We start from the raw sequence: 142621 nt of genomic DNA on the forward strand, positions 1-142621 counted from the left end.
GTACATCCAGGGCAGCATTTATTGCAGTAATACTAGTTAACAGAACTTTAGGGCATAAGCCATAAAGATAGTGGTTGTTTAATGCATGCGGAAAACAAATCTAGAACCTTGCTGCTGTGAATGCAGTGAACCAAATATCTCTATGATCAGAACATAATGAAATAAAGTAACTGCCTTGAGTCTTACTCGCTCAAAGTGCTCTAGTTTCTGCTTCGATCTTTCTTTCTCCATGCGTGTCTAATTCAGGAGAATTGATGCTCTGCCTCACTGCAATTTCCGGTCCGCCACCATAAATTCCCAACAAGTACTGCCATGTCTCCTCTGAGATTTGCCCATAGTCAGCCCCTGTTCATACACACAGATGCATGTAAACACACAAACACGCACACACACACAAAATCATGTCAGAGGATTAACAGTAACAACGGTAAAGACTTTCATATCCTCGTTGTATTTGTGCTCATCAATCAAACTCACCATGCTTTAACTGTGCATGTCCCCCCTTCATCACTGCAATCTTACTGTTGTCAATCGGGCCTGGAGGCTCTAACACAGAAAGAGATGACCACGACTGATATTAAGAAGAGTGATGGTAGGAATACGAAAAGAGTGTTACATTTTACTGTTTACATTTGAGTATGTAGGTGGTCTTGGCAAACCATTGGGAGGCATTTGAAAGTTTATATTATAGACGCTGTGTGGCGGTGAGAGAAATCTGAAAGGCAAGAGTGGAGACTACTGGGAGCTCATACAGTATGTTTGTTTATAGTTCACTTCAGTGTGTGATGTTTCAGGCATGCAGCGCTAAACGAGTGGCTGAAAATTTCCCTTACTTGTTAGCTATGTTCACCTCATAGCTTATGCTTTGGTTAGTTATTACACTTCCATTTTTTACATCCACTTCAAATTTATACAATTTTTTGTGACTTTCAACATTGTACGTTTTTGTTCAAATTCATTCATACATATCTAAGCATAAACAAATGCACTGTTAAAAAGCAAAACTGATGTAGGCTATGTATATGTAACTTGTTTATATTTCCAATAAAATTGTAAAAAAAATTACGAAAAAAAGCAAAACTGTTAGAAATAGAAATAGTCGGACACCAGAAAATACGAATGCTCCTTTTTGAAAAAAAAAAAAGAAAAATTGCTGTTGACAACTACAGCTTTGGAATATCTACAATAAGAACTTACTAGCTTTTCACAACATTACATTTCAATTTTGGCCCATTCCTTTTGAAAAATTATTTTCAACTCCTAAAGCTTACAAGGGTACATCAAGGTTCAAGTCAGGAGATGGGTTAAATTATGCAAGGCTTTCTTGAAATATTTTGGCTAGATGTTTGAAATTTTCAGCCCAGATTGAGTTTCTTGGCAGATGAGATTAATGTTGTTTAAAGCCTTGTTCAGAATGCAGGCAAATCCACTTTGTTTTGCAAATCTGATCTTTAGGACTGACTGTCCACACTGTTATCTGAATGTGAACAGCTTGGATTTGGCTCCTTTCAAACTGGCAGCCTAAATCTGAGACATTGTCAACATATCTGCATTGGTTGCTGTGGTAACAACGGCATGTCTGTCTGAATCCCTTTCCTCACATGGAGCACAAAATTTCCTCATATATCACCTTGTTTTTGTATATTCCCTTTAGCCTTTACTGATGCATTCCTCAAAGTACATTTCACTTTGTCCCCTGTCCAAGGACTATTGTTCTTTATTTCCATCTTCAATTTTTGCATAACTTTCCCACTCATATTTCACCATATCATACCACATGATCATGTAGATTTTAACTTCAACGTCATCTTGTAAGTGACATAATTGACAGTTTGACATCCATAATTTGACTGGGTGGAGCATCCAGACTGAGAGACATCTTCAGATATTTTGTGGATGTGGATGAAATCAGATTTGCAAAAGAATAGATTCAATGTGTTTTTTTATACTGTTCAGACTACATGAAAATAATCTTATTTCAATCTGGATATGCCACAAATCAGATTTGGGCTGGCAGTCTGAACAAGGCTTAAAGTTCTAAAGATCCTCTAATAGTTCTAATAACCCAAAGCATTAGTCGAAGCAGTTGTGCATTCATTGCTCCATTTAAATCTTTTAACACTTTAGTATTGTTTCTTATCTAATGATGCTTCCACCTTTGCGCTTTACTATGCATGTGGCATCATATGAGCAATCTATCTTTCTTTAAACATGATGAACCAAAATATTAGAAAAGTGTTTTATTTCAGTTTTGTCTGAACAGAACATACTGTTCCAAAACAGTTCTGACTTGTTTAAATGTGATTCTCTGTGCTTCTTCTTTCGTAGAGAAGTTATGTGTGGGTTTAGGAACGGGGATATTTGTGCTGTAGTTCTTTGCTTATTTTCCTTTGGTCACCCTGGATCTCTTTTCAAGTAACCGCTGGCTTCTGTTTCACTTTCCCGGCTGAGAGAATGTGAAAATCTTATGTGCCACACATGTCCAGGTACCAGTAGTTGTAGTTCTGTTAAATATTCACCTACATATAATCTTACTAGGTTTTTTTATGTAAGTATAATGCATGTTCTTATGATCTTACCGTTGTCTTTACCCTTGACAAAGTTCTCCCACTCCCTGAACCACTGCATGCTGATGCACAGAATAACTGTTGGAGCCTCTTCGGCCTGGAACTCTTTATTGAGCTATATTAAGAGATAAATAACAATGTTATTTGCTATACTGCCAAAGAAAACAAATAATAGTTACATATGTAATGTGCATGTTTTATTTTCTGACCTTGATAAATGTGTCAATCTCAGTTTTCCTGCGTTTGGCTAATGCCTCGATCTCCACTTGGCAGATAGTGCACACATACAAGTGATTTACAGCTGGACCTCCTCCAAACCTGCATGTAGGAGTATGCAAGCATGTTGCACAATTTTACTGCTGTTTGGATTAAAAACTGATTAAGAAAGATGATGATGTGAGATGATGCTGCACTAACAGTGTTGAGATGATGTCAGAACCATCTGGGTTTTTTTTTTTTTTTCAACTACACCCTATCTAAACATAATTTTTTTTTAAATAAATCTAAACAAATATGTATCATTACTATATAAAAATGTTTTAACAGATTTCCATGTAGTAAAGAAACAAACTGTAAAGAAACAACAAGTGATGAGATGTTATCAAAATAGTTATGTGGCCTGATAAGGGAAGGAATGCAACAAAAGCCTCAGAAAGTAACACTATTTTTATTTGACTGAATTGCTCTAGCTGGACAGAGCATACATACAATAAGAATATACTTGTTGTATTAATTTCTGTTTCATCCAACCCAGTTTTAGAGTTTTTGAATTTGCACTAAATATCACAATTAAACATACAATAAGAATAAAAAACTGCCCATTATACTCTAAACTTGGGGTAAATGGATTTTTCATTTTAAACCATGTGTGACATATCTGCGACAGACACAGTGGATACTGATTAGGATAAAATGTGGAAGTTTTCTTTTTTATCCTGAGAACTGCCTGCCCTACTCACCTGTTGTAAAGGTAGTCCCACACATTTTGAGGCAGGATCACCACCAGATCGTCCACATAATGATATTTGGTAGGAGGAATTCCTGAACAACATGGCAACTTAATTAAGCATTTTTTTCAACAACACATACCTGCACCTTGTCCTGACTTAGTATAAATATCTGTCTCAGGTGACCTGAACTTAAGCAGTCACCTGATATTTACTGGTATTGAAAGGCATCCCCACAAAGTACCAATGTTTTCAGGAATCTGTCTCAGCTCTAGTTGGCAGTAAACTTCACTGTCAGACCCATAGACATATTGGAGAGCTTTGAGCATGAGTCTCTTAGTCTGAGTAATTTAGAAAGCAGAGAACCCTGCTGTGAGCAATAAAATAGGAAATAAAAAATTTAAAATATAAAAAAAGAATAGCAAACGATAACTATGAGGGGTTTTCAAGTCAAACTAGGACTTTATATTCTGCAGAATAACAAAACTACTCTATATAATCCCCTACTACACTAAATCACTTATCCCAGTGTTTTACTAATGCCATTAAGGTAAAAAGTTTTATCAGTACTCTGGAGCCATGATCGGAATGTCTGAAGAGCTGTTCTCTCAGGTACTCGTTTAATGGCCCAAACATGTGGAAATGACATGGGGCGAGATCAGGACTGAGGACGTAGCAATAACTCCAAGCTGAGTTCCTGTAATGTGCAGTGGTGTTTGTGAATGATTGTGTGTACAGTTCCAACAGACAGATGTGCATCATCCACAAGTTGGCAACAAGTTATTCTTTGTTTTCTTTTAAGGATCATATATATCATAAAAGTTAGTGCTCTCTTTTTTGTATAATGACAATAATATTCACCTAAATATAGACATAAAAATTGATTTACTATGTTTTTAAACAAAATCACATAGAATTAAAAGAGGGGTACTTAGTTTTACACATGATTGTATGTTCACAGGAATAACTGCAGTGGGCACTGAGCCACTATGACACAGATGTACGGTCCGTTTTAAAACGTTTGTACTATTCAAATGTTTTACTGCGCTTATGAGTCTCAGTACTGTGCTGTGCTTGAAGTCTTCTGTAAGTATCAACGGGTTTTGCACCTTCTGTCATCAACCAAAGTTCATCGCAAGTCCCAGTTTGACTTGAACATCCCTTGTATTTTAAAGTTATTTTAAATTAACTTATTAACAGTTTGAAACAATGACAATTTAAAAAAACTCATTCATGCAACAATGACATTATAAAATCTTGCGGTGCCACATGTGGCCCACCCCTCCAAAAGTCTTTACATTCACACTTGTATTTAATGCTGTCCACTTGTCATTGGATCAAACAATATGGATGAGATTACAAGGAATAACAACAAATTCTTCCACGACAGTGAAATGTTCTTTAATTAAAATTACGAAGTGAACTTTCTAAAAAAAAATTTTAATCAAATAAAAAATATATAATATTCTTGCTATATTGCAGTTCACTTAAACTATTAGAAACAAGTACAAAAGTCATCAGAGTATGTATGTTTGTATGTGTTTTTACCTCCATGCTGACAGAGGAAGGTATGATTAGTGATGGGTCCTGGTTCAGTAAATGTGTTGAACTTGTTAAGCCATTCTCTAGAAATATAGAATTGTAAAAGGCTGGGCTCCTTTAGATTAGCCAGAGCTATGACTTTCTGCCGTTCTCTTACAGATTCCTCACTGCTCTTCCTTAGAAAAGGAAAGAAAACAGAGACATCAGTAAATGTAAGCAAAATGTCGTAATTGTCTTGTTTTTGCTCCAGTATCAAGCCTGCGGCAGAGCTTAGAATAAAGGAACAAGAAATAAAAGCGCTTATTAACTTTTCATGTGTAATCGGTCATAAGTCTACCTTAAAATAACATGAAATAGTGTTGCAGATTTTCATGCCACGGACAGGTCTAATAAATGAACAGAAATTAGGTAGGACGGCCATTTAATGTAAGCTGAACATGTCTCACCTGTAAAAGAGAACATACGCCTCTGCATTCTGCACAACCGTCTCATGGACCTCTGTTACATACTGATCATCAAACTCGTACCACTGGCCATTGATAACATTCTGACAATACGCAATGTAGTGGCCACCTAAAAGAAAGGTAAAAATGAAACATGACTGCAAGTCATGTATGTTGTTTAAAGGAACATCCGAGGTTTTCCCAGCCTAAGTGCTGCGAATCTACTGCATTTGTGATTAACAATAAAAAAAAACCTGGTTAAGTCTAAAGTATGAAATAAAATCTTGTACCAATGGACTGGTTTTCAAAGTGTAAGGCAGCCCCCCTGCTGGGAGAAGTGACAGGGGAGCTGCATGGAGATGTGCAAGAGGTGTTGGTTGGGACTAATTTGATTAGGACGTTTATCTTTTTCATCCCAACTTACTGAGTGGCATCACTAAAATAAAGTATTCATGAAGGAAACCATGTAATGGTTTTGGACACTAAATGCTAAAGTATTTAGACGACTTCTAAGACAACCAACAGTAAGATTTTTACCCTACAGGCCCGTTCCCAACAGTAAGACACACTGAAGAAATTTGAGTTTTACATCAAATGATTAAATCACAATTTCGGGTTCATTTCCTAAAAGAAAAATAAATAAATTAAAAAAAAAATATATATATATATATATATATATGTTTTAACTAATATATATATATATATATATATATATATATATATATTAGTTAAAACATGGCACCTTCAGTCAGAACTCATACAATTATATATAATAATTATAATAAATAAATAAATAAATAAAATAATAATAATAATAATAAAAACATGTGACGGGTGTTTTTTTGTTTTGTTTTATTTTCCCCAGATGTGCCCTCGGGAATTGAGTAAATGTTTAAACAATTAATAGCTCTGAATGTCTACTTTTGGTTGGAGCCCTGGGTTTCACCTGTAAAGAATACAATTATTGTTATCTTCTTCTTTGTCTTTCGGCTGTTCCCTTTCAGGGGTCACTACAGTAAATCATCTGCCTCCATCTAACCCTATCCCCTGCATACTCTTCTCTCACACCAAATAACTTCATGTCCTCTCTTACTGCACCTATAAATCTCCTCTTTGGTCTTTCTCTAGACCTCCTGCCTGGTAGTTCCAACATCAGCATCCGTCTATCAATACATTTATAATCTCTCCTCTGAACATGTCGAAACCACCTTAATCTGGCCTCTCTTTACCTTTAAAACATCTACCATGGGTTGTCCCTCTGATGGACTCATTCTTGGTCCTATCAATCTTTATCACTCCCAAAGAAAACCTCAACATCTTCATCTCTGCTACCTCCAACTCCTCCTTTCTCTACTTCAGTGCCACTGTCTCTAAGCCTTAAGTTGTTGTTATATAGGTTATTACAGATGAACCAACATAAAAAACTGAGAGCTGTTTATGAGAGAAAAGCAAGGCATTTTGAAGCTAAGATAAGACTGGAAATCACAAGCATTAGGCAAATCCAATAATACAATTTGGAATGTCATGAAAAAGAAAGAAATCACTGGTATACCAACAACCAGACATCAAACAAGTCAGCCAATTAAGCCAAAAGAAATTGATCTCGTAAAGATCATGAAAGCTATAATCAATAAAAGCCATAAATGACATCTCCAACAACCTTTAAAGGGCAGGGGTGAAGGTATCACAATACATATTTCGAGCAAGACTTTAAGAACAGAAATATAGGTGCTATGCTGCAATATGACTACTCATCAACAGTAAGAATCTAAAGACCAAAGAGATACAGTACAAGCTACAGTATAAGTATGTAGAAAGAAAGCATCTACTCATGATCCAAAACATACAAGCTCATTAGGCAGGAATGGTGGAGGTACAGTACTGTCCTTGCTTGGGCTTGCATTGCTACTTCTAGAACAGGTTTACTAAACTTTTTTACAATGTAATGCATGGTAGCAGCAGAAGAATGAATTAGAGGTCCACATAAACATCTGGGAGTTTACAAAGAAATGCATTCAGTCCCATTGACCGAAACTTCATCATGCAGCAAGACAATGACCCAATCAAACTGCCAACACAACAAAGGACTTCATCAGAGGAAAATGGACGATGTTAGACTGGTAAAGTGAATCACTGGACCGTGACCTGATTGAGCATGTACATGTATTTCACCTCCTGAAGAGGCGGCAATCAAACAATCCATTTTTAAAACGAACTGGTAAAATATATTTTTTTAAATCACAAAAGAAGAAAGCAACAGTTTGTCAGTGAGCCACTGGCTTATAGCAGCCGCAACCAAATATTAAGATTTTTTTTTTTTACATTAAAAGTATTTGTTCAATTTATTTTAATCAGCCAAAAGTTGGGCGGTCTGCCACCAAAGGTGCCATGTTCTAAGTTGTTTAACACACCCAGATGTAAATATCAAGAAACAAAAACCTAAAACCCTGATCTATCGTCTCATATACATCTTTTCATTTTAAACCCAAATGTCTTCAGTGTAGAGCAAAAAACAAAAGAACCGACCTCATCATATCACTACTTTCAGAGAGGACTGTTAAACTGACATAAAAGTGCTGGCTTGCAATTTTAGCTTTATGATTAACGCGATCTTTAACAGTGTCATCCAACATTTATTTTATTAAAACAAGATTCTAATTGATAAAAAAAAAAATGCACTTAAAAATAGTGAATCAGCAGTGCATCAATCTTTTAAGATGTCTAGCTGAATCACTTCCTAATCTCTATACTCGTGCTCAATCAATTTCAAATGGCTAATGTCACCATCAACACCACTGTGCTTCTCATTTCATCTGCATCACATAAATGCACTGCATCCAGTTTGAGTCCAGCATTTTCACTTTTACATTGGACTCAATAATACAATACTGAACACTGAGTTCATTCATCAATGAGAAGAACTGAGTAAAAAAAGGAAGCTTTTGTTCTTGTGTTTTCATGCTGTAACAGTAAAAACTGATAGCTACCACTTACCTGAGATCAATTAATATTTCCACAATTAAAAAAACTGCATCGGCCAATAAATTAGCACCAGATTTGAAGAGCACATCTAAACAAATTTATTGTGTTTTAGGTTACTGACTTACTTCCGGCTGTGCCATGGTGGCAGATGACAGAAAGCAGATCATAAGTAGTAATCTGAGAAGGGCTGTCTTTGGCCAAGAAGGGCTGCAGGTCCAAACCCTCCAATGGGAAAGACACGTGGCTGCTGATCTTAAAGGAGTACATCACTTCATGTCGGAAACGCTTCAAGTGAATGCACAAAATCTGTGCACGGGGAAAATACAGTTACGGGGACACATGAAGCCTTTACACTTGCCCAAGCAGCAGTGATTTAAAAAGGCATGAATGCAGATGCTTACCTCTGGAAGTTGTAGGACTTTACAGTATTTCACACCATTTCGTAACCTGTATGGAGCAAAATTCATATTTAGACAAATGAACAAACTGGACAAATTTTACAGCATTTAAAGAAGCAGTGAAGCTCTATGTTTGTAACATTTGAGGTTATATACTTACTTTTTACATCGCTCACAGCTGTACATGTTATCTCCTAAAACAGAAAAAAAATCATGTCACTGCAAACATTCAGGGGTGAAGTGGAGATTTTAATTCTAAAATAAAACTAGTGTTTGTGTTTCACCTTTCAGTTCATCTGCAGCAAAGAAGGCAGCGAGGCAGTCCTCCAGTGTCACCATGGGACCCCAAAACCAGCTGGGGATACAGGACACTACAAACCTGAATACATAGCACACATACACATGCACACACACACACACACACACACACAAACACGAGTGACAGATTAAAAAAAACATAGACTGTCGAATTTCGTTGGCATGGTCCCCTGAGAGTCAATAAAAATTACGTTTGATGACCTTTAACTTATAAAAGAACATTACTATTCTGACTGGAGTATTGAAAGATATGACGCTGCCTCATCCACATAACACAAGGACACATGAGGAGGATAAAATGATGAAAATTGTATGCTATAGCCTTCACAGTCTCCAAATCTTAACCCAATTAAATACCTGTGAGAGACTTTAGACTGATCTTTTACTCAGCATCCTTCAACAATGTAGAAAAAATGTAGTGACTACCAAAGGAAGTGTGTGTATACTGTATGTGTGTGTATACTGTATGTGTGTGTTCATAGTCACAGCTATAGATTTATTGTAGATTTATATATTTTTTAGGGTAATAAAGCTGCTTTATGGTTAAATGAGCAAGAAAACCACATTTGTGGCAAGAAGAGATCTGATTTGAGGATGGTGGTTTTGTATATTTTGTGTAGGCATTTTGTGTATTCTATGTTGCCAAGAAAACAAACAAACAAACAAACAAAACAACTGCAAGGTATAATGTACATAGTGACTTTTCTCTAGTTTGCACACCTGCGTATAGAGTCCATGATGTAGGCGAGCCAGCCCTGGGCAGCGTAGGTGTCTGTGCACACACCCATCTTGGCCGGAGAGCTCTGGTGGATGGAGGAGTGGAGTTTAGCGAGGTCTTCTTTACCCGGAATTGGCAGAGACAAATCCTGAAATGTCTCCACTGTTGTTGACACCTACAACAGTGAGATGCCGAAAAAGCAATGTTGATGCTTCAGAAAACATAATAACCATTAACTCATTAAAATAACTACTGTATTATAATAATTACTGACTATACCTGAATTAAAATATTTAGCAATTAGTAATCTTGGTGAACCAATGCCCTAGTTTAGCACCACAATCTTTTCATACACCTTGCTGGTGTTGCCCTCTAGTGGAGAAACATGAGCTGACTTACCCGGTCACATGTCAAACACTGGACCAGGCTCAGAATGGAGCCATCAAAGATGTCAGAAATGACACTGCGGAACCGGGGCTGTTTCTTTTTTTTGGTGCTCAGGAGCATCTGAGCTGAATGGTTAAATGAAAATAGGAGGTTGTAAATAATGCAGTGTAAATTTAGTTTTTTTGGGGGGGTCTCAGGAACGCATATTAAGAGCAAACAGAATAAAAAAAACAGGAAATATATACATAATTTACATAAACAAATACATTAAAAACTTTAGGAATGTTTAGACATTTGTATATTTAAAAAAATATATTATTCTACTGTATATATACACATTTTATATATATATATATATATATATATATATATAGTTTTTATATATATTTATATATATATATATATATAGACAAGTATTGGGGGAAAAAAGAGGAAAAAAGCAACCAACAGTTTTTAGTAAAAGTTGCTCTGTTGTCTAAACATACTAGACATACACTAGATAAATTATATGACAATTCCCAGTAAATTAAGATTTGATTACTAAAATAATGCAAATATCTGTCAGACCTTTCTTGAAAGCATAGGCGGGGCTTGCCCGTAGAGGGCTGGACCTGGGTGGGCTGCTGGACAGTTTAGAATGAAATTCCTGCACGCTGTGAGTGGGGCTACAGGGACGAGAGGATGGGCGATGCATGGACACCTCATTGTCTGGTTCTGAGAAAGAGAAAATACACAAAGGTAAAAAGTAAATTAACTATTAAAAGATTATGATTCATTAATATCCAGTAATAAGAGGATAATGAGCCCCATGGTAAATTAAAATAGTGCAGTCTAAAGTCACGGTTCCAACAGCAGAGCCAGGTGGTCTTTGATTGTAGAAGCGCAAATCATTCTACTGTATATACATGGAATTGTATATAATCAGTTTCCATGTGTACCTGTACTTCCCTGAGCTCTGCCGTTCTCAATCTGCTCTCCAGCTCTTTCGTTCTGCTCCTCCTGTGCTGCCGTGTCCACATCAGCGTCCTCATCCATCTCCGGAGTTCTCTCCTCTCCTTTGTCCTCCCTCCGCCTCTCTTTCAGCTTCTCTTTCTCAGAGATTCCATTGCTCTCCCTCACTCCTGTGCACTCATCCTGAATAAGAAGCTCGGTCTCACCTCCTGGTCTATCTCCATCGCCTCTCTCACTCCCGGACCCAGAGTCACATGACAGGAAGTCGTCCTCAGAGGGGCTGCGGTCTCCATCGGCGTGGTTTTGATTGCCGTGGTTGCTCTCCGAGTCATTATCAGTGACGGAGTTGCTGCAGTCAATGAAAGGCTCCTTCAGTTCCTCATGCAGCTGATCCATCAGACAACGTAGGAACTCCTGAGTGTCCTGAAAGACATAAAACATGATGAGAAAATTTTAACTGTTTGTACAAAATTATTTCAGTATTTGATAATTATCTAATAATTCCTCAACCTCAACTAGATCACTATATGATGCAAAATTTTCAGATGATTTCAAATAATATTAGCAACCCAGCAGCCTTCAGACTACTTCGACCCTTTTACTGTCGTTGTCCAATGACCTTCATGTCTAACAGTTTCTCTGTGCACCTCCTATATTTATCTGTATAGCATGTTATCTGATCATTTGGAATAATGTCTTCATATTGAGTTAACTCAACAGAGTATATGTTTGTATGTGCCTGTGTTTACCAGGCCAAAAACCAAATAACTGTTGTGAGAACCAGAACATCGAATCCACATCATTCACAGCTTTTGTGAGTAAGGAACAGTGAGTTTGTGCTTGTGTATATATATTTTTTTAAAACATTCTTTACAAACCTGTTGGGCATAACCTCGAAACATAGGATTCACCAGCTTGATGCCATGAAACAGACTAGTAGGAACCACATAACTGGGTCTACACAGGAAGAAAGAAACAGGGTGATGAAGAACAACAAAAGTAATCATGGCAGGAGCTAAAAAAGGACAGAGTGAATGATAACCTTGGACCAGATGGAGGCAATGAACTATTATTGTTATGACTGAATCTATTAGACTAGCCCTAAAAATAGAAAAGTCTTTTTTCAACCTAGGCATATTACATTACAGCAGTGTGTGTGTGTGTGTGTGTGTGTGTGTGTACCGTTTTTTATGCCAGAGCTCAGAGATGAGCTTCTGATAGCTTTTGCAAAGTGCCGGTTTCTTATCTGTACGAACGAGCCCGCTGCAGTCCAGGAAAAACTGAGTCAGCGGAGGACTGGTAAAGAGACAGAATTTAAAAAAAGATGTTCATGTTATAGAACCACACTAAAAATAAAAACAAAATTTGCACAAATTATTCAGCAATATAGTTCTATTCCACCACTGTCACTGAAACATCATCTATTCTCCTCATATTTCTGATAAATGTATAACGAATGTTGAACTCACCAGTTAGAGAGGGCCTGCAATGCTGCGTTCATGTAACATGAATTTCCAATGTTCTTCATCCCTGTGAGGCCTGCAGAAAATAAGGGGAAAAAGATAAAAATAAACAAAACAGATACTTTTAAGATTTGCACTTTCCAAAAGCAGTTTATTCCCAAGTTTAAACGTTCTGCAAAATCTGCAAATAAACATGTGACAAGGAGGTCAACTTAGTTTTTTTATTTTTTGGCATTCGGCCTAAAGGTTTAATTTAGTTTTTCAGCCTAATGATGGCCACCTTCGCTTGCATAATGGAGTTTTTTGGACCTCATGCTGAGAGTCTGAGTGAACAGCTACCAAATGCAAATGTAACACTCAGAACCACCTCCAGGCCTTTAACCTGTTTGATTAATCATTGAGCAATGAAAGAACATCTGGCCATGTAACTGCTTGTCACCCATATGTTCCATTATTTATGAGCCCACAACAAATGTATGTGTACAGAAGACTTTTGTCAAACTCCTTGAAATATAGCCGAAAGTCTTAACTTTATAATCACTCTAAAAGTTTCACCCTCATGTTACATTGGATTTTTTTTTTGCTTTAAATTATAACCCAAAATATGTTTTATGGCTAAAGTTATTGTTAGGAGTGTTGTACAGTTGAATTACACCTAAATTTAAAACATGCAGGCCTTGTTGTCTCTTATAACTAAACTACTGAAGACAGCTAACATTTTGCTAACACAACTAGAATCACAACAGAAGTGGCATTGTGACAACTGAGCTGGAGGTGATTCATTTTTTCAAACGCTGGCAAAGAGAATTGGGAGCAGGGAGGCTGATCAATGTTTAACCTTATGTAAATCACAAGCAAACCATGTGGTGACTAAATAGGAGTTAAGCATGCTGAGACTTTAAAATGTAAAATGCCACTGTAAAATGTCAGATATTCCTTTATAAACGAGATGAAGGAGAATCTGATTGATGCAGTTTTAATGCTTCAAATATTTTACAAGGCAAAGAATCCAGAATCTGCATTATTAAACAGTTTGTAATGGTTTGCTATAATTACTTTATTGATCCTGGACTAAACAATGTTGATTATGTTTACATTAAAACTGAGCGATACAGAATAAATAACATATGATCATGTTATTTATGTGGTTTACTACCAAACTGCTGCCACAATATCAGAAACAAACAACTGTATTGAATATCTTTGCATGTTTTAGTGTTATAATTTCCCTTTATTTAAACATGTTCAAGCATGATAATGCAGCTATGCACAAGACAAGATCCATAAACTCATGGTGTGGTTAACCCCACTGAACACCTTTGGGATGAACTAGATAGCAAAACATGCCCTCGGACAGGAGGTCGGCAATCTTAAACACTCAAAGAGCCAATTGGACCCGTTACCCGCAAAAAAGAAAACGCTGGGAGCGACAAAACCCTTCTGACATCTAAAATAAATATAACACTGCACATATCAGGTTTTACCTTTATGCCATATAAAAAAAAACTATAGTGTGTTGCATTTAGGAAATAAACTGCTACAGAGAAAACAAAATTTTATTTCTTCAAGCAACAAAAATTTTTTGAAAAAAAGACGCTGAGCTGAAGGTTACTTTTATATAAAATATTCTATGTCTATTTGAGTTCTCCTTGTATTTATGAAATAAAAAGCCCAACTTAAATTATCCACCTGCAACTAACCAAAAATGCTGTCTCCTTCATTGTGCCATCATTATTTTAACGCGTGTACTGGAGCATGCAGTCAATGGTTTACCTGAATAAAACTGGGGCTCATAAAGCTTAATAAATCGGTGGTTGTGACAAATATTTTCAGCGAAAAAAAAATTAAACACGTCTTATTTGAATCAAGATCACCATAATCTTCAAATTTAGAATTACACTTACAAAACTAACAAACTGAAATAAAATACATTTAAATTAAATACTCATTATTTATTTTCCAAAGCCACATGGAGCTGCAGCAGAGGGACGAAAGAGTCACATGCGGCTCCGGAGCCGTGGGTTCCCTACCCCTGCCCTATGACTTCTCAACCAACATCAACAGACACGATAAATGAACACAAATGAGGAGGTACACTTCAAAATCTAGTGGAAAGCCTTCCCAGAAGGGCTTATAATAGAAGCAAAAAAAGAATAAATCTGGAACGAGATGTTCAACATGGCATATGAGTGTGAAGGTTGTGAATGTCCCCAAATTCCCAGCCATGTAGTGTGTGGCATTCACATCAGTCTAGCTACTACTGTAGCATTTTGTATGGTTTTGAACAGCTTTAAACCGCCAGTTTGTTCATTTACCTCTAGGTTTAAACTCATCTTCTTCGGACTCTGAGCCTTCATCATCTGCTACAGCAATCGGTACTGCCTTTAATGGGTGACATGCATTCTGTGGAGGAGAATCCTGGGGAATAACAAACATGTTTTGTTTTATAAGTGCTGTGTATTTTTACCTGCAAATGTATTATGAAAAAAAGAAAGAAAATATATACGTATATGAGACATGTTTGCCATCCTTTAAACTGCCTACCTATTATTGGCTTTCTCTTTTAAACACTGATCTTTCTTGGCATTCTCTTTTTTAATGTTTGTTGACAGCAATTCTTTCAAACATAAAATCAAGGTAAATAAAATAAAATAAAAAAAACACACCATGGGCCATTATCAAATAAAGAGTGTTGTGTATAAGATCTTCAGAATCAGGATGCAAGGTCAGATGAGAATAGGTGACAAAAGGATACCTGTTCGAGAGGTTTATAGCGCTGTGTTGCTGCCACTGGACTAACAGGCCTTTGTTCCAGAAACACTTCTCTCTCACAGACGTAACACCACACCCTGAACGTGGTCAGATTCACTGTCAGATTGTGTTTCTTTGCCTGGAGTCAAAAAAGAAAATTGTAAAGATGAATGAATCAACAGAAAAGATACTAAAAGACAAGAAAGGCAGATGATGGAGAGAGGCTAGGTTGTAGATAAGGTTCAGAGTTACCTGTGCATGTGTGGTGCTGTGGTCAGAGTACGACTCTCCGCAGCCCACATAGGGACAGTCACACTGAAGAAACAAGCACTTTTTATTCATTTCATTTGTAATTAAGTTAAAACTAAAATCATGTTAAAAATAAAATCATTTAAAAGTCTACAATACAGCCATTATGCCCAGACTACAGTAGACTACAGACACTTCCCACCCAGCTATCAATCATGTTTAACAATGATATCTTTTATTTTAGATAAACAGCGTAATCAATATTTTCCTGGCATTTAGAAGTTATTATACTCATTTCATAAATGATTTTATAAACATCTTTAAGCAGACTGACTGCAAGTCTAGTCTTCCGTGTTTTCAATACTTTAAAGTGCTCTGACACAAAACTCTGAAAACGAGAGCTCAAAGCCATCTGTGACGTGGAGTCCAAGAGAGCAAAATTGTCAGTGCTCTTTTTCTTATGTCAACTAAGGCAGTCGAGGGTGTGTGAGAGGGTGAGTGTTACGTCTCCCCAGGGGAGATATAATAAATTGTTTTTAAATTTACCCTGTCTGGATTCATTTCGAAATCTAGAGTTAGAGGGATAATTCCATGTAAATCATACAACTCAATTTAACAACTTCTTCTTAAGATATCATGCTACAGGAAATTTCTGATAGCTGTAGGGGAAACATCCTCAAACATAATGACTCGATCAGCAGAATCATTTTAAAAAGGAAAGAAAATAGCTTTCATTAATCTAGACATGTCAAAGTATGTTATAGCCAGAAAACCTTTCTCATTATTCCAACAGAGTGACATCCAGTGGGTTTCCCAGACTGCCGCATGAACATATCAATGACTTTCAGGCAAACAGTGGCAGGAGCAAACCTCCACACACAGGGATAATATTGTAAATACAAGTGATACATTTTCATTTACTGAGCTCACCTGAAGACATGCCCAGAGGTTGGGACCACCTACACCACACGATTGACAAGTGCCCTATAAGTAAAGAAAAATGTAATGTTGAAATGCCTTTTATAAATATTATTTCAATATTCATTAATATTGGTTGTATTGACATTCAGGCTTCACCTTGGATTTTTGTAGAAGTTCTTCCTTGGTCACTTCACCTATGGAGTCCAGGTGAGGACAATCGTTTCCACAGTCTGTCATGTTTTGGCTGTAATGTCTCGAGCAAAATAAAACAAGGTGTTGAGCTAAAGAGAGAAATCATAAATAAATGCACATTGTATTCTGCAATACTGTAACAATGCATTCTTTTACATGACGCATACAATGTAGTAAAGGAATATGCCACACATCATGTGGTGGTTACCGCCGGGCTGTATGACCATATATAATACCCAGTGCAATGTATATCTTAGTGTCAGTCACAGGCCTAGAGAAATGGGTGGGTTGCATCAGGAAGGGCATCCGGCATAAAACCTGTGCCAGTAACTTGAGGATTAAATAATCTGATGTGGCGACACCACGACAGGGGAAAAAACATCACATACAGTAGTATAGGAAGAATTCAGGTAATAAATAGTTTTTACTTCATATCTTTATAAACACCATGTGAGCAATAAATTATAACTTCATAACGGTCTGACAAGCACTAAGCTCAGAAACAGAAGATTCTGCCTCATCATCCAAGCAATCATTAAGAAACACGGCGCTCTAATGGTAATACCATTAGTTTATAATGGACAACTTGAGGTTGAATAAAAAAGGACACATCTGGTATTATTATTAAAAAAAAAAAAAAAAAAAAGATTAAAACTTGTGGTGCTGTGTAAACTTTTCCGTATTATTTAAATGATGCTTGCTTAAAACAAGAAAGTGTAAACAGGCTTTAGGTAAAATGATTTACGCAGACAGACCGATGACAAATTGGAGGGGGAAAATATAATTTTGCTGAGTCACTGCAAATCAATACTTTTTCATAGAGCTCACTAAATAATCTGACATTTCAGACAGCACTCTCTTTTAAAAAGGTGGTGTCCATCTCTCGAGTATAGTTCCAGACATTTGTAGAAACATGGGACTGAGCTGTTCTGGCAGCCTGTAGTGGAAAACCTTTACCTGCTTTCATCACATAGGCTTGGTTAATATGTGCTAACCCCACTGCTGAACTGTCATCACTATAATTCGAAAGAGTGTGTATGTTATTTATTCACTGATGCAACTTTATCCTGGTCAGAGTCACTGTGGGTCCATCACAAGAAGCAAGACACACTCTTTTTACACAGAGGGGGAATCTTGAGAATTCATTCCACTACCACTAAAATGTTTTTTGGGAGGTGGGAGAAAAGCTGAAGAACCTGCAGGGACGCAGAATTTGAACCCCAGTCACCAGGGATGCAAAGCATTTTTTGGTTGCATGTTAAGCTTGTAATAAACACAAATCATTTTATAGTATTTTTCAATTATTTAATATATTTAATGAACACACTCTAAAATGATTTAAAATGTTTAACTGTTACATTACAAAGTTACTGTCCTAACTGTTGAATATTCTTGGATTTAAGAATAATTTACATTATTATGTTACAAGAAATCTGTTATCAACAGTGTAGCCCGCCTTCTAGGTAAAATAATAAAGACATTATTTTCTATTTTACATCCAAAGTTTGCAACGCGAGAGTAGGGCTGTACAATTTGATTCCAAAAAAAAACAAAAAAAAACAGATCACATTTTGAGGTGTATGTTGTCTCTTAGTTTTTACCAATGTTTTATTGACAGATATGATATTTACGGAGCCCCTCTGGTGACATGGGGGGAGGGGGGGGCGGGGTCCAGTGACCACTTAATAAGGCCTGGGAACAAAATAAGTATGTTGTGGCCACAACTTAATAACCTCATAGCATTTATCTTCTCGAAAACTACAGACAGATTAAAATTTATTTCATTTAGAACCATTAGGATTATTACATTTATTTACTTACGTGTGTCATTTGTTTATGACACACAGCATAACTCCGAAACAACAATCATCCTGTCACATCTGGGACATGAATGATCTCAATACCACAAGTTCTTAAATCCAGTCATAGTGGCCACAACATACTATCTCATCCCCATGCCTCGTCATGGCCACAACATATTCATTTCATTCTCACGCCTTTGTAAGTAATGGGCACAACATATTCATTTCATTCTCACGCCTTTGTCAGTCATGGCCACAATATACTATCTCATTCCCATGTCTTAGTAAGTCGAGACCCCCCCCCCCCCTCACACACGCACACGCACACACACACACACCCCCACGAGTGTCATCAGAGGAGCTTCATAGACATTGCATAACGCCTTCAGCAATGTACTGTACACTGTCACCACAACAATCATACTGTAACAGACACGAGCGACACCAACACTCCTGCTTCTAGTTGTGTCTTCTTTTACTAATAAATGTTATATATTTAACAAAGCTTTATGTCGGTCCTGTCATGTTTTCAGGGCTAACTCTAAGTAAAAACATTCTCCTTCAACACTCCTGTTTTCACCCCAATAACAGCACACACAATTATCTGGGACTAATTTGATTAGCTAGCTATAAACACATCTAATACATCATTGCTGCATGTAAACACTCAGGGTTACCTTTTTTTTTTTTTTTTGCTAACTCACACTTTGAGCAGCTGTTAGCTACAAGGCTTCATTATCCATTTAAACGCGTATACACAGGAGGCCAGTGCACAGAGAAAACCGCTCGGCTTTAACCATAAGGACACAAGGACTTTTCTGTGCAGATAAATAAATACCAAAACCCCCACCTCAGCAGCAGGTCCAGAGGAAAAGCTCAGAAAAAGTCATTTTTGGTCAAAATGAAACGCGCAGTTTCGCCCTCTCCTCCTGCAGCACTAGCAGGCTAGGCTAACCAACACAAACACTGACTAGCAGCCAGAGCGCAGGGGATGCGCAGGGTTGCCAGGTCATTACAAAAGCTACTCCATGTGCATCAAAATCAACTCCATCTCACCCATCTAGGAACTTCTGTAGTCCAACTGGGGATTGTGGAGGCCAATGGCGATTAGCATTGTATTTATTCCCATTTTTACAACCGTGGTAGGACCTCCGGTCAACATATACACACTCATTCACACAATCGGAAGGCATGCAAACTAAATCAAACCCGGACCGTGGAGGTGCAAGGTGTCAGTGCTAACCACTAAGCCATTGTGCTGGCAAAATCACCTCAATACAGTACAAAGAGATGAAATACACTATCTTTACAAAAGTATTTGGCCAAACTTACAATGGCATTGTATTCAAATACATATGCTTTAATATGAAGTTGGTCCCTTTTTGAAGCTGTAACAGCTTCCACTCTTCTTGCGATTTTGAAGTGTTTCTGTGGGAATTTGTGCCCATTGATTCTGTAGAATATTTATGAGGTCAGACACTGATGTTGGATGAGAAATCCTAGCTTGCAATCTTTGTTCCCGTTCATCCCACAGGTGCTTGATAGGGTTGAGGTCAGGTACACCCTCAGATCCCAAAAAAACTATCTCCAAAAGTGGGCGATCCATTTTTGCTTGCACCACAGTTACAAACAAACTGATGTGATGCATTCAGTCCTGCACAGAATGTGAACCTTACACAGCAGAACGGAAAACAATAATAAGACAATTTGGGGGAAAAATATGTTTTTTTAACTCTCGTAGATGGCGACAGTATTACTCTCTCTTTTTTTCTCTCTCTCTCTCTCTCTCTCTCTCTCACACACACACACACACTCCCTCTTTCTTTCTCTCTCTAGCTATATAGAGCTCAAAAACATACCTGGGCTCATCCTGAAAATAGAGTTCTGTTGATAAACAACGAGAATGAGATACTGTACTGTCCCAACAAGACTATCTAATGTTGGCTTTATACTGTATGGGATGATGATGCAAATGATGATGATACAAAAAAAAGATTTGCTTAACCACACCTACAGCATTAGAAGTGACAAGTCCTCTGACAAGGCTGAATGAACAGAGCCCAGTGCTCATCTGTGCTGTATTTCAATTAAAGATCTGTGAAAATGGACACTAGGTAGCTGGTGAACTGCTTTCAGATCCATACAGTAAGCACAAATTTCTTTGTACAAAGTCTTCACTGCACCCAGTTAAGAAGCAGTTTAAAAAGTTTACTAGATCTAAGTTACATTCAGTTACTACTAATACTACACTTTTGGTATTTTTTTATTTTTAATTACAATACAGCATACATGCTGCTTCTGTTCATTCTGGCATGTTAAAGAATGCTCCATAGTTATTGGCATGGCTAACTTTAAAATACGCAAATGTCAGAAGAACTAAATGCAAAAGCAAAAACAAATAAATAAATCAAACGACATTTTTATATACAAATTATTCCATTTTTAATATTGCATTTGTAGTATAGCATTGTATAAATTTTAATCATTAATATTTTTACTGGTGGAATTTATTATTATTTTCTTAAATACTTGAAATGCATTACTATATTCAGAACAAATTACCTTGACATACTGACCCATAACCTAAACCCCAATAAATTAATTTACGATAAAGTGGAACATTGGCTCCATTTTAGACGTCCACATCCAACATAAAAAAAGATCTGAATTGTCATGCTTCAAAATCTAGTGGAAAGCCTTCCCAGAAGAGTGGAGATTATTATTACAGCAAAATATCAGGAACTGGATGTTCAACAACTATTATTGAAATGTTCTAGCGTCCACAAACTTTGACTATGTAATATATTTATGCATGACTATTTTAATCACAGCAGTGTGTAGTCTAGACGTTTACTATTTGCATGTATTTTTTTATAGTTCAGTCTACCTATTTGACTTCATTTAATGCATGCAAAATTCCCAACTGTCACTTTTAAACAAAAGAAAGCGCCAAAGTTTAAAGAGGGAAAGCAAAAGATCTGGCAACAATACCTAGCAAAGAAAGGACGTGAATGATTCTTAGATAAATTTGTGAAAAAAAGTGTACTGACTGTACAGGAAATAACAAAAATGCTGCTGCGCTGTTGAATGACAGTACAGTATTAATAATAACAACGTTAGTCTTTAAGTGTATTAAATAAAATAAAATAAAAACTAAGTGGAAAGTGCTTAAAACAACAACAAAAAATGGTTATGGAATGTAAGACTATATTTCCAAAACAACAACAAAAAATCCTTGGAAAATGAAGAATTGTTTTTTGGGAGGATTTTTACCATGACCACTATCAATCAGATACAACCAGCGGAAAGTATTCATAAGAATAGCGTTATGCCTAGGATTGGCAAAAAAAAAAAAAAAGTAAAGAAAGAAAAAACACCATCACAGAGGACATTTTAAGCATCACATTCCACTGACACACACAATTAAAACAATGAGAACTCAGCTTTATTGTGAGTTTCAGTACATCGGAAAATAAGAGGGCAAAAAGAGTACAGGCAGCAGTCATCTATAACAACGTTGAAGTACTGAATTACAGCCATGGCCAGATGTTTTGAGAATGTCAAATATTAATTCTAACCAAGTCTGCTGCTTCTGTGTTTTTAGGTCTTTTTGTCCGATGTCACTATGGTATACTGAAGTATAATTACAAGCATTTCATAAGTGTCAAATGCTTTTATTGACAATATTTGCAGTGTTGACCCTCTTTTTCAAGATCTCTGCAAGTCTCCCTTGACAGGAGTCCATTCCTGCTTAATCAATGCTTGGAGCTTGTCAGAATTTGTGGGGTTTTGTGGATTTGCGGAATTTTCTAGCCATGGACCCAAAATTTTGATGTGTTGTTCTCCGAGTCACTTAGTTATCACTTTTGCCTTCTGGCAAGGTGCTAAGAAAAGACGATCTAAGTCACCAAACTGTTCTTGGATGGTTGGGAAAAGTTGCTCTCAGAGATGTTTTTGTACCATTCTTTATTCTACGTGGCTGCGTTTTGAGAAGCAACCCCACACATGAATGGTCTCAGAATGCTTTACTGTTGACATGACACAGGGCTGATGTTAGCGCTCACCTTCATACATTTCATTTTAACCAGAAGGGCAAAAAAGAAGCCACTTCTCTCTGAGAAAAACATACAACAGACTGATATTTTGCAAAAGGTACAGGGATTGACAGGTACCTGAAATAAGTCTTGGAAATTTTTCTGTCTGTATGTATGTAGACAGATTTTGTCACAGCATCATGCAAAACTGGCTAGAAAGAATTTAATTAAAGAATTTTTTATTCAGGTATTGTCTTGAAGTTAAACCTTAACTATAAATGAAATCAAAATGAACCGCCAATGACAGTTTTGACAGTGTATTGCGCATGGGTCAAACTGTGGGTGCGTCTTAAATCAACTACGGGACAGAATTTAATAATACTGTTATACCATAATAACCAGCACCATAATGAAAATCAAAATGTTAAGTAAAAGCGTTGTTATGAACAGTTATTTGCTGGATTTAATAATCTACTTTAAAATAAGTTATTAAAATATAAAAATGAATTTTAATTAATTATTTTTACTGGGATCAGTTAATTTTTTGAAATAACAGCGCTGAAGTGGTAAAAGTAAATTTTAATGTGCTGGAGTGGTTTTAAGACAAAGCTTAATCTTTATTCTATCAATTGTTTTTTATTTCTAATCTGTGATTCCCTCTCCTCTTAACAAGCAGGGAGTGTATTTGGCTAATGACAAAAGAAATACAACTTAGCATAAACAAGGCATAAGATACTCAACCTAACAAAATTGTATTTCTTTTTTTTTTTGCAAATATTTTTATAAAAAAATGGAAAACAATACAGTACTTGCAGTTACAGACATACAATTTACCTTTCTTCATTTTTCTAAATAAATATATTTATATATTATAAAAAACAACCAAACAAAAACACTCAAAAAACAAAGAACACCCCCCCATCCCACACGGTTCAACACAACCACCAAACATATTACTTAAATACAAAATTAGCTGATTTAAGGCCAAATAGAGAACGAGTCACATTAATCCCCAAGTATTTACACCCTGATGGACTAAGATAAAAGGGTGGATCGGACTGTTGAAGATGACACGCTGACGTATTAATGGGAAAACACTCACTTTTACCCAAATTTAATTCATAAACCAGAAAACGAGCTGAAATTCTCCAGAATACCTAAAACAGCAGGGATGGAGAGTGCAGGATCGCTTATATATAACAACAAATCATCTGCATACAATGATAATTTATGTTCAATTCCATTACGGATGATTCCCTTGAATATAGAGGAAGATCTCAATGTGATGGACAGAGATGACGATGCAAAGAGTAAAGGTGACAAAGGGCAACCTTGACGACATCCACGACCCAGAGCAAAATAATCAGAATAAACATCATTAGTATGAACACTGGCTTTAGGGGACGAATAAAGAAGCCGAATCCAAGAAATAAATTTATCGCCAAATCCAAATTTCTTTAAAACTGCAAACAAGTACTCCCACTCCACCCTATCGAAAGCCTTTTCAGCATCCAAAGAAATCACAAATTTGGGAAGTTCAAATAGATGCTTTGAGTAAATAACATTAAAGAGTGTATGAGTATTAAACAAACAATTGACGTCCCTTTATAAAGCCATTTTGCTCTTCAGATATAATACCAGGAAACACATCCTCTAGGCGAGATTCAATTACTTTAGCCAACACCTTTGCATCGGCATTAAGCAGAGATAATGGCCTGTAGGAACCCTTTGTATTAATAAGTTAGACAGAAAGTTTTGCCATACAGACAGACATGTAAGTGGGCTTCAACCTGATATAATAATAATATTACTGATCACATTGAAACTGATTTAAGCTGTAAGCTTTTAACTATTTCTCCAAACATTGTAACAGTCAATGACAGGTACTAACGCTAGTTAATATTACATTACAAGTTACGTGGTTATTGGGTGCAGTGCATCCTCCATGTCCAGTAGGTGGCGGTAATATAAATCATACCCTTCGATGTCACAAGCCCTAGTTAAGGAGAAGAAGTGACCCTTGTTTTCTAGAACGTACAAGAAGAAGAGGTTGTTTCCCCACGACGCTTACAGTGAGGAGTAGGACGTATTTTAGTTTTATAAAAATATAGAGTAAAAAAAAAAAAAAGCTGATAATGCCAGCGGGTAAAAATTTTAGGAGAAGGAAAGAGGAATCTTCTGATGATGAGGAGTCTGAGGAAGTAACCGCAGAAGTCAGGTTTGAAAACTGTGTCGTGTTTTTTTTTTTTTTTTTCAACGTTAGCTATGTTTGTATGTGCTGAAACAACAACAAAAACAACAACAGTGTTAAAGCTGCTTATAGCGTTTTTACTCTTTCTTTGATAGTAGCTTACTTACAACTGTGTTCCTGTAACTAATGCTGAGTTTTAAACAGGAATAAACTTGATGAAGCAAAGGAGCTGCAAAGTTTGCGAAGGAGACAGAAAGGTGTGAGGTGAGTGATATTTAATGAAGCTGTAAAACACAGCGCTGTTGTATCCTCGAATTTGGTTGGGCCTTAGGCGTTAGATGAAGATGATGATGACGTAGTGACTGTACTTTCGGCTGCAACACAGATCACAGCTTTATATTAAAGGTCGTGTTCTACACTGCCTGGCCAGTAAGAAGTGAAGCGCATGAAGTGATGCACACCATCATGCTTGGTGCCCCTGTGAGTGTGATGATCTGGGGTTGGTTCAGTTGGTCAGGTCTATTATGTGGCAATAAAATGAAGTCAGCTGTGACCTGATTGTACTAAATGACCACAAGATCACACACATTTAGTTTTTCTTCCCTGATGGAACAGTCATATTCCAGAACTCGAATTGTGAAAGTGTAGTTCTGGGAGCAAATCATCTTCACAAATTAATTGGCAAATATTATTCCACAATGTATTCAATGATCTCGAAAAGCAGCCCAGTTGTGCTGATAATTCCTAAAACAAAAGAGAAAGCGTTTTTTTTTTTTGTTTGTTTTTTTTCACTCTGAGTATTGCCATAGGTCATATTAATGCAGAACATTTCTTTTAGGATGCTGTTTTCCTATGGTGCTCGACTTGACAGCTAATGGAAAAGAAAAAATGAAAATATTTTATCAATATGCATAAATTTATTTAAAAGATAGTTTATGTTGTGTATATATATAATGAAAAATATGATTATGTGGATATCAGTTTGTCTCTGTTATTTGTTTTGTTTGTTTATACATTAACAGTAGTATATGGCTAAAACTGAACATTCCACTTTTTTCTTTCCAGTTTAGCAGCATTACTCGTGGGAGAGAAGTTACCATTGGAAGCAGAGATAGAGGTATGTTTTCATCATAATTGTACAGTTTGATATCATTCTCATTGTGTGTAGTTGTGTATCTAATATTCTGACAGTGATGTAACAGTGTGTTGTTGTTTTTTTTTTCTTCTTTTTTCTCTTCCCCCCTATATATTAGGATGATCCGTTTAAGCTCAAGACGGGAGGCATTGTGGACATGAAAAAAGTGAAAGATGGGGCCATAGATAAGTAAGTGTCCCAGGGACAACATGTACATGTCAAGGCTAGTGTCTAATCCCACAGTTCTTTAACAGTAGTGGGAGTAAATTTTAACAAAAGCGCAATTTCTTTTTTTTTTCAGTGCTGAGGATGACCTGAACCTGGGAACTGCTTTCTCTGCTGAGACAAACAGAAGAGATGAAGATGCAGACATGTATGTATACAAAGTTATATAGGAATTATTATTATTATTATTATTATTATTTTTTTAGTAGAGCTGCACTAACTAAACATTAGATATACATTAATAAATAATAGACTACACTCACCAGCCACTTTATTAGTTACACCTTGCTACTACTGGGTTGGACCCACTTTCGCTTTCAGAACTGCCTTACTTCTTAATGCTATAGATTCGAGGTCCTGGAAACATTACTTATAGATTATAGAAAAAAGATATGTATATAAATATAACATATTGACATAATGGCAATATGTAACATTGGCAAGCAGCTGCTGCAGATTTGTGGGCTGCACAATCTCCTGTTCCACCACATCCCAAAGGTGCTCTATTGGATTTAGATCTGGTGACTGTAGAGGCCATTAGAGTACAATGAACTCTTCAGCTTAAACCAGTCGTGCCATTCTCCTTGTACCTCTGGCATCAACAAGGCATTTTTGTCCAGAGAAAAGCCACTCACTGGATATTTTCTCTTTTTCAGATCATTCTTTGTAAACCATAAAGATAATTGTGCATGAGAATCCCAATAGATAAGCCGTTTTGAAAATACTTAGACTGGCCTGTCTGGCACCAACAACCATGCCATGTTCAAAGTCACTTTAACAAATTAACTTTCTTCCTGATGCTCAGCAGTTCATCTTCACTGCATGTTCATGCTTAATTGCATTGCATTACTGCCATCTGATTGGCTGATTAGATATTTGTGTTAACATGCAATTAAACTAATGTACCTAATAAAGTAGCCAGCAAGTGTATTATATAAGGGAAAGTAACTGATGATAATATGAAGCTTTTTTGTTTTTTGTATCAGCTGATTATTTAGCTGTTTGCCCTCATTTCAGGATGAAGTACATTGAAACAGAGCTGAAAAAGAAAAAGGGATTATTGGAGGCAGAGGAGCAGAAGATCAAGATAAAGAATGCAGAGGATCTCCTGTACGAACTGCCCGAGAACATCCGTGTCAATTCTGCCGAAAAGACAGAAGAGATGTTGTCTAATCAGATGCTGAGCGGCATCCCAGAAGTGGACCTGGGAATTGAGTAAGTGCAAGTGTGGAAATGGTGTCTAAGAAAAAATTGGCAATATTCACAGCTCCTGAATGAGGTTCATGAACTGAGGCCTAACAAAAACAAAGGACTGCTTCTCTTAATTTTATCTCTACAAGCTGGAGTCTTGTAGAGATAAAATTGAAGTAAAATTGAAGTCTCACATAAGGGAAAAAAGAAGTCGTGAAGTGAATTCTCTGTTCTAGTGATGTAAAACTGGGTGGACCTTTAAATGAGCTGAAATCTTACATGTCAGTCAGACGTGTAGTGAGTTCAGGACAGGAGGACAGGGTGGGGATTATAGGATGGAGTGGTGCGATGAGATCCCAGGATTGATCTCATTACTCAAAAGCACACTGATTATTCAGCTTATAGACAAATATTACATCTTCAAAAAAAAAAATAATAATAAAAAAGCAGCTTGTCAGGTAATTGATAAACACAACATAACATCCTCTGCACTGAAACATCCTATCTTTCCCGCTGACTGTTACAAAGCTGTATAGACTCCTTCAATTAATGTTTAAAGCGACTGCAAATTTTACTTTTTTAGTCATTTATAGACCTTCAGATGGGTCTCAGGTTTAGGTGTACAAAAAAAAAACAACTTGAGGAAAAAAAAAAAAATCCCTGCTTTTTCAGGGCTTAAGCTGATTAGGTTTTCCCTATTTTTGTGAACTCATATAGGGAGATATCCCTCCCCTGGCTTGTTGTTTGCAGGTGCCGTGCATACATTTTGTCTTCAGAGAATTTAGGTTCTTTTCTGGAATGTAAGTCTGGGAGCTTGTTTAAACTAAAGTCAAACATTACAGTACACTTGTATGAAGTGATTATTTCTGGTAAGAAGTGTGCAAGCAGTCACTGGAGATGGGGGAGGGGTATATTCAGTTACATATTCTGATTCTTTTGTGTAGCAATTCATGTATCACCACACTGACTCCAAAATCGTTTAAAAAAACAACACAAAACTATTTAATTTATATACAATATGTTTGCAATTGATGTGGTAAGGTGTATCATGTGATCCTGGTGATGCATGTCCCTAGGAGTCACTGTTGTTTCTTGTGATCTACTTTCCTGTGTTCTGTTAATTGCTGTTTTCTGCAGGAATCTGTCTACTGTAGTATGTTGTTTGTGTTGTAAACTGTTTTGTTTCTGTCCTTTACAGTGCAAAGATAAAGAACATAATCAGTACAGAGGAGGCCAAAGCAAAGCTGCTTGCTGAGCAGAGGAATAAGAAGAAGGACAATGGTACCTCATTTGTTCCCACCAACATCGCTGTGAACTACGTCCAGCATAATCGCTGTGAGTATCATCCATTAGATTTGGACCACTAGCGCTTACATACTTACTCTACTGTTTCAGCATTAACAATATGAACACTAAGTTTTTTCAGTTTCAGTTTGTCCTAGTTGTTAAAAAAGATGGGCATTTTGCTCGCAGTCTTCTGCATACACTTTATGAGTAAGTGCAGTAATTGACTTTCACTTGCTTTCCAGTCTACCATGAAGACGTGAACGCACCTCACAGACGGCACAGAGAAGAGCCTAAAGCACGGCCACTGCGTGTTGGAGACACTGAGAAACCACCCCCGGAAAGTAAGTGCAAAATATCACACATGTACCTAAAAGAACCAAATCAGGTCAGAGTTTATTATCTCTATGCTCAGGTCAGGTCGAAGTTTATTATCTTAGGAATACACACCGATCAGCCGTAACATAATAACCACCAAGGCTTTGGGTTCCATTTGTGCCACCGGTAGGAACCGGCCCCTTGTGGCACGTCTCCGCAGGGACTCTGGGGGTGTGCTGTGGTGTATGACATTGGATGTTGGCTTTCTTGTCTGGAGCATTTCGTGGGTGCTCGATCAGATTGTGATCTGGGGGGTTTGGAGGTGATTGCCTCCTCGGCTGGTTCTGGTACCTTTCTATCTTGGCCAGCATTGATTTTTATTTTATTTTCCTTTTAGCGCTTTGTGCTGCATTAGCTTTTCTGTAGGACTAGACTGGACGGGCTGGCCTGTGGCGTTAATGTTTTTAGTGTACATATAGTACATTGGTCTGAATTAATTAGAAATGACGATAATCCAACTAATAATAATAATTACCCTGGTTTGTTCAAAACTGCTGTTTAACTGTTTAAAACATGGTTTTGCTGCAATGTTAATAATTTCCCTTTCTTCTCTCAGAATCACCACCCAATTACCGCAAGAGACCAAACAACGAGAAGGCCACAGATGACTATCATTATGAGAAATTCAAGAAGATGAACCGCAGATACTGAGCGCTCATGACCTCAGCTCACATTTTGCTAGTGGAGCAATTAGCAAATTTCTTAATGAAGATCTGGCAAGGATGGGTCATGCTGAAAATAAGCTCATTCATGTAGATAAGATTTTACCTGTAAATATGACGTTGTGTAACCAGCAAATTACAAACTATGTGTGGCTTTTGTTTTATATTGTTGCATTGTTTTAAGTTTCATTGTCAACCAAAATTATTTGAAGCATAAAAATAAATATTAAGAGGACAATTCTTGCCATAGTGTGATAGCGTGAGGGTTATATCCTGAGCTTGTGTTACTTTCTGTATGCAGTTGGGGATTCATGTTTCCTCCCATCCCTTGAAATAAGTTGTGGGGTTTATGCTAATGCCCTAAAATTGACTGCGAGTTCCTGGTATTTCGCTGGATCCACTGATCACGATAAAGGATAATGAATGGATGTAAACATAACGTCTCTTAATGAATTTCCTGAATTTATTGCCTGATGCTACATGCTATTTCTTTTTGTAAATCTTTAGTTGAATGATTTGTCCTTTTTGATTTTTTTTATTCAAATACAATTATTGAAATAATTGTGAATACTTGATATACCTACATCACATCTCCAATAAAATGAAACTTCAGAACCATATTACTTTGTCAAACCATTTTATTCATACTGGATGTAACTAAGGAAATGTGCCTTCACATTATATCACAATGAAAATTACACAAATAACTGAAATTCTATGTGCTATCGTATCAGGTAAAAGAACGAGAGAAGAAAAAAAGTGTAAACATATCTAACGGCCTTCATAACCCAATTGTAACGGTAAACACACTACAACACTGAGAGGTATGAAACAGGAATGTACAGCAGGCAGACATTGAAAAAGAAATAGTTATCCAGTACTTGTTGCACTGCAAAAATGGAACATACATGTAGAAGAGTGTAAGGCAATTAAGTTTGTCAGTCAAACATTTTTTGGCTCAGGAATTAAGCATAGCTTAATTAAGTAGCTTATGTAATCTAACGGAACTTTTTTCAAGACTGTTCATTTGCGCTGCTTCCGTGGCCATTGAGGTGGTGCGACATTGTTTCTGTAGCGACAGGCCTTTCTGAATCATCTGTAATGGGGTTTGAAGGGTTGAGGGCCGTACCCGGTGAACCCCAACTGTCTCGCTGACGAAACGCCTCGCAAAGTGGCAACTCCACACCGTCCCACTGTCCGCAGCTAGAAATGTCACACATAAACACATTACATCCATGCATACAAAAATGTGCTCTTCAGTGAGCACACAGGTTACCTTAAAGCTCAGGTTCCCCACCCATGGTTCTGGAGTTCAAAAATGTCCTGCAGATTTTAATGTTTTCCTCTAAATCTAATACTGCTACCTAATACCCGATTTGCTGAAGTGGTTCTGTTAGTGGAAGAAAAACAATAAAATGTGCAGGGAGTATTCCTGGACCAGGGTTGGGAACCTGTTTAGTAAAGGTCCATTATCTGTTTTCTGTAGTGTGTGCGTGCAGTTACCACAAACAAGAACTGATATTTCCTTGGACTGTAGAAAGAATAGAAAAACAGTGTGCTGGAAGTCCAATTATAATACAATGATATAATGCAACTAGAGTAACACTGGCCAGGTGTGAGCATCTGGGAGCTCACATGTTCAGAAGAAGGCAGAAAACAGATGAGATATAATAGGGGCTTTCTGAGTGAATGAGTGGGAGGTGCCATTAGTTTTGTCGGAATTTCTGAAACTGGTGTGATACACTACATTTATTATTTGGGCTTTTTTTTTTTTTTTAACCAGAGGCCCATTTACTCGAGCGACCAGGAATAAAACAACAACCCCCCAGATTTCAATATGTAGTTATTATTTTTCAAACATTCAGAAACCAGGTGGGGAAAAAATAAGTATACCTTTCCTACTTCCACAGATGAAACACAGAAGACCCCATCAAGAAGTGTGAAAACCACTATGAAAGCAGCACTATGAGCAGTCTGGTATTCTGGAGCACTTGGGTATGTGGCTACATCATGCCAAGAAAAAATGACATCAGCCATAAGCTTAGGGAAACAATTATTGCTGCTCATAAATCTGGGAAGGAATCAAACTTGCAATCACTCCGGAGTACTAAGACCAATGAATCAATGAACTCCATCTACAAAAGCTATTATAGTTGACCTGGGACTTCTGATGAAATTTCTCATGAATAAAATGTGAGTGTTGAGAATTTTTAGCTGCAGGGGTAAACGTTTTAAAGAAAGCTGTACTTCTTTAAAAGTACAGCCCACTGTAGTCGTTCCCATCAACATTTAGTGAATGGGATGACTGATCCCTGTTGCCTTGTTGCAGAATTACAGTGGTATCTGTCTGTGGGAACCATATACACAATCATTCACGAACATATTACAGGAATTTGTCTGGGAGTTATTTCCACATCCCCCCATACAGTCCTGACCTTGCTCCATGTCATTTCCAAATGTTTGGCACATTAAAGGAGCTCAAGTGTTTCAGACCTGAAGCAAGCAGTCTCTTCCTAGCTCTGACATACTGAGAAGATTTCCTACCTTCATGGTATCCAAGCATTAGTGTAACACTGGGATTAGTGCATTAGTATAGCAGGGGAGTATATTGAGAAATAAAGGGAGTTTTTACTCTCATAACTGTGTTCTGTTATTCTGCACAATCAAAAGTCCCAGTTTGACTTGAACACCCCTCAGATAATTATATATTTTTTTTAATCTTCAGACAAGTGGGAGTTCAATTTAAGCAAGGCTAAAAGTAGATCATACAACAGGACAATAATCTTAAGAACACCAGCAAATCAACATCTGCATAGCTAAAAAAAAAAAAAAAAACAACAACAAGGAATTGGAATGGCTAAACCCAGACCTCAAACCCATTGAGATGATCTGACGCAAGTTGATCTGACTGAGGCAGTGTTGCAAGAAATGTTGGACCAACATTTCTCCAAAGCAATGTGTAAGACTTATAAACACTATATACATTTTTTGTTGTTCCTTAGTTTTTTTTTTAAATGTTGGGTTACAATTTGGAAAAAATGACTACATACTGAAATCTGTTTTGTTTGATTTTGCTAATATACAGAAATTTGTGAGGACAACCCAATTGTTATGTATATCCTTATAAATAAAAACATAGAAATGATGGAGGAAATACTTTTTCTACCATTACTACACTGTACATTTATAATGCATAACCCCAAATAACCCCAACCCATAAATATAAAAATTTAAAAATTCTGTTTTAACAAAAAAACAAAAAAATAAAAGATTTTTTGCATAAACATCTATTAATGACAACAACCTCATTCAGACTTCCAATATATACAAGTTTATGTATATATATATAAGTATTTGTGACTAATCTTGTTTATGGTAAACACATGTACATTACATATGTGGTAGACAACGATTAGCTTGAAAACAACTGCAAAATGCATCTAACAAATCTCAATGCAAGTAAAGCAAACACAAAACAAAAGCAGATGCTACTGAAAGAACATTTAAAAGCATGCAGGCAGGTAAAAGCTGAAGGAAAGAAGCCATGTGCGTGTACATGTATATGTATATGTGTATAATGTATATGTTTATATACAATTACAGATCTACCCAGTATTTTCATTCAGTAACTTTACTAAATTCTGAAACGTTTCTAAATTCGTAGCTATCAAATATTATTTGTGATGCCACTTTGTAGCTGAAAGAAGAAATAAGCTTAGCGTAGTAAAGACTCTCCAGAAGACTGAAGCAGAAGCAGAGCGTCCAATTTGGTAGAGACCAATAAATACTAAAGACATCAAAGTTGCTCTCTTTCCTTTCCGATTTATTTATAATATTTAAAATGGCCAATCAGGCCCTATACAGGGGGGGAAATGTTAACATTACACAATTCTGTACAGTAACCTTATTTATCCAGAGCTGATCTCTTACATTATTTAAGACAGAGGTTTCTAGTTAAAGGCATAACTCTTTAGCTTTAAAAATAAGTGTTAACAGTATAGATGTTACCAGTGCAAGCTAAAAATGTATTTATATGGAATCAAACAACTTTTGATTAACATTTTTACAGGACAATTAGAATCTCTTTGAATTCTATACAATAAAAGAATTCCAAAGCCATAAAATTACAAGAAACATTACGAAAGTTATCAGAGTGCTCCTTGTTTTAGAAGTACAGATTCTACATAAATACCTACTTTAGTGCATTACAACATCTGTTCAACCAATTCAACAGCATAGAATATAAAAACCTAATGACTGGAGAAAAAACATAACACAACATAGACTCATTCTGAGCTGCACATTCTCTGGAAAGTTAAAGCATGAGCACCGTTTACAATTAGGCACCAGCAGCTCAGTATCCTTTAGCTTTATTATTAAAGCTGAACTAAACTTAATTTTTATTTCACATAAACAAAACTAATTATCAAAATAATTGCATTGGGTGCTATACTACTGGAAATACTGGAATAGAGTGATTTGATTATATAAGTGGTGAATGTCTAACAATTATTTTATACTTCTAAAAAGAAAATGAAAAACATATTTGCACTGCATAAATAAAAATCAACACACAAGCACCCAGCGAAAGGGGTAGATAATTTCCAACCTAATCTCTGCAACATCCTAACTTTCTTTCATTTCTGTACACCTTAACTCGGGAGTCATCACTTGGTGGATTGTGGTAGACCTGGAATTATTCCAGCGGACTGAACCAAAAATGCTGAAACAGAACTAATAAAAGTATTAAAAAGTAGCTAATTCCCAGCTTAAAAGCCCAAGATAACTTTAATCTTTAGAAGTTTCATTGTTGTTCTTACTATATGTCTACAAAGTATAAAAATAAGTAATTGTTTTATTACAATTTTTTCAGTGCATGACTATGACCTTGGCTGAAACTTGTACAAACTGGCTTTGTTTAAAAATTCATTGAATTTTTAAGCAAAGCAAACTAATCAAGCATAAGCAAGCAACACAAACTAGCTCTTTGTTTATAGTACAGGTCTCCAATCTTATCTCGCCGACTTGGGTGCAGACCTCCATTCTAACTTTAATCAAGTGCTTTGTATTTGGTTGGAATAAAAGCCTGCAGTAACACTGGCCCTAGTCTATGTACACCCAATATGAAATGCTCTAGCAGTGTAAAATGACATTTGTCGAAACAAATTATTAGACAAATAGGCCACAACTGGCATTTTAAAATACTTGTAGCCACTATGTTAAGGAACTTTTAGTGACAAGGATTATAATCTTTGAGACAGTATAAAATGGTCAGTAGGTCAATCTACCATGCTCATTAACCATTTAAGGCCAGTTTTATACAGGTCTGATCAGTAAGTTTAGCTGCTTGTTACACTGTGACTTATCACATATTCAATATACACTAATAGATATAAATACAGTCTACAATATATGTGGTGGTATACAGAGAAGCAACATAAAAAATCGTCACTGTCCAAATACTTATGGACCTGACTGTGCCCCTAAGCCTAATATTTTACATTTATTCGTAGGATCCTTTAGAGCTGTGAAAAAGTATCTAAAGAACCAAAGGATAAAAAAACTAATGGGTTACCAAGAAACTAATGGGTTACCATTCTTAAGGGTTTAGGACTCCTGGAAACCACATTTTATCTATAGAGAGCTATTATTCACAAATGGAGAAAACCTTGAACAGTGGTGAACCCTCCCAGGAGTGGCCGGCCTACCACAATAACTTCAAGAGCACAATTACGACTCATCCAGGATATTTTAAAAGAACCCAAAACAACATCTAAAAATCTGCGGGCCTCACTTGCCTCAGTTAAAGTCATTGGTCATGAAAATAAAAGAGACTGGGCAAAAATGGCCTACATGGGAGAGTTTCAAGTAGAAAGCCATTGCTGAGCAAAAAAAAGGAACCCAAAGGCTTGTCTAACATTTGCCAAAAAAAAACTTAATTATAAGGCATAAAACTAATACAGCATTTCATAAAAATAACATCATACCAACAGTCAAACATGGTGGTGGTAGTGTAATGATCTGGGGCTGCTTTGCACCTTTAGGACCTGGAAATCTTGCCATAATTGGTGCACTCCGCCGGAATTTGGGATGAGAATGTCTGGCCATCTGTTTGAAAGGTCAATCACTGTCCTGCTGCATTTGGGTTATTCAGCAGAACAATGATTTAAAACACACCAGCAAGTCCACCTCTGTTTTGGAGTGGAATAATCAAAGTCCGGACTAAAATCCAATTGAGATCTCTAAACAGACTCTTTCTGCTGATAAACCCTTCAATTGAGGCAAATCAAAACAATTCTGCAATCAAAAAGTGGGCCAAAATTCCTGATAGACTCATTGATAGACTCATTGTCAGTTATTGCAAATGCTTGATTGCAGTTGTTGCTGCAAAGGGTGGCACAACCAGTTATTACTTTTTCAAATAGGATCAGGCAGGTTAGTACAGCTTTTTCCCCTTTAATAAATAAAACCATCTTTTAAAAAACTGCATTTTGTATTTACTCGAGTTATCTGTGGGTAATAATATATATATTTTTTAATGACCTGAATCATTTAGGCATGACATGCAAAAAAAAAAATTTTTTAAATCAGGAAGGGGCAAATACGTTTTTTCACAGCACTGTACCTCTAACTGGAATTAGACATAAGGTTAAGCTACTAGTGTTTGCAACCAACTCCTCGAGCCAACACCATCATTACATAACCTTAAAAAAAAGCAAGGCTTATTGCTGAGAGAATACTATTAAATTTCACATTTTCTAGTATCCTTACTTAACTTATTGTTAGATATGTTGTGTACTGTATGTACGTTTATTTGATTTGATTTTCAGTAGTAGCACACTTACTGTATTTTCATTATCCAAGCCCACTCTCACATAATTTTTTACTTTGGCAAAATCTTTTGGTGGTTTTAAGATTTCCTTTTTAGTCCTTTTGACTATCCTACTATTAAAATACTGTATAATAATAATAATAATAATAATAATAATAATAAAAGCTATAATAAAATTTGAACCCTTTATATATTTTTGTTTCATTTTAAAGGCACTACAGTTTGTGAATGTCTCAATTCATGAACATGGACACTCACACAGGTTGTGGTCTAAGGCACAAAGGTGTGTGTTATTGGGTATGTGCGTATAAGAGAGTATGCATATGATTCTCGACTGCAGGACTGCAGGGTCTCTGGATGATCTATTTGTACCTGGAGGAGTAATACTCTTCCTCAAGCTCGTACAGGTCAACAGCGATCTCATCGCGCAGGGAGATTAGCTTCTTGTCGCATTCCTCCTGTAGGGCACGCAGCTGCTGGTTGCGCAGACTGATGGCCTCATTTACAGATGGGAAATCGTTCAGAATCAGGAACTGCTTCAGGTCTGACACCAGTTTCATCAGGGACTCACCAGCTCGCACCTTTTTTATCACATGTACAGTTTAACAGCCAAATAAAACACAAACCAGTACAGTATGTAACAGTGTACAATATGCTTTAGAAAATCAAAACGGAAGATGAAAGATTTCTTACAATGTTGGCAGCTCTGACGTGCATTTCATAGTGGTCCTGTTCGGCTTGTGTTGCTCTTGAGACCTGCGTTTCATCTTCTACCTGAAAAATTATTTAACATCATTTTCTTGGGCCTGTTCGGTCAGTTTGGTTTACTGTACACTAGAGTGAATCAAGTTGCACTACTTAAACTTGATCTAGTGCCAATGTAAAAGTTTACATTCTCTTATCTCTGTGGTGCTTCAGGCTCCACATGCAGAGAAAAAAGGTCTATCAAAACGGAACAAGGACTCATCTCTAATCTGCTGTTTATCCTGAAAATCGCAGCTTACACTAGTGATTAGGCATTCTAGTCTCTCTGGCATTGGAGAAAATATTAAAGTTAAGACTATATCAGCAAACTTGATATCATATTTGAGCAGAAAATAAAAGTGTAATTCTCCATGAGACAGCATGGCTGTCTGGGTGTGCTGGGGATTTAAACTCACAACCTACTGATCAGGAACCCGAGGCATTACCCTCTGAGCCACAACTCCTCTACATATAACTAAGTTGTCATGTCTCACACAGACCCACCTTGGCAGTCTTGATAATCTCAGTGAAGTTGTCCAGTATGGATCTAATGTCATCTTTCAGCCTCTTGTTGTAGCTCTGTAGAAGAGTCTCTTTACTTTGTGGGAGCACCCTCTGTGTGGCCATTTCCTTTAATTTCCTCTGCTCAGGTTTCTCTCTGTCTCACTGGAAAGAAAGCAAACAACGTGATTTTTTTCCTGTTTTTAAACTTTACTGATTTTAAACTGAGACTTCACGCAAATTTATGTACACACGATTTACTTTTAGTTTATACACAACGGCTGCCTATTAACTAACGGCTACATTAAGGACAATAAAAATGTATAAAAATAAATACGACTTTTTACTGCTATATAATCTTTATAAATACGTACATTTTGCGAAGAATTTCCCAAACAACTCGGCTCTCTTCTGTCCCTTGGTTATGACGTCACTTCCCATCGTCGAGTCGCGTCGCTTAAAATTACCCACAACCCCCTTCGTCTTCCTTTCTGTCTGAACCAACATGGTGAGCGTCAAACTGTTATTCACTCAGAAACCAAGGATTTTAAAATCGTCAAACATCTGTTATATAATCTTACATAGGGCTAAAGGAATAATGCTGATTTAATGTAGATACTTATTAAATCATTTATTGACGTGTATTACGTAAAAACAAAACGATAATTTGGTACTTATTTAGGTTTTAGCTGAGATGGTTAGCAGCTCCGCGGTGACTTAGCTCTGTAATGCGGTGGTGTGGAGCAGCGGGGTGACGCTGCTGTCTGCTTAGAAAGAGCTGTGTTTTACTAAGTGTTATTTTTTTGTTTGTTTGCAAAAAGAAACATCTATTTTATGTGTTTGTTGGAGTTTGGTATTAGTTCTGGTGTAGCTTGCTAGGCCGGTGATGGCCTCCGGTTTCTGGTTTAGTCGGTTAGCTACATGGCTAATGTTAAATTACGTTTTGTTTAGTTTATTGGCTGATTTCAGATCAGTAATAAATCTAGCTATTGGAAAATTTTCACCTGCTATGCTGATGCTGAATAATATGGATATGTCATTGTAAACATGAGTTTAAACTTTGAACAAACCCTGGCTTGTATAATGCCTCATGTTTTTAAGATGGGTAACTTATTCATTTAGTGAGGAAGTATAGCATGAATCTAGTTTTTTTTTTTTTTTTCAAAATGAATAATCTGGAACATTTAAGGTAATCTAAGGATCTTTTCCATTGTGAGTTGTAGAAATGGACATATGCAGCTTTTGCAATGATGGTTTGAATTTCTTCACCTGAACACCCATGTGGAGCAAAACTCGAGCTTTTTAAATCTGAGCATAAGCTGCAACTGTCTTGCACCTTTTTTATTTTAAGTTTTTTAATAATCAAGAGCTCATTTCTAAATGTTTTTTTTTTTTTCCCAGCCTAAGGGAAAGAAGGCCAAGGGGAAGAAGGTGGCACCTGCCCCTGCAGTGGCTAAGAAGAAGGAGGTCAAGAAGGTGGTGAACCCCCTGTTCGAAAAAAGGCCGAAGAACTTTGGCATTGGTGGGTAATGTCACATTACAAAATTAGTTTATCCTGGCACAGACATGCGTTAGGTTTTTATTACTGGTGCAGATGATGTAAACGAATATTTGCTATCTTAGAAACAATGCAGACAATCTTCCACCAAGATCGCTGATGCACCCTCACTGACTAGGTCTGTGTGTGAAGTGATTTTAATTTCCCTCTTAAGTTTTCTATTTGTCCTTACTCCACCAGGTCAGGACATCCAGCCCAAACGGGATCTGACCCGGTTTGTGAAATGGCCACGATATGTTCGCCTCCAGCGTCAGCGATCTATCCTGTACAAGCGTCTGAAGGTTCCTCCTGCGATCAACCAGTTTAACCAGGCTCTGGACCGCCAGACTGGTAATCCAGCTTTAAGTGTATAATTAAGTGTATAATCCTGGAGCCAGTATTAGATTTGAAGTTATGTTGGTTCATCACTTAGTGATAGAAATGCCAGTGTGCTAAAACTGTGCAAATGATGTGAAGAAAATCTGATTATTTACTGTTGACACTTTTCCCACCAAGATCACTGATGCACTAATTAAACTTCATAAAATTCCTTATTTGGAAATGTCTGGTTAAGCAACCAGTAATCAGATTAAATAAAGTAAATAAAGTGAGTGTGAATTTCTGATTAATGCAGAAGCTACAATGATTGTTTAAAAATGTGGATGTTTCTCATCCTTGGCATTGCCTTAGATGCACATGGTATGCATTTAAATATCCTCAAACGTCTGAACTAAACTAGTCATGTTTGTTCTCCAGCTACCCAGCTGTTCAAGTTGGCTCACAAGTACAGGCCCGAGACCAAGCAGGACAAGAAGCGCAGACTGCTTGCTCGTGCTGAACAGAAGGCTGCAGGAAAGGGAGATGCCCCAACTAAAAGGCCACCTGTCCTGCGTGCAGGTGAGCAGATTTGTCTGTCTGACCTTTTGAGCTTAAAGGAGGTGCATGTTATTGTATTGGGAGAGCTGAGTGAATTATCAAAAAGGATTTTGTTTTCCCTTAAATAGCCATGCTTTTGGGGGACCCCTACTTTGCACATTTTGTTTTTCCTGCTCACACTCACTTAAATTTAGAAAACACGAGGTGTGCTGGGAGCTAATTAATTCAATTAGATTTTATTTTATTTGTACAGCGCTTTTAGCGATTGTCATTGCCACAAAGCAGCTTTACACAATCAAAAGAATTAAGTTTGTATGAAATGTGAATGTGTGAAACAAAATGGTCAGTTTGTCCCTGGTGAGCAAGCCAAGGGCGACAGTGGCAAGGAAAAACTCCCTGAGATGGTAATAGGAAGAAACCTTGAGAGGAACCAGACTCAACAGGGAACCTATCCTCATTTGGGTGAAAGCAGTAGATGATCTGCATTTATACAGTGTGTTAGGTGGCAGGCAGTTCAGCTATAATAGCTGATGTTAATGTTAATATGAAGTCCAGGTAGTTATTGAAGACCATTAAACAATAATTAAACATTGTGTGTACAGGGGATGGGCTCCTCTTGGACCTGGGCTGGGAATCACTATCTTAAGTTATGTCGGGTAAAAATCAGTTCACCTGAGAGCTTTTCAGTTGTGTGGGTGGCGGAGTGCTTGCCCCATCTGCTGATATGCACTGGGATTTATTTTTTAACCTTTTAATACGGCTTCACATCTGCATATGAATTTCAGGGGAAGGGCTGACTGTAGCTCGTGATTATACCATTCGAAGTTATAAAGCTAGGAACTGTAGTGTTTTGTAAATTGAACACAGATTATTTAAATTTAGTTTTTATTCTTGTTTATCTGCTTTGCAAATGGTAGTGAGAAAATTGACCTGTTTTTGGTCTTTTTGTGGCTTAATCAATTTTTCCACTTCTCTACATTTTCTTGATTCTGCAAATCAAATAAATCTAAATAAAAGGCATGTAACTTTCATCCAGGATGTTTGGACTCCTTATAAGCTCACCCTTGGTGTGCTTAATCAAATTACCAACAAAAATGGTCATCCATTACTCCTTTACCATGATATTGATAATTCTGGATCAATTTAATGTCTGGTTAGAAAAGGACTATAATTGAGCATTTGATAAGTTGGCTTTGTAGCAGAACATTTATGGCCATGTTGATTAGCTGTGCTAGTGTATGCTTTCTTTTCTGAAAGCAGTGCATCACTTTTGGAGGTAACTGGGGCGCGCAAGATGTTTCAGCCTTCAGGGTATAGTTTTGTCATGCTGCAGTCCATGAGAGAAAGGCTTTGTTTTTGCAGTTGGACAAGAGGTGATCTAAACGGCATGCTTTATACATGTGTAACTTTTTATTTATTTTTTTCCTAGGCGTCAACACAGTTACATCACTTGTAGAGAGCAAAAAGGCCCAGCTGGTTGTGATCGCCCATGATGTGGACCCAATTGAGGTCAGTACTCTTTGTGGCTGAAGCACATGATCATGTTTCACTAGTAAATCCTGTTGTGATTGCTGCAATGATGTCTTGAATTTCTTCACCTGAATGCTAATGAAGATCAAAATAGACGAGCTTTTTAACACTGAGCAACAATCTCAGCAGATTTATTCATACATGTTGAATATTAAGCTGTTTTAGTGTAGTTAGTATTTTAGTGTTTGTAGTTTGGGTTATAAGAGTTAACTGATTTTGTACGTCTTGTTTAGTTGGTGGTGTTCCTGCCTGCTCTGTGCCGTAAGATGGGCGTCCCTTACTGCATCGTCAAAGGAAAAGCCAGACTCGGCCGACTTGTGCACAGAAAGACCTGCACCTCTGTCTGCTTCACACAGACTAACCCGTAAGTAACACTTTTTTTTTTCTCTCTCTTGTGTGTGCTCAGCCTCTTTCGCTGTGATGTCTGAATTTCTTCACCTGAACAACCATGTGGTTTCAAATGAGCTTTTTAACCCTGAGCAAAAGAGTTTTTTTTTTTTTAATGTGTGGATGGATCTTATTAAAGGATTTATGATTAACATGAGTTTCTTGAACTTGTAGTGAGGACAGAGCTGCTCTCGCCAAGCTGGTGGAGGCCATTAAGACCAACTATAATGACAGATACGAGGAGGTGAGTGCAGTGCAGTAGTGGCTAGCTATGTTGATTTTTAGTATTAAATGTACTGTATTTGTTTATTTGAAGATTCTAATATTTGTTTCTCCTCCTTCAGATCCGTCGTCACTGGGGAGGTAACATCTTGGGCCCCAAGTCGACCGCCCGCATTGCTAAACTCGAAAAGGCAAAGGCCAAGGAGCTAGCTACCAAACTGGGTTAAACTCCTAGCACAGATGTCTGTTTATAAGTAAAACAATAAAAAAAAACCACGGAAAACAAGTGTCATAGCTCCTTTTTTTATGTCATCTTGTAGCAGAAACACAGGAGAAGGGAGTGTAATATCTGGACAACTTCAATCAAAACAGGCATTCGTATCAATTTTGCCCTTTAATTTTTTTAGCCATAATCCTTAAACTTTTGCATTCTCCCCATAAATCTAAAATTTAATTATATTTTTTAAGAAGCATGGAATACTGTCTGCAAATAAGAGTCTTTTGTACATATTTAAGGAGTAGATCAACTTGGACATCAAATTTATTTGGTACTACAGAGAAACCAGCATTCTTGAACAATTTCTAACTCGTCATGAAAGACTGCTGTCCTGCGCAGTACTGCCTTTAATATAACATGAAATATTGTTCTGCCTCTGTTAAGAGAACCCATAAACCCATTAGGAAAAAACAAGGTGTAAAGACTAGGTATTGACTGGAGTTTGATTGAACTTACATTTACAGCAGCCAAAGCTACTTAATTTCTCATTCTTTACAGCTGATCTGTTGACTAAAGCTTGGCACTTTTAAGACAACTCAAACTCTTCCAGACATCCAACATTAACCAACTGAACTACCTACCTACTGCCCTTTGCAGTAGAATCAGTGGTAAATCTGATTAAGATATTCTGAATGTCTTAAAGCAGAAATGGATTATGAGCAAGGCAGAGTTATTGCAGAACCAAGCAGTGTTGTTTCAATAATACAGAAAAGTCCAAAAGGTGTTAACTTTTACAGAATTTACAAAAGAAAAAGTAGAGTACAGTCAGGAGTTAAAAAAAAAAGAGGCAAACATTTGGTTCGTACAGGTAATGTGGAAAACTTTAAAATACATTTTAATGTTTTTACACCATGGTTTGTACATACATTGCTTGGTTTTATATGTTAAGGCGTTTAATGAATTTTGCATACCACATGTAGGAAGTAACAGCGCATAGTCCATACCTAAAAAAAAAAAAAATAAGAATTTAAATCTCATCTCCAAGTGATATTTTGCTTTGTAAATGGTTAATTGTTTAACTGCTTTTAGTTTGGTAGGCTGTCACTTATTTCAGTGTGATTCCCCTTGATTAAACATCCAATAGGCCGTACAAGACTTATTAACTTATTGGAATTGAGAAAGCTGAATGTTAAGCCTTAAGACGGCCTCATGATAAATGATCTTGCAAGATGGACTGATTACATTGCTACTGAAGATTATTTCTTCTAATATACATATTTACATCTTGGTTGTGTGTAGGAAGCACAAACTATTTTACTATAGTATTCTTACTACAGTTCCTTTCCTGCCTGTACCTTATTACCCAAGCTTTAAAAAGTAGATTTTTACATACAGTATATGAGATGGATGTTGCCGACTTACCATGTAATGATGTACTGCATGTGTTCATTGCGCAGTGTTACTCTTGTTTGGCCTCCTATCGGTCCTCCTGGTATTGTACTCTCTGCATGAGAAGTTAGGATGTACTTTTAGAATGGTCTCAATATAATTTACTTGATTTATTATCTGATAAATTTGTGCAAAATAATTGAATAAGCCATTGCATGTCACTTATAGGAACTGAAAACAGTAAATATCTGTGTATTTGCTATGTTTTATCACAAGAAGACATTAAATATAATGGCAAGTATGTAAAAAGTTATTATATTCTGAAAATATATTATGAAATATCCAACATAAAATTTTCTTACAGGTCTGACTTTGAAGTGAAAACATTCTGATTCTGTGGAAAAACAGGTTAAGCTACAGGGCAACAATTTACCAAAACACTTGCTTTTTACCAATATTCCCGAATACACCTCTGTATGATTAGTGTAAAAAAAGTGGGCAATTATTGTGGGTTGTATTGGTGGAGGGATTGGTGTGCTATTACTTTTCTAAGCAATCCGACCAGCGTTTTTCCCAAAATTCCTGTTTTTCAGATTTGGGATTAAGTTTCCCTTTATCGCCCTGAATTTTTTATGCAACACCATGACACTTGAAACAGAGTGTGCAATGGAATGCTTTCAAATAAGGATACATTTGGTACATATCGCTAATAATAAATATTACAGATAATGATTCATAAAGCTTGGCTGATTTCTTGCTCAAGGTTGAAGACTTTAAAACCTTTAGATGATGGTTATTTAGATGATAGAGATCGAATTTTTAAATGTTTGGACACTCACTCATCTTCTATACTGCTTTATCCTGTATTCTGGGTCGCGGGAGCCTGGAGCTTATCCCAGGAGGCTTAGGGCACGAGGCAGGGTACACCCTGGACAGGGTGCCAATCCATCACAGGGCACACGCATACACACACTACGGGCAATATGAAAACGCCAATTAGCCTAACCTGCATATCTTTGGACTGTGGGAGGAAACCGGAGTACCCGGAGGAAACCCACCAAGCACAGGGAGGACATGCAAACTCCATGCACACAGAAATGGGAATCCAGCCTGGCCGGGAATCGAACACAGACCCTGAAGGTGCAGGGCGACTGTGCTAACCACTACACCACATATTTTGAACACATTAACTTAATTAAAAAGGAACTCTGACCCATCACAGCATCAATTAAGATCGCCTCAGCATCGGTTGCTTTTGCCATGGCCTCCAAGTCACGGTAGTGCCACCGATTCGCCCCCACGTCGTTCTTAGGGATGAATGGCTTGCGCTGCTCTGTCAAACGCACCACTCCCACCAGGTCCACTTCATCTGTCACCTTTTAAATTAAACAATGCTTACTTACACAAAAAAAGGTCTAAATATGTGCAGTAAGTGAAATCTCTACTTGCAGTATTTCTTCAGGTTTCCCTTTGCATCTTATCTCAGATGACCAGAGCACAGGATTGAAACCCAGAGCCACACTCTTCAATCCCTCACCGAATAAAAAAAACATTTGTTTATTTACCTGCCCCTTCATCCTTGTTTCTGGGTTAATTCTATTTTTGGGAACATAACCTCGGTTCACCAAGATGGTAATCCTGAAGAATGGAAAATGGTCACAAGTAATTCTGATTTCTCAAATTTGTTCTTTTATTTATGTAAGAATGTATGGTATTCGGAATTAAGAAGCCAGTTTGATACACACCCAAGATCAGTACAGTGGAATGGTGTAATGACATTGGCGCCCATTTCTGCACTGGATGATAGCCTGCCTGCTTCTCGGGCTTCTCTCTCAGGATCCACTAGCGAGCGAGGCAGCATGTACAACTCCCGAGAGTGATCGAACCGCCCACGGACCTTCACACGCCGATACTCCAGACCCTTCAACTCTACAGGACTTCAGCATATAAACCGTTGCATACAAATATTTATAAGGCAAATTACTTTTCTACCAATTTTTTGGGGGCAAAAAAAAATAAGAAATCTCAGAGACTCACTCTGTGGGCAGTGGGATTGGATCTGCAGTCGTCAATACATGAAGATCATTGATCAGCTTCAGCTTCCACTGCCTTCGTTTTACCTAAAATGTATAAAGACAAACCAATCGATCACAATCATCCACTCATCTTCTGTAACCTGAGAATCTGCTTTATCATACTCATTAGCCACAGAGTCTTTCCCAGGAACACTTGACACCCTGGATGGGAATCTATGGTGCACCATTCACACACTCATTTACAGTAACAAGAGAAACAACTTCTTATTTAGAGTAACACAACCACAGATGTGCTCGAGCCAATGCAACCAATTCATGACCCATACGTTTTATTGAAGTAAACACAGTGAAGAACGTACCTGCCAGGTCCCAAGCCCAAAAGCTGTGAGGGGGATCAACAACAGAAACCATTTCAGCATGGAATCTTCACTTTGTTCTTCCTGTACAGCAGTAGATTTGAACTGTTGACGCTTGATTGCAAATTTAACTGTAAAACAGAAGACAGGAAGCTGAACTCATAAATAATGCAGTGGTATCTTTTTTTGTTATTAATGGGAATTTATAAGAAGAACTAATTTTGTGACATTACAATTTAACACGATGCATTGCGGTGCAATAACAAAAATATGAAGAAAAAAAAACGTGACTATGTGCATCATAGAAATGTATGACCAGCATTCTACTGAATGTGTACGTTATGCAGTTTCACTGTCTGTTGTACATGTTAAACACATTGTTACAATAATTACATTAATACTTCATGGTCATGTCATCATACTATAAAAAGTCTAAGAGATTCTCCTACAGCTCTTTAACACACTTACTGTTTAATTTTAAAGTACAGAGTTGGAGAAAATTAGGATTTATAATGCCACTGATGCCTGATGTCAGCCAGAAGCGAACTGAAAAACCTGATTTGTGAAAATGTCTACATTCTGGCAGCACGGTGGCTAAATGCTTAATGGTCACATAAGGGTTTGGATGTTCTACCTGTGTCTACCTGAGGGGTTTCCTCCGGATACACTGTTTTTTTTTTTTCCTCCCACAGTTCAAAGACATGCAGTTTCGGCTAACTGGTGTTACCAAATTGCTCGTAGTGTGTGACTGAGGTATGTCTGTGTGCCATGAGATGGATTGGTGCCCTGTCCAGGGTGTACCCCGCCTCATGCCCTAAATCTCTGGGGATAGGCTCCAGAACCCCCGTGACCCTGAATGAGTGAGAGTGAGTGAGTAAACACACTCTTTAAATAAAATAGAATCGCACATTGTGCTTCGAAGCTTTAGACCTAGTCAAGCTGACTTTGTTACACAAAACATTTCTCACACCTCTCTAAACAAAAAAAATATTGAGTCCAGATAGTTGTTCTTACCATGCTCATGTTTAAGGAGGTCCGGTTGTGACTTGTAGAAAAGATTTCTTGTAGGATGGACCGTTTGTGCCTGAAACCAAAAAAAATTAATAAAATAGATCATGAACAAATGTAAACCATTCATTCATTCTTTATACTGCTTATCCTGTAGAAAGTCACAGGAAACCTAAAGTCTATTGATTTAAAGCAGTTCTGATATATTTTAGTATTACTGCATTTCTAGTATTACATAAGCTGTGTGTGATACACACTCATCCATCACTAATGTTCTTTTGGGCAGTTATTCAATCACGCTGCAACAGTATAATGCATAAGATCATACAGGTCAAAAAATTAAATGAATATGCAAATCAAAAATTAGCACTGGCATGGGGTAAACCTGGCGAATTCAACCGGGCGTGGTTGCTATTATCAAATGAACTGTTATAAAACATGTTATAATCTGTTGATCTCATGTGATTTTTACACACAACAGCCTCTAGAGTCTGCACAGTATGGTGTTACAAACAAAACACTCACTGATCAAGTTCCTACTGTAGCAAAGCTACTGTATCTCAAATAATCACTCTTTACAAACGCGTTGAGATGAAAAAAGCATCTTTGAATGTATACATCTTAAGGCATAAGTGCTACAACAGCAGACCACTGTATATATATTTTATTCATTCATTCATCCCACGTATCCTAGCGTAGCCTAATCTACATGAATAAGTGCTGTTTGATGTTTGGAAAATGCTTATCCTGTTTGAAAAGTACACACAAGACCGTAGACTAGTGTTTCCCAAAGTGTGGACAGTAACGGTATTGCAGGTAGGCAGAAAAAAAGTCATTTTTTTAAATATTCATTCATTCATTTATCTTCTGTAAAGCTTATCCTGTGTACAGGGTCTTAAGGTGACCTTTTCACCACCTTTTACCACTTTCTGTAAATTCTAAAGACTGGTGTGCATGAAAATCTCAGGAGATATACTGTATGTGAAATTCAATAACATCCAATTTTTAATCCATGGGATTTAATATGATGTTAGTCCACCCTTTGCACAGCTATAACAGCTTTAACTCTTCTGTGACGGCTATCCACAAGGTTTAGAAGTTTGTTTATGGGAATTTTTAACCATTCTTCCAGAAGTGCACTTGTGAGGTTAGACAATGATGTTGGACAAGAAGGCCTTGCTCAAAGTCTCTGCTCTAATTCATCCCAAAGGTGTTGTATCAGGCTGAGGCAGTTCTTCCACATTAAACTTGCTCACCGATGTTTTTAAGGACCTTTCTTTGTGCACTGTAACGCAATCATGACTGATATGGGGTAAGTTTTCACAAGTTAGGCTTGTCCCATTTCTTTCACTGAAAGGAACTCTTAATGATTCAGCATATCAAGACATTTTGGACAATTTCATGCTCCCAACTTTATGGGAACAGTTTGGGGACGGCCCCTTCCTGTTCCAACGTAACTGTGCATCAATGCACAAATCAAGGTCCAGAAAAACATGGATGAGCGAGTAAAGAATTGACTGGCCTGCACAGAGTCCTGACCTTAACCAGATAGAACATCTTTTGGATGAATTAGAGCGGAGACTACGAGTCAGGCCTTCTCGTCCAACATCAGTGTCTGACCTCACAAATGCGCTTTTGGAAGAATGGTTGAAAATTTTCCATAAACACACTCCTAAACCTTGTGGAAAGCCTTTACAGAAGAGTTGAAGCCGTTATAGCTGCAGAGGGTAAATAAAATCATATTAAACCTTACGGATTAAGAATTGGATGTAACTCAAGAAACGTTACATTATCAAAAAGTGTGCATGTTAGAAGCATTTGATTCTGTGAGCGAATTTGTCTTAAACTCACTCATTACACACGCGTACACCAGTCTCAAAACACCACAAGCACAAATTAAAATGGATTTAAAGTTTGTTTTTATTGCTTAAATACCTCGCTTACTTTTTAAGTGAGAAAAGTAATGTTATATGGAACGGGCTATATTTAATTAATCACTTTTTTTAAAGGTGTAAAATTTATACAAAATCGCATATCGCAATCTTAATCAAATCAGCACCGCGGTATTGTGTTAATATCGTATCGTGCGGTGACCTGGTGATCCCCATCCCTATAGACTGTATGTTTAACAAGGGAAATAAAAGAAGCTTTTAAAATATTACGTTAGAAAAAAATTAAGGTTGCCTTTGGAGGATTTTAAATAATTAATAGTGGCTTTAAGTTGTTATTACTCAAAGACTGACATTTGCTGAAACTCATAACTAATGAAGAGACTCACGTTAATCCGAATGATCATGCGGCTGTAACCGCACCGCGTCAGCATCAACCTGAAACTGCTCATGATTACACCATGAATGTTTTAACTAAAACAATCCCCCTGTGTAATTATTGACACCAAATTAGCTCAAGGAGGTCAACAAACAGCCATATTTATCCTCTACAGAGAGTGTGTGTGTGTGTGTGGTAGAGGGAATGATTTCAGTGTAACCATATCCGGGACGTCAGGTCGTTTGCGCATGCGCGCTAGTAACACACGTGTTTGAGTTTAAAGTATCTGTAGAGGAATACTGTTTCTCGTTTCTTAAACATTTTAACGATTTAAATGTTTGATCTAAAAAAAGATCAGAAACCCATATCAACCCAGCGTTGATATAGAAGAGCTTTTATGATTACTGGAGGATCATTTTAAAACTCCCAAGCAGGTAAACAACAATACATAAGTCATTTGATCAACAACGAGAAATAATAATAATAATAATAATAATAATAATAATTCGACCAATTTTAGGATACATTTGTTGTTGCATTTTCGGTAAAGAGTTATGCTTGTGAAAATCAGATGCATATTAGCTCGGATCTCTTAGGCCAAGGCCACACACACACACTCGTGTTACATGTAGTGTTACATGTTTATTTACAGTTTCATTTGCAAAGATGTCCAGCCTCGCTGCCAAATATGAATATCTGGAGAAGTTTACCAGCAAAAGCTGGAATTCTGAGGAACGGAAGCCCAAGAAAAGGGGCCAGGGTATGTATCACTTAATACTTCAATTATAATGTCCATGCATTTTGGAAAGATCAGAACTGATTGCCCACCTTCTCTACCAGCATAAAACTACTGTTGATAAGATTAGTAGATAGACAATACAAGCTCCTGGCATAAAATGATATAAGATAGCTACTGTAGATAGCCCCGATTCCATACTTTTGTTTGAGTGTCAGTCCAATAAGGGATTTTTCCCCTGGCCACATACTGTTTTTTCGCTTATTCGTCTTTAGAAACGACTCTATCTTAGTCATGGTTACAGTAGATCCAAAGCTCATCCTTAGAATGCAGATTGTAAGGCTGGAATACATGCTGAAGGGGACACCAGTCCATTGCAGGAAATCATACACAAACATTCACAAATATGGCCATTTAACACATCCAGTTTATCTAATGGCATGTTTGGGGGGGTCACTGAGGTGTGTTATAAGCTGTTGATTATATGATTTTTAATGCATTTTGATATTTTAAGTTTCTCGTGTGCCATGCCGCAGATTCGGGTTCAGTTCCCACCTCATTGCCCGGATAAAATGGGAGGGTTGTGTCAAGCAGAGCATCCGGTGTAAAACCTGCGCCATGGTCCGCTGTGCGGATGGTCCACTGTGGCGACCCCTCAACGAGGACAGCCAAAAGCCTAACTGCAACATACTTGTTTTATGGTTTCGGCAAAGCAAAACTCTTACACATTGTTAATGCAATTATTAATCCAAATATCTTATAAGCAGACAACCTTATTTGAGTCATTTATTTTCTTAAACATGAGGGCGTTCCATGTTCTTTGTTGAGTCCAACAACTGCAACTAATCACAGTAACTAAGTCAAGCCACTGTTTCATAAACGTTTAAAATGTACATTTTGAGAGTCAGTTTTCCAACAGCCATGCATGGTTGCATACCAGAATGAAGCTTTAGACGTAACTGGTCGCATTTCTTTCAGAAAAAGACATTAAGCATCATTGCACTGTTTTGAGTTTCAGTATTTAACTTCAGCTTTCTTATTTTTGAACTATTAAAGTAAAATCCACTAGCATTGTGCAACTGTTTTTGATTGTAGTATCAGTGGACTAAACCTTATCGAATAAATCCGCCCTGGTAATTTGTTTAGCTTTTTCTAAATAAAGAAAGAATCAAGATCTAGGAATCTATAATGCATGATTTATGGCAGTAATTATGTATAGTATAGTGTTTAAGGGAGTAATCATGTATTACTGTCTTAACCTAACAGCATCACTCTTCAGTATTATTTTGCAGAATTTTTGGATTTTTTTTCTGTAGTAAAAAAAATATTTTCCTTTTATTGGGTTTATTTTTCAGCCAACCTGATGGCAAGAACATTGCTTTCCCCTAATACCACAGTATTACATAGACTGTTTGTCCCACACATTGATCACGAAATTCCACAACACAGGGGGAGTTGGGACATGATATATTAAATTATAAAGATTAATTTTGCCCCAATAAATTTAAAAAGTTTTAGCTAAGTGTTCTGTGATAAGTTTCCACGTAAATTCGTAGCGTTGAATAAGTTTTTCATTTTCAATTTTATAATTTGGTTAAAATGCCCATAAAATATTCTGATTAAGTGTTTATGTTAAAAAAGTCATTCAAATCTAAGGAAAAAAGCCATGGGATTTAAACAATGTGATATTCTTAATTTGTTTTAGTGTTGTGTTGAGTTGCGATTAAAGGTTTTGGTTCACGTTTCAAATTGGGCCACAGTACAGTAAGTTTGGAAATTTCTCCCGTAGACTTGTTTTTCAGGAAAAAAAAAACTGTTTCATTTCAGTTCCCTTTCGAGGCAAAGGTGACAGTCAAGATGGTCCACCTAAGAAGAAGCAAAAGAAAAACCAGGAAAACAAAAAAGGACGTAACACGAACACAAACAACAGAAAGTCAACCCCAAAGAGTAAGCCAGCACAGAAACAAAGCGGTACAGCTGTACAGAATACTGTTAAGGGCAAAGTTCAGCATGGGAAGCAGCTAAAGACCGAACAGGATGCTAAAGGTACACCATACGCACTATCACAAAATATTAAATTGATTAGTAAAGATTTCTGGTAAATTATTGAACTATTGTGTGTTCATTAACGTTTTGATTCCAAGGTACAAAGTCAACGGAGTTTAATGCAGTGGATATTTTAAAGAAAAGACTTCATGAGAAGATTGAGGCGTCTCGGGGACAGGTATGTTCACTATGTAAATCTTTCATCTCCACTATAGCTCTGAAGGTGGTTAGCTTAGATATTAACTCGGTCACTTTAGACGACTGCCCGAAAGGTCTCAGGTTCAGGCCCCAACACCAGCAGGCTGTCACTGTTGCCACTGTAACATCCACATGAATGGCAGAACCCAACGTTTCTCAGCAGAACATTGCGCAGAGCATCACAATGCCTTCACCAGCTTACTTTCTTCCCTTAGTGTATTCTGATAAAATGTCTTCCCCCAGGTAAGTGTTCCACTCATGCTCTCATGTGCCCACTGTAAAAGCTTTTGGCAGTGGATATAGGTCTTCATGGGTTCCCTGGCAGGTCCGCTGCTATGCAGCCCCATGCACAATTAACCGCGATGTACTGTGTCTTCTGACACCCTTGTATTAGAGACAGCATTAACCTCTTCAGCAATTTGAGCTACAGTACGTGGATTGGGATGGCCAGATGATTCATAATGGGTCAGAACCTTTCCAAAACATCTGGTCTTGTGGGGTGTTCCTGGTATGCAGTTGGTAGTAACTACCAAAAAATTTCAGGAACAGTTTGAAGGGTTGTTGATGAGCATGAGAAATAAAGGCTAGCTTATCTGTTTCAAGCCAGAGAAAAGCTACTATAGGTGCAAATTGCCAAAAAAAGTTAATGCTGGCTATAGAAGAAAAGTTTTAAAAAACCCAAACACTGACATATTGCTGCCAGATACTACAGCACACAATCAGTGGTCTTGTGGGCTCCATGCCTTGATGTGTCAGAGCTGTTTTGGTTTTAATGTTATGATTGATCAGTGTAAAGGATGTTTCAAAAGTCTCAGTACATAGGGGATCTTTGGATCAACAGTTTCTCTATTTCTGGATTGGTTGCTGTGGCCCTGTGGCGTGGTATCCAAGATGCCCAGATCTAAGCGTACTTGCTGTTTACCTGTGGGGGGACATGAATTGTAACAATTGATGGACTATGTAGGTGTTGTCTTTAATTGTTTTTTTTTTTGTTGTTGTGTAGGGAACTCCAAAAGATCCCTCCTCAGAAGAAGTTCAGAAACGACGAGCAAAACGAAAACAAGAGCGGGAGCGCAAGAAGAGGAAAAGGAAGGAATTCCGCATGAAGAAGTTAGCGGAAAGTGGTTCCCTAGAGGTCAAAGTGGAAAGCAGTGCAGAACCGGCACCCGCGCCTCAGGGCAGTTCTACAACAATTGTACCAGCCAAAAAGGACACAAGCACCATCGTTTTCAACAAGGTAGAAGTAGGGGAGGAGTATGTGGACAAAGGAACCAAGTTAAAGGAGAAGAAGATAAGGAAGGCAAAAGGGACTCTCACTCCTCTTACAGGCAGGAACTACAAACAACTTTTGTCCAGAGTGCAGGCTAGGAATGCCCGTCTTGAGGACCTGAGAGAGAAGGATGAAAAGAAAGCCAAGAAGGAAGAAGAGAAAATGCGGTGGACTAATGTCCTGTACAAGGCCGAGGGCATGAAGATTAAAGACAACGAAGACCTCCTGCGTGCTTCCTTGAAAAGGAAGGAGAAAATGAAGAAACAGAGGGTGAAGAAATGGTCTGAGAGGAGTCAGAATGTGCTGGAGAAGATGCAGCAGAGGCAAGATAAAAGACGCAGAAACATACAGAAATCCAAGCAGAACAAGATGGAGAAGCGTAAACAGAGAGTCAGGAAGAAGGGCAGGGTGCTGCCTGAGGATCTGAAGAAGGCTGCTGTGTAGAGAGAGGAAATGTGATAGCATGGGGGAAATGGGTTTAGGGGAAATTTACAAAAATGATAACTGTCAAACTTTGATTCAATGTAAATATATCCCAACTTAATAAAGCCAAATTTCTTTTATTCATAATAGTGATGTCACCGATTAACATGATCAATATCTGTCTTAGGGCTGTTCATGAGAAAGGGTTGGTCTGTCAGTGTCTGATGTTCAATAAATACAATTTTGGTGTTTATTTTTAACTTTATTTGATATGTGTTTTGATATGTAGAATGTATTTTACTAAAAAGGATTTTCTTTACAACAGGCAGAAGACTTGGCTTAAAATGTATGTAGTGGATCCACCTTCACTGTGTATATAGTAGTTGATATCCTCTGTATTGTAATCGCTGTCTTCATTAAATATAAAGTATAATAGCAGATCCATAAAATTGCTCTGTAATAAAGGGGCATAGTAGGATGTCAGAAAAGTACTGTACTTAAGTATGTTGTACATGATTGACTAATAGGCAGTGATAAGAATATTAAAATAAATGATTTACAGAATGGCACAAAAAAAGTGGACGGAGCAAATGCTCAAGTACTTGGCCACTGACGTCACAGCATTTGTGTATAGGCTGCATAGGCAGATACATTTCTTAATGCATCAGAACTAACGCTATTACAGGAATAAATGATTTCCTTGTTTCATAGTAATAGTTCTATGTGGAGCTTATTCAGATGAAAAAAAAAGTTTGCACTTCCATTGTTAATTTCTAAACCATGTTGGGGGGAGGACACTGAACAATATTACATTTCATGTCCTGAAAAATACTTTTGGGCCAGTCTGTATTACAAAAAAAAGAACAAACTTATGGGCATACAGTGGTAGCTCAGAGTGTTAAGGCACTTAACCCTACATGCTCCACGGGCGGAGTATCATGGCTGACCTGAGCACTGACCCCAGCTATACTGGGATATGTGAAGAAAGAATTTCTCTGTGGAGTAATGTGATAATATGTGATAAATTAAGGCTTAACTTAACAGTATGGTATATTTTCTTATCAAAAGCCCAATAAAACCGATAACTATTACGTAGTTGACAGCTGCAATCATACTCTCATAGTCTATACCACGTTATCCTGTATACAGAGTCACGTGAGACCTGGAGCCTATTCCAGGAGACCTTGGGCACGAGGTGAGGTACACCCTGGATGAAGTGCCATTTCATCGCAGGTTACACATACACACAACGGGCAATTTGGGAACGGCCTCAACAATTTATACCCTCAACTGTATGTGTTAAAATCAAAAGTTTCTAGAATGGGTTTTGTATTATGCTTTCCCTCTTCTGGAAATAAATGAACAACTTCTGATAACAGCTGGCGGAGAGTCAATTCTTCAATTCATCTTGTGCATCAATTCCAAAGCTTTGTAGTGTGAAGTGAGTAATTATGTCTCATTATCAATTGTCATTTATACTGCATTAATCATAATTTAGTTTATTTAATATTTAATTGGATCAGAATACACGATGCCCTGTGCATCAATGAGCCTTGGCCAACCGTGACCCTGTAACTAGGTCATCAGTTTTCCTTCTTTGCATTACTTTTGATGGGTTCTAATCACTGCTGCCCAGGAACATCCCAAAAGAGCTGCAGTTTTACAGTTGCTCTGATCCAGGAAGGACAACTGGTGATCTGGCGACAGGGTCATGGGTGACCAAGGCTCACTGATGCACATGGGGAATGGCCTACAAGGCTGACCTGTGCAGTCCAATCCAATAGCTATTGTAGATCATATTGATAAAAAGGTTCATGGTAGTTAGGATAGAAAGGTCTCAGAACACACAGTGCATCACTGTTTTGGTGGCAAAAGGAGGGACCTACTCAATATTGTGTGGGTGATCATAATGTTATGGCTGATTGTTGTATCTTATACAGTAATATAATTTTTGAATACGAGAAAGAGAAGTATACTATTATTATATTTACATTTAATTGAATTATATTTACATTCAATAAAAAAACTTAGCAATTATAAAGAAAAAATTTATTATAAAATATTTATCCTCCTCATTCTTGTGGTCAAAAAAAAAGAAAGAAAGAAAAAAAATGAGAAAACAAACTTTGAATAAAAACCAAAATATCTGATAAAAAATATTCTGTATAATCACATGTCCAAAAAAGAAATGCGCAATTGTGTCAGGAGCAGAGTTACAAAAAAAGCAGCTGGTGTCGATGTCCTTTTTAAATCTGAGAAATAAAAGATTTGACAGGATAATGTTCATATAGTCCACTCCAAACTTTCTGTGACAAGAAATATGTCATAATGTGTCTATTAATTTTGGCTCTAGATGTTGGAACTTTCCCCCAGCAGAATATAACAGGTCCATGTTTATAGGTGTTAAACGCTGCCTTGTGTTAAATTTAAGTTGGCTAAATACATATATAAATGTGGCACGGTGGGATAGTGGATGGCTCTGTGTCCTCGCACCTTCAGTGTCGAAAGTTAGATTCCCACCTCAGGGTCTGTGTCCGTGGAGTTTCCATGCAGGGCCCAAGGCTGTATATCCAGCACTCTTAATGAGTAACACGGTTAAGTTCTTTTTTTTTCAGCATTAAATTAGCAAGAACATTAACTATTTAACTGGACAAGTTAACTGACTAGAGTTAAAATCCACCAAATGAAAATGCATTCACGCTGTGATTTTTGGGAGGTGGGAAAGTTTGGAAATCTGAAAGTAGGAATGCACTACATGTTAAACATCAAGTTTATTCTATTCTTACGATGTAGTTGGTTGTAAATATTGTATAGATAAATAAAAAATGGTTAAGTTCATAATATATGATTTTAACACAGCTGTAATTTTTTTTAGGCTATACCCTCCGGTGTGTCTTTGTTATTTCCAGGCAAAAATGTGGCTGAGAGTGCAAAAAAGAATGTGTGGTAAATATTTACCGTAATTTAAGTGCGCATTTGGTGTCGGCTATAGATGCGCCCACCCGGAGTCTAGCTTTACCAATCTGAAGCCTGTTATTAGGATAATTATTTCTTTTACCAACTCTTGTCATGTGGTGTTGCTCAGCTTGATCACCTTTATATTTATCCTCACAAACATACTCACAAACCTTTTATGCGCTTTTAAATTATGTTTAACTCTACTACTGTACTAATGTTCAATTACTATAGTACATAATTACACATAATTACGCAGTTACTTGGATTATTCTCAGATTTAACCCCTGTATGTTCTACAGGTCAGTTATCAGGAAGTATATTTAAAAAAATAGCCTAGAATGATGGTTTTCATCACTGCTTTTGGTTCTCTTCACATTACAACCCACATTGCTTAATTCTTTTTAAATGAGGAACAAATGGTCTGTGTTTCCATTATTTCCAAAGTTTGCTTTGATATACAAGTGTTTTGCTATACAAGCATGCTTCCAGAACAAAATATGCTCACAATCCAAGGTTTAACTGTATTTAAAAGGCCAACTATTTTTATATAAATAACTAACCTCCTCACTTTACATAGTGGCTTAATACTTATATGTCTTATTCAGGCTGGTTTAGTAAAGTTCTGGTTGTTTTAAACTTCTTAATTATTGCCCTGACATGTATATAAACATTTTCAGTCATATAGATATTTTCCCTAGCTAAATAAATTGGGAGATTACTTAATCATAGAGACTTTTCACAACACCCTTTATTTATTTTTTTATGCAATTAAATCTTTAGTAAACTGAATCCTCAGATCTCACCATTAGACATAATCAACTCAGTAAACCATAATGAAAGCACTGGTGTATTTTAAGATATTTACCAGCTATAATTATATGTGTTTATTTGTTAGGGTGGAATTTACATGCCCTGACTTTTCTTGACACAGAGCCTTCTTGGAGTCTCCCTGCAATACCATAAATGGAAGATTCTCCATGCACCAGTAAACATTATTTTTTACATTATTTTTTCCTTGTTCGTCTTTACTATCTTGCTTTTAAGGTTTGTGAAGTAATAACAAAATCAACAATCTATTAACAATCTAATAAAGTAATCTAGTAAATAATCTAGTAACAGTAGTGGTAGTAAAGGAGAGTGCTTTTATAGTAAGTAAAAATGCAATCTTATTCATCAGGGTATCTAGCTCTTGTCAATGTCCTTGTCAAATTTTTTGGAGGATTTTGGCCCGTGAAATAGACCCCATGCAGGAGATACTGGTTTCTGTGAGAGGCTATGGAACCCTTTTCTGTGCCTTTCAGGCTCTGGTTGATAAGGGCGATAAAGTAAGTTCGTGTTTGATGTTTATTATAATTTGACCTGAATATTTGTGACAAAAACACTTTCTATGCTGCTAATTTTTTCAATAAATGTAACTAATTTCAGCATCATTATCCATGATCATGTTCTTCTTTCCCTCCTCTCATGCTTGATTTGTGGTCTAGGTAATTATTGTGGAGCCTTTCTTTGACTGCTATAAATGCATGACATTAATAGCAGGGGGAAACCCGTCTATGTTCCCCTGAAACTTGTAAGTTTTCACTTTAATTATCTAATGTGAAACTTTGTTTTAGTTTATGTTTAAGTATTTAAACCTTTTGGAATTTTAAGGTTTTCTGCAATAATTTGTCATAAAATGTGATCTGATCATTTAAGTCAACAGTATTGACTAATATAATGTGCCTAAAATAACAACACTGAATAAATAATTCTGATCCTTCATGTTTGTTTTTCGAGAACAACCATTAAAACCTCATAGTGCTAGTGGAAAAAGTATGTGAATCCTTAAGTTAATGACATCAGAAAAGCTAACCAAAGTCAGGTGTTAGCAAACCTGGAGTCTTACCATTTTAAATGTTGAATCAGTGTGTTCAATAAGGACATGAAAGATCAGATTTTTTCATTGTGTTATTATTTTAGGCACAATATATTTGTCAAATCACATTTTTATGACAATGCATAAAACTTCATAAAAATGAAATTTCAAAGGTTCACATACTTTTTCTTTCCACCTTACATTAATTTATTAATCACAAATTATAACACATAAGAACCGGGGTGCTTGTACATATCTTGGTCACTGGTCCAGCCCTGTGCTGGTTGGGTGTTATGTCCTGAAGAACTGGCTAGTAAATTTACCTCTCGTACGAAGGCCATCATCAATAACAATTCCAATAATTCATTAGGCAAGGTGAGTGCCGCAAATTTGAAGTTTAATGGCTTAAGTTGGTCCTCACAATTATAATAACATGGATAAGGATTCATAAGAACAACTTTGATGAGAGACTGAAGTGGAATTGTCTTTCTGGTGGGAACAGTAAGATCAGCTTGTGTTCTCTAGGATCAATATCAGTAAGTAAGGTTAGGTTCTTTGTGCTAGCTTAGCAGGGCAACTCTCGTTCGTATGTATAGTGCCAATGAATGCGCTTAGCATCCAACCAGAAGTGCATAAGTGACCTATTTACAACAATAAACAACAATGTGGTAAATAGGGGTCCATATGTATAGGGGTTTGTTTGTTTGTTTGTTAATCAAAGAGTGATTAATGTACAGAAGGTGCAGTAGGCAATAAAGATAAGGAATACAGTATACAGTATAACTGTGCAAACAAGTTATATAAGTGGTTTAGACAAAACAGTGTTTAGTCTGACTTGCTAAACAAAGCTAAGCAGTGGATCTCTTTCAGGGTTAAAGCTATTCTTTGCTTGCCAATTACATTGAATCACTTTATCCTGTTTTCTAACAAGTAGTCATTTTATTTCGTCATTGTATGATAATTTTGGGGTGGGGTTTGGGGGTTTGTATCGGCCGGTTTTGATTATTTTGGGAGATTTACAGAGTCCCCCCCCCCTCCCCAAATCAGGCCTATCTTTGCAACATTGTTGATGATTATGAGTGGTTGCATCAGTACAGAAGATAAACTGGATTACGTGAAAAATGAACATCATAAGAATTGGTGATGATTTCACTCCACAGAGAGTCGCTCTAAATGGCACGCAGTTATGAGGTTCACACACTAGCAAAGTGATAACAGGTGTACAGGGCCTGAACACTATTTCTGACATTTGCTTTAGATGTGGGGCATTCTGAAAAGTTTCTTTTATAGAGTAATTTGGTATCGGTACTTGATGTCAGCAAGTACACACAAAAAAAATGATATCGGTCATTCCCTAATTTCAGTAAATAAACGTATGGCAAGAAAAGAACATACAGGAAATCTATGGCAAGATCTATGGGAAACTCATTTACAAAAAATTTAATCCCGTTTTAACTTAAACACCCTTAGTATCTAAGTATAAAGCAATACAATTCAACAAGTGGCAAATATATACATGTAAAATAACAATAAGTTGAATATAGTCTGTTAAATTAGTCACTTAGTGTCATTATTTTTTTTTTGCTGGTTTGATCAACTTTACACACTATTTGTGTTGTAGAAGGCTGTTGCTGTGGCTTTTAAAATGGAATACGAAATGTTCGGCAGAGAGGAAAGCTATTTTAAACAGCTACCCACACTGCTCCAGGCCAAACGTCTCAAGTTAGCTGGGTGCCTGAGGCGTGTTGGGCTGCAACCCATCCTGCCCCATCCTTCCATCCTTCATGATCACAGATGTTTCCTCCTTAAGTGAGTCCCTTTATCTATACATATGCATTGGAGTAAAACATTTGAAAGATGATAAAATGTACAATGAGAAAGACTACCTTAAATAAACAAACAAACAAGTGTTTCTTATGGTAGTGATGGCTAAAATGGTAATGGCTCTAGGTTACTGATCTGAAGGTCAAGAGTTCAAGCCCTAGCACTACCAAGTTGCCACTTGTGCAACGCCTGTAACCTTGTCTGCTTAAGGGGCAATGTATCAAAGCTGTCCCTGTACTCTGTCCCCCAAAAAAATCCACTTTGCTGTAAGCAAATAATTGATCTTAATCATAGATGTAACTCAACCAATGAAGAAAGCTACTATTAACATCATGACAAATGTCTGTGCATGAAAAATCTATATTTACCTCCTGTACAGTGAGCAAAGATTTGTAACAAATTTTGACTTGAAAAACGAGCAAGTCTTGGTTTACGAGGAACCGAGTATCATGTAGCAGGCATGCATGCGCTTCTTGTTTTGACGCCGAGCGTCACATGATCACAACTGAGCCAATGGTTTTTCTCTCTCTTGCGCCTCGAAATTGTGGGTAATCGTCTCCCCTGCTTGATCTTAATGTGCATCTCTTACTGGTATAATCAACATCTGTGCACGCGTATACTGTTAACTATAACACTGTGACTAAGTGTGTGTGTGTGTGTGCATAAAACATTTTTTGGGGGGGTTTGTATGCATGTGTGTACAGCGAACTTGTACTGTTTCTTATAACACGTGTGCACACGTGTGTAAAGCTAAAGAAAGTCTCATTAGAGAGTTTAATGACCCCTTTTCTTTTTCTCCCTAGGTCAGCATGCCGTTATGTGTGCACATGCGCGTAATTTGACACCATGCCCCTTCACACACACACGCCTCCTCTCGCCTTTACACACACGCACAACTCTCTCTTACACACACACCTCTCCTCTCGCTCACACGAAAGTTGTGATGTGTGTGTGTGTGTGTGTGTGTGTGTGTGTGTGAAACTCAAATAAGAAAGGAGGACGTGTTACTTTTAATTTATATTTTGTATTAACTTTTTTCATGTATTTTTTTTTTTGGGCTGTGGAACGAATAATGGGGAAATTTGCTTTGATTTACGAGTGATTTGAAACACAAGCCCACTTCCGGAACAAATTATGCTCGTTATCCAACGTCCCACTTTATTCACATACACTATATGGACAAAAGTATTTGGCCAATCCTATTAATTATTAAATTTACAGTTGGTAACAGTTCGGTAAAGGCCCTTTTCTATTCCAACATGACTGTGCCCCAGTGTCAAAACAAGGACTACAAAGACATAGTGTGATGAGTTCGGTGGTGAAGAACTTGACTAAAGTATTAAAAATTGTAAAAATGAAAGGTGTATGGAAAAAGCTGAACACTAAGTCTACTCAAATATGGGAAAATAGAAGAAAATGATATGTTCAACAAGTGTCACATGAACAGCAATGAACAGCAACCTATGTAGCTTTAACCTTGTTAGCTTTAAAATCTCTTGCATTAAAAGACAGCAAATGTTGAGTTATCGGTGTAATAAATGTTAAGTGCAGCAACTTACAATTATGCCCATGGTACAGTACTTACTTGTTATTAACCTGGTGAACCAGTTAAAGGATATATTTATTGATGTTCACCAAAAAATTTCAATAAAGCAATTAAAATGCAGGCTTTCTGCTTTGATTCATGGAGTTTAACAGTTATATTGCATTAACATTTATAAATTAGTTATTTTTACAGGCTAGCAGTTTCTTAGTTGTTATTATTAGCTATAATTTTAATCGTTACTAATAATGAGTTATTAACAAATTAACACTTATACATTCCTAAAAATAATGGACGCACTGGTGAGCTCAGCTACACCAAAAAGCCTTGGAAGCCACACAACTAAACTTATAACTACCTCCTGGGAAATTATAACTTCCACCATCTAGTCCTTTAAAGGCCCTAGATACACCTTTCAGCATACTTTATCACAAAACTCCCAAAATCAGAAGCTAATACCAACACAATGGTTAACTGATGGTAGATGAATTCACTAAAGTTTGTTTAAATTGTGTTCTGATACTTCAAACTCCTAAAAGACATATTTCTGACTGCTGGGTTCAGTTCACATTCTAGGTCAAAAAGGCTGCGATGGTGGCGCAACAAGAAGATCATGTTTAGGTTCCACCCCAGGTGCAGGTGGATGATCGGCAGGCATTGTTAACCTTTATACATTTGGGCAGAACAAGCAAAGCAGAAACAATTAGCATTGCTGCCCCGGGATGTGAAGTGATCCGTATACTGTAGTTAAACGTTCCAGTGCTGTTACGTCTGTTAGCACCACAGGTAGAATGGTTTTCATCCAATTAGATTGCTCAGTCTTTAGTTTTTATTGAGTAATATATCCTTTTATTGTAACACTTTCACACAGAGCGCCTGTTACATGGGTCCAGTAGTAGTGCACCTTTACCCAATGAACTTTGTAAGCTTTCGGGATGATTCCTATATACTGTATTCACATTTTGTGTTTACTGTAGTTTCTTTTTATGTTAGTTGTAGCTATAGCAATGCAGTAACTGGAATCCTACAGTCAAATACCAATTTAGGCATTCTCTATATGAGATGCATAAAAATATTTGGTCGAAAATAAAATCTAGCATCTTAATCTAACAGAAGATCTATTTGGGCAGCAAACTTAACTTCATCTTAACCTAGCAGAAGATTTACCAGTTAGATAAAATTACTTTACTTAATAGAATTAACTTTAATTAATAGAAAGTGATTTCAACATCTAGCTAACTCACCTAACTAGCTAAAATTAACTAAAATTAAATGGCTACATATTGAATGCTAATTAAAATTATTTTGTTGATTAATTAATGAATGTTAACAAACTCACTCATGGTCTAGTCAGCAAATGTTTACTAAAATCATCTTATGGACTACTTAGTTAGTGACTAAAATTAACTGACTGATTAGCCACCACCACTAGCAATACTAATTATTATTATTATTATTATTATTATTATAGATAAATATAATTATTAATATAATTATTAATATAATTATTAATTTTGATTCATACAAATTCACATTTCATACAAACTTAAATAATTCTTTTGACTATGTAAAGCTGCTTTGCGGCAATGAAAATTGCTAAAAGCGCTATACAAATAAAATTGAATATAGGTTTTAAAGAATATTAAAATATTTACAGAATAGCCCAAAAGAGATGAAAGTACTTGGCCTCTGTCTTCACATTGCTTGTTTATAGCATAAATACAAGAACATTAACATTTATTAATGTATCAGAACTAACACTGTTACATAAATAGATGATTTCCTTGTTTTAAAGTACTAATTGCTCTGAGCCAATTCAGATAAACAAGAAAAAAAGTCAAGGGTTGTTTGGTTGAATATGAGCTTTCATTGTTAGTTTCCATACCATGTTGGGTGGGGGAGAAACACTGAACAATATTACATTTCATATCCTGAAAAATACCTTTTGGGCCAGCCTGTATCACACACACAAAAAAAGTAGACAATTAAACTGTTATGGATATGCAATGATGGTTCAGAGGGTTAAGGCACTGAGTTACTGATTGGATGGTTGGTTGGTGGTTCAAGCACCATTTCCCCCAGGTTGCTGTTCTGCTCTTGCCCATATCTGCTCCTATCTGTACCATGGCTGACCCTGTGCTTTAATCACAGCTATGCTGGGATATGCAAAAAAAGATGCAGTGATGTGTATGAGACAACTAAAGACTTAACAGTGATCTAAGACAGTGGAAACTGTTACACACTTAAGGGAGTATACAGCTGCATTCATGATTTGATATAAAGTGTTGGCTTCATGTTGTGTTTTTAAGGTTTAGTCTTTTGTATTTTCGACATTGATTTTTCTAATGTGTGCTATTTCTATTTTCAAGGATTTTGAATTGAAAAAAGAAATAAAGGATTTACCTTTTCATTATACTCATAAATGCATGTGTCAGCAGCATATAGGATTAAAAAGTAAACCCAAATGGAGATCAAATCTAGTGTCATTTCAGTGTGGACTAGGAAGATATCATTGCAATTACTTTGTATTTTTTTAATTGTAACTTTACCTGCTTCCACATAAAAAAAAATACTTAAAGATGTTTATTACCTACAAATAATCTAATATTAAATCTCACACTGACATCAATCAAACCTACCTTAAACTAACATCTGGCAGAGAGTCAGTTAAATGAAGAGTCGATTCTGCAACTTATCTTTGCAGTGTTTCAAAGCTTTGTAGTGTGAAGTAAGTAATTACTGGTACATCTCAAAAAATTAAAATATCATTAAATATTTCAGTAATTTAAAATTAAACTCATATAGATTTATTGAACACAGACTAATATATTTCAAGTATTTATTATAATTTTGATGGCTTACAGGTAATGAAAACCCAAAATTCAGTATCTCAGAATTTTTTTTATATTACTTAAGACTAATAAAACCTTGTTTGAGTCAAGTTGGAACTGGTGTGGGGTTGTTTTCTTTAGCATTTTGGACAATTCAGTTTTGGAGTTGCTCTGATGCAGCTGGCTAGCTATTACAATTTGGTAACCGGTCAACTGGTGACAGTGTCATGGGTGACCAAGGCTTACTGATGCACATGGAGAGTGAAAGCTAACCCATGTAGTGATCAAATTTAAGAGCTATTGTAGTTATTGGAAAAGGTTGTAGGTTAAGGCCTCATAAACTGAGCCTGCAAGTGTAAAATATAATAACTTTTATTATGTAAATCCAATATGATTATGCAATATTAAGTGATTCTACAGAAATTAATGATTTATGGGTTAGGCAGTTGACATATGCTTATAATAATTATTCACAAAATATATTTATGTGTTAGCCAAATAAAACAATTAAATGATCCACCATGCCTTAGCTATACAGTAGTTCCCTCCCAATGTGTTACACTAAGTTATGTATCAATGTCACTTTGTGAACATTGTATATATGTAGTTGTGATACAAGATATGATACGGTATGCCTGAAATTATGACCAGAGCTCATTTTCCTGCTTCTGATAAGGCCTCGAACTTTGACCCCGTGCATGCATGGTCATAATGTTATGGCTGATCAGTGCATTTTATCATGTCATTTTTTAATTGAAGAAAGAGGGGTATACTATTATTACATTTACATTTATGAATAAAAATATATAAATATAAAAGGAATACATTTATTATTAAATATTTATCCTCCTCTTTCTTCTTGTAGTCAAAAGAAAAACAAAATGCAGGAAACAAACTTTGAATAAAAACAAGAATATCTGATCAAACAAGAATATTCTATATAATCAAATGTCCGAAAAAAAACAAACAAATGCGCAATGGTTTCAGGAGCAGAGTTACAAGAAAGAGTAGCTGCTGTTGATGTCCTTTTTAAATATCAAAGACATAAAAGATTTGACAGGATAATATTTAAATAGTCCACAGACTCCTCCCCTACCGGTAGTAGGATTAAACGAGTTGGACTAATGAATGTCTAAACGTCTCCATTCCCGTAGTGCACTTCACAGTGTGAAATCACCGCTTACCGTGTGTAGTGCCCTCAGTGTAGGGAGAGAGGTGTCGTTTGGGAGGGAGCCGGTCCTTGACGTTCCCGTGACTAAACGAGGACGTGAAAGTTAGCAGCAACATAATGCTAAATGACAAACGACTAGCAACGTCAGTAAGTGTCGCACTGGAAATATAAAACAATAATCATATTTATCATGAGGGGGATTTGCAGTAGCTTTAATTAGCAAGAAGGCTAAAAAAAAGTGTGTATCAGAAGCTCTCCTAGGCTACTGAAGGATCTAGTAGTCATGTACTGAGAGCTTACACCAAACGTCTGTTTTGTTTGTTTGGAAGAATTTAAATGTTCTATAATGTTACAATGTTGCACTTCTGTTATACAAAGTAACTTGTTTTCTTAAAGGTGTAACTGCCTCCTGGAATGTTCAGGAACGTGCTGGTGAATGGTGCTGGAGTTTGGACATCATCAGTAATTCTCAGGAACTGGCAGAACAAGGTTGGTTAGAGAGGAGAAAAAAATATTTAGTCACTTTAGTTCTTTATTACTCACTTCATCCATTGTATTTAAGGGTGCTTGAAGACAAACTGCTTTAACTGTAAAATTTAATAATTTAATTATTTAATTGTGAATAATAATAATAATAATAATATGTTTATGAATTTCATCTGTAAAGATTAAAACTTTCCTCCAACAGAACATAATAGGTCCATGTTTATATAAAATAAAATCTGACTTGTTTTGTGTTACTAAATGCATAAATAAATGCGGCGCAGTAAGTAGCACTGTGGCTTCGCACCTCCCGGGTCGAAGGTTCAATTCCTGCCTCGGTTCTTGCGCATGAAGTTTGCATGTTCTGCTTGTGCTAGGTGGGTTTCCTCTGGGTACTCTGGTTTCCTCTCATAGTCCAAAGACAATCATGGCTCTCTCAAATTGCCTGTAGTGTGTGGATTTGCACTTTGTTTAGGGTGTACCTCTCTCCCAGTCTCCTGGGATAGGCTGCAAGTATGCTGCCATTGTGCGTACAGGATAAGCAGTAGAGAAAACGGAGAACTAATGACTTAGTCTGTATGGTCAGACTGCCATTTTCACTTCTTTATTGTTTTCTAAACTTTTTTTTTTTTAAATGGATCTCAGCAATTGTTTTCTAGGTTTTAGTGTTTAGTCATTATTTAAGGTAAACCTTAGTCTTGCAAGCTATTTTTGTTTGTCTTGATAGTCAAGCACTTTTCATCACTAAGACTTTAAGTCTTAGGTGACTTTAAGTTTGATTTTATGATCGTGGTGCCATTTAAACCCCATGATTCTTAAAAATCTAACTAAATTGTTGTCATTTTCCAACTTGAATATAAGACACAAGCATTTCCCAATTGAAAAGATATTGTGTAATTTTATAAGGCTTCTTTGCTTGTCAGTGTTTCAGTAGAGATGTATGTAAATAATTTTAAGCACAAATTAACAGAGTAACAGCACTAGAAAGGTATAATGCCAAGTTACAGTAAAGATTAGATATTGATTAAGTAAGGTGAAAGAAAAAAGTTTGACCTAAAAAATGGAGGGGAAAAAATATCTGCATGTTTATTCCAAGCATATCACATAACACTTCATAGAATATGGCGCATTACAACTTGAGACATATTTTTTTGTCATTTAGGACTGAATCCAATATGATGCTGAACACATAATTGAATTAATGGTCCTTTGTATTGCTTTATGGATTAATGTTGGCTTGCTTTGTTAAATTAATTTGACTGGGTTTCACAATTTTTGTATTTACAATTGAAATACATAAGTTATTCGAACTTGACAGTGTAATTTGTGTATACAAGTACAGCATTTAAAAGTCTTTTTTTAGAGCTTACGGGATTAACATGGATAACATATTTGCATGCATTTTCCTATGAATGATTAATGAATTTGTTTAATCCAGCTTGAACATTATATATCCAGCACTCTTAATGAGTAACATGGTTAAGTTCTTTTTTTTTTCAGCACTGAGTTATACAAAATAAATCCTTAGTAATGGCATGAAAACATTAACCATTGAACTGGACAAGTTTACACAGCGAGGTTAAAGTCCACCATCTTGCTATTTTACGTTAAGAAGCATGGACGATGTATTTGTGTCTCAGTTTTTTTGCACTCTAAAAAGAAATGTTTAGACTTAACAAAAAAAATTAACGCAACGTTTTGCATTAGTCTTTTTGAGTTATGACAACTTCATTTTAAATTATTTTAAACCAACAAGCTTCTTTGCGTTGGGGGAATTAGCTTTTCCTCTTCAGTCAAAGATTATTTTAATTACCCCTTACTTATTAACTGTTAGACAAAAGGCAAGTTTTTAAGTTGACAACTCATATAAATTATGTTGCTCCAAATGGCTTTACCATATTGTTTTAAAGCAATTTTATATGTTGTTTAATTACTATAATAATTTATACAAAATATTAAATAGCAACCATTTAAAAAATTAAGTGACTCCAAATAGATTTTTTTTTTTCAGGTTTCTTTTTATGTAGGGTTTGTGGTTTTTGTTAATGTAGTAGATTAAAAAAAAAGACATTAGTTTAACCATTATTTTTGTGCAATTAGCTTTTATTTTCAACTGCAGTTGAGTATGTGAACAAATTATATTTAAATCTTGCACAAAATGCAAATAAAAAAACTCAAAATTCAACTGGTCCTCATTAAGAATAACTAAGCATAATAAATTATGCTATCACAAAAAAGTTAGGCAAATCTCTATAAATATAACAGTCAAAAGCCAAGTAGCATGTCATAGAACATTCCAAAAGACTAATATTAATTTCAGGTAGACACATACACCTGAGTGATACTGTCAGAATCACAATGCCAACATTTTACATACCCTTTAATGTTATAAAAAATACCACAAAACCCAGACAAATATTAACTTTGAATTGTATTACAAAAGTAACTAAAATACAAGCAAACTAAAATAAAAGTAACACTCTGCTTTTACTTCTTTGCTACTACAATTTGCCTACAGTGGAAGCACACAGCCATCCATGTGAATAAACAAAAGACTTTTAAAAACTGTGGCTGTGACTGAAATTAGTTAACATTATGTAGCTTACAGTCAAATGGTCAAATTAGCAAAACTTGAATAATGTTTTTCCAAACAGCTCTCTTGCTGAGCAGATATCTCAATGAAACAAGTGCAAATTCATTACTTTAGTAGAACTATTAGATGGAAATTGAAGTGTTACTCACCATAAAATTTTGTTTATATTGAGTTTGGTTAGCCTATAAGTCTGCTAACACACAATCTTACCACTGGAACACGTCCAGGCATAGGGGGTAGGATATAACTTTAAAAAATTAACTTATTATGCCAACTTTTTAAAGTTAAGACAACTTAAATTTTGTTTTCAGCCCAATAACAATTAAATTTAAGTTTAAATTACATGCAAAATTAAGTTAATATAATTACCAGCATTATTATTTGATTGTAATATAATGATATTATATTATTATTAATTAGAATGTTTAACTTGCATCCATGTATTAAATCAAGTAGTGGTAAAAGGTCCTCTGAGTTAGTTTTTAGAGTGTGGGGTGTGTGTGAAAGTTTGGGAATCTAAAAAGGGTTTCAGTACACTACACACTAAAAATCAAAGAATTCACATCAAGTTTAGGATGTTCATGATGTTTTTTTATTAGTAATATACAGCTGGGTGAATTATGTAAATATTGTATTGTTAAGTCTACATTCATTAAAAAATGCTTAAGTTCGTAATATATGATTTTAACACAACTGTAATTTTTTTTTAGGCTGTACCCTCCTGTGTGTCTTTGTCTTTCCCAGATAAACATGTCCCGGCAGCTACATGCACGAAGACTTGAGAAAGTGCAAAAGAATGTGTGGTAAATATTTACTGGCATTACCATATATTTGCCAAGATACCCCAAGACCCAGCAAGGTGCACATTTGGTTTCGGCTATATCTGCACCCACCCTGAGTCTGCCTTTACCAATCTGAAGCCTGTTATTAGGATAATTATTTCCTTTACCTCTTAAGCATATTTTAAATGTTCAATTAGTACGGCACATAATTATGCAGTTACTTTGAATATCCTCAGATTTATGCTCTATATGTCCATAAAGACACTTCTACAGGTCAGATATTCAAGATTTAAGGAACTTTATTAATCTCAAAGGGAAATTGCGTAACATCCTAATATTAGGAATTATAGTGATCACCATTTTGAATGACCACCATTTTGATCACCAAGTTTTCACCACTGATCTTAGTTTCCTTCACATTATAAAACATGGCATATTCTTTCGACATATTTCAAACAATGGATGTGATTTGAGCAAAAACATGCTTGAGATTTTGTTCTAGAGGACGGCAAGCAATTAGTTGGCTGTATTTGTTAAGGGTGAGAAGAAGAAAGAAATTTCAATGCTGCCAGTGCTAACTTATGACATCAGCATCCTACGGATATGCAGAGGCAAAAGTCAATTAATTACAATCTGACCGAAAGAAAAAATCAGATTTGTGCGTTCAGGCAGTCCTAAAAAAACAACAACCTGATTTGTATTTCATTAGGGTAAGAAAAATAGATTTGAGTTAATTAAGGCTGGTAATGTGAACATAGCCATTGTTACTTCTCCTGAGCAAGATTTTTAACAAAAGCTATGTATTTGAGCATGGAGTTATGTTGCAGTACAGTAAGGGTGTAAACATTTAAATGGGTTACAGATTAAAACCAGTGCAATCTTTTTGTTTTCTTACATTATCAGCTGAAGAAACAGGACTGTCCAAAGTCATTCCTCCTGTTTTGCTAATAAGAGCGTTATAATGATTTAGCAGAAAATTTTTTATTCGGATGTTCATCAAGGTTTAGGCACATTTCCAAAAAGGAGGGTAATAGAAAATTAAAAATTTAACTTTTAAATAGGCATTTTTAAAGATTCTGGTGTTTTCATCACACTCAGCTCTCAAATGAAAAAAGAAATAAATAAATAAATCACCCTCACCATCAGTGGTAAATAGAGTATACAGTATGTTAAAGGTAATATTTTTTTTGTCTAAATAACCACCTGCCTCACTTTACATTGTGGAAAAATAATTATATGTCTTATTCAAGTTCTTTTAAACTTCGAACTATTTTCCTGACAGTGTATATGGACATTTTCAGACATGTAGATATTTTCCTTAACCAAATACTTTTTTCAAGAATGGCAATACATCTTTAGCTAATCCTCAGATCTCACCCTTAGACATAATCAACTCAATGAACCATAATAAAAGCACTGGTGTATTTTGAGATATTTACCAATTGTAATTATTTGTGTTTTTAGGGTGGAATTTACAGAGCTAGCAGCTAAGTATAAGGTGGTTAACCTGGGTCAGGGATTCCCTGACTTTTCTCCTCCTAGCTTCCTCTTGGAGTCTCTCTGCAATACCGTAAATGGAGGATTCTCCATGCACCAGTACACAAGATGCTTTGTAAGGCATTTTAATATGATTTTTTTTGTTGTTTTTCAGTATATAAATAATAACAATCTAATAAAAGTTTAGTAACAGTACTAGTTAAGGTGTAAAACTCGGCAACTAGAAATCTATTCATATCATATTTCACATGAACACAAAAATCTGTTGAAGTTGTATTATCAATGGAGAGTGCTTTTATAGCAAGTAAAAATCTTATTCACAGGGTCATCCATCTCTTGTCAAGATCCTTGCCAAATTTTTTGGGAGAATTTTGGCCCGTGAAATAGACCCCATGCAGGAGATACTGGTTTCTGTGGGAGCCTATGGAAGCCTTTTCTGTGCCTTTCAGGCTCTGGTTGATGAGGGCGATGAAGTAAGATTATGTTTGATGTTTATTATAGTTTGACCTGAATATTTTTCAATTAAATGCTTTTTATATTCCGCTGTTTTTTTTTTCAGCTTCATTATCCATGATCATGTTCTTCTTTCCCTCCTCTCATGCTTGATCTGTGGTCTAGGTGATTATTGTGGAGCCTTTCTTTGACTGCTATGAATCTATGACATTAATGGCAGGAGGAAAACCTGTCTATGTTCCCCTGAAACCTGTGAGTGTTCACTTACATTGTTTTAGTTACTGTATAATATACAGCGGCAAAAAAGTATGTGAACCTTTTGGAATTTCATGTTTTTTGAGTATTAACAAATATAATGTGCCTAAAATAATACAATTTAAGTCTGATCTTTTATGTTTTTATTGAGAACAACCATTAAAACCTTATCGTGCTAGTAGAATAAGTATGATTTATGTAAAAAAAAAAAGCTAATTGGAGTGACGTTTTAGCATACCTGGAGTCTTGTTAAGAAAATTAGTTTAGAGATGCGGACAAGAGCCTCTTTGACTAATAAAAACCACACAAACTTTTTGATATTGCTCCACAGAAGAACAAAACACCTATGTGAGCCATGCCTCGCCAACAAGAGCTTTTAGAGAATCTACAATTAAGAATTGTTGATTTACATAAAGCTGGAAAGGGTTACAAAGTGATTTCAAAGACTTTTCACACACTTTTTTTTGCCACTGTACATTTATTTATTAATCACAAATAATAACACATAAGAACTTGGCTGCTTGTACATATCTTACAGCAAAAGGGCAATGGTCCAGCCCTGTCTAGTGCTGATTGGGTGTTATGTCCTGAAGAACTGGCTAGTAAATTTACCTCTCGTACGAAGGCCATCATCATTAACAATCCCAATAATCCATTAGGCAAGGTGAGTTCCGCAAATTTTAAGGTTAATGGCTTAACTTGGTCCTCAAAATTGAATGTGTTATGTACATAAGGATAAGGATTCATTTAAAATTAATAGGTAGTAATAGGAATAATCGCAAATGACATAAAAAAATTAGGATGGATAATCTCAGCATTTATTTCTCAGGTCTATCGGAGGGAAGAGTTACAGATAATAGCTGACCTGTGTATAAAGCATGATGTTATTTGCTTCAGTGACGAGGTGTACGAGTGGCTTACATATGATGGAGCAAAACATATTAAAATAGGTAAACATCTTAAATTTTGGGAATTTTAAGATATTCATTATAATCACAAATAAATAAAAAAATAGTCTGTAAATACATTGTGCGATGAATGATGGAGTAATAAAGGTTGATAAAAGGCTTTTATTGACCTTGAAATGTTTACCTTGATCTGTGTTCTGAGTATAGCAAGTCTCCCGGGCATGTGGGAGCGTACCATCACTGTTAGCAGTGCAGGCAAGACCTTCAGTGCTACAGGAATAAAGGTAATCATAGTGAAACAATAAAAAAAAGTATAGCACAGCACAAGGCTGACATGTACAGTATTATATATTTAGGCAAACACACCTGTGCAGTTTGCAAACAGAATTCTGTTATATCTTTGCCAATGCTCCTACTAAATTTTTTGGTTTTGTATACTTCTGATTTTAAATGTTTTAATTGATTTGTTCAGATAGTTGTTTATATTCTTCAGTAATGTATGAACACAATAGTTACACAGATCAGCCATAACATTATGTCCTCCCCCCCGCCTAATTTCTGCAACTAAAACAGTTGCTCCACTATGACGGGCCAAATTGTAACAGCTAGACCACTGAAAGATGCACATGGGGAGTAAAACCCCATGTAGTCTGATCCAATATACAGATGTGGTCATTAAGACTGCGCGTGTTTCCCCACTGGATGCCTAAATTTAGCGTGCGGCGCGCCGCGACTTGCCGTATGCAACATTCGGGAATTTAAATAAATGTGTTGTGCTTCACTGAATATCCGCCAGATGGCGCATGGAAGGACTTTATTTAAACGCTGGACCAAGTACTGTACAACGAAGAATTGTGTATAATTACTTAGTCTAAAACAATATTGTTCCCAATGCTGAAGCAAACATGAATTTTATTTTGCTTTACAACAGATCTTTCATGATAAATGTGTGTATATGTGCTTCATATTATTTTCATTTTATTTATGTAAGAGCTGCTGTAGTTCTAATCTCTAAAAAGGTTTATGCTGGTTTCCTCAGAAAGCTGTCAAAACACACAGGTCATTACTGTTTTGGTGGCAAAGATGGGGACTTACTTATTCTTAACCAAGGGTTCATAATGTTATGGATGATCATTGAGTGTATGTTCTCTAAAGTTCACTAATCGTGGGTATTATTATAAATGACCACATTTGGTAGTGAATGCATATTTTGATTACAGTTTCTAACCCAAACCATTTGTGCTTAAGGTGGGCTGGGCAATCGGGCCAGGACACTTACTGAAACACCTGCAAACAATCCATCAGAACTCCTTATACCACTGTCCCACTCTCAATCAGGTAAAAACACACCTAGGACCACATTGTGTATAGTCTGTTTACTTTGCATGGCAAGAGAGTCCACATTTACAGGGCACTAAGGAATTTGACTTTGACCAAAGATTCCCTCCTCCACCAGTGTAAAAGTGGGGTTCATCTTCACAACTTTGATTAGAGACTGAAGTGAAGATGTCAGTAAGTACGGTTAGGTTTTGTGTGCTAGCTTAGCAGTGCAGCTCTCTTTAGATTAGTTTACCTTTAACTTTGTCACTGTGCAAAGTCAACGTGTACAGTGCCAATGAAATGCAGTTAGAATCCAATCAGAAGTGCATAAGTGGCCTGTTTATAATAAATAACCATAAGGTTATGGGTCCATATGTACAGGGTTGAGAGTAATTAATGTAAAGACGAGTTTAGAGTTATTTAAATAAAAAGGATATGGTATATATGATAATATACTGTTTAAATATGCAGTGGCATAGACTAAACTAAGTAGTCTGTCTTGCCAATCAAGCTTACAAGTGGAGCTTTTGGTCTTTCAGGGTCTCATTTTCTTCCTGGGCTGTGTTCTGTGATAATAGTGATAAAAGTGACAGTAAAATACGAAAAAAAAATTTTGATAAACATAAATTGGCAACATAACCGAAACATGTCGCAAGTGAAAATGCGTTCATTTGGGTGCCCACTCAAATGTACACTTGTGCCTGTACATTCAGAAAAAGTAAAATTATTCATTTTGTATAAAAGCCATAAATTTGTAATGCATTAATTTGTTGTTTTATTATTAGTAAATGTCATGCTAATGTGGAGTAAGCAGCCTTGGAAAAGCAGTCTACTACCGTGAGGATGCAGGTGTGACCCTCGGAATCAGGAAGCCCGGTGATGAAATCAAGGGCTATATGGGACAAGGGTTTGTGTGGAACAGGAAGCGGTCTAAGGTGACCAGCAGGCGGCTTATTGCTGGTCTTATTCTTGGCAGAGGCATCACAGGCACTCAAACAGTGGTGGATGTTGCCCCTAATGGTGAGCCACCAGAAACGCTGATGAACGAGGGTTAAGATCCGTGCCGCCCCTGGGTGGCAGGCCGGCCTCAAGCCATGCCCCCATTCCAGGACGTAGGGTCGTTCTGTCTCTGGGACAAAGAGTTTGCCTGTCGTAGTCTCTGGGGGGCCAGGTTCCTGGTTGAGTGCTGTTCTGACTCGTGATTCGACATCCAGCAGTGCTGCCCCCACAAGGCAGGATGGTGGCCTCGGGTGCTTGATCCTGGGCTAGGGAGAACTGGCGAGAAAGCGCTTTCGATTTGGTGTTTTTGAGAACCCGGGTGAAAGGATAGGGAGAAATTAAAGCGTGAAAAGAATAGGGACCACCTTGCTTGTCGGGAATTGAGACGCTTAGCTGTCCCGAGGTAGTCCAGGTTCTTATGGTCTATCAAGACCAGAAATGGGACCCCAGTCCCCTCTAGCCAGCGCTTCCACTCCTCCAGCACGATGTTGTAATTCCTTTACTGGAACGAGAGTCGGTAAAAGAGAAAGCAGCATGGGTGCAGCTTGTTGTCCTTCGGGGGCCTCTGTGATAGTATCACCCCTAATCTAGAGTCTAAAGTGTCCACCTCGACTACGAACTGGAGGGAAGGGTCAGGCTGTTGAAGAATTGGGGCTGAGGTAAACCATTTCTTTAGCTCACAATAGGCCCTGACTGCCTGCTCAGTCCAAAAAAATGTAGTCTTAAATGAGGTCAAGGGGGAGTGTACCGAGCTAAAGTCACAGATGAACCGTCTGTAGAAATTAGTGAAACCCACAAAATGCTGGAGGTCCTTTCGCGTGTTTGGAACGGGCTAGTCAGTCAATGCTCGAAGCTGGACTGGGAAAAAATTAACCACAGAAATGAAACTCGCACTTCTCGGATTTGACGAAGAGCTGATTTTCAAGAAGTCGCTGAAGTACCTGGCAGACATGTATTGCATGCTCTTCTAAGGAATGTGAGAAGATGAGTATGTCATCCAGGTAAACAAAGGCAAAGACGTTGATGAAGTCCCTGAGGACGTCACTGACCAGAGCCTGGAAGACTGCCGATGCCCTAGCTAGCCCAAAGGGCATGACTTGATACTTATAGTGACCAGAGGGTGTGTTGAAGGCCAAGGACTTTATCTCTACCGCATGGTTCTTAGAAGTGCGCAGGGCGACTGGAGCGGTTTACCGTGTAATTGGTGGAAGGAGCGTTCCATCGAGGGCTCGGACTGACTGGTGGTTTCAGGATCAACGAGGGCATGAAGAACACAAGACTGGTTATCCCAGAGGACTATAACAGGAATAAGTAAGCGGTCTCTAGGTGGCTTCGCGGAGGCTTTGCTTTTAATGGGCAATAAAGGCGCAGATGCCACAGTAGAGGTCCGCATCAGGCTGAACCCGACATTGTCGCTCCTTCGGCGAGATCTGTGTTTGCCCGATCTGCATGGGTTCAACTGGGGAGTTGACGGAAGTTGTTGGAGTTGGAGAGTTGCTTGCTCTGAGCCGGGGTTGGCTGGGTGCACAGCGCCTTTGTTTGAGGCGTGTATTTACTCGCCCTGCCAGATCCATCGAGGCGTTTAAGTCCTCAGGGAGCTGCTGGTCCTTGACCGACTCCGAAAGTCAGGAAAGTGTCATCCAGGGCGGGGGGTCCCACTAGGTAGCGGCCGCCAAGGTTCGCAACTTGATGGCGTAATCATAAGCAGATCTAGGACACTGACAAAGCTGTAGTAGGTGTCTCGTGGCCTTCCTACCTGCGTGGGAGCAATTAAAGACCCTCCTTATCTCCTCGGTGAAGGTGGTGGCACAGCACGGGTGATTGGTGTCCCAGATGGCGGTTCCCCATTCCCCGGCCCTATCCGTCAGGAGAGTGATGATACAAGCCACCTTAGAGCTCTCGTTGGGGAAGATTGAGGGCTGGAGCTTGAGTGACCGAGAGCACTGAGACAGGAAAAAATGACAAGTTCCGGGATCACCATTGTATAGTTGTGGGCTGGCCTGACGGGGTTAGTGCCGAGCCGGGGGTGTCAGGGTGGAAAGAAGAGCGGCGGGGAGAGCGGAGCACAATTGTTTAAACTGCGCTGACAGCTGAGATAGCAACTGGGAGATCTGCTGGAAGTTTTGCTGATGAGAACTAATCAAAGCGCCTTGCTGGGAGACAGTCTGATGCAACTGGGCATCAGAACGGGTACTAGACCTGAGTTGGAGCCTATTTTGGAGGCTAGGCCTGGGGTGAGAAGTGTTCCCTGGGTCTGTCATGGCCGCAGTATACTGTCACGGGGGGACTGAAATGGGAGTGAACCTAATAGCTGACAAACTGTGATGTTCAGAGCTTGTTAAAAAACACAGGGGTCTAGGAAGGCAGGCGCAGCAGGAGCAGAGGAGAGAAGCCGTGCGTGTGTGTGCTTAGTGACTTAGAGCGTGGGGAAGCCTCTAGTGACGAGAGAGGAGGAGGGGCTATAAACGCTTTCCCCAAGGTCTGAGAACACAGAAGAGCTCGAACGCGGAAGTGCTTGTATTGCAGGATGAAAGCCGACTTGCAGAGAAGGAGAAGCGAAGGATAAGAAAAGTAGTTTTTACCAGGCGGGGCGTGGTATCCGGAAATCCAGCACCGAGGGCAAACAAATCTAAATCGTAAATACTTAATCCGAAGTCCTGAGAGCTTGCTAGGTCATACACGTTAATCAGTCTGATAACAGCACCAAGTACCAGAGGGCGAAGACGAGAGAGAAATCCGTGGAACAGGCAGCGTCGATAACAGGCTAGGGTAAACTGAAAAATACTTGACAGAACAGACTTGAGGCACACGAGTGAGATACTGCCACGCTGAATGGTTCTCTTAGCGTGCTTATAAAGCCAGGGGAATAATTAGTTGATCAGGTTCAGGTGTGCGCTAGTGACAGGTAGGCGTGCAGCGAGAAGTACTGGCGTGTAGTCTTAGGATCTGAAGGTTCTTGGTTGATCTAGCTGGCTCGTGACAGTAAATACATACCTTTTGTTTGTAAAGAGATTTTCCCTTTTTTTTGTTGATCAGAAGGAATGATGATTTTACTAAACTGAGAGTCGCTCTACATGCCGTGTAGATTTGGGGTTCACCTACTAGTAAAGCAATAACGGGTATATAGGGCCAGGACAGAAATTTTCCTGCTTCATGGCTGAAACTCTGGCCTCCCAGGAACTCCTTTAACGGCCTAAACAAGGTCAGGACGGTATGGGTATGGGGCAGTAACTCCTAGCTGAGTTCCTGTAATGGTCGGGATAGCATTTTTTTTAAACATTTGCACCATTCAAATATTTTACTGTGACTAAGACTTCAATCGCATGTCAACTTTTTTTTTTTTCCACATTTATTCACAAGAAATTTCATCATAAACCCCGGTATTACTTGATCGCCCTTAGTATCACAGTGTAAAGCAATACAAACCAACAATTGTATGTACATACGTAAAGGTAAGTGTATTTACATGTAATATAACAATAAGCTAAATATAGTCTGTTAAATCAGTCACTCAGTGTTAAACAAGTTAAATTGTTTTTGCTGTTTTTATCAACTTTACACACTATTTGTGTTGTAGGAGGCTGTTGCTGTGGCTTTTGAAAGGGAATATGAAATGTTCGGCAGAGAGGAAAGCTATTTTAAACAGCTACCCACACAGCTCCAGGCCAAACAGCTCAGGTTAACTGAGTGCCTAAGGTTTGTTGGGCTGCAACCTATCCTGCCTGAGGGTGGCTACTTCATGATCACAGATATTTCCTCCTTAAGTGAGTCCCTATATCTAGAAATATGCATATATGCACATTTTCATCCATTTATCCATCCATCCATCCATCCATCCATCCTTCCTTGAGCAACGCCCCTAACCCTGTTTACTTCAGGGGCACTGTATTGACCCTGTGCTCTGTCCCCAGCTTTCTAACTGAGAAAGAAATCATTTCACTGTGCTTTGAACAAATAATTGATCTTAATCTTAAATGTAACACAACCAATGTTTCATATCAAATGTAACGTGATTACTGACTAAGAAGAGGAACATTACGGTTAAACTAGATAGATAAAGGTCAATGTATACAATGACTTCAGAAGATAAAACATTGCCTTGATTTATTTTTAACACCAGAACATATATATATATATATATATATATATATATATATATATATATATTTTTTTTTTAAGCAATTGTCATTAAGCTAGCAATTGCAATAACTTACAGCTAAAGCAACTTGGTCAGAAATCTGATGCGTCTCTTCTATAGAGGTTGACCTGGATGATTCGAGTTCCAAGGACGAACCCTATGACTATAGATTTGTCAAGTGGCTTATTAAAGAGAAGGTAGGAGTAAATCACAAAGCCTTTTCAAAGTGACACCTGTATTTTATTGTAAAATTAACAGGATGTGTTTTGTGCCTTTCAGCATTTGGGTGCTATCCCTGTATCTGCATTTTACAGCTCAGAAAGCAGAGCAGGCATTCAGAACTACATTAGATTCTGTTTTGCCAAGGTATTTTTTTATTTTTGCTTATAATGCACTATGTTTCCATTACACCCATACAAGAGCAGTATACAAAACATTGAAGACACACTATTGGCTAGAACATCTTGGGCTGAGATTTATGTTGTAGCAATTTCCAGAAACTGGAACAGAAACTGGAGTGTAAACCTTTTCCAGTGACAATTCCCCTGAGCACAAATAGAAATCCATAAAGACATGGTTTGCCCAGATTAGTGTGAAAGAGAATGAGTGGCCTTCTTAACCCGACTAAACACCATTGGCATACACTGAAATGCCAAATGCATTTTAGACCTCCTTGCCAGACAGTCTAGTGGAAAAATCTAGTGTAAAGCCTTCCCGGAAGAAAGGAGGCTGTTAGAGAAGCAAAGTGAACAAACACCCATACAGGCTTGTTAAACATCTCAACAATGGGCATTACCCTATTAATGCCCATTGTTGAGATGTTTAACAAGCCTGTATGGGTGTAATCGTCAGATAATATTACATAAAAAATTCACATTTGTTGGGTTACATTAAAAGCTGCAGTGTTACATTTCTGCTTGTTTGTGGGCTGTTATTACTGTATGTCGAATGCTACAGTTGCACATTAGATATAGAAGTTCTATGTGTAGCTCATATAATAAATATGATTTCATTATGCTGATATATTGAATGCCCCTTAAATAGTCATATTTTTCTTTATCTTTATGAAAAGGATGACTCAACCCTCAAAGCAGCTGAAGATATTCTGAAACACTGGAAAGTTCAACAGTAGCTGGAACAATATCATTCTGTTCAAAATGAGTTTTGCAAGTCAAAGTTCATGCACCTACCAGTTTAGAGGAATTTTGTTATTTAAAAGCATGGAAGCAAATGCGTGTATTGGACACTACCAGTCAAAAATTTGGACACACTTTATAAATTCAGTCTTTCATGATTTTTTTTTCTTTCTACATTCTTTCTACAATGCTAAAGGCTTCCAAAATAATTGCCTCTGAACAGTTGATATTAAGATATGTCTGCTACTTATGATCTGAAAAGCCTTTATAACAACTCTAATCTAAATTGCTGTCAATCTGTGATTTTTGCGTTTGGTAACCTTAAATGAACTCTAATGAACTACTCTGCAGCTGAGGTAAATTTTGATCTTTATTTCCTGGGACGGTCTTTATGAGAGTCAGTTTCATGATTGTGCTCGATGAGTTTTGCAAATGCACTGACAATACTGTTCTTGCAAGAACTATTCCAGAACTATTAACCTCTGTTGTTGTTATTTAATTACTTAATGCCATACATTTGACTGTGTTTATATATGAGTTTTGCTTGTGTGTGTATTTTATTTATATATATATATATATATATATATATATATATATATATATATATATATATATATAAAATACACACACACAAGCAAAACCCATGGCTTAAAGAAGTCCCCCAGCATTTGTAGAAAGTTTTTATGTTGCTTTAAATTGTTGTGAAGAGCTTCATTTAAACTATCATTTGTTTTATCTTTGAATAATATGACTTCAGTCCTCCAGTTTCAATGGTTATTAATACGTGAGTGTTGCTATGGTTATATCTTGGTTGCCGTTATGTTTTTTTATTATGTCACTTTTATTAAAAATGATTCCCCACACTGTAGTCTGGGCATAAATGGTCAGTCACTATACAGTGTGCATGTGCAGTATCTTGGTACTAAATAAACTTGTCTTTTCGTTTACATACAGTATAGAGACAATAAAGCAGATGTCAGATTTAAACACAACATTGCTGTCCTTTTTTGTAAAATGAAAATCAAACAGGACTTGTATAAAACATGTTCACACTTGCAGAGGAGATACAATCTACTGTGCCACCAAAGTAGTTTATGATGTAACATTAGGTTTTGGTTTTTACAAGTGATTTTTAAAAAATCACTGTGCGTGCAAAGCTTACTCAGAAATAAGAGATTAAAAGATACAATTGTTCTGATTTGTTTGAACTTTTTGTCGGTCATTGCCAGTTCCATGTGGGTCTTTTCTATAGTATTAATATGTTTCTTCAGTTACTCCAGGATTTTGTGATGTCTTGATTACAATTATTAACACAAATTCAACCAACCCCCTTGCATCCTGTGCGATCATGCAATTTTATCCATTCAACAAAACATTTCTGCAAATTTGAGCAATCATCATAGTGCCCTGCACAGAATGTGACCAGTATATCACCAAATGCACTTCCAAGATAATGTGCGACAAAAAAGTATTGCTAAATGAACTATTCAGTTTTCTGAGCTTATTTAGAAAAATATACTAAGATAATTTTTTTTTTTTTTTAATTTAATGCTTCATTTACTTAATTTAATATATTTTGTGCCGATAAATCTTTATACCGGAGTCCATATTTTTTACATTTTTATTTTATTCTTTAGTCATAACACTGAAAAGAGCCCACAAAATTGTATTAGTATGTAATATAGGATTAGTCTTTATTAATGTTATAAAATTGTGAAAATGAAAGGTGTATGGAAAAAGGTGAACACTTAAAAACCTAAAGATGGGCTGTGATAATAGAAGAAAATTATATGTTTAACCAGGTGTCACATGCAAGTGCCATGAATGTTTCTGAGAAGACAATTGGTACCAAAATAATTACATTCATTGTTATGTCATTATTAAGCTTATGACTAACCAAAACTAGCCCTATTGCTAACCTGTAGCCATATCTTACTGTGTGTTGTACAGTATATGGCTGTGATGATGATAAAGATCCACTTGACTTGACTTGCCTACCAGATCACAGGGTGTGCCATGAATTATTCAGCTCTTGGTAAATGTTTACACTTACTCTGCATGCCATAATTCAGACACTTGTCATGTCTTGTTCTGTCTTTCCTCAAGTCAGGTTCCCAGACAAACTGTCTCCTGGCAAATTATAACTTCTACCAGTACTTTAAAGGCCCTAGATACACCTTTCAGCAAACTACAAAACTCCCAGAATCAGAAGCCAATACCAACACACTGGTTAACTGATGGTAGATAAATTCACTAAAGTTTGTTGATTGTTAAAAATTGTTTCATGATAATTAAAAACTCCTGAAAGACATGTTTCTGACTGCTGAGTTCAGTTAACATCCTAGGTCAAGAAGGCTGTGGTGGTGGTGCAACAAGATGATTATGTCCAGGTTCTACCTTAGATGCAGGTGGATGATCGGCAGGCATTGTTGACCTTGTTTGGGCACCACAACCAAAGCAGAAACAATTAGCATCACTGCCCTGGGATGTGGAGTGATCTATGTAGTTAAACAATCCAGTGCTGTTACGTCTGTTAGCACCACTTGTAGAATGGTTTTCGTCTGATCAGATCGCTTAGTCTTCAGTTTTTATTTCACCCGGAGCACTTGTTACATGAGTCCAGTAAAAGTGCATCTTTAGGTTTCTAAAGCTTTCAGGATGAAGTTTGACCTTCTTTGGCTACTACTGTCTTTAGATTATTTGTTGTTGTTTGTCTACCTATTCTTTAAATGAGCTAAATTCTGGCTACTTCACTAATCTCTAAATGAGGTTTGTCCAGTTGTATCTGGAAAGGGTTGGCGTGTGTGCGGGCTCTCATTCAAGTCAAGTTTAAAAAAAATTTTGTCTATACAGTTTAGATTGATTGAAACCTTAATACTTATTCATTCCTATATATTCACATTTTATGTTTAACAATTTATTTTCATGTAAGTTGTAGCTATAGCAATGCAATAACAATAGTAACAAACTACAATCCTACAGTCAAATACCAATTTAGGGATTCTCTATATGACATGCATAGAAATACTTGGGTAAAAATAAAATCTCAATCTAGCAAATTTATCGTTTAGATAAAATTACCTTTACTTAGTACACAGCAAATGCTAATTGAAGCGATTTTACTATCTAGCTAACTCACCAAAATGAACCAAAATTATATGACTATTATATGAAAATTATATGACTAGTATTGAATGCTAATTAAAGTAATTTTCTTGATTGATTAATGAACATTAACAAACTCACTCATGGTCTAGTCAGCAGCTGTTCAATAAAATTAACTGATGGACTATTTAGTTAGTGACTAATATTAGCTAGCTACAATTATTATCATTTAGAAATGCAAGCTCATTATTTATCATACAAATGTAAAAGCAACCGCTTTCTTGAAGGTTTGATTTCAATCATGGAATGTCTAGTAGACTAGTAATAGCTTAAGCCACAGCTTGGAAAGTTGTGGCTTAAGCTACTACTTCAGCTTCATTGTTTTTCCCATTAGTTTGCAAAACAGTGTAGGTTATTAATCCATACCGATATATCTATCTGCATACTAAGTGATTTTGAGATATTGAGACTGCAGTGTGCCTTTTTATTTGTCACATATTGCAGCCATTTGCTAAAATCATTTAAGTTCATTTCATTTTCCCTCATAATGTACACACAACATCCCATATTGACAGAAAAACACAGAATTGTTGAAAAAGAAAAACTGAAATATCACATGGGCCTAAGTATTTAGACCCTTTGCTGTTACACTCATATATTTAACTCAGATGCTGTCCATTTCTTCTGATCATCCTTGAGATGGTTCTACACCTTCAATTGAGTCCAGCTGTGTTTGATTATACTGATTGGACTTAATTAGGAAAGCCACACACCTGTTTATATAAGACCTTACAGCTCACAATGCATGTTAGAGCAAATGAGAATCATGAGGTGTGAGAATGAGAATTGTGGCAAGGCACAGATCTGGCCAAGGTTACCAAAAAATTCTGCTTAAGGTTCCTAAAAGCACAGTGGCCTCTATAATCCTTAAATGGAAGATGTTTGGGACGACCAGAACCCTTCCTAGAGCTGGCCTTTCGGCCAAACCGAGCTATCTGAGAAGAGTCTTGGTGAGAGAGGTAAAGAAGAACAAAAAGATCACTTGTGGCTGGGCTCCAAAGATGCAGTCAGGAGATGGGAGAAAGTTGTAGAAAGTCAACCATCACTGCAGCCCTTCACCTTTACCAGTTGGGGCTTTATGGCAGAGTGGCCCGACGAAAGCCTCTCCTCAGAGCAAGACATTAAAAAACACCTGAAGGACTCCAAGATGATGAAAAATAAGATTCTCTGGTCTGATGAGACCAAGATAGAACTTTTGGCCTTAATTCTGAGCGGTATGTATGGAGAAAACCAGGCACTGCTCATCACCTGTTTAATACAGTCCCAACAGTGAAGCATGGTGGTGGCAGCATCATGCTGTGCCGGTGTTTTTCAGGTGCAGGGACAGGACGACTGAATACTTATGCCAATATTTCAGTTTTTTTTTTTTTTATAAATCTGCAAAAATGTTAACAATTCCATGTTTTACTGTCAATCTGGGGTGTTGTCTGTAAGAAAAAATTAACTTAAATGATTTTAGCAAATGGATGCAATATTAAAGAGTAAAAAATTTAAGGAGGTCTGAATACTTTCCATACCCACTGTACTTACAGACAGCCAACAACTTATGCATAATTTTGTTTCTCTCTTGGCTACTTCATAACACAGGTCCTTGTTTTGCAAATTACCAATCTGCAATCTGCACACACCCACGACCAATGTAGGTAACCAAGCTATATGGTAATTATTTACGCACCTTCTCTTATTATGGGTTTGTTTAAAGTATCCAAAGTTAATCAAAGTCAGTGTTAGGTAACCTGTAGGTAACAATTACCAAGTTATCGTCACAGTTACACACTGCCCATGGAAACTTGTGAATATATTCAATAGTTGTTTTATTGACTATACTACTTAATTTTTACCATTTTGTTTTTTTGCTAGACCAGAACTTTTTTTAAATAACCAGAGCCAGTGGTCAGCAGAATTGTCTCCCCACAGCTTTGTTCAAGAGGCTTCCTTCAATACTGTTAATGGATAGTTTCATATGCACCAGTACACTCAGTGACTTGTAAAAGATATTCTTTTTACCCCTTCATGCTATGATGGTTAGTATGTCACAATTGGATACTGCATGTACATGTACTGCAAGCCTAATAGCTTGTGCCCATGGTTAGAATCTGACCATACTTCTTTCTGGTATTATGGTGGCCTAGTGGTTAGCACTGTCGCCTTGCACCTTCAACGTGGGGGTTCAATTCCTACCTCGGGTCTGTGTGCATGGAGTTTACATTTTCTCCCCATGCTTGGTGGGTTTCCTTTGGGTACTCCAGTTTCCTCCCACAGTCCAAAGACATGCAGGTTATCCACACATGGTGAACATCCCTGGAGTTCAAATGAAACATTACCAAAGGGCAACCTTAAGCACCCATTTGAATTTGATGTGCCTCTTACAGTATATGACCGCAAACGGCAAGATAATTTTATATATCAAGCTAAATAAATTTTTGATTCGCTTTGTGGAAAACCACAGATCAGAAATAAAGGAATTTAGAGTCATATTCTGTAAATGCTTTTTGTTTCTGAAATAGCTTATGTATTACTTTTGAAGTCAGCACATTGTTCATCATGAAATATGTGCTGAAGTGACATTAAACATAACCATGAACTACACTGATACACCCATCTCTTATGCAAACAAAAGCACAGCATCTCTTATTATCATTCCAGCTGTTTGGACCAGTCTGTACACACCTACTTTAATTAGTTGGTTATATATTATAAAATATATACAGGTAATTTTAAAAACTTTTGAATGAGAAAGAGATGGTTATTTTACTGAAAAGGTCATTGTGGCTAATTAATCTCACACTGCATACATAATATGGACAAATATTATCAGACAAATGGCTTATTAATCAATGATATTTATTTAAGGAAATATAAAAAAAAGTTGTTTTTTTAACAAAACAACATGCTGCTTGTGCCACATGCCAATTAGTGCAACCTTGTGCAACCTTTAGCTGCATAATAGTGTCTTCTCTAATAATGCTGATTGATGATGACAATTTATAGCAAAAGACATGTTAGTCCTGACATGAGTCAGTCCTGTCTACAGAGCTGTCTTTCAGCTGTCTAATGTTATAAAGATATTAAGTTTATCTGCTCATTTTCAGTTACAGTCTCTGTTTTCTGAATATGGAAGAATATGGTGAAGTCTAATCTAAAGATTTGATCATGGTTGCATGTGGAGCATTTGTATGCATAAGCATAATTAGTTTATTTGGATTAATTCATTTTGATAATTCTATGTAGCCAGTTCACATGCTTCAGGCCAAAATGTGCTGTGTCATTTTAATGATGTGATTTATAAAACTGTATTTGCTTTTTACAGACTGTACTCTAAGAAATGGTAATATTCTTTAGACCATGTTTCTCAACCTCCATACTCAGAGGACAGAGGCAGTCGAAAAAGCACTTGTGGTAATAATTTACTTGCTTTTTTTCTCAATACAAATTCGTTTAAAACAGTAATCACAGTTAAGCATGGAATAGCTTCATAGTTAAATTAATTGTTAACATTTTTCAAAAGCCAAATATTTTGGAAAGGTTACAAGTTTAGGCAAGCACACACTTACAGGGTTACATAGGCTAAATTGGATACAGTAGGATACAGTATCTGGTTTCACCTGTGGTACCACCTATTTACAACTGTTAACTTCTTTCAACTATAATATAAATTTTAGTTATATGTATAGTTTTTTGACAGGTTACAGTGCAGAAGCAGCAAAGCAGCTTTTAGAGAAATAAGTAAACTCAATAACTAACTAACTAAGCATGCAACAACCTCCACAAAGCTCTTCTGAACCATTATATAGACCACTGCATAAAATTTGAACATAGTATACAATATTAAAAACTTCAGAACTCACCAAGAAAAAAGGAGCCAAGTCATTATCTGTAAAAATTCTCTTTTACCATTCTTTGTCACGATTTAATTTTATGGCATTCACCTATTAGATTTGTTTTGGTTGCTCCTGGCATTTAACAAGTTGTAGCTTTTTCACATTGATAATAATAATAATAATTAATAATAATAATAATAATAATAAGAAGAAGAATAGCGGAATAGATATTAAATTAGTTATTTAGGATTAGAATGGAATTTTTCAAATCTCCCACATAATTTTAAAAGGAACACCTGATACATGGAACTAAAACATTAACAGAATGCTTAATATGTTTCGTTTTTTATGTTAGGCACATATTTTTAGCCTGGATCACTTGTTCAGAAATACATAAGTGACTGCTTTGTCAATGTTTAAAATTTATGCTTGTTTCATATCTTAGTATACATACACACCAATCAGTCAAAACATTACAACACAAAACATTGTACCCAGCATTGGGTACAATGTGGGTACCTTGTGCCTCCTGGGCAGCTTTGGCACCTAGGGGCATGACTCGGGGTAATATCTCTGGGTCCATGCGGTGCACTCAGAGTTCTGATACTTTTCTATTGTGGCTAGAATTGATCTTTATTTTCGTGTTTTATGCTGCTTTGGCTTTTCTGTTGGATCAAACCAGACAGGTTGGCCTTTGGTTTGTTGGGCATGGGTGAGCCTTTGGTGCCCATGATCCTGTCACCAGTTTATTGGTTTATATTTGATAATCTGTTAATATGTTCATATTTTGTGGTAATAATGTTTGTGTATATATACAGAATACACAAACACCCACAAACACACACACACACACACACACACACACACACACACACACACACACTGTATGTGTGTTCATAACATTCCCTTTTGTGTATGTTTATAACATTCCCTTTCCTTATCTAAACAGGACGACTCAACCCTGGATACAGCAGAAGACTGTGGAGTGATTATATCAAAATGGGAAAAAAAACTAATGATTTTTCATTAGTTGAGTCAAATTGGAGTATAAGAAAATCTGACTTAGGTCACAAGCTTTTAAATGAATTACCTACTCAAGGAATTGGAAAATTTAGCAGTCATACTGTGTTTCATTCAGACAGCTTATTGCAACTGTTTGCATTCCCTATTGTTTATGGATGAAATTTTTCAGTTGCTTATATATGCAGTAAAAGACAGCTTAAAAAATACATACAGTAACAGAAAATAAGTTTATTGTTATATATATAATTATATATATAATTATATATATAATTATTGTTATAACACTTAATCTGCTGTTTTTTTTATATCAAGCAGTACTTAGTGAAGTTACATCATAAAAAAAATCAAAAGTAGACATCAGATGTATTAATAAAATTAAGAACATTCACATAATGTGACAAGTATTTATAAAGATTCGAGAAATAAAAACAAATCTTGTGGTCTGATGATTCCAGATTTAACTATTCCCAAATTATGGTCACATTAGAACAAGAAGGCAAACACATCAAGCTAAGCTTTATGGTTATTTTAACATTTTAGGACATTACAAACCAAGACTAAACCATTTCCCCTTGTGTGTGTGGACTGGTTATATATTATTTTTAATACAGTAAATGTGAATGTGATTTATTCTGTGGCATTTCATAGTGTGACTGATACTGATGTGTTACTGATACTTATTGCATTGCTGTACAAAGATAGATGTGAGATTCTGAGAGATTCTCCATGCTTTGATCATTTGACTGATCTCAACATTTACTTTTTGTTTGCTTCTTTTGCCAGCTTAACTGCTCTCTTGTTTTCAAAAATTCCTGAATGGGCTGTGACCCACCGGAGAGAGACACTGTTCTCTTACAACTAAGTGTTATTAAGTAATAGTAATATTATGTCGTCATAGATTATAATGAACGGTGCAATGCAGTGACTGATGGGTAATTTTTCTTGGCCACTTCCGGTGAAGTGATGAAACATTTTGTTTACCGTATACCCCTTGCACTGCTCACAGATCCATTTAAAGTATGCAGTTTGAAATATTACTTAAAATGCCTAAACTCACTGTGTCCGTCCACTTCGCAGAAAGCTAAATTACTACCGGTCAAAACACAATGCCGGTTTCCTTTCCTTGCGTTTCCTCCTCGCCTCCTTAGTGGGCGGAGTTAAGCGTCTTTTACAGATCGGGAGGAAATTCATGCGCACCCGGAAATAAGACGGAGTCACGGGCCTGTCTCAAATCTAACCCTGAAACCCTAAGGCCCCCTTCAGGACCGCGCTTTGGTGACGTAAGACGCATTGGCTATAACGTGTGCGCGCGACTCGAGGGCGTGCTTGCGTCAAGTGAAAGGATTGGGACAGAAGCGGCGTGCGTCTTTGGCTGTCGGTCTCTCCAGCACTGCGCCCGCCGCCTCAGGTTAGGGCTCGTATGTGTGTGGGAAGATGGCGACGGATAAACATAAACATGAAGGCAGGGTGAAAATTGGACATTACATTCTCGGAGACACGCTTGGAGTTGGAACATTCGGGAAAGTTAAAGGTAAGTTTCTAGTGCGAATGACATGCTTGAGGTTTATCTTGAACAAACACTGAGTGCGGGTTAAGCTAGTAAACTAGCCAGCGAGTTAGCAGCCTGGCTAGGGGATTTATTGCTTAATAAGCAGCTTCTTTAATAGAACGCTGTGTTTTCTAACTCTGTTGGAAGTCAACATGGGTATAAATACGAATACTAATGATTGTGGTTAATTCGACATTTGTAAAATTTTGAGCTAAAATACAAGGTCAGTTAGCTTACTTCATATTCAGGGAACTTGCCTTGTTGCCATTGGCTGCGGTTGGACTGTTGCCTCGGTGCAATAGGTGCAGGCTAATAAAGCTAGCTTAAGCTACCGGTGACTCTGAAACCTTTGTAAGCTGCAGGTTGTCGGGGGTGTGTGTGTGCGCGTGCGCGCGCTAGCTGAGCCGCTTTATTTGCGCATGTTTTGACCTCGTCAGCTTGGAAATGACCCAGAAAGACAGAAAATGTGTTTTAAGATAACGTCGCTATGTTTTAGTTATTATTTATTATATTCTTACATTTAAAGTGTGTTGTAGACTAACAGTAGTCTTTAAGTCTGTAAGTTTCATGCCAGTATAATGATAGGTAATTAGTGTTGTTTAGCTCTGCTAGTGGCCGCCTCTCATTTGCTAAGTAGCTTTTATCGTTACTAGAAAAAAAAAGTAGTATTAAAACCCCAAAACACGTCCTGAATGTACCCGACATGTCTCCTGCAACCCGCCAGAAGAAAAAGCTGTCATGCTGAGTGACCCTGTTTTAATTTTTTTTATTTTTTTGATCGTATGTCGTAGGCAACAGCACTGAGCTCTGATTGAGCTGATAAGGAGCTGCTCAGGAAATCATCAGGTTTCAACATTATTCTTTAATGTTCTATTCACTGATGCTTTCGTCATCAAAAATATAAGCAAAGAAAAGACTTTAAAATAAAAAATTATGTTGAAACCATTACTTCGAAGCTGTAGAAACAATAATAAAGTTTTAGGCATGTTATATGCTGATATGAGTTAATTCTAGCAAGCTTTACAAAAACATCTCTCAGAATGATTCACCTCCAACATCAAGATTTATGATAAACAAGATGATGGCCAAGAACATAAAAATTTTCTCTCCGTTCCTTATCTATGCTGGTCACCTTGTGCAGGGCAATGGAGGGTCTGGAGCCACAAACCTGGATGGGGTAATTTGACAATGCCAGACATTCTAGCCTGCATGTCTTTGGACTCTCTTCATAATTTGCTTCCAAAGAGCCTCACTTTCTTGTAGTAAAGTCTTGAGGAATAGTTCTCCAAGCTTCCTGAGGGCTGTTTTGACTCTCATTTTGGCTCTTTTTGGAGCAGTTTCACAGGAATGTTTTTTGTTTGTTAGGCCACACAATAACTTATGCATCATTCAAGCATTAACAAATTCTAAATTGAGACATGAACCATTGAGAAATGGGTTTAGATAATTACAGATGATCAGGCCACTGATTAATATACTGGTGATGCTTAATGCTAAGTGGTTGGAACAGATAAGAGGGGAAATGGAAATGAGGTTGAGGCTGAGGTTGTTATATAAACCACCAATTTCTGACTTACTGTTTTAGTAAAACATTTGTTGCAATTTCTTAATTGCAGTCCATATAATTAAATTAAATTTATAGAATGAGGTGTGGCTCAAGACCTCTGCACAGACTGTAATCATTATTTTCCTGGGAGACTTGAAACACATAGAATCCCTTATCTTCCAGTTCTCTAAACTCTTTCAGTTTAAATCCTCTTTTCTAGTCCTGCTCTATCGACTAACTTGCAATGTACATCTCTAATGAAGATGAGATTCTGTGGACAGAAAGTTTGTCAGTAAATCCACTTGTAGAGCATTGATTGTACTTTTTGCTGTTATTAAACATCACAGAGGAATGATGCAAAGAGCAAAAAGTGCAATGCTCAGCAGCCAAGTAACCTGCTGGCCACAAAGCTTACCAATATGAAATTTGCATCTCTATGCTGTAAAAATAATTCTCAGCATAAACGAAAGGCACACATTCATTGTACATTTAACTGTGAATTGATTCATTTTCCCTTTCCTTACTTTTCTGTTGAATCAAAAGATTTTGTGATTACAATCATCTATGCACATTGTGGAGAAGAATGCACTCCCATCCAAGTTAATTTTTAATCTGGATATGGGTATTGATATCCAGTTACGATCAGATACTTGATACTGTAGTGTGTAACAATGGGACATGGTTCACACTTGAGGTCTGTTTTGTCAGTCAACATTAAAAGTATTCACTAAATAAAATTCATATGAGTTGTACAGGAATTTTTTTTTATTCTGATCTAGTTCTGCTTTAAGTCGCTATCAGGTATAGGAGGAATCACTGATAATTTCAAAGTTCAATATTATTAAAAACTTCATATTTTCATTTTCTTACTGATTTTGAAAGTGATTCTTTCTTATTGTGGCTTTTAGGGTTTCTCTAATGTCATCATTTGTAAGAGCACAAGCATATAAAAGCTGTAGCTTAATTTTTTTTTTTTTCACACAGCCTCATTTTATATGTCTGCTTTAATAGACCAGACTTTGTAATACACTGTAAAATGTCTGTCTTTGTGGGACTCTAGACAAACATGCATATAAAACCAAACTTTTTAGGAGCCAATCTAAATTTTTACGAGCCAAAGTATAACCCTTTTCATAATGTAACCAGGTGAACTCGTAGCTGCGCTAATTTAAAGTGGAGATATTGGTGCAAGAAACTTAATGATGACTGAATACTGACAGAATACCAGCTGGGACGGCTGTATCTGAGAACTTGCACTTCTTGACTCCATCTTTGTATCATTGGCATCTGATGTAGAGGACGCAGGGTTTGAACAGCATGGTCTTATTTTTTATTTGGAGTTTTTGTTTTCATGTCAGTTGTCCATGTTCCTTGACTAAGTAAATGTCGGCTAGCACCGAGTTGACTAAGTAAATGTCGGCTATTAGTTAGTATGGCACTGGGAGAGTTTCAAAAAACTACTGACCATTTAAAAAAAAAAAAAAAAAAAAAAAAAAAAAGGAAATTCTTAAAATATTTAAAATAACACAGATAAAAAAAATATTACTGCATTAAGTATTAAATGAGTCTCTTTTTATGTTTTGCATTTCTTGTCAGCACATGCATCTCTGTGGACAGCACAAGAGTACAGGAGCGCATGTGATGCTACCGCAGGGATGCGTTCAATAACGAGCACTTGCAAAACATTTGTGAGTGTTTAACAGTCGTACGGACTGATAAACCGTCTCATGTTTGCGAGTGCTCTCATTATGTAACATGTTTCTAGGGCTATCTTTATGTGGTAATACACTCCGGCGGCCTTTTGTTTACCTTTATAGCCGCAATATTTTTAATTTTTTTGCTTATAAATAAAGAACTTCAACTTGTTGTTAGTCATTTATAGTTTTGCATGTTTTGTTTTGGGTTAATGTGATTTGTCAGGGGTTTTGCAGTGTTTGTAAAGCATGTTTGCTTATAAAGTTTGTTGTGTGTCCAGTGGCAGTGCTGGGGATTAGATTGAGCAGACTGGAGGCCCTTTACCCGAGTCGGTGTCACTCCACAGATTTTGAATCATTTTGTCTCTTTGTTCTTCATCTTCTCTGTTCATTTGTCTGTATTGGTCACATTTACAGCACCTGGAATGAAGAATTTACAGTTTTGTCAGACACTTTCATTTAATATTTTTGTAACTACTAAGCTTTGTATTAAATAGATATCTCAATAGTATTAAAAAAAAAGCAATGGATTTTGATGTAATACTCATAATAGATTTTAATATTAAAGATGTATCCCAGGATTATTTTACTAAAATGAGGGGCCTTGGAGGACAGTTATTATCACAGATGCACCAATCGCTCAGCCAGTCACTAATCTTGCTATTGCTAAGATTCTGTGCTGATTGAGCAATAACAAACCCTATCCTCCGGAGGTGGCGACTTTAAATCCCACTACACCCATTTGTAGCCTGGGTCTACTTAAATCTAATGTATTTAAGTATTCATGACGACAGTATGCTATGTGCTAAAAGTGACGGTAAATTGGCTAACCGGTTATTGCCACATGCATAGTTGTGACGAAACAGCAGTTCCCGCTTGCCTATTGAATGTTACTTTTTGCTTAAACAATCCTTCAGTATTTAGTCATATGGGTTAGTTGTTTTTACAAGTCGTAAGATATCGATGGTTAGAATCCACTATGTTGCGTTATTGTTACCTCCTATTCAAAATCTCCCTCATCTTCCTTTAAGTTTAAATCCTCTTTTCTAGTCCTGTCGCCCTTAAGAATCCCATCAAATATTTTCTTCCTTGTCCTCTTTCTCGCATTTGTATTGTAGAAGGTTATAATGATGAAGGGTGGGAACTAACTGCATCCGAGGTCTCCATACCCAACATCATTGCCACAAATTGTCACAACCAAAATCTAAGTAAACGCCTTCCTAGAAGAGTGGAAGCTCTTTATAACAACAGAGGGGAGGCTCAAGCTGCTTTTACACTCGGGATTTAGAATACCCGAGTACACCTGACCCCAAAGTCTGTATCGTTTGCTTTGCGTGAACACTCTGTAACATATCGGTCAATGTACTGTGCTTAAGTCAACTTGCAAAATGGTGCAGACTACTTGGCTTAAAATTCACATTTAAAGGGGGATCGGAAACAATTCCTTAATACAATATACACTTTTTTTTCTATATAAGTAGGTTTTAGAATAATCATGCACTACTCAGACTACTCCGAAAATGCATAAAGAGGTAAATTCACTTTATAAAGGTGTGGGTTATTTCACATAGATAACTATTTACAAAACCGAAAATACTCTTGATAAACTAAAGAAACAAACAAATAGAAAATAAAATTAATTGTTAATTAAATCTTATAGGTTTTATGTCTCTAGACCAGAACTAGATTCTAGATTGAGAACATGTTGCAGACCGAACAGACTTAGCTGAATATAATAACACAGAAGACTAGTATTATCGCCAATGATGGTCCAGGTCAAAGAGACAAATGATGGCAGTCAGAAAAGCAGCAATGTGATATTCCACAAAACAGTAATGTTTGCACAACTTCCTGAAAGTACATGTGAGAGGCCACTGCATACAAGCAAAACAGTCACAATTACCGTAGATCACAACTTTACCTGACTGTTTTACAATAAATAGTCCTTCAAAAATGCACAAATGGGAAGGTGGTGTTAATGGATTGACAAAGAGAAAACAAATCCTTAATTTTAGGAACATTTGGTTTAAAATGTAGGCAAGGGGAAAAAACACAGCTTTCCTTCTCCAAACACAAGCCCCATTCTTCATCCCTTCCACCTGAATAAATCATCTAAATGATAGCTTAGCGCCCCCTCATGGTAAGGAAAAGCATAAAATCTAATTGTAACAAAACAGTTTGTTTACATAAGGAACAGTTCAAATCCAATATAAAAGCCAACTGTGTCTACACATGTGGGATGCTGTTTAGAATCCAACACAACGATCCTGTAAATTGCAGTAGGAATGAAGGTGAGCGTGTTAATTTGGACATTTTTCTCCAAGATATCAAGAACATCAGGTAAAGGTTGACTCCCTTATACCCTTCATGTTAATTGGAAACTAGGTGCATACTGCCACTTTTATAGTGGACTTTATAGTACTGCATGCTTTATAGTAGAGTTTAGGTGCGCAAGTGTACTCTGGCATGGAAAATTGTTTAATGCATTTCTGTCATGTGCTGGAGGAGGACAAAAAAAAGAAAAGAAAAGGCCATCAGTCTGGTTTAAAAAGCTTGTTAAATTGTGAAAAGTGACTTCACAGTGATGTACCAAGATTGGCCTGTTGCCTCTTGTAATGTTCCTTGTTAAAGAAAGCAAAACCGTTTTCACCTTTTATCATTTGCAAGCTGTGAATACAGTACAAGTCCATTGTTTTCCATGTTGTTTTTATTTTCAGTATCTTTCTCTAAATGATTATGTAATCAATCTGTGTTTCTTTGTAGTGGGACAGCATGAACTGACCAAACACCAGGTAGCTGTGAAGATCCTGAACAGGCAGAAGATCCGCAGTTTGGATGTAGTGGGCAAGATTCGACGCGAGATCCAGAACCTCAAGCTCTTCAGACACCCACACATAATTAAACTGTAAGTAGCAGTGGAAAGTTCACATCAGTGCTCACTAAGGCTTAGATACTGTAGGATAGAGCAGTTTTACTTAAGTCGAATGGATTTCATGTGTGTTAGTCTCAATCCCTCATTTAATACACATGTAAAAAAAAAAAAAGTAGAAGGATTAATTAGGCTTTTTAACGGGTTTGATGGAGTACAGCGTGTTTTACAGGTTACTGTTGCACTGTTGACATGGTTTAATAAATCAAGCCTTGGGCCTTGTCAGTCGGATCCTACTCTAGCGCTCTCACTAGCCTTACACCCTCTGACTCACTTGCTTATTCACGTTGTTGTTTCCGCTCTTACCAATCCCTTATTGCCCTCGGACTCTCTTGATGCACTTTCACGCTTTGATGTATGAGAAATGGGCTGCGGTAGTGCTTTCTTTTGAACACAAGCCAGTCCTCTCTCTGCCTGTTAGAGAAGCTTTTTCAGTTTTAATGAGTTGTTTTCATTGTTGTTTATTTCCCTAGTCAGATCCCTAGTGACTAAAGTAACTTTTTTTTTTTCATGGTGCTTCTAGAGAGGTACAAAAGACATAAGAATACAGAAGACTAAAGAGGGGGAGGATTTGCTTTTTACTCTTGGTTGGGCTTGAGAAACAGATTAAAACAACTAATGTCTGACACATTGCTGTTTTCTTTGCTAAATATAAATTCGTATATATTAAGGGTGGACAGATAAGTTCATTAGCCAGCATGTAAAAACTTTGTCATGCATGTTTTTGTTGCCTGGGAAACTGGCCAGGATAAAGTGGCAGTGATGCTATTTAATTCAATGATCATGTATGGCAAGCTAAGGCCAGTTAATACTTAGTATCTGTTTGTCCCAGGTGTATAGGCTACTGATTTTTAAACACCTAAACACTGTCTATATATAATACGGAGCACAACAGTGTTAATCAGCAAACATGTACACACTCTCACACACCCCTGCTCACACCTAAGACCATCCATAAAACCAATGAGATAACACTGTACACTAGTGGCAGTGACTCTTTGCCCTATTAGCATTTGTTTACATGCTATCTGTTTACTCTGCGCTTTGGAAGTCACTACAGAAACTCAATGGACTTTAATAATGAGCTTTAAATTGCAGATTGCAACCTTTTCTAATTTATTTTAAATTCAGTACTATAAAGCTCATTCTTGCACACCTTTTGTGGCCTTATTGTGCAAGTATATTATTAGTAGGTTTAAATTAGGGAACAAACCTAACACATTTTTTAGGAACATTTAACTGAAGTACGGTAAACTGAATAAAACATAAGGTGACCATAATGGTTTGGCCAAACTTGCACAGTACCCTTTTCTGAATTCATATATGTATGCTAGTCATTTAATTACTTTATATATTATGTATTTATTTATATATTTAACATTTAATGACCTCCTTTACACTGTAAATAATAGCTGTCACATGTTTATGTAATGGTAATGTGGTATTACATGGTAATAACAAATAACGCCACAAGGTGGCACTTTCTTTTTTCGTGTTGTTAAGCCTTACTTTCTAACAATTAATTTTAACTAGCTAAGAATTATATAATTGAATAACAGTATGTGAGCTTGTGGATAGACAAGCATTCAAATTCCTTTTAGAATTTTTAAGAGATTTCAGGTCATGGTGTTTAATATAGTCACACTTGTCTGACTTGCTGAATGCACTCATAAGTTATGAACTGCTAAGTTTCTACATGGAACTTTTTTGGTAGTTTTTATGTGCATGATTTTTTTTCCCCCATTAAGTTGCTATTTTTGCATGTCTTAATTTTGTGTAGAAACTTAGCAGTTCGTAAGTTTGTATTATTGCACATTAACATGTATTGGGAATGATACCAAATTTAAGCTGATTTTGCAACATTTTTGGCAATTCTACCTGTGTGATATTTTAAGGCTTACAAAGTTTTTTGCTTGTTCTTGCAGGTACCAGGTGATATGCACACCGACTGACATATTTATGGTTATGGAGTATGTGTCTGGTGGAGAGCTCTTTGATTACATTTGCAAAAATGGAAAGGTATGACTCACAGCAGTAGTTTTATTATTTTTTAAACTAACATGCCTTATGTAATTTATTTCAACAGGACTTAATGGATATACACATTTATTCTTGCACAACTAATGAGTATTACACGTTTAAAAATCACATAATTATGTGTACATTTATTAGCCACATCTTCAAAACCAGGTGGTCAATCCACTTTTCACAGGGTGGGATATATTAGATAGCAAGTGAAAAGTCAGTTCACAAAGTTTATGTGATAGAAGCAGAAAAAATGAGCAAGTGTAAGGATCGACTTCTGGCAAGGATCAAATTCTAATGGCTTTCTCGCTGGGTCAGAGCAACTCTAAAACAGCAGATCTTGTCGGGTGATCGAAGGATGCAGTAGTTAGTATTAGGGCTGGAGAAATCTATTCACAAAATATTTATTCATGGGAATTAAGATTATAATTATCTCACACGATTTTCCTTTTTTCAACCAAAAGAATTAATGCACTTAAGTAAACAAAACACACAGGTGTTCTGTGTCCTGTCTACATAGGACTTTCGACTGTAATAAAGTGCAAGACTAAAAAGTCTCTTGTAAAACCAAATAGTTGCTTTTTTTTATCTTAAAAGTGACTTAAACATAAAAGCTGTTGAACAGATTTCACTACTACAAAAACAAAGAAGCAAGAGTTGTCTCTTACTTCCTAATTTACAACATTAAAATTCATATTGATAAGATATCCAGAGGACGTGTAGGAGAGACTACAAACTTTAGACTGCAGTGCAGTTATACAATGTGATTGTGCAGAGTTATGGCAGGGGCTTGGCTTGGCTAGCTAGTAAGCTACGAAAAGACGAGCCAGTAGTATTGCTGCCGGGACTGTGATTACATTTGAAGCACTGGAACCTGACCTGTTTAGGTACGAGAGCTAGAGAGATGTATTTTTTTATTAGGTGGAGTTAATGTAGGATCTAAATTCCACTACATCACTACGAGGTAGTCAAACAGTATGGTTGATAATGTAGGAAAACATTAGCTGAAGTTAAAATGGACCCACATGTCAATTAAAGAAGTTAATATTGGAAGGAGTGCGAATTATAACTATAAATATGGAAGTTACTCATGGTGAAATTTTTTTCTTTAAATATTTATTTTGTACAAAAATTTTGACAGGGTTAGTCCCTAACCATTTTTGCTAAATAGTGACTTTGCTAATCACACCATTTAATTTAGAAAAGTCCATTTAGGGTGGATGAGTTCAGCAAATGCAGGCCATACCTACAGTACATTGTGCAGTATGGGAATATTGACTCATTGTCGCAGCAGTTATTCTGTTTCACAACAGTTTGGGTTATGTAATAATCTTTTGATGGCTTTGAATAACTCTGTGCTGTGAATGTCCTGTTCTGTTCACCAGCTTGATGAGAAGGAGAGCCGACGTCTGTTCCAGCAGATTATTTCAGCAGTGGACTACTGCCACAGACACATGGTGGTACACCGAGACCTCAAACCAGAGAACGTCCTCCTGGATGCTCATATGAACGCTAAAATCGCCGACTTCGGTTAGCAGCAAAGCATATATGTTTTTTATGAATATTAAAATCTATTTGAGTATTTACATTATATTCTGTTTAGCTTCTGTTGTTTATAACAGTAAACAATAGAAACCAAAAACGAGATTAAAAAACTGATAATTCTCAATGCATGTGTCATTTGTGTAGGATTGTCAAATATGATGTCGGATGGGGAGTTCTTGCGAACTAGCTGTGGTTCCCCTAATTACGCAGCTCCTGAAGTCATTTCTGGGAGGTAAAGTATTCTGTTTTACTAGTAACCCTGATGTTTTTTTCCCATCTTAAATGGAAGGTGTATCACAGTCCAAATTTTAATTTATTTAAAAAAAAATAAATTTTCACTTCATGGTCATGGGAGTGTCAGTTTCAAAAAGCTTGTTTAACCAAATCATCTTTCACTGGTCACAATGTTGATAGCATTGATGTAGCAGTTGAGCTGCTAAATGTACAGGGATATATTTGTGTGAATGTTGATGCACTTTAGTCACAGTATTTAACGTTGTTTTTCATTGTTATGAACAAGACATTTTTACGTCTTAGAATTTTCCATTGTATTTAAGGGGTTACATTTATAACTGCAGCAGGGTATGTGCTTTTTCTTTCCTTTTAAGACATTTTTTTGTCAGAACTTTGTTCTTTACTTCTGTCTATTTCATTTAATGTAATTAATTTAAAGTTTTTTTTCCCCAGATGGGTCTAGTTGACATTTTTTCCCCTAAATTTTTTCCACTTATCCTACAATTAGGTCTGTTACACAAATGCTGATGTGTTTTTATGCCTGTTTTCGTGCTCAGGCTGTATGCAGGTCCTGAAGTGGATATCTGGAGCAGTGGAGTGATCCTGTATGCACTGCTGTGTGGGACGCTGCCCTTCGATGATGACCATGTGCCAACGCTTTTCAAGAAAATCTGTGATGGCATGTTTTTTACCCCACAGTACTTGAACCCATCAGTTATCAGCCTTCTCAAGCACATGCTGCAGGTGGATCCCATGAAGAGAGCTACAATTAAAGAAATCCGGTAAAATCTCCCTTATATAAAGATCCAAATATACAAATATATATTCACAGAGGGATGAAACAAAGACATTTTTTTTGTTCATATCAAAGAGATTTTTCTTCCACAGGAGTCCTTGCCCTTTCTTTTATTTAAGAATCTAGGCATGATGCCATGGCTCATCTATATTTGTCAAAAATACTTTATAAAGCCTCTAGCTGAGGCTACTGTATATAATGGATTCCCCTAAGTTATATATATTTAAAAAATCCTTTTTTTTTCATCTTTAGTATTGGGTCAGTACAAAAACATTTCATTACTTTGTTGTACCTTTCCAACAAAGTAATAAAAAGCTACAGAATAGTCTTTGTATGTAAGTAATTTTTTTCACACAAAAGCATATTTAAGGTTTCTATTTTTTTCATGCTGCATCAAATACTTTATTAACTTATTTACTTTTATATAGAGATTTTATTGTTCATTATTTTAAGGCATCTTTCCTTAACAGCACTGCTTACATCTATTGCCTAGTGTCATAATTTCCAATCATAATATAATATACAATGTTCTTCAAATTCAATTTTGCATTAAAACCATTAAGAATATCTCAGTCTTAAACAGGATAAAAAAATTTCTTTCCATTTGCCAGTAATAGTCCTATGGAAGTTGATGGGGAAAATTGTGGGAGGTTTGAGAAACTGCTAGGAAGCTAATGGGGCTATATTATATTTGCAAAGTGCAGGTGTGTAACAGAGGTTCCTTTCCTTTCCTTGTTCCTAGGGAGGACGAGTGGTTTAAACAGGACCTACCTAAGTATCTGTTTCCAGAGGATGCTTCTTACAGTACCACCATGATTGATGAGGAGGCACTGAAGGAGGTGTGCGAGAAATTTGAGTGCACGGAGGACGAGGTGCTCAACTGCCTTTACAGGTTTGTGTTAACGTGGAGAAATTGCCATAAGATCAGAAATTACACTCACAGAGCACTTTCTTAGGAATACTATACAAATTGTGGATACCCTCCATCTCATTTCTTTGAGGTATGGATTCCACAAGATTGTAGATACATCCCTTTGCAATTTTGGTTTCAAATGTAATTAATGAACACTGAACTCATTGTCATGTTCAGTAAACATATTTGAGACCAGTATTTTATTTATTTATTTATATATTTTTTGACCTGATGTATTTCATGCAAGAAGTAGCCATTAGAAGTTGTTCTTGTGAAAGGATGCCCATTGTCAGCAACATTAATAGGCTGTGGCACTTAAGTGATGATTAATTGGTAATAATAACCCCAAAGTGTGCCAAGATGAGCAGTTTCCCCACACCATTACACCTCCTCCACCATCTTGGATTATTAAGCAAAGGCAAGTTAAGTTCATTGATTTATGCTACTGGTGACCAGTTCTATCTATCTCACAAATCAAGAGTCATTAGATCACACTACATTCTAGTTTTGCTCAGGCTGTCCTCACTGTTGCCTTAGCTTTCTTCTGCTGTTGTAGTCCACCTGCCTCAAGGTTTGGTGTATCTTGTGCATTCCAAGATGCATTGTGCAGCCTGATTATCTGAGTTACAGTAGCCATTCTGTTAACTCAAGGCAGTTTGGCAAGTCTCCATTGACCTCTCTTATCCATAAGATGTTTCCGTCTGCAAAACTGCTGTATGCTGGATTTATGTTATTCTTTATTATTATATTTCTTTCTCTTTTTAGAAATATTTTATTATTTATATATTTTAGTGCAATATTATGAGTAAACTTTGAAGATTGTTTTGTGTGTGAAAATTCCAGGACATTGAGTTGAGCCCACCTGGCACCAACAATCACTGAGATCAACAAAAGTCACTGAGATGATTTTTTTTTATGTTCACATAAAATCCAAAATTCTATGAATTTTACTGCTGTCACATGATTAGCCAATTTAAATTCAGAAATGATTAGATATGCAGGTTCCTAATAAAGTGACCAGTGAGTGTATATTATATATATATATATATATATATATATATATATATATATATATATATATATATATATATATATATATATGTTTTTTACTGTCCTTGTTCATCCCTCTTTTAATTTTTAAAAATTTTATTTTATTTTTCCTATATAGTCGGAAAAACCAAGACCCTCTTGCAGTTGCCTATCATCTGATCATCGATAACCGGCGTATTATGAGTGAAGCCAAAGACTTCTACCTCGCCACAAGTCCTCCCGATTCATTCCTTGATGATTTGCCTGCTCATCACTTTGCCAAGCCACACCCAGAGCGAGTGCCATTCCTGGTGGCTGAAACTCAACCACCACGCCCCCGACATACTCTGGATGAGCTCAACCCCCAGAAGTCCAAGCATTTGGGTGTCCGCCGTGCTAAGTGGCATTTAGGAATCCGAAGCCAGAGCAGGCCTAATGATATAATGAGCGAAGTGTGCCGGGCAATGAAGCAGCTTGACTATGAGTGGAAGGTAAGGTGGAAGTCGGGGCTGCGGGGTGGAGTTGCAATAGAACATCTGATCAGATAGAAAAGTGGATTTACTGTTTACCTGCTGCTCTGTGTATTCCATCTTTTGATAGGTTTCATTGAAATTAGAGAATCATTTATTTACCTTACTTCTCAGTGATTTTAATCTTATTGCTGATTGGTGTATACAGTTGCACTTGAAATTATAAAAATTATTATAATTATTTTTTCTTGGCTGAAATTACTAAATAATAATGTAAAAAATCAGTGAAACAAGAGCAATTTAAGTAGCTCAACACAACTAATAGCAAGTGATTTCTCCAAATTCAACACAAATGGCACCTTTTAATGATTGCTGCAGTTTCAGAATTATTCAACCTCCTGATTAAAATCACTCATTAGAGCACAAATTTGAAAATCAAAATAATCTCATGCACAGATGAGATTAACTTGAAATGTACTTGATTTAGAACACTTCCAGACTTTATGGAAATTTATTCATGGAGATGAATTTGTCTGCACGTCATAAATGGGTAAGTCAAGGGAGTTGTCTCTAAAGTTAAGAGAAGAGATCACTGCCTTGCACAAAAAAAGCAAAAGGAATAAATGTTCCTAGAAATACAGTAGGAAGCCTTTTTCACAAGTTCAGAGTTTAAGGAACCGTGGTTACACTACCTGGTTGTGGCAGAAAGAAGAAACTGTCACCTGCTGCTACCAGATTCCTAAGGGGGCAAGTGTTGAAAAACCTTCAATTGACTGCAAAGGCCCTATGTAAAGATTTGGTGGCAGCAGGCACTGAAGTTTCACTTTGCGCTACAAGGCGCATCATAAACAACGAAGTTCACCCCAGGAACAAAATTTTCTTGTGTTTTCACAAATTTTCTTTGAAAACACAGGAAAAATCAGCTCTATTATGCTAAAAACCATATAAATAAGATGCATTTGTGAATCCTGTTCTTTAGACTGAACTTTTTGTTCCTATGAATTAGCAGTATGTTGGAGAAAGAATGAAGCATATGTAGAATAGTGTACTCTGTCTTCAGTGAAGCATGCCTGTGACTCGTTGATGCTCTGGTGTTGCTTTGCTTACTCTTTTCAATGAGGTTGAATAATTTCGAGTGCAACTGTATGGAATGTTTATCACTTCTCTGTGTTTTTCAGATCTTCTGTAAGCTATGTATTTGAAACATTTACGCTTGGTACTCTTTAAAAATCAGAGCAACACAATTGTCAGAATGCCTTCTATCCCTTCAGACTCTTACACACAACTTTAACTTGGCCTTGGATGCATTTATACAGTAGTGTTCAAAATAATAGCAGTCCAACATCAGTAAACAGATTAATAATAGTTTTTGGGAGAAGTTATATTTCTTCATTTTAATTTTTTTCTTGTAGGTGTAGTGGAGTAATAGAAAACAACAGACCCAACAGTCATGACTTACATGTACCTGATTCTGTGTAATTGAATCATTTATTAAAAAAGGGCATGTTCAAAATAATAGCAGTGTGGAGTTCAATTAGAGAGGTAAATTATTCTGTGAAAAACAGGTGTCAAAGAAATTAAAGGATAAAAAAATTCAAGGATAAATGCAGAAAAGGTTCTCCTGTGCATTTCTCTCGGAAAATAAAATGGTCTTTCCAGACATTGTTCAGAAGAACAGCGTACTTTGATTCAAAAGTTGATTAGAGATAGGAAAATGTATAAAAAAGTGGAGAAAATGATAGGCTGCTCTGCTAAAATGACCTCAAATGAACCGTACAAGGCTGCGTCATACAGCGTCCGCAAGGTGGTGAAAGAGGCGAAGCAGCACTACGGGCGGAAACTAGAGTCACAACTCCAACAGAGTGACTCTAGGAGCCTGTGGCAGGGACTAAGGGCAATTACGGATTATAAAACACCAACAACCGGTATGACGAACGCGGACGTGACTCTGGCAGACGAGCTGAACACTTTCTATGCTCGCTTCGAGGCTGCAGCTAAAGACTCTAGCAATGCTAATGCTAGCGGCGCTAACGGCTGCAGACAGGAAGACACTGCCAGCACCGGAAACGCGTTCATCATCACCGAGCATGACGTGAGGAGAGCCTTCAAGAGAGTGAACACCAGGAAAGCAGCAGGACCAGACGGCATCTCAGGTCGTATCCTCAGAGCCTGCGCTGACCAGCTAGCACCTGTGTTCATAGAGATATTCAACATCTCTTTATCTCAGTCGGTGATCCCCACATGCTTCAAAGAGTCCATCATTGTTCCTGTCCCGAAGAAACCACATCCTGCTTCTCTCAATGACTATCACCCTGTAGCCCTCACCTCAGTAGTGATGAATTGCTTTGAATGCCTGGTCAGAGACTTCATCATTTCTTCACTACCCGACACACTGGACCCACTACAGTTCGCTTACCGTCCAAATCGTTCCACAGACGATGCAATCTCTCATCTCCTCCACACATCACTTACTTACTTGGACACTAGAAGGGGGAATTATGTTAAAATGCTCTTCATCAACTACAGCTCTGCATTTAATACCATAATTCCCTCCACACTCACCACCAAGCTGGAGCACCTGGGACTCAGCTCATCTATGTGTCAGTGGATCTCCAACTTCCTAAATTGCAGACCACAGGCAGTAAGGATGGGCGGACATGTCTCAGCCTCCATCACTCTCAGCATTGGAGCCCCCCAGGGGTGTGTCCCCGTGCTGTACTCTTTTTACACATATGACTGTGTGGCCACTATCAGCTCCACCACCATCATTAAGTTTGCTGACGACATCGTCGTGGTGGGCCTGATTTCTGATAACAACGAGACAGCCTACCTGAGATTAGGAATCTGGAGAACTGGTGCCAGAGGAACAACCTCCTCCTAAACGTCAGTAAGACAAAGGAGCTGATAGTGGACCTCAGCACTAAGCAGGAGAGGAACTACCAGACCCCCGTCATCAACAAGAGCCCTGTGGAGAGAGTGGACAGCTTCTGATACCTCGGTGTTCACATCACGCAGGACCTGTCATGGTCCTGTCACATCAACACCGTGTTGAAAAAGGCCAGACAGCGTCTCTACCACCTCAGACGCTTGAGAGACTTCCGACTGCCCTCCAAGGTGCTCAGGAACTTTTACTCCTGCACCATAGAGAGCATCCTGACGGGAAAACATCTCAACCTGGTTCGGGAACAGCAACATGCAGGACAGACGAGCTCTACAGAGTGTGGTGCGATCAGCTGAGCGCATCATCCGCACAGAACTCCCTGACTTGCACTCAATCTACAGCAGGTGGTGCTGGATCAAGGCCAGGAAGATCGTGAAGGACCTCAGCCATCCCAACAATGGACTATTCTCTCGGTTGAGGTCAGGAAAGTGATTTCGCTCCCTGAAGGCCAACACAGAGAGGCTGCTCTTATTGTTTCATATTTCTTCATACATTCTTCAATATTTTCTATATTGTGTATTTTTGTCGTACAGTTATTTATTTTTTTAACTTTAGTTTTTTCATTTTATTTTTTCCTAGTTTTATTTACCCTATATTTTAATTTTCATATTTGTTTCTAATAATTTTCATTTCTATTACTATTCATAGTCTTCTATTTAGGTCACGAGCAGTTGCCTAAGCATTTCACTGCATATCGTACTGTGTATGACTGTGTATGTGATAAATAAAATTTGAATTTAAAATGGAGGCCAAAACCAGAACGCTATTAGCAAGAAGCCCCCGCAAAGTCCCATTTTTGAAAGAACAAAAAAAAGACATGCTAAAGAGGTTATAGTTCTGCGAAGAACACATTGACTGGCCTAAAGAGAAATTGTGCAATATTTTGTGGACTGATGAAAGCAAGATTGTTCTTTTTGGGTCTAGTGGCCGCTAGGGTTGTGCCGATAGACGATACTATTGTCTATAGACGATACTATTGTCTATCGACGATAGTCAGCTATATGGACGATACAGATGTCGCCATTAAAAACCCACGTTTCAAGAAAAGGAATCCCGTGACTTGCCACGGCTGCGCACGGCAAGCTGTGAAAATGCCCTTCATTACCTGTATGGGGCAGTCGTGTTTCAGTCTGAAGTATTGTGTGTCTACTGAAGCCGAAAATGTGTTCTCTCTCCTAGTCACCCATTGACAGCAAGCGACAGAGCTCATAAACATGTCGAGCTCAAACTGTAAATACTGATAAGTATTAATTCTTCATTTTCTTCTCTCCTTCAATGATGATACTTCTTCGACGGCGCTTTCTTCATTCAGTATAATTATTATTAGTAGTACTGCTCCGAATTTATTATTGTGATTTTTCTTTATTATTATTGTAACGCACTCGCACGTGTGTGCAAAAAAACTACAATGAGGTATGTTATGTTAGCCTAAAACAATTGTTTTATTGTGTTTATGCGCCTTTAAATATACACTAAACAATAAACACTGCCTTGTGCAAAGTGAAAGTGAGTTGCGCGTGCAACTTTTTGATCAAAAGGCTGATAAACGCGTGCGCAGATATGAGCAGATTTATCGATAAAACAACAGACATGAAATGAAAAAAATAACCACACAACGCGACAGCACGCAGAATCCCTGGGCTTTGACTACTATCGTGTATCGGCGATCTTACAGGCTGACGATAGGACGATATGACAATGGGCATATCGCGCAACCCTAGTGGCCGCAGACAGTTTGTCAGGCGACCCCCAAACATTGAATTCAAGCCCCAGTACACTGTGAAGACAGTGAAGCATGGAGGGACAAGCATTATGATGTGGGGATGCTTCTCGCACTATGGTGTTGGGCCTATTTATCACATTTCAGGGATCATGAATCAATTTGAGTACATCAGAATACTTAGAGGTCATGTTGTCTTATGCCGAAGAGGAAATGCCCTTAAAATAGGTGTTTCAACAAGACAACGACCCAAAACACACCAGTAAGCGAGCAGCATCTTGATTCCAGATCAACAGGATTAACGTTATGGAGTGGCTAGCCCAATCCCCAGACCCTAATCCAATAGAAAACTTGTGGGCTGACTTTAAAAATGCTATTTTTCTGAGGCAAAACCAAGAAATGCAGAGGAATTGTGGCATCACTGGCATGTAGTACAATTGTCACAGATGTGAAGCAGTTCTTAGAAACCACGTTTATACAACTAACTATTAGTTCAGAGATACACAAGAACATTTTTGTTTAAATGGTAAATTCATCACTTTGTAAAGATGAATAATGACACTGCTATTTTTTTGAACAGACTAATATTTGTTTTTTTCACTTTCTGTAAACTAATAATACACTATTTTTAAAGCACATTTTTCTTCATGTTGTGATTCTGAATTGAACGTCCAATGCATTTGGGTGATTTTAAATGAAAAGTCATTATATGGATATGGAGCTTTACTCACTTTTTTCAACACACTGCTATTATTTTGAACACAACTGTATATATTGTTGTATGCCTGTGTCAACAGAACTATTTAAAGTAACCTGGAAATTAATTTTTTATAAATGAATTGCCACACATACTTAAGATAACAGAGATGATTGCAGAAGTCATTAGTATTTAGTCATATGTATTTTTAAAATGCATTAATGAGAAGCTGAATTATTTTGTGTTTTTATCAGGTTGTTAATCCATACTATCTACGTGTGAGGAGGAAGAATCCAGTTACAGGCCTGCAAACCAAGATGAGTCTGCAGCTTTACCAAGTGGACAGCAGGACCTATCTACTGGACTTCAGGAGCATAGATGGTAATGCAAACTATTCTAGAACAAGTCATTTTAGAATTATTGTTGAACTGGGCATTCTGTGTTGAAGTAATCACAAGGAAGCTTTATCTTCTTTGCAGAAAAATTTAATGTAGACAATGGAACGATCTCATGTTTTACACAGTGACAAAGCCTTTTCTATTCAATTTAAACAGAGCACATGCGTGTGTTATTGGAAAAGGAACTACAGAGAAAATGAAGTCGATGTTAACAAATCTTGAGCAATATGTGTATTTGCAGCATGTTGTGAGAAACCCATTGCTTTCATGTTAGCAAGCTGGAGGCTGTGCGATTTGTAAAAAAACAAACAAGCAAAAAAAAACAAAACAGCATGTTAAGTCGGTGCTACTGCATCAAGAATAGTCACAGTTAGCCACACCAGCATTCAGGGAAAAACTGCATGATAGAGGATCACCTTTAACCTGTGTTGTTTTTTAATAAGGTCAAAGATTATAACAAATCTTTTATAACTATAATGCGAGTGATCAAGCCCGCTGCCCGTCTCTATAAAATAACTATGTTGCTGAATGTTTTGTATTTTGTGTGATTAAGTTATTAGGATGAGTAGAAGTGCCGCTACTTATCGTTACTTAAGTCTTGAGTAAAGTTTCCCTTTCCAGCTTACTAACATTAAAGTGCATTGAAGATTAGCTCAGATAGAAGAAACTGTTTCAACTCTAGACTTGATTTCTGTTTTATCCTGCTGTTCTTTGATTGTAACTATCAGGGCCACTAAGCAAAATAAAACATGACTTTTCCAAAGGACAGTTTTAAAAAGGCACATTTAAAGCACATAAAAAAATTCTGTGCATAAATTTAGGTAACAAAGAAGATAGTTCATTATTTTAAATGATTATTCCATGTTTTAATGACAACAGTGCTGTTTAGAGAAAGAACAACAGTCTGTCTTGTCTGTGTTAATTTTTTTACATTTTGCTTTTACTTTAGATGATATTTTGGAGACCAAGTCGGGTTCTGCCACACCGCATCGCTCTGGCTCGGTAGGTAACTATCGGACTACCCTAAAGAACGATAAGGGTGAGAAGAATGGCTCGGAGGACGTGATAAAGGGTGAAGGCTCAGCCCCCTCAACACCCCCAGTAGGTGGGGCTAAGCAGGCTGAGGGCTCCCTTGCTTCTTCTTTGACCTCCTCGGTCGACTCGACGGGGGGAGAGATATGCCCGCGGCCTGGCAGCCACACCATCGAGTTCTTTGAGATGTGTGCTAACCTCATCAAGCTGCTGGCACGATAACTTGCCATTGCTCTCATGTCTTTTCTCTCACTCACCTCTTTGTCTTTCTGCCCTTCTCTTGCTTCTTGGACTCTACCTCTTTGTCTTTCCATCTCCAGCAGACTACTTCTTTCTTCTCTCTCTTTCTCTCCCTCTCCGTCTTTCTCTTTGAGTGTCTTTAGAGCAATAAGCATGCAAGCAGATGTCTCACGGCTCCATGAGTCCCACACGCACAACCAAGCCTACTGGTTTTGTGGTACTGCTATCTGTTTGTTTGAGTGGTGGGAAAAGAGATTACGTTAGAGATGAGGCTCTTGAGAAAGGAAATGTATGTTTTATGCCACAGGGAAGAAGTCCAAAAAGATTGTCTAGCCACTTTATACTAACTATAGAATATTCTTTTAGAGCTGGTTTTACAATTGTTTATTTGATGGGCTTGTTGGCCCGTGGTTGAGGTGTTGAAATGTCTGCACGCTGAATTGTTATACACTGAGCTAGCTGTACTGTATATAATGGCACCACAAAGAAAGAAAGAGAGAGAGAGAGTGAATGAGGCAGAATGCAAATTTGCACAGGTTTTTCTTCACATGCTTCAGCTGGCCAACGTTTTAAAAGAAGCAAGTAATTCCAGGAAGGGGCCATCGAAATGAATAAACATGTGATGACAAGAGCCAAGTGGATAAGGTAGAGGGGTTTGTTAAAAGTGGGCCAATTTCAACTTGTTCGTTCCGAGGAAGTGCAATGACCCTTCCTCCATTCTTACCATTTTCATAGACTGGGAAAAAAAATACATTTCCCCTTTTTGTGTACCCTTTTTTTTTTTTTTTTTTTTACACTTTAGACAAAGTTTTTTTTCCCCCTTTCTTTCTTTGCGTTGCTCACATTTTAAACATATCTAAGTATATAAAGAATTAAAAAAGGCATTTGGATATATAAATATTTATCAGTGCTTCAAGGGATGGTATTTTATATTGAAATGATAATGGACTGAAAGATTGTTTGTAATAGGTGGTTATTGATTGTTTTTTTCCATACACTGCTTTATCCATTTTTTTAAACTTTAGTTGTAGATGTTTTACAAGTATATAAAACAGCTTAAAAAATTACATGCAACATTGACTGAATTCATCTTGTATTTTTTCAGCAAAGGACACCTAAAGACTAAAATTTGTATTAGGCTGGAAGAAATCACTTGTGTTGACTGGCTTAAGTTGCTTTGTTAAACGTATTGGGACAGAAGTTAAAAATTAATATTCATAAACTATTTTTCATCAAGAAACTCAGAGAAAATCTAGAAATTATTGACTGGTATACTTGCATCCCAGAAGTCAGTTGCTGGAGAGAGTTTATGCTGACTATAGTGCTTATACAATGCCAGATTGAAAGTATAATTTGAAAAATGTTTTTTAAATATTTACAGCATTACTGAGTTAACCATGAATGAGTAGCATAAGCAGCTACAGTCTGTATTTATTTGTAAAAGTTTAAGTGAAAACAATGATTTTGGTGTTTTAAAATTGAAGAAAGCACATTCCGTGTGTCTGTTCTTGCTGAAGTGCCCTAATGATAAGCAAATAAAAAATATATAAAAATGTACAGAGTTTGGGCCTGTAGATAAAAAAAAAAAATTGTGACCCTTGATTTTGTTTTGCTTTTTTGTCTGATTATTAAACTTTATTCTCCAAGATCAAGTACTTCACATAGATTATACACTTGTCAAAATAGTATCCTTAACTATAATGCCACTGGAAGTTTTTTTTTTTTTTTTCTTCATTCACTTCATTTCAGACTTTCCTGATTTATACTTTTGTCATTCTTTATTTGTGAAGCAGTACAATGCTGTTTGGACCACCATTATTTCTCAGGATTAGAAATGGCTGTGAGGTCTAAAACACGTTAAAATTATATTCAATCCATAAAAATTACTCATTTAAAGTATTTGTATTTAACTTCATTATTAGCCACAATATATTTTTTTTTTTTGCTGTTCCTAATTAAATGTTTATTACAGTCAGTTCTCCACCTAAACATTTCATCTTGGCCTTTTAACCATAATTTTGATAAACATTTTTGGACTGTAATAGGCACATATCTGACCCAGTGGATCTGTATTTCAGCAACAACAAAGAAGCAGCTCATGGTGGTTACACGCATTGGTGGCACATCGAATAGCTGTGCCAAGATTGCACTATAATATCACTATTATTAGATTAATTGTCCCGAAAGTTTAAAAGACGCGTGATCTCAAAGGTATGTCAGCTCAGTTTTTATTTGACTTTTCATTATAATCCTTTTAGCATTAAATTTTTATTTGTTTAATTTTTTTTAATTACACACGGATTAGTCATGAAAAATTAAAACAAGCCTTTCAGATTTTATTTGTAACATCATAAGAAATGCATCCTTGTTTTTGCAAAGGGAGAATCATACTGTAAGATTGGGGTCTTTGTTTTGAATTCTGATGTAGCAAACTTTTCCACATGCTGTGTTCATTACCTACTACAGTACTCAGGTGGGGAACATCTGATGGCTTTGTCTTCAAAGATACTTTGTTAAGTTTAAGATTGTGAAAAGTAAGGTTGGCCAGTGTCCAGTTCCTGACTGTGTTTAAAGGACATTTTCCATTTAATTGCCTAATAAATCATGAATGGCATCAACAGTTTTTGTTCTTTTTATTAACACTACCAATATATTGTATTATAGGTGCCAAAGTTTGAGTTTAGTGCCAGTGTTTAAGAAATAAAAATTTAGCTATTTTATTATCTAACAGAAAAATGATAAATTAAATATTGATATATATATTACAATTGTTCATGTGCGGTACAACAACAGTCAAAAGTTTGAACATGTCTTCTAATTCAATGTTTTTTGTTTAGTGACATTTTCTGCATTCTAGATTTTAGAACAATACTGGAGAATTTAGAGCTATAAAAAAAACATCTTATTGGTTAGAACTGTTGTCTTGCACCTCCATAGTCTGGGTTGTGGGTCTGTGTTTATCGAATTTGCATCTTCTCCCCGTGTTTGATGGGGTACTTCCCAAAGTCCAAAGACATGCAGATTAGGCTAATTGGCATTCTCAAAGTTGCCCATAGTGTGTGAATGTACCAAACGTGTGTGCCCTGCGATGGATTGCCACTCCATCCAGGGTTTACCCCACTTCAAGCACTACTGGGATAGGCTTCAGCCCCCCATGACCATGTATACAGGATAAAGTGGTATAGCTGATGATTAAGTGGATGTGAAATAATGCATAAAATTAGGTAACTAAGTGACAAGAACAATCAGTTATTTTAAGACATGAAGGTCAGCTGTTCTGGAATAGTTCTCGCAAGAACAGTATTAAGTTCATTTACAAAACCCATCAAGCACCATGTTGAAACTGACTTCCAGAAAAGCAGGACCAAGACGTACCTCTGCTGCAGAGGAGAAGTTCATTTAAGGTTACCAGCCTCAGAGATTACCAATTAACAGCACCTCAGATTTGAGCCGTTACAAAGGCATTACAGATCATTCATAGTTGACACATCTCAATATCAATTGTGTAAAGCAGGGGTCTCCAAATCCAGTCCTGGAGGGCCAGTGTTTAACACAGTTGGGTGATTCTTCTCTGATTCCTCTCTGATTGAACTAATCTGTTAATTACTAGGTTCAGTGGGTGTGTTTAGGTGTTGGTGAATTACAAACTGCTGGTCACTGGCCCTCCAGGACTGGATTTAGAGACCCATAGTCTAAAGCAATATTGTATATTTTGGATGCCTTTAGCATTGTTTTACAATATAGAAAGAAATTTAAATCATGAACGACCATGAAATTATAAAGTTTATACATTTCATATTTAGTTTCCATGTTTGCCCCCCCTGATTTAGTTCAACCAGGTCATTAGCTGACTTAATTTTATTGCCACATAACCTTGCTAAGCCTAGACCTGACCAACTGAAATGAACCCAGATCATAACACTGCCTTCAGAGGCTTGTACGGTGACTCTTATGCATGATGTGGTCATTGTGCTTCATGCACTTCCTTTCTTTCCCTGATGTACCCAACGTTTTGGAATAGGGTGAATTTAAACTCATCAGACCACATAACGTTTTTTCTATTTCTCCAAAGTCCAATCTTTATACTTATGTAGCAAATTTAAGCTTTTTTTTGCTTAGTCTCACTAACAAGATGTTTTCTTTTGGACACAGCTGTTTATTCCCAGTCCCCTGAGTTTTCATCACATTGTGTGAAACGTTCTTTCTTTCACTATTAAGCACAGGATAGTGGTACCTTAGTCATTGGAATACTAATTTGAAGGTCATCATTGATTGCTTCTGCAGTTACAGTAGGACACAGCTGTGTGTGTGTGTGTGTGTGAAAGAGAGGGAGAGAGCAAGCGAGAGATGCCTTCTTCATCATATAAACACTAACATGTTGAGTTACTGCTATACACAGCAGGAGAAACACTTCTTGCATGTACAAACAGTCATTTCCTTAAGCTTTGTAAAGCAGCTGTAAATTGCCTGTCACAACTGGAGTTCACCCCCTGTTTTTGCTCTTTACAATGCAGTTCCATGCTCAGTGAGCTAATGTTGATTCTGTGCAGTCAGTTGTCATGCATAATTGGCAAAATTTATTGTACAAAATACAATTAAACTGCTTTTTATAAAAGAATAGTACTTGGGTGTAGCCTAGAATATTTAAAAAATAAATGCACACTTAAAAAAATCATTCATAAAATGCTATTTTATTTTTGTTCTCCTGAAAGTCCTGTTGTTGCAGCTAAATATGCAGTTCCATTCAAGCTGAATATTTTAGACCAGATCTGACAAGGACCTTAAGGCTTGGCCTTTCATGGATTAGCAGATGGAACACAATTCATAGAGGATTGATTGTGGTCTGAATTGAAGAGTCAAGTCTATACAATATACACAAGCTCAAGTGTTCTGTATAAACCAATGGTTCACTTTTCATTTTCATTCTTCGACAAAATTATTTAAAATTATTGTGATTTTGGTCAAATAAAACTGTACAGAATCACAATGTACTTAAAGCATCAACATCAGTGCATGTTAATCAATTTATATATCTATCAATTTGTGGCAAACTGAAAAATAATCCTGCATATACACATATCCATGTGCTTCGAGAAGGGAGCAAATATGGCCATGCTCTCTGGTATGAGGGCCATGCTCTTTTTTCCCCTGTCTGTCATACCAATGTGTGTCTGTGATCTTTCGTTGTCCTGAGGAGGACAGAGAGCGCTGGGTGGCAGAATATGGTTGATTACTTTAAACCTAGAAATCCCAGTTTAATGATGTCACCAGATTTACCAGTAGGAGGCAGCAGTGGAGGAGGTAAGATTTAATGCAGTGTTTCTCAGCTCCAGTCATGGAAAACCGCTGCCCTGCACATTTGAGTCTTTTCTCATTTTCCAGCAAACCTGATTTAACTAATCAACAAATTAACAGTCTTGTTTTATAAATAAAAAAGCTGCGGTAGAGCAGGGACACACTAAAATATGCAGGAAGTGGTCCTCCATGACTAAGATTGAGAAAAATTGACCGAATATATCAGAAATTCCCCAGCTGCAGTTGGTTTATCGCTGGTGAACTCTTTACCACGTTCAAGTCTTTTTATATATGATTAAATTCTTTACTTTGTACTTAAAGTTAACAGATGATGTGAATGCATAGAAGCCTGGCCTCTGTGACTAAACAATGGCAAGTAAAACCTAAACAAATAGAACAGGTTAGACATTTTATTTAATACAATTATCATTCTTTTACGTAAGAAATTATGTTAAAAGATCTTAAAAAAACATTTTGGGTATTAACAAAATGTTTGCTTTGGCTTTGGGACTGGAGCCTATTCCAGGAGACTTAGGGCACAAGGCGGGGTCCACCTTGGACAGGGTGCCAATCCATCCCACCAAGCACGGAAAAAGCAAGAAAAAGTAAAGTAGCAGCAATAAAATGTTACAATTAAAGCTTAAAATGGCAGATTGCAATTGTGAATGTTAAGTTGAAAACATTAAGAGAACTAAGATTAATTCTGTTGTAAAAGGGCGTGGTTAAGCAACGTGAAGTATGAAGGGCCCGAGAGAGAGATTAAAAAAAATAGGAAAAAGAAACACACCTGAGGAGAATATGGCTAATTTGTGTGTTGACATGAGCTGAACAAAGTGGAGCATGATTGTGAGAGAGCAAAGGAAAGCACATGCAGAACTTAAAAGCCAGCAGTAAGGTGTGTATGTGTGAAACTTTATTTACAATGGTTCATTGAGGAGTACTGGAAATAAAAACCTGACTCACAGCTGCACATTCTCTTCAAATGTGAATCCTTTGCACATACCCGACTCGTGTCCTTTACAAAGTGGCGGTGGACCACACCCCTGGCAGGAGAAAGTCTTTCCTTCTGGTTCTAGTGGCTGTTTTGCTCGAGTAAAGAGTAAAATGTTCCCACACTTGGAATATTTTTGCTCATGAAGGGGTTTGCCACCCCGCCATTACTTAATTTACTCCAGTAACACCTACATGATGTCAGAGCGTTCACAGTTCAAGCAGCATGACATGCAAGATTCAAGCACCATGGTGTCTTGAATGAATCAACAATAAAATTTGCTGGTGATTAATTTGCCCTAATTTTTTTAATAGAATAAAAAAAAACCCAGAAGAATTTGGAGCACAAAATTGTAATTATTTTGTGGTTTCTGATATCGACACTTGGACAAATTATACATACAAAAAACATACAAACATCCAATTAAATTATTCATTCCAGAAATGCTAAAAGTTCTTAAATGCCTTCTAATTTGTCAAGCCCAAGCTCTCTAATGATTGATTACACCTAGTAGCTTTTCTGTGCCAACATAAAAGGGCTTCTTTGACATCACTAAAAATGGTAAAATGGGTTCCAAGTTCAAGAAGCTCAGCGCAGATCTGAGAAAGAGGATGGTTCCAGGAACCAACAAGGCTCCTGGAAAAACAGTGTCAATGTCTACAATCAAACAAGTTATACATGGCCATGGACTAAATGGGTGCTATTCAAAGTAAAAGCCCCTGTTTCAAAATCTTCCAAAAAAAAAAAAAAAAAAAGCCAACGGTAAAACTTGCTAAAGGGCATTCAGTCAAATATTGAGTGTGTTGTATGGATAGTGTTTTTTCTGTATTTATATTTTTAGTTTAAAACTGGCCTATTTCTTCGTATTTTTGGTTGTTTGGCCACCAGTATATGAACACTCATTTCTGCACATCACCATGGTTATTGGTATATAGCTGCAGGTAAAGTTTTCTATATCTGTAAATTTTCAAATATTCATCTCTTACTAGGCATTACTGCTTACCTGAGTCGAATAAAAACAGCACAAGTGCAACACATCACGATCAAAAGCCTCCAAAATGTTAAGAAAATTTTACTCTTGACTTGAACAGCTGCTAGAATCGGCCACAAAAAGACTTTGTGGTAGTGGGGGCGTGGTCAACTCCAGCTGTGTGATGGAAGTGAGAATCAGGTAAGGACACACACACACACACACACCTGATGAGAATGTGGCTATAAATGTTTTGCTGTGGAATGACTTTTTATATTCTGTGTGCATGCATGCTGCTGCTCTCTCTCTCTGCTCTCCTCTTTATTATTTCCCACTCATACAGTAGCAACACACAAATGCCAATTAGTCAAATCCTCCTCAGGTGTGCATCGTTTCTGATCTTGACAGATAAATCCTTTTCTTATTTAAAATATAAAGTGCAAGAATAGTCCAACAAAAAATGCATGACTTTCCACCCACATAAAGAACGCACTGCTAGAAGATAAAGAACTAAGTTTTGCCTCACTGTGTTAAAATTTTGGATTGTGGAGAGTTTAAAACCTTTTTGTTTTATTTTTCGATTTATTTAGATTTGCTGTACGAGGGACAGAAGGAGTGTGATTTAAAGTTAGAGGAGGAGAAAAGTCCAGTTTGAGGGAGGAGAGTATAAGAACCCAGAAAACAGAGGGATAAAAGTAGACACCTAAAGCACTGTTATTGGTCTATGAAATGATTTAGTTCTGGAATGCACAAATGTATCGCGTTATCTGACAGGTAAGCAAAAAATCTTTTATTATGTAAACAGAATAAACTACAGTTGTGTATATTTATTTCATCTGTGCACAAATGTTTTGATATTTTTTTATAACTTTAAATAAAGTGTATACTAAATTAAGTGGTTATTTAATTTATATCTATTTATTCAATGTTCAAAGCCTTGCTATAACCTTCTATATAACTGCCTAATAGAGATGTGAGACCTTTATTGTGCAACCATGCAATGGGACATTGCTGAATTTTAAAATTTTACAGTTATACTTTGTTCAACAATTTTAGTGTTAGTGCTCAAGATAAAATACTAGACCTACTGTAATTCAGACAGGAGGAGGTAGGGATGAATTTTTAAAAATTTATTATGTAGTTTTTAGTTTTATATATGTTGATCAATAACTTGTTTAATTTAATTTCTATAAAGAACCACCTAAAATAAGCAGATTTTGTAATTGTGGGGGGGGGGGGGGGGGTGTTGGGGGGTGAAAACATTCTGGATGCACTAAATATGGAGACTGTTAATTTACACCAGTTCAAGGTTTACCCACAAACAGTGCTCATAATTTTGGAAATGGCTCTATTTTTAAGTCTTGTTTTAATATTTTAACTTTAAAATGTCCCATTTCCCCTGTATATGTAAGTATATGTAGAATTAATTGACTGGAAAATCAGTGTACTGTACACTTACTGCCCAATTTAAGAGAGATGATCAGTTTTCAACTGTATCAACAGATTCTTGTTTTTGGCTGACAGGTGTGAAAACTGATGTGATGTGTGGTTGTTGCTCATCTGCCTCAATGTTGACATTTTGTGTGTCCTAAGATGCTTTTCTGCTCAACATGATTGTAAAGATTAATTAAGTTACGTGCAGTTCCTATAGACGTCCAGTCAGCTAAAACCAACCTGATCATCTGATATACATCATCAAGCAGGTGTTTCAGACAGCAGACCCTTTGCAAACAGGACTTTTTTTTTTGTGCATGATGCTTTAGAAACATTAGAGACTATTGTGGATAAAATTCCCAGGAGATCAGTAGTTTGTGAGATGTTTCCCCAATTCTAATGTTTAATGTGAACTTTAGCCGACGCTCTTGACCTGCATCTTCACGATTTTTATGCATTGTGCATATGCCACATGATTGGTTTATTGCCAAACTGCATAAACTGTTAAAGTAGAGAGTAAGTAAATGATAATTATTGACAATAACAATGACACTGTGGTTTGTAAAAAGAAAATGTGGAGTGGAGTGAAGAATTTACTTTGGAAAAAGGGTGCTGAGAGTGACCAGTAGAAGTAAAAGCTGTAAATGGAACTTGTCTAAAAATATTTAGCCTTATATTGTATTACTAGGCAAGTGTACATTTGTAAAAGCTATGGTAATCTGATGACAATTTTTCTTTTCCCTTGTTGCATAGGTGGTATCATTCTGGTTAGACTGGTGCTAAAACCTCCCACATTTATTCCATTTGCTTTGAAGTAGAATTTCAATTCTTGGACACCATCAAACAAATTGACATCATTCAGCGGCTGAGTTTTAACAGACGGCCCAGGGCCACACCAGTCTCTGAACCACAGTGTGGGACTAACCCTTCCCACTGTGCCACCTCTGGGACATTTGTGAGCAACAATGAAACTAGGAATTCTGTTATCACCTCCTGTTCCACCTCTTCTGCTATTAGCAGAAGAAAACCTCCACTTCCTCCCCCCCATTCCTCATCTAAATCCACCTTTGAAGGTTTTGAGCATCATGATATCCTGCGTGTTTGTCAGAATAGTTCAGATAGTAAGCCTTCTCTAATGACACAGCAATCCACTTCTGCTAAGCTGAATCCTTTGGTGGACAGGACCTTGGTAGAGACTCAAAAGCATTTAGAGCAAGACAAGTGCTCTTCTCAGACAGTGATTCCAGAGATATACCCACGGCGCAGGCTAGCTAGTTTTGCTGGTGTAGGCGCCAGTGCTTTTAACTACACACAGTCGCAGGAAAACCCTAAAGGCTCTAAGCTAACAGTTTCTGATCAGACTTCATCAGGAAACAGCTCTTTGAAAACCATCCCCAAGAGCTCTGGCAGGGCCACACCCGTGGCTACTGTTAGTCCACTGGACCTTCATTTGGTAAGAGACCAAATGATACTGGCTCTAGAAAGGCTAAAAGAGATGGAGGAGCAAGTAAAGATCATACCTGTGCTGCAAGTCAAAATTTCGGTCTTGAAGGAAGAAAAGAATCAGCTTAGTGCATTGGTAAAAAATCTAGAGACTCAAAATTTACATTGCAAGTTATATCCAGATTTGCAAGGTTTAACCAGCAAAAAAGCATATAGCACAGAAAGTACTATGAACTATTCCAAACTGGAAAATGAAGATGATGGCCACAAGGAACCTTCCAAAATGATAGACAGTTGGGAACATAACACATTGTCTGATTTGACTGTGATTGATAATGAGAATATTAGTGGGGAGTTTATGCATTCAAGAAGCTGTAGAGATGTTGCTACAGAAATTAAGCTTGATGCACGGTCAGTAAAAGTTGGTGTTACTGAAGCTATGCTGGGTGTGGTGTCGGACACAGAGTTGGAGCTTGAAATACAACAACAAACTATTCAAGTTTTGAGGGACAAGGTACAAACACTGGAGATGGAGCTTAAAGAGGCATTACTAAAAGCAGAATTGGGCAGACTGAAGAGTGAGCTACAGGAAGCTGAGGGCCATACTCATGCTGCCAGGAATTACAGTGCACGACCAGAGATGCAAAGCATTGCAACTCAGACAGGAATGCCGACAAGAACAGTTGGTATTGGAAATCATATTCAGCTTGTACAGGTGGCTGTTGGGGAAGAGGCATTGCTAACTTTTAACAGTGTAGGAGTGACCTGCCAGCCAGAGACAAGTGATGTAGCCTCCGGCCCAGACACACCATTTGAGTTGTGGGAGATACGGAAGAAGGTTCAAAAGAGGGATCAATGTGTAGGAACACAATATGTGGAAACTTGCAGTCAAGGTGTTGGCACATCTGTGAGTGTTTGTAATGCAGGTATTATGACAACCAATGAATTGATGGAGACTCTGGAGAAAAAGAAGGTATCCAGTAGAACAGTAGGCTGTGGTGATTGCACCATAGATTCAAATGTCAACATGGTCAAGCCTCTTGTTTCCCAGTGCACCAACACTGATGTCCATACAGTTTCCCGCTACACAAGCACTTCACCAGTCTACACTCCTGAATCAAGCACCATCCCAACCAACATGCATACAAAGGAAAGACATACCAATACTGTCCACATAGTTACTCAAACACTTGCAGTCGGTGATGGTAAAGTTATCGATCAACAAGTGCCTGGGAAAATGCGCTCTATTGCAGTGGGGACTCCTGTATATCTCAAGGAAGAAACAGTCACTCCGTTTACCCCCAAAGTTATAACTCGTGATACTGGTGTTGGAGTGATTAACATTAATGACAATTTCTTGGTTGGGCTTCGGACACGAAACATGGCATGTGGTCCCTCCCGCTTACCGGATCCTAACAAGACCCGGAGCATCGGGGTCGAGGTGGGTGATGGGAGGATACGGGATTTGGACGGGCACATGTGTATGCCTGTTCATTTACTACAGGCAAATTTAGATGCACATATGGAGCCTGGACTGGATCACTACATAGAACGAATGCAGAGGCTGCTAAAAGAGCAACAGTGTCTGCTAACTAGCAGCAATTTTAAACCAAAGGATGAGGTTGCTCCACAACAACAGCATGTAATGCATACACAGCATGAAGGTAAAGCAGTTTTTTGATGGTTGGACATCGCACCTGCAGACACCTAAACAACTACAATAATTTTCTAACATTTCTTGTAGTTCCTAGGTATGGTCCTTCTTCAAAAGCCAATGAAAGCATGCAGCTTATATCAAAGAATTCAGTTGGACACGTCAGTGGTAAGTGTGCTTTTGCATCCATCTACTTCATGTACGAAATTCGAATATTTGTTATCTAAAGAGAAAGACTCTTTGCTTCTTTTTCTAAAGAGTGGAATGTAGACAGCAGATAGAAATAGCTCTCTCTGGTTTGCCTTTTGGCTGGATGAGCCCTACACTTAAAATAATTTGGATAGCATTGTGGTTTGGAAAACCTTCATGCCCCATAGTCCAGTGGTCTGTGGCACACACACATAACATAAATACTATCTATTCTGAGACTGGCTGCTGTGTGCCTGGTAAAAAGAAGAGAAGGAATGTGCAAGTCTAAAGTTCATTATTTTAAAAAGGCCGTAAACAGGTGTTTCTTGTGAATATAGCTTTGGTAACTCAGTCAGTTCATTAAAATGTTGGAAAGGTTTAGATCGAAACATTTTATTGTTTTCATTTAAACTTGAAAGTTTATTTAATAAATGTGAATCATTTTAAGAGTATCTTAGAGTATTCCCATATAAGGTAAAGGTACACCAAAGTACCTTTAACTTACATGGTACCATAGTCATTCACTAAAATAACTAATGATAAATATTTCATGAACCATTATCTGTACAATTCAACAGCAGATATAAAATACTCTGCCCGGCTAAAAAAAAGGTCACCATCTGGATTTCACTAAGCAAATAGATAAGAGCCTTCCATTGGAAAATTACTACAGTGATTAATATGTTTCGGCTGGCAACCAGTTATTTAACCCTACCTGATGCAGTGAGTAGATTCTCATTTCTTAAACAATCGTGTCAAAAGAAATAGCCTGTGGGCCTAACAACGAATTTACTCAGAAGGGTCAAATTATTGGCGAGCATCAAGCAACAACAAAACATCATATACTTATACAGGAGACTGTATTAAAACTGACAGGTTTTGCGTTAACAACTGTCCAAAGCATTATTAAAACCTGGAGGGATAGTGGTGAACCATCATCAGAAATCTGGTTGGGAAAAAAACTTGGTTGATTATAATTGGATATCACTTAAACGATTTGTGAAATTACATCATACAAAAACAACAGTAGATCTCAGCTGTGTTTAATAATGAACAAAATAGGAATTACACACACACACACACACACACACACACACACACACACAATGTAAAGAGAACTTAGGGGATCAGTGAGAATACTTTGTAGCCTTAAAAAAAAATATTCATCAAAATGATAGGCGGCATAAAAAACGGACTGTAGAGCCTTGGGAAAAGGTACTGTGGCCTGATGAGTTCAGAGTGACCTTCTTCCAGAGTAATAGGCAAGTCTGGGTGAAAAGTGGATAAAGTGATGCATCCACCATGGCTCCAAAATGCTTAAAAATAAGGTTTTTCCATAAATAGATAATTACTTCCTAGATGATATGGGCATATTCCAAGATGATGGTGCCAGGATTCATTGGTATTGTGATAGAGTGGTTCAGGTAGTGTAAGACATAATTTTCTCACATATAAATTGGTCCAGACGCCATTGAGAAACTTTGAGATATCCTAAAGAAGAAGTGGTCAGAGTCTCCCCTAATCAATACAAGGTCTCCTGAATGAAAATAAATGTTGTGACATTGCATACACTTATCCAAATGGGTGTGCCATGCATATGATAGATTATGGCAAATGATGCCACAGCGAATGCATGCCATAATCAAAGCAAAAGGTGACCCAACAAAAGTGTAAGACTTTTTGTTTTTGGCTGGGCAGCATACATGCACGTTTAAAATCTTTGGATGTTATGTAGGGCAAAAATACAGTTCGGAAAACCGAAATATGCAACTATGTATGCTTTTTAAATTTTTTTAGAGTGCAAGTATGAAAACAAACTTGATTACTTAATTTTTAGCTATAACTAGAATTTTTTAAAGTGTTTATTTTTCTTCTCTTTTTTGTCTACAAGAGGACAATAACACCATCAGATCCATAGTCACAATAAAAGACATGTCTAAGAGACATGCAGAAAGCAGAAAGACTCCCAAGGCTGTTTCTCCAGGGTAAGGATGAAGCATATATTAACATGGCTCTAAATCTTAATGTTTCCAAATACTGAACAAATTAAAGTTAAAATAAGAATAGGTAGCATGCAATTAATGTTAAAAAATGTTTCAGTTTTCTTTAGCCAACTGACACATTTGTTTTTGGTACATCCTCCAGTGATAACTTCCCTTTTTGTGTGCATTGTCTATAGTGTTCATATTAATTATTTAATTAGGCTTTAATTATCATCCGTATTTGTTTTCTTTTTTTAAAACTTAAAAAAATAATTTTTCCTTGGTTTTCTTTTACATGTCCAATTCCTCCCTGTCACTAAGGTGCTCCCACATTAAGGCTACCGCTACCACTTAGTTACGAGGGCCAACGACTATCACGTGTTTTCTCTGGACCACATGATGCCAGCTGACCGCATCTTTTCGAACTGCTCGCTCATGCACTGTTGGGCGGTCGTGTAACACACTTGAAGGACAACGTTTTGCGTTTCGCTCCTTTCGCTTGCAGAAGCTCACAGACACCCCTGATTGGCTGTAGAGCTGTGATTAATGTCGTACCTCTCATCCCTCCTCACTGAGAGAGTTCAGCCAATCAGCTCTCTAGCTCCCTCTAGCTGCGAGAGGTTACAGCATCACCGGGGAATCGAACTCGCGATCTCCAGATGTTAGGGCGAGCACTTTACCACTGCGCCACTTGGAGACCCCTGAACTTGTTTTCTAATCAGTTTTCAATTATTGCTCTTTAATACTTATATTAATTCTTTTTTACCATAGCTTCTATCCTATGAACTAAATTTTCAGTGCATTCAACCCTTTTTAGTCTGATGACTATGATTTAAGGGGCCTAATAAGTAGGCTGGGTAATCAGACATGAGCTACAGAGCCAGATTGATGAACCCTTTTAATGTCTTGCTTGTAGGTTTGATTGTCTATCTATTACTGAAGACTCCTTCTATGAGTGGACTGAGCAGGAGAAAAAGAAAAAAGTGAAACAGATAGACACAGGTCGCAGGATCAGCACAAAACCTTCTAAAATGGAGACAAGAGAAGGGTTGGTTAAAAAAGAAACGAATCCAGATATACATTTCCTCATTGAATATGCACTGCTTATTTTTAATTTTGTCTTTGATATTGCAACTAAGTAAGATTTGTTTGTTTCTTTTAGATATGAGATGAGTGACAAGGTGATTTCTGCCTGTCACAAATTAAAAGCCCACCTAAATGACACAAAGGTTTTATCTAACAGAGAACTGGTGAGTTCCTATTAAATGAAGAAGAGTAAAATGCATCTATGTGGAAAATATGTGGTTTGCTTTATTTCTTCTGCAGTTTGATTTAGATTTTCTTCCTTGCTGCAGCATTCATTTGTGGATGAGAAAGTTGTTAATCATAAAATACTTCTGAAATACTTTTGCAGTCTGTGAAATGTGAATTCCTGATAGTTTGAACAACTTCACTATGCATGGACCTTCTGATCAAAATCCAGACTTGGATAGATAGATAAGTACTTTTATCTATCTATCTATCTATCTATCTATCTATCTATCTATCTATCTATCTATCTATCTATCTATCTATCTATCCATCCATCCATCCATCCATCCATCCATCAAATGCACCGACATTTATTGACTAGGGGCAAATTAGAAATGTCAATTAGACTACTCGGCATGTCTTAGGACTGTAAGAGTAAACTGGAATACCTGGGGGAAACCCACCATGCATGGAAGGAACACACACACACACAGACTCAAACCCGTGACCATGGAGGTACGAGACTACAGTGTTAACCACTATGTCCACCACTATGTCCACGTGCCAGCTCATTGTTAACTATCGCTTAATATTCAAAGTAATCTAGACTGAACTGCACGTCAAAGTTTTTACTGTAGCAACTGAGTTGCAAGGATAATAAACAAACTTATTTTATTCAGATGCAAATACAGTGGGGCAAAAAAGTATTTAGTCAGCCACCAATTGCGCACATTCGTCCACTTTAAAAGATGTCTTTTCATCTATGAGAGACAAAATGAGAAAAACAAATTCAGAAAATTACATTGTAGGATTTTTTAAGAATTTATTTGCAAATTATGGTGAAAAATAAGTATTTGGTCAATAACAAAATTTCATCTTGTATACCCTCTGTTGGCAATGACAGAGGTCAAAAGTTACCTGTTATTCTTCAAAAGGTTTTCACACACTGTTGCTGGTATTTTGGCCCATTCCTCCATGCAGATCTCCTCTAGAGCAGTGATGTTTTAGGGCTGTCGCTGGGCAACACGGACGTTCAACTCCCTCCAAAGATTTTCTATGGTTAAGATCCGGAGATTGTCTAAGTGGCCAATCCAGGACCTTGTAATGCTTCTTACGAAGCCACTCCTTCATTGCCCGGGCGGTGTGTTTGGGATCATTGTCATGCTGAAAGACCCAGCCACGTTTTCATCTTTAATGCCCTTCCATATGGAAGAAGGTTTTCACTCAAAATCTCCTGATACACGACCCCATTCATTCTTTCCTTTACATGGATCAGTCGTCCTGGTCCCTTTGCAGAAAAACAGCCCCAAATGATTATGTTTCCACCCCCATGCTTCACAGCAGGTATGGTGTTCTTTGGATGCAACTCAGCATTCTTTCCAAACAAGAAGTTCTATTTTGGTTTCATCTGACCATATGAAATTCTCCCAGTCCTCTTCTGGATCATCCAAATGCTCTCTAGAAAACTTCAGATGGGCCTGGACATGTACTGGCTTAAGCAGGGGGACACATCTGGCACTGCAGGATTTGAGTCCCTGGCGGCGCAGTGTGTTACTGATGGTGGCTTTTGTCACTTTTGGTCTCAGCTCTCTGCAGGTCATTCACTAGGTCCCCCCGTGTGGTTCTGGGATTTTTGCTTATGGTTCTTGTGGTCATTTTGACCGCACGGGCTGAGATCTTGCGTGGATCCCTAGATCGAGGGAGATTATCAGTGGTCTTGTATGTCTTCTATTTTCTAATAATTTCTCCCACAGTTGATTTCTTCACACCAAGCTGCTTACCTGCAGATTCAGTCTTCCCAGCCTGGTGCAGGTCTACAATTTTGTTTCTGGTGTCCTTTGACAGCTCTTTGGTCTCAGCCATAGTGGAGTTTGAAGTGTGACAGTTTGAAGTTGTGGACTTTTATAATCATAATGAGTTGAAACAGATGCCATTAATACAGGTAACGAGCGGAGGACAGTGGAGTCTCTTAAAGAAGAAGTTACAGGTCTGTGAGAGCCAGAAATCTTGCTTATTCGTAGGTGAACAAATACTTATTTTTAAAAAGGAATTACCAATTAATTCATTAAAAATCCTACAATGTGATTTTCTGGATTTTTTTTTATTTATTATTTGGTCTCTCATAGTTGAGGTATACCTATGATGAAAATTACAGGCCTCTCCCATCTTTTTAAGTGGGAGAACTTGCACAATTGGTGGCTGACTAAATACTTTTTTGCCCTACTGGGGCCTGTAAATAGAGAAATTTATATATAATTTTTCCTGATTTGCCTTTATATAGGTGAACAAATTTAAGCTCTTGTTACTTGCTGGTTAAGAATCAACAAATCCATAGCCATAAAGGAATTTTTTATTAGCCCATAAACAGATTCAATAAAAAACTGTCTACAGAAGGAATTAAATTACATTTATTTATTTGAGCTTTAAAAGTTGAAAATAAATTCACTTGAAAAAAAAAAAGGAGCCAGTAATAAAAGGGTGTGTTTGCGGTAAACGGTTCTAGATGATTATAAATTGTAAAACAGCTCTTTGCTGTCTTTGCTATTTTCTCCCCGGTTTTACATTTCCCTGCTGTCACATGTATCCTGCAATTACCTACTGTTATGCAATGTTTTAGCTCAGATTATGGAACATTCGCTCAAACTGAAATTATAACAGAAATCTTTAACATTTTATTATTTAAAGTGTTTATTTAAAATACATTTATTCTAAAAAAAATATAAATAAATAATAGGAAATGAAAATATTTTTTTAATACTACAATTATTGCTATACATTATATATTGATATACATTATATTATTATGATAACAATATAATATTAGTATTATATTAATATAATATACATTGTTATTATTTCTTTAATGAAGTGTGTATACATTTTGTTGGCTGACTCTGTGTATATACCCACACATTTTATTTCTTTATATACTATATACAGTACATGCAAGAACATACTCTGTGGTGTCTGAAAAATACTTCTGGTTTGCATTCTTTTCTAATTTAATGCAGCAAATTTCTTTATAAGTAAGGTTATTGACAACAACTTAACTCAACCTAGTGCAAATTCAATATTTTAATAATTTAGTGTTATCATCTTAAATAACATTGTAATATGTTTTTCATTAATGATTTTAATTGTTTAATAACTTTTTTACTTATAATTACTCACTTCTGTATATTCAATTAAATTCAGTTTTATTTGTATAGCACTTTTAACAATTGTTATTGTCCCAAAGCAGCTTTACACAATCAAAAGATTTATTTAAGTTTGTATGGAATGTGAATGTGTATGAATCAAAATGGTCAGATAGTCCCTGGTGAGCAAGCCGAGGGCGACAGTGGCAAGAAAAAACTCACTGAGATGGCAATAGGAAGAAACCTTTAGAGGAACCGAACTCAACAGGGAACCCATCCTCATTTGGGTGAAACAGAGAGCAGGAATTGATCTGCATTTATACTGTGTGTTAGGTGGCAGGCAGTTCAGCATAACAGTTAATTGATATTAATATGGAGTTCAGGTAGTTATTGGAGGCTCAGGTAGACTTGTAGGAAATTTCAGTCCTGAACTATCGAGCAACTGCAGCCAAGTCAAGTCCTCAGAGAAACAGCTGTCAACACCAGTCGAGGCCAAACCCGTCTTCATGGTAGAGTGAAAACGTCCCCAGACACCGGATGTATCCCAAAAAGACACACAGGGCATCCATGTGATGAGATCTCCAACCAGAAGCGGGGCACCAGGATGAGTCAGACAGGTCCGGAGGGCGGAGGGAGTCTGGATCACTGGCAGCTCAGTGTGTAGCTCAACAGAGAGAGACGGGGAGAGAGGGAAGAGAGAGAGGTGGAGAGCAGAAGAGGAGAGAGCATTAAAAAAAGTATTTACAACTCCCCAAAAATTATGCTCTTAATCACACAAATTATTTAGTACAAATAACTGCACCGATGAGGGGATCAGCCTGTGGCACTGCTGAGGTGTTACTGACAGTTTTCTTTGATGTCTGTATTGTTGGGTCAGGTGTTTCTCAGCTTCCTTTTTACAATACCCCATATATTCTCCTTGGAGGTCAGGTGAGTTGGCTTAACGATCAAGTACAATAATACAGTATCATGGTCATCAGACCAGGTAGTTGTTTTGGTAGTTTGGTAGTAGTGGTGGTTTTGGCACCATGGTCAGTCTCAGGGCGCGTGCATCACTTGTGCGTGTGTACTGTTTACTATACACTGTGACCACATGTGTGTGTGTGTGTAAAGCATCTTTATTGTGTTTATAAGAGTAGTGACAGCTCTTTAATAACCGTACTGCAACAATGGCCTCAGTGAAGGAAAAAAAGTAAAAAAGACTGTAGCAGTGCGGGAGATGTTGGTATTTAAATTGGTTAGATAACTGATTCCGGTAGTGTGTATGTTTGTGTGTGCATAAAGCAATTTATTTTGTGTCTAGGCGTTGTGTCTGATCTTTAATAACTGTACTGCAACAATGGCCTCTGTGAAGAAAAAAAAGTTAAAAGGGCTGTAGCAGTATGGGAGATAAATCTGTTTAGAGGAGTGATTGTGGGAATGTGTGTGTATGTTTGTGTGCGAGTATGTGAAAGTCATCCTACACAGTAGCCCCCCTGCTTCTGCTCTCATCTAACAACTCTTTTTAAAGGTAAAGTGCAGGTTAATTAGTTATATTTTTTATTTTATATCCTGTAATAATTATTTTTATATGAGTATTTTGGGTTGTGGAATGAATCATTGGAGTTTTCATTATTTCTTATGGGAAAATTTGCTTTGAAATATGAGCGTTTTGATATACTCCCGGATATACACTTCCGGAATTAATTATGCCCATCATACAGCTTATTCATCTTTTCCGCACACCATCACTCTGCTTCTTGTACAAATAGCTCTTACATAACCTAGAGGTATGTTTGGGGCTACTGTTCTGTTGAAAAACAAATGACATTCTCACTAGGTGCAAACCATATGGGATGGCATGTCGCTGAGAAATGCTGTGGTAGCCATGCTGGATATTTGTGCCCACAGTTTTCAAAGTCACCAAGAGTATCACCAGCAAAGCACCCCACACCATCACACGTCCTCCTCCACACTTCACAGTGGAAACCACACATTTAGGAGCCGTCTGTTCATCTTTCTACGTCTAACAAAGACATCTGAAATTTTAACTCATTAGACCAAAGGACAAATTTTAACTGATCTTATTTCCATGTTTCTTGGTTTACGCAAGTATCTTTTTTCGTTTGTTTTTCTAAAGTAATGGTTTCTTTGCCACATTTTAGCCATAAACTCTTTTATTCTTTGCCAAATCTTACCCACAAAGTTTCCTATGAGCAGTGGATGTTGAAATATGTTTGCTATAAGTGTGCCAAGCTGTCATCAAAGGTAAATGTAGTTACGTTGGTCATTTCAAAATATAAAACTTATTCTGGGTTGTTTAACACTTATTTTGTTTACTACATAATTTAATATGTCTTGATTCATAGTTTGGATGTCTACAGCATTAATGTACAATCTTGAAAATAATAACACTGGTAGTGTATGTACAGTGGAACCTTGGATTACAAACATAATTCGTTCCAGAAATGGGCTCGTATTCCAAAACACCTGTAAACCAAAGTGAATTTCGTCATAAGAAATAAAAAATAAAACGAATTACCCTGCACTTTACCTTAAAAAAAAAAAAGGAAAAATAAATCCCGGACAGTGTTTCCGTTTATGCGTGCAGGCGCTGTGTGTGTGTGTGTGTGTTTATATATGTGTGTAAAGCTAAAGTAAGAGGAGTGGAGGAATTAGACCTAATTTTTTTCAACACAAGATGCACATGCGTGATACATGATACTCGGTAATCGTTAACCAAGACTTTTTTGTTTTCCAAGGCAAAATTTATTGAAAATCTTTACTCGCCTTGCGGGACACTCGCAAACCGAGTTACACGCATAGGAAATGATAGCCAAAAGTAATAAGACAACATATGCCATGTTTTATAGTTCTGCCTCTACCACATTCTAATTATTGACTGTTGTATAGCAATAAAATTTCATTTAAGTAATTATTCATTATTACAGAGTGTTTACAGGGATGAAAGGCAATACACACACAGATTCATGAAGTTTAAATAAAGGTGTCCAGCACTCAACACAATCCATATAATTAAAATCTAATTTAATGTCTCTTCAACTCAGCGTTCCTGCCTGAATGTGATCCAGCAAGAGTGGTTCTGTGTGTCCAGTCAGAAGAAAGCATCTCCAGAGACAGTTGAAAGTTTTCTGAGCACGTGTCGTCATATTTCACCTGCTGTTCTGACTCACGTGGCTAACATGGCTGACGGGAATGGCAACACAGCTCTGCACTACAGTGTGTCCCATTCTAACTTCAGAGTGGTGCAGAAACTGCTGAATGCAGGTACACATTTCTAGTGGCAACACAATTTATTTATAGCTTTTGTGGGCCTTTCTTTTTTTTGAAGCAAGTTACAGTAAAGTAACAGTCCTGAAGTTTATTAAAGCCAAAGGTAAAAAAATGCGCAAATAATAAAAACTTAAGATTTCAATTCAATTGTGTGCAGACAAATTATAAAAATTTGCAAAATACCATAACATGGACTTGGGGTTCACAAATAATGATCACATTCCATAGTAGCGATGTGTTGTTTATGAACGATTTGTTTTTTTTGAACAAGTCTTAGAGACTCAGAAGAGTGAGTAGTCTCAAAGAGTAATTCGTAAATCTTGACTCAAAACATCGCAAAACCTTCATAGGTTATGTACAGGAAACAGAAATGAGTAGTTACCTTTTGAGTCTTTTGGTCCGAATCATTCGTTCTTTTGTCACGTGACTCCCATAAACGCTATGCAGTGCAAGTTTTGGATATAGTTTTAGTAATGAAAATATTAAAATGCAGCTAAGGACATATTACGATGAACAGAATGAGCAGCTCACCTCTCATATCTTCTGGTCCGAGTCGTTCGTTCTTTTGTCACATGACTCCCATAGATGCTATGCAGTGCATTACACAGGAAACGGAATTAAACACTTTTTCTCCGAGTTTTATAGTCCGAGTCGTTCTTTCTTTTGAATTTATTGCATTGCAAAGCGTCTATGGGAGTCACGTTGAAAAAAGAACGAACGACTCGGACTAGAAGATATGAAAGGTGAGCTGCTCATTCTGTTTATCGTTATATGTCCTTACTGTAGCTGCGTTTTAATATTTTCATTACTGGAACTATAGCCAAAGGTTGTGTATGCAGATGTGCTGGGGGTCTGTTTATTGAAAATTTTATTTAATTTAAATAAAATGAACTAAATCACACAAAAAATTTTTTTATTCATTTTGATGAACAAGGAACTAAAATGATCCAAACTTTCCACCACTATACCATACTAGCATTTTTAATCCAAATGCTCATTGTTTTTTTGATTAGCAATTGTTTTGCTCATTATTGGTGCAAGCTGTGTGTGTGTGTGTGTGTGGCTGGATGTGCAGGTGTATGTAATGTAAATCAGCAGAATAAGGCTGGATACACTCCTATCATGTTGGCTGCTTTGGCTGCTGTGGAAACCAAGGAGGATATGAGCGTGGTAGAGACGCTGTTCAGGAAGGGAGACGTCAATGCCAAGGCCATTCAGGTGTTGTGTCTTTTTTTTGTAGTGTAAATGTGCCCTCTGTATGTGTGTGTGTGTGTATATGTATACTATTCTTCTAATATTGCAGGCTGGTCAGACGGCTCTCATGCTGGCAGTCAGTCATGGACGTGCCGACATGGTGAAAGTTCTCTTAGCTTCAGGGTCAAAGGTCAATATTCAGGATGATGAGGGGTCTACGGCACTCATGTGTGCCAGTGAGCACGGCCACATTGATATTGTCCGTCTATTGCTGGCTCAGCCTAGCTGTGATGCCACTCTTAGCGACAATGTAAGAGGTTTAATATGCTTTCAGGGAACATGAACTATATTAGTACACATTGTTGTTATAATCTTTGATGTATGTACCTGTGTGTTTGTTAGGATGACAGCACAGCAATGTCTATAGCCCTGGATGCTGGCCACAATGAGATTGCCATGCTCTTGTTTGCTCATATAAACCATGGCATGGGCCTGTCATTGGTAGGATCATTTACATTTTTTGATTATCGATTTTGATTCTGTTCCATTGTGGCCAGTGATACTTGTAACTTTTGTTCTTCAAACATTTCATCTTTGTATATGTGTGCTTTCAGGCTATGTCTCGAAGCTGGACAAAAGCTGATGCAACTCCAGGTCTTTTTAATTAAATATATATTTTTAAATGCTGTGATCTGTCATTGCTATAAAGTCAAGCTATAAAGACACTCCCGATAAAGCAAGTCCTCGATCACAGTATTTACATGTACCCCAATGATAGTATAATAATCTGATTGTTGAACTGACTGTACGTTCAGGTCTAATATTGCTGCATCGTTTTTCCATTTGCAAATCTGATATTCCTGCATCATTATGTAATAGACATGAGAGCGTCTCACTACACCTGTAGTGCAGTATTTACTGCACCATATATTTATTATTTTGCTTTTGATTTGTGACAGAAATTATATTAAATTATTACAGTGGATTAAAAAAAAAAGTTACAGTTGCATTTTACAAAATGTATAGCTATTTAAGCAATATAACATGAGACGACTGCATCATGGCCATGCTCATATCTAGCAAAACAGGACATGCTTGAGTGTGATATTGCTTTTATACAACAGTTCTGCAAACACCATTTATTATCAAGAGATTATGATTTGTTTGTTTATGTAACCAAGTTTTTTTGCCCTGCCATCACATATCCTTCCATGACCGCCGGAACTAGTGACCGACTGTTAATATATTTAACAGGAATAAAAGTAGTTTTAAATTCTTACCGGTATTACATAATAATAAAGGTTACGGATATTCCTGTAAATCTCATAAGTTTCTCTTTATAGTTCTACTTATTACACTTATATCAGCTAGGTTAACTTTTGCACTCCAAAATTGAATTAAAAATGGTTAAATAGAAAGCTAGTGCGCTATGTTCGTGTTTAATTCTTAAGTTCTGTATGGGTCAGGAAGTGGTTTGGGAATCAGCATTGTGTTAGAAGCTCGTTATCTTTGTAGCTCAACTTATGTGTAAATACAACCTAATGGGGGCAATTTGGAATGAGTTAGAACCAATTATTAGGGAGCCAGAGTGTTGTTCCAAAGTGCTTCCATGGCTCTCTCCCCAGACCATACTGACCTTCTTTCATCCATGCTGGCGACTGGGAGTTAGTATAAGTAAGATATTAGAACACCTGTGTGACACAGAGTGATACATATAGTTAAACATCCTAGTGCTGTTATCGTCTTATATTACTACTTGAAGTCTAGAGACGTCCTCTAGAACAGCCAGAAAACTGCATGCTCTCTGTAATTTACTGTATTTCTGTCAAATATTAGTCAAATAATTAGAGGATATTTCAAGTACAAGCACACAAGCTAGGCAATGTAAAATGTTAAGTGACATTATGAAATTAAAAGCTGAGCTTGAACAGCAGCCTTTCTAACTATATTTTACTATATGAATATATTTCACAAGTCATTATAAATTATAATATTTAGATTTTTCAAATTATGAATTTTATGATGAAGTAGACTAATGGATTGAGATTTTTATTTGTTTTGTTGCATGCTTTATGAGCAATGTGATACAAATGGGTTATAGCATTAATAAAGTTTAAAACTAATAGGCAAAAAATGGGGGAAATACATAACAAAAGGCTATAACCCTTAACCAGTTTATGCAATGTTTGTGTTAAACTCCTTTAATCTAAAATGAACATCTACAGTTTCATGAAATCCTGACTTTTGTATTTATATTTACCGTAGTGGTGTACCGAGGAACATCTATGAAAATTGTCACTGATGACATACAGTACAGTGCACACATTACACATTAGCATTGATCTCTTTTCTGCCTCTTCTGTAGTCACTATAAAACCTGTCAGAGATTGTTTGTATACTGAGGACAGTACATTACTCAGCTAATAAAGTAACTCCTCTTTCCCTTTGTATTTCCATTTTGCCTGCCTGATGCTGTTGTTGAGTTTCTGCCCTGATGCTTTATGTAGATCTGTGTATCACCAAAAAAAAAAAACCTCTTTGCACTTTTTCTGCAAAACATTGTATGTGGGTGCGGGCATTTTCTGTTTCTTTTTGTAGTCTCAAAATCTAAATGATTGCTATATGATATGATTTACCCATTTTTGGCCTTTTCATTGCCATGCATGATCATTTGATTAATGTATGTATAATGGCGATCCAATGTTTCTCTTTAAGATAACATGTTATCTATCTTTATCACTTTTTGCAGTTGGAATAAATAAAATGACTGTCAGAGATTAAAGCAACATGTTAGTTACAGATATACTTACTGTGTGCTACTTCCTTGCATGTTTCAGGATGTGATAATGGGGGGAAATTCTCTTGGCTAAGATTGGTATTTGTTTGTAAAGATGATTCAGAGAGCAAGATTTGGAAATCATTTAAGTGTCGAATTGTAATTAAGAACATACATACTTCCTTTCATGAGGTCTGTGCAATGAACTATGCAACGCCTTTTGGTTCTATAGCCAAATCTGAAAATTTAACATGTAGCCAGCTCTCTGGGAATGCAAGGAAACAGCACTCCTGCCACATAGTTGGCAATGACTTTGGGCCAACTTGTTGTCCATTGTCCGGTCCAGGGCCTGGAGAGTGAGAGGTAATAGTCAGGTAGTGGTCAGTGTGGCTGCCGTAAGAAGAGAAATGCATCAACTATCATGTTTCCTGTGTGCTGTCCCTGTTTTCTCTCCCCTGGACACAAACATCCTTCAGAACTCCAATTGTAAAAGAGTAGTTTCAAACATAAGGAATCATTTGTACACATTTGGACACCACATTGCACACCATAATCAAAGCCAAAGATGGTCTAATGAAAGATTAGACTTTTTTTTACCAGGGCAGTGTAGCTGGTTTTATGACCAAGTAGCTGTGTTTAGCTAATATAATTCTTTATGTGTCTCTTATTTTCTACAAATTGAACCATGCAGGACATTACAAAGTCTATTATCAGTTATACAGTTATACTTATCACTGCTTAATGTCTGGGTCCACAAGGGAAACGTATTAAGGGATTTTGACGCGTATAAGGAGATTGCGTATCTGGCTCATGGGAAGTGTGCTGGATGGAGATTGCATAGTTTCTTCCAGAACAATGTTATAAATCCAGTGCCTTACCCAATGCAAATGCATGTGGCTATTGTGCTATGGTTCTAGCACTTAAGAATTCAGTCTGTCCAATGGATCAATGAGCTAATCCCACAGGCACAGTTAATCTGGCCAGGGGCATTACACATTTCAGCTTGTTTATGATGACGAGTCTTCCTGGGAAAGGATCCCCCAGATGTTCTAACCACTAGCAAGAGCAGTCTGTGCAAAGCTGTTGTTGGTGAGCCCAGTTATAAAATCTTCATGTGAGATGGAAAAAGGATTTTTTATTTTCTCTTATGCTGGCAATCACATTGTTGTGAGATTGGCTCAAGATGTGTCAGCTTCACAAAAACTCATAGAAAGAACTTAAGGGGCCACTCAGACTGCCAGTGGAAGTGAGATTATCGTAGGCTAAAGGGTTATTCCTTTATGTGGTATTTAAGGTTAGCTCAGTTGCAGTTTTAGTGTGTATGGCACTATAAGCTTTATGCTTTTTTGTGCTCCCGCAAAGTCAGGCCTCCAGTGGGGATACCTAAGGTAATGCAAATGTTAACATTATTCAACAATTACCCACATACTATGTGTCCATGTTGGCCATATCTAAATCCACCACTTGGTTAGCTGCAGACTCTATCTACTTGCAAGATTTCCTTAATCTTAACCTTGCGGGGGTTATCAGCGCAGCTTTTGGCAACAGTGCATTAAAAAGGCTTAAACCACTCGGATGGTAAATTCAGTAACATCTGCCACACATTGGAAAGTGGACATGTTTTAGATAGCCTCCTCTTTGGTTGATGCCCATTAGAACCCCTGTGCCACCCAATTCATGCTTCTGGTCCTCAGCAAGTCTGTCTGGTAGAGGGAAAACACACTGAGCTCAAATATCTGTTATTAAAAAGGCAATCATAATGAAACTGTGCTTCAAAAATGTGAATGCATGAAAGACTCATTCAACAGACTGGCTGAAATAACTCCTATTAGGCTTATGAAGTTTAATCAAGAATTCTAAACATTGGAGCGACAATCAGCATACAGTTAATTATGAACATTTGTGCAGTTATCTAATCAGTCGATCATGTGGTAGCAGATAAAGGTAAAGATCTTTGGGTAATGTTCACATCAAACATGCAGAAAAGCTGTAGTCTCTTTGACTTTAATTGTGACATGGATGTTGGTACCTCACTGGCTGGTGTGAATATTTCAGAAACTGCCTGGGTTTTTTGCAGACAACAATGTGTGGAGTTTACATACTATAGAATGGTATAGGAAACAAAAATATTGATTGAGTGGCAGTTATGTGGATGGAAATGCCATATTGAAAAGAAAGGTCAAAAGAAAATTGGTTTTAGCTACAAGGAAGGATAAAGTAACTGAAAAAAATCATACTTTACATCTATACTGGGCAGAAATTCAGCTGACTCTTTTCTGCAAATACAGGATCATAATGCCTCATATTCCTTTTCTCAAGTAAGTGCAATGTTTTACCTGATGTAGACTTTTGTTATTGTAGCCTCCAGGTTTAAAGTGTTATAGGTTTTAAGATACTTTTCCGCTTACCAGACCAATATGCAATACTCAAATCAGCTCGTCTAGTACCAGAAACCATGCCAGGGTCAAAGCCACAAGGTTACATTTCCCCCCATTACGATCTTTGATGTAAACAGTAGCTGAAACGGTTGAACTGTGCCTGCATTTTTTGATGCATTTTGCTGTTAAAACACAAGTTCCTGGTTGGATAACTACATAAATAACATCTGTACAGGTTGTTCTAATAAAGTAGATGATGAATGTACCGTTTCACCTTCACTTCTTACCAGAGGAATAATTAAATTGTTTAAAATGGAGGATTTCTCAGCAGAGCTGGGCTCTAAGCCCACAGGGGCTGGGTTAATGCCAGAATTAAAAAAAAAAAAGTTTACAGCATATAACTGTAGTAATATCATAAGATTGTGATGCATAAAAAAGGAAATATTATAATACAAGTTGGATGGCCACATATGGCGAAATCAATGCACTAAGCAGTCAGTTATCAAGAGGTTGACTTTTCATGGGGGTTGAACCAATAAGCCAAGTTGTTGTCAACTGGTTCATCCATTTGAGTACAGTGACTCTTGTCATTGTGCATTTTACCCATAAAAGAAAGATAAAATAATTATATATTGTTTTCAGGATTGATGTGTCAATTGGCGTGGGATACAGGGTGCAATTTGTGAACAACAATTAATCTTCTCTGCATGTCTGGAGTACCTGGAGGAAATCCACCAAGCAAAATCCACACACACAGACCCAAGTTGGGAATCGAACCTTTGACCATGCTGCATGCTGTATCATCTCAAGATCACAATATCTAACACAAAACTGTGTAATCAATTTCTAATTCAATATAACAAAAGAACATTACAGTGTACTAAATGCTGGTGAAATTAAATTATGTCTTACCATTAGGAGCTTGTATTTCAATTTCAAATATTAAGTGAAAAAATATACGGATCCTAAATTTTGCTGTTTTACAATAAAAACCTAAAGTTTACTCATAATACTGCTTTCTTTATTGGTAGGAACTTTTTTACCAATTATGGCACAATTTTCTGATACCAATTGCAAAGATTTATTCATTTTTATTGAAAAACAACCCTGACACAGTGCAAGTCAGTGGAAAGCTTCACTTGACCGCTGTTCAGGAATGACCCTGAAGATTGCCACTCACTGACTGTGGAAGTATGTTGTCATTAAATTCACAATCAAAGCATTATCCATTCGCACAGACATATTTGCAGGTTCAGTTGAACTTGAAAATGTGGTGAACCAACATAGAATGGACCCAGGCCTTAGTATTTGCTTGTGATATCTAGTTTTTCCCTATCTGAAATTATTTTATGGCTCATAAAGGTAAAATCTGAATTCTTGTAATTCTATTTTTTGGTGGTGTGTGTGTGTCGGTGTGTGCATGGATGTGTGTGTAGTGAATGCTATAGAGTGTTACAGCTCTGCAGGCAGTAAAATGTGCTGTTGCCATGGTAACTGAATGAAATGTTTTACAGAAATGCCCCAATCAATCAGGGTATAAAGTACGAATATGAATTATATTATTATGCCAGCATTTTACTGTATCATATAGATTGCCATATTGGTGCTGCTTTGATGGCTAACTGTTAACATTAAGATTATTTTTGAAATATGGCTGGATTAATATTTGATAAGTGAAACCATGCTCTGTTCTTAGTGCTACAACTGTTGCCATGGCAAAATTGCAATTAAAAAATGGTCCCACTTGGGAAGCTGCCTCAGGGTTTCTGCAGATGAGACAATAATGTTCTTAAGGACAATTAAAGGAAATGTACTTTATCACGCTGGTTAGTATAGTTTAAAGCAGATTTGTAATAAATGAAAAAAAAATAGCACTGATAATGGGTGTCAGTGTAACAGTATGAAGAATACTGAGGTGAAATTTAAAAGTGTATCACAAGAGATAATGTAAAGTAAACATATTGTACTGATTTGGTTTGGTGTTTTCTTACATGTTGACAGAACCTGATGTGCCACAGAGACCAGTTCTTCTCTATTGAGGAGCTATTTTTTTATAAAGTGGGGACAACTTCACCAAATATTACCAAAAGTGCTCTGATTATAACCTTTGATGGCACCCTGTTTATAATATAAGCCATATGTAGGATGCGTTAGATCTTGACTCAGGAAGCCACACAGGCAGTAACACAGACATGAGGTCTATCATTCTGAGATTGGGAATTATGAAGAGGTGAGACAGAAATAAAATGAAAAGTGTGTGTGTGTGTGTGTTGGGGGGTGTAAGTCTTGGTCAGTGAATCTTCTGCAGTGGTGATGTCGGCAAATCCAACATTTGGAGCTAGGGACTCAAAGTGGCTGTTGAAACATGGCTGCAGCGGCAGCAGTTCAGACGTTAGGGCATAGAAGTCGAGGCAGTGGCCACCATCTTACTGGCAGCTGAATCTCGAGAGCTGGTTGTGACTAAAGGCAGAAGTGCAGAAGCAGCACTTACAGTCCATCAGCGGCTGTCCGTCGGCAAGCTGCCCAGGGGTGAAGAATACTGCTCAGTGATAAAACCTGAAAAAGCAAGTGAACACAATGTGGCAGGCACTCCCAGCAGGCCTTACACTATCTCTAGCCCTGATTGCACTGATTTCTAATGAATTCACCGTTCTTAATTGGTAGGAGGTATTTGTTAGTTTTGGTGACGATACACTGAAAAACATGGTATTGGGATGTATAGGCATTTTATCTACTAGGCTACCCTATCATGATGATCATTAAAATGGAAAACTTTAAAAAATGCTGAGCTTAATTATCAGCAAATCTGTTCTGGAAATATTTTAGACTGTACTTGTTTACAGACAACATTCATATCTGTATGTGTTCAGACTAACTTTTCTTAATTCTTAGTCTCAGACACTTACTGTCACAGATACTGACAGAAGGAGGTAGCAGCAGGTAGGTTCCTGATCTTTTTTTCCATTTTGGTCACAAATGAATGAATCAGATCATCAAAGGAATTTTAATATTACTTAAAGATAACACGAGTAAATACAAAATGCAGTTTTTAAATTATGATTTCATATATTAAAGGACAAAAGCTGGACAACCCTGGCTGGACCTATGTGGAAAAAATAATTGCCCCTTAAACCTAATAACTGATAATCAAGCATTTGCAATAACTGGCAATGAGTCTCTTACATTGCTGTGGAGGAATTCTTCCTTTCCTTTGCAGAATTGTTGTGAATTAGCCACACTGAAGGGTTTTTGAGCATGACCAGCCTGTTTAAGGTCATCCCACAAGATCTCAATTGGTTTATCATAAACTGATAGTCGGACATTCCCCTTCAGGATTGTCTGGTGGAGCACCAAATTTTGGCAACATCAATTATTGCAGGGTTATCCAGGTTCTGAAGCTGCTTTATAGCCCGAGACCATCACACTGTCATCACCTTGTTTGATTGTTGGTTTATATGAAATGTGTTTTTCACATTCCAAAAAACTGAACTTTGTCTCATCAGTTCACAGAATATTTAACCAAAAATCTTGGTTATAAACAAGTCAACAAGTTTGGCAAATGTGTGACTTTGTGTTCTTTTCGGTCATCAGTTGCTTTTACCCTGGAACTCTCCCATGGATACCATTTTTGCCCAGTCTCTTTCATATTGTTGACCTTAACTGAGTTTTGTATTTGTTTATAATCTCCCGGATGTGCCATCATTGTGCTCTTGGAGTAATTTTGGTAGGCCAGTATGAAGATTCACCACTGTTTCATGTTTTCTTCATTTGTGAATGATAGCTCTCACTGTGGTTTGCTGGAGTACCAAAGCCTTGAAAATGGCTTTGTAGAGC

At 37.1% G+C, this 142621-nt stretch overlaps 9 protein-coding genes, 5 non-coding genes and 1 pseudogene across 16 annotated transcripts in view; 12 read left to right on the top strand and 3 right to left on the bottom strand.

Annotated features, from left to right (window-relative positions):
* usp20 (ubiquitin specific peptidase 20) overlaps positions 1-19612 on the bottom strand; it is a 22237-nt gene extending 2625 nt beyond the window's left edge. Inside the window, exons 1-24 of the mRNA XM_053485428.1 lie at positions 19482-19612; positions 16794-16918; positions 16647-16700; positions 15720-15782; positions 15472-15606; positions 15032-15134; positions 12723-12792; positions 12436-12549; positions 12132-12210; positions 11241-11676; positions 10870-11016; positions 10315-10427; positions 9918-10090; positions 9164-9258; positions 9040-9073; positions 8883-8928; positions 8607-8787; positions 5503-5629; positions 5063-5232; positions 3527-3608; positions 2777-2885; positions 2580-2682; positions 478-546; positions 187-345 (exon numbers count right to left, since the gene is read on the bottom strand). Of these exons, the coding sequence (XP_053341403.1) occupies positions 191-345; positions 478-546; positions 2580-2682; positions 2777-2885; positions 3527-3608; positions 5063-5232; positions 5503-5629; positions 8607-8787; positions 8883-8928; positions 9040-9073; positions 9164-9258; positions 9918-10090; positions 10315-10427; positions 10870-11016; positions 11241-11676; positions 12132-12210; positions 12436-12549; positions 12723-12792; positions 15032-15134; positions 15472-15606; positions 15720-15782; positions 16647-16700; positions 16794-16874 (2739 nt within the window). The 5' untranslated portion in view covers positions 16875-16918; positions 19482-19612 and the 3' untranslated portion in view covers positions 187-190. The remainder of the gene's footprint in view (positions 1-186; positions 346-477; positions 547-2579; positions 2683-2776; positions 2886-3526; positions 3609-5062; positions 5233-5502; positions 5630-8606; positions 8788-8882; positions 8929-9039; positions 9074-9163; positions 9259-9917; positions 10091-10314; positions 10428-10869; positions 11017-11240; positions 11677-12131; positions 12211-12435; positions 12550-12722; positions 12793-15031; positions 15135-15471; positions 15607-15719; positions 15783-16646; positions 16701-16793; positions 16919-19481) is intronic.
* Positions 19613-24684: 5072 nt separating this feature from the next.
* c24h9orf78 (chromosome 24 C9orf78 homolog) lies at positions 24685-30340 on the top strand. The gene is made up of 9 exons (XM_053485429.1): positions 24685-24883; positions 25061-25120; positions 25922-25973; positions 26110-26180; positions 26293-26364; positions 27234-27431; positions 28606-28742; positions 28937-29035; positions 29626-30340. Exons 1-9 carry the CDS (start codon positions 24801-24803, stop codon positions 29718-29720), a joined length of 867 nt encoding a protein of 288 aa, XP_053341404.1. The 5' UTR covers positions 24685-24800; the 3' UTR covers positions 29721-30340.
* A 20-nt stretch (positions 30341-30360) lies between these two features.
* Positions 30361-38263, bottom strand: med22 (mediator complex subunit 22). 2 transcript variants are annotated; one of them, XM_053485433.1, is made up of 5 exons: positions 38183-38263; positions 37812-37973; positions 37257-37337; positions 36936-37144; positions 30361-30934 (listed from the first exon to the last, which is right to left on the bottom strand). In XM_053485433.1, the coding sequence occupies exons 2-5, from the start codon at positions 37932-37934 to the stop codon at positions 30745-30747; spliced, it is 603 nt and encodes a 200-aa protein (XP_053341408.1). In that variant the 5' UTR covers positions 37935-37973; positions 38183-38263; the 3' UTR covers positions 30361-30744. The 2 variants fall into 2 exon arrangements, with proteins under 2 accessions (XP_053341408.1, XP_053341409.1); XM_053485434.1 differs by lacking the exon at positions 30361-30934 and having other exon boundaries at positions 33534-37144; positions 38183-38261.
* Positions 38264-38293: 30 nt separating this feature from the next.
* Positions 38294-42646, top strand: rpl7a (ribosomal protein L7a). The gene is made up of 8 exons (XM_053485432.1): positions 38294-38316; positions 39210-39330; positions 39547-39696; positions 40102-40242; positions 41651-41730; positions 41985-42115; positions 42313-42382; positions 42483-42646. Exons 1-8 carry the CDS (start codon positions 38314-38316, stop codon positions 42585-42587), a joined length of 801 nt encoding a protein of 266 aa, XP_053341407.1. The 5' UTR covers positions 38294-38313; the 3' UTR covers positions 42588-42646.
* On the top strand, positions 39051-39125 carry LOC128512695 (small nucleolar RNA SNORD36). Its single transcript, XR_008356317.1, has one exon. It is a non-coding gene; the product is annotated as a small nucleolar RNA SNORD36 (small nucleolar RNA).
* Positions 39398-39470, top strand: LOC128512681 (small nucleolar RNA SNORD24). The gene has a single exon (XR_008356305.1). It is a non-coding gene; the product is annotated as a small nucleolar RNA SNORD24 (small nucleolar RNA).
* On the top strand, positions 39807-39873 carry LOC128512682 (small nucleolar RNA SNORD24). The gene has a single exon (XR_008356306.1). It is a non-coding gene; the product is annotated as a small nucleolar RNA SNORD24 (small nucleolar RNA).
* Positions 41793-41869, top strand: LOC128512696 (small nucleolar RNA SNORD36). The gene has a single exon (XR_008356318.1). It is a non-coding gene; the product is annotated as a small nucleolar RNA SNORD36 (small nucleolar RNA).
* LOC128512680 (small nucleolar RNA SNORD36) lies at positions 42164-42235 on the top strand. The gene has a single exon (XR_008356304.1). It is a non-coding gene; the product is annotated as a small nucleolar RNA SNORD36 (small nucleolar RNA).
* A 704-nt stretch (positions 42647-43350) lies between the features above and the next one.
* Positions 43351-49821, bottom strand: LOC128512243 (surfeit locus protein 1). The gene is made up of 9 exons (XM_053485431.1): positions 49645-49821; positions 47373-47442; positions 46362-46489; positions 46004-46086; positions 45712-45903; positions 45532-45604; positions 45180-45342; positions 44000-44081; positions 43351-43581 (listed from the first exon to the last, which is right to left on the bottom strand). Exons 1-9 carry the CDS (start codon positions 49705-49707, stop codon positions 43515-43517), a joined length of 921 nt encoding a protein of 306 aa, XP_053341406.1. The 5' UTR covers positions 49708-49821; the 3' UTR covers positions 43351-43514.
* A 51-nt stretch (positions 49822-49872) lies between these two features.
* On the top strand, positions 49873-55306 carry surf6 (surfeit 6). Its single transcript, XM_053484733.1, has 5 exons — positions 49873-50068; positions 50287-50394; positions 52198-52416; positions 52515-52594; positions 53618-55306. The coding sequence occupies exons 2-5, from the start codon at positions 50301-50303 to the stop codon at positions 54326-54328; spliced, it is 1104 nt and encodes a 367-aa protein (XP_053340708.1). The 5' UTR covers positions 49873-50068; positions 50287-50300; the 3' UTR covers positions 54329-55306.
* Positions 55307-56780: 1474 nt separating this feature from the next.
* On the top strand, positions 56781-63699 carry LOC128512586 (kynurenine--oxoglutarate transaminase 1-like; annotated as a pseudogene).
* A 2821-nt stretch (positions 63700-66520) lies between these two features.
* On the top strand, positions 66521-81624 carry LOC128512286 (kynurenine--oxoglutarate transaminase 1-like). Of its 2 annotated transcripts, none has more exons than XM_053485483.1 (14): positions 66521-66636; positions 66886-66978; positions 70310-70368; positions 71812-71959; positions 72168-72317; positions 72463-72549; positions 73091-73216; positions 73382-73502; positions 73668-73744; positions 74709-74798; positions 79357-79543; positions 80038-80114; positions 80197-80283; positions 80990-81624. In XM_053485483.1, the coding sequence occupies exons 2-14, from the start codon at positions 66904-66906 to the stop codon at positions 81047-81049; spliced, it is 1344 nt and encodes a 447-aa protein (XP_053341458.1). In that variant the 5' UTR covers positions 66521-66636; positions 66886-66903; the 3' UTR covers positions 81050-81624. The 2 variants fall into 2 exon arrangements, with proteins under 2 accessions (XP_053341458.1, XP_053341459.1); XM_053485484.1 differs by having other exon boundaries at positions 66563-66636; positions 70276-70368; positions 80990-81623.
* Positions 81625-90363: 8739 nt separating this feature from the next.
* On the top strand, positions 90364-113434 carry prkaa1 (protein kinase, AMP-activated, alpha 1 catalytic subunit). Its single transcript, XM_053485425.1, has 10 exons — positions 90364-90593; positions 96615-96756; positions 98706-98799; positions 100191-100335; positions 100495-100582; positions 101142-101366; positions 102123-102272; positions 103462-103813; positions 109405-109531; positions 110498-113434. Exons 1-10 carry the CDS (start codon positions 90497-90499, stop codon positions 110800-110802), a joined length of 1725 nt encoding a protein of 574 aa, XP_053341400.1. The 5' UTR covers positions 90364-90496; the 3' UTR covers positions 110803-113434.
* A 4238-nt stretch (positions 113435-117672) lies between these two features.
* Positions 117673-136430, top strand: kank1b (KN motif and ankyrin repeat domains 1b). Its single transcript, XM_053485930.1, has 11 exons — positions 117673-117777; positions 120283-122617; positions 122698-122775; positions 124688-124781; positions 125695-125826; positions 125941-126028; positions 132214-132433; positions 133515-133657; positions 133743-133943; positions 134036-134134; positions 134248-136430. Exons 1-11 carry the CDS (start codon positions 117673-117675, stop codon positions 134299-134301), a joined length of 3549 nt encoding a protein of 1182 aa, XP_053341905.1. The 3' UTR covers positions 134302-136430.
* Positions 136431-142621: the final 6191 nt, after the last annotated feature.

This window comes from Clarias gariepinus, chromosome 24 (genome assembly GCF_024256425.1).
Source record: "Clarias gariepinus isolate MV-2021 ecotype Netherlands chromosome 24, CGAR_prim_01v2, whole genome shotgun sequence".
In the NCBI taxonomy this organism is placed as follows: Eukaryota; Metazoa; Chordata; class Actinopteri; order Siluriformes; family Clariidae; genus Clarias; species Clarias gariepinus.

Coding starts and splice junctions, on each gene's coding strand:
- rpl7a (XM_053485432.1), top strand. Junction 40,243..41,650: donor GCCACCTGTCCTGCGTGCAG/GTGAGCAGATTT, acceptor TTTTTTTCCTAG/GCGTCAACACAGTTACATCA. Junction 42,383..42,482: donor ATAATGACAGATACGAGGAG/GTGAGTGCAGTG, acceptor CTCCTCCTTCAG/ATCCGTCGTCACTGGGGAGG.
- LOC128512286 (XM_053485483.1), top strand. CDS start 66,904: ATGTTCAGGAACGTGCTGGTGAATGGTGCTGGAGTTTGGACATCATCA. Junction 70,369..71,811: donor AAAGTGCAAAAGAATGTGTG/GTAAATATTTAC, acceptor TTGTGTTTTTAG/GGTGGAATTTACAGAGCTAG. Junction 80,115..80,196: donor AGTGGCTTATTAAAGAGAAG/GTAGGAGTAAAT, acceptor TGTGCCTTTCAG/CATTTGGGTGCTATCCCTGT.
- prkaa1 (XM_053485425.1), top strand. CDS start 90,497: ATGGCGACGGATAAACATAAACATGAAGGCAGGGTGAAAATTGGACAT. Junction 98,800..100,190: donor ACATTTGCAAAAATGGAAAG/GTATGACTCACA, acceptor TCTGTTCACCAG/CTTGATGAGAAGGAGAGCCG. Junction 100,583..101,141: donor CCTGAAGTCATTTCTGGGAG/GTAAAGTATTCT, acceptor TTTCGTGCTCAG/GCTGTATGCAGGTCCTGAAG.
- kank1b (XM_053485930.1), top strand. CDS start 117,673: ATGGGTTCCAAGTTCAAGAAGCTCAGCGCAGATCTGAGAAAGAGGATG. Junction 117,778..120,282: donor CAATGTCTACAATCAAACAA/GTTATACATGGC, acceptor CATTCTGGTTAG/ACTGGTGCTAAAACCTCCCA. Junction 122,618..122,697: donor AATGCATACACAGCATGAAG/GTAAAGCAGTTT, acceptor CATTTCTTGTAG/TTCCTAGGTATGGTCCTTCT.
- LOC128512243 (XM_053485431.1), bottom strand. CDS start 49,707: ATGAGCAGTTTCAGGTTGATGCTGACGCGGTGCGGTTACAGCCGCATG. Junction 46,087..46,361: donor TTGGGCTTGGGACCTGGCAG/GTACGTTCTTCA, acceptor TATACATTTTAG/GTAAAACGAAGGCAGTGGAA. Junction 45,605..45,711: donor TTCCACTGTACTGATCTTGG/GTGTGTATCAAA, acceptor TCCATTCTTCAG/GATTACCATCTTGGTGAACC.
- med22 (XM_053485433.1), bottom strand. CDS start 37,934: ATGGCCACACAGAGGGTGCTCCCACAAAGTAAAGAGACTCTTCTACAG. Junction 37,145..37,256: donor ACGTCAGAGCTGCCAACATT/GTAAGAAATCTT, acceptor GTGATAAAAAAG/GTGCGAGCTGGTGAGTCCCT. Junction 30,935..36,935: donor GAAGAGTATTACTCCTCCAG/GTACAAATAGAT, acceptor TGACATTTCTAG/CTGCGGACAGTGGGACGGTG.
- c24h9orf78 (XM_053485429.1), top strand. CDS start 24,801: ATGCCAGCGGGTAAAAATTTTAGGAGAAGGAAAGAGGAATCTTCTGAT. Junction 24,884..25,060: donor GAAGTAACCGCAGAAGTCAG/GTTTGAAAACTG, acceptor AGTTTTAAACAG/GAATAAACTTGATGAAGCAA. Junction 28,743..28,936: donor CTACGTCCAGCATAATCGCT/GTGAGTATCATC, acceptor CTTGCTTTCCAG/TCTACCATGAAGACGTGAAC.
- surf6 (XM_053484733.1), top strand. CDS start 50,301: ATGTCCAGCCTCGCTGCCAAATATGAATATCTGGAGAAGTTTACCAGC. Junction 52,417..52,514: donor GACCGAACAGGATGCTAAAG/GTACACCATACG, acceptor TTTGATTCCAAG/GTACAAAGTCAACGGAGTTT. Junction 52,595..53,617: donor TTGAGGCGTCTCGGGGACAG/GTATGTTCACTA, acceptor GTTGTTGTGTAG/GGAACTCCAAAAGATCCCTC.